General features: G+C 41.2%; 3 protein-coding genes and 1 long non-coding RNA gene across 18 annotated transcripts in view; all 4 read right to left on the reverse strand.

Annotated features, from left to right (window-relative positions):
* The window catches only part of hgfb (hepatocyte growth factor b), a 20,955-nt gene extending 18,045 nt beyond the window's left edge, over positions 1 to 2,910 (reverse strand). The window contains exons 1-2 of the mRNA XM_049723163.2: positions 2,728 to 2,910; positions 68 to 227 (exon numbers count right to left, since the gene is read on the reverse strand). Of these exons, the coding sequence (XP_049579120.1) occupies positions 68 to 227; positions 2,728 to 2,776 (209 nt within the window). The 5' untranslated portion in view covers positions 2,777 to 2,910. The remainder of the gene's footprint in view (positions 1 to 67; positions 228 to 2,727) is intronic.
* Positions 2,911 to 12,918: 10,008 nt separating this feature from the next.
* LOC125970198 (voltage-dependent calcium channel subunit alpha-2/delta-1) lies at positions 12,919 to 71,990 on the reverse strand. Of its 11 annotated transcripts, none has more exons than XM_049722226.2 (40): positions 71,596 to 71,990; positions 63,434 to 63,515; positions 62,709 to 62,825; positions 50,201 to 50,260; positions 49,131 to 49,166; positions 48,085 to 48,214; positions 42,122 to 42,253; positions 40,878 to 40,947; positions 39,915 to 39,965; positions 39,649 to 39,748; positions 35,770 to 35,928; positions 35,069 to 35,173; positions 34,624 to 34,702; positions 34,503 to 34,552; positions 34,321 to 34,410; positions 34,041 to 34,115; positions 33,870 to 33,950; positions 33,541 to 33,615; positions 32,383 to 32,442; positions 31,034 to 31,090; positions 30,885 to 30,956; positions 30,743 to 30,804; positions 30,594 to 30,670; positions 26,813 to 26,873; positions 26,607 to 26,698; positions 25,648 to 25,729; positions 24,504 to 24,566; positions 23,294 to 23,397; positions 22,743 to 22,838; positions 22,147 to 22,214; positions 22,013 to 22,051; positions 21,869 to 21,940; positions 20,336 to 20,488; positions 20,189 to 20,241; positions 19,245 to 19,300; positions 18,840 to 18,966; positions 17,214 to 17,326; positions 16,206 to 16,288; positions 15,841 to 15,922; positions 12,919 to 14,039 (listed from the first exon to the last, which is right to left on the reverse strand). In XM_049722226.2, exons 1-40 carry the CDS (start codon positions 71,682 to 71,684, stop codon positions 14,026 to 14,028), a joined length of 3,267 nt encoding a protein of 1,088 aa, XP_049578183.1. In that variant the 5' UTR covers positions 71,685 to 71,990; the 3' UTR covers positions 12,919 to 14,025. The 11 variants fall into 11 exon arrangements, 9 of the variants coding, with proteins under 9 accessions (XP_049578183.1, XP_049578182.1, XP_049578181.1 ...); XM_049722225.2 differs by having other exon boundaries at positions 12,920 to 14,039; positions 18,840 to 18,969; positions 71,596 to 71,988; XR_007482037.2 differs by lacking the exon at positions 16,206 to 16,288 and adding an exon at positions 17,010 to 17,115 and having other exon boundaries at positions 14,020 to 14,039; positions 18,840 to 18,969; positions 71,596 to 71,988.
* Positions 71,991 to 74,451: 2,461 nt separating this feature from the next.
* Positions 74,452 to 121,401, reverse strand: pclob (piccolo presynaptic cytomatrix protein b). Of its 5 annotated transcripts, XM_049722217.1 has the most exons (37): positions 121,240 to 121,401; positions 118,723 to 119,809; positions 117,472 to 118,137; positions 115,484 to 116,230; positions 114,603 to 115,409; positions 113,077 to 114,000; positions 112,188 to 113,009; positions 111,268 to 112,020; positions 110,056 to 111,162; positions 108,951 to 109,979; positions 107,821 to 108,858; positions 104,413 to 105,192; positions 97,953 to 104,304; positions 96,089 to 97,632; positions 95,739 to 96,004; positions 94,570 to 95,404; positions 93,428 to 94,472; positions 92,632 to 92,700; positions 92,283 to 92,309; positions 91,076 to 91,164; positions 88,889 to 88,964; positions 88,682 to 88,807; positions 87,086 to 87,194; positions 86,174 to 86,241; positions 85,859 to 86,100; positions 83,582 to 83,629; positions 82,963 to 83,093; positions 82,367 to 82,393; positions 81,897 to 81,990; positions 81,272 to 81,343; positions 80,899 to 81,190; positions 80,367 to 80,561; positions 78,846 to 78,990; positions 78,705 to 78,763; positions 77,589 to 77,726; positions 77,152 to 77,297; positions 74,452 to 77,029 (listed from the first exon to the last, which is right to left on the reverse strand). In XM_049722217.1, exons 2-37 carry the CDS (start codon positions 119,569 to 119,571, stop codon positions 76,886 to 76,888), a joined length of 21,861 nt encoding a protein of 7,286 aa, XP_049578174.1. In that variant the 5' UTR covers positions 119,572 to 119,809; positions 121,240 to 121,401; the 3' UTR covers positions 74,452 to 76,885. The 5 variants fall into 5 exon arrangements, with proteins under 5 accessions (XP_049578174.1, XP_049578178.1, XP_049578176.1 ...); XM_049722221.1 differs by lacking the exon at positions 92,632 to 92,700; XM_049722219.1 differs by lacking the exon at positions 92,283 to 92,309.
* Positions 121,402 to 125,999: 4,598 nt separating this feature from the next.
* Positions 126,000 to 126,875, reverse strand: part of LOC125971009 (uncharacterized) — a 2,362-nt gene continuing 1,486 nt past the window's right edge. The window contains exon 3 of the long non-coding RNA XR_011087023.1: positions 126,000 to 126,875. This exon is cut by the window's right edge and continues 43 nt beyond it. This is a non-coding gene — a long non-coding RNA (uncharacterized lncRNA).

Here is a 126,875-nt window from a genome sequence, read left to right on the forward strand (position 1 = left end):
TGAGGGGCTTGTCCACAACGTCCGCACTTTCAGTGGCAGTACAACAGCATTTCATTGTAGGCCTTACCTGCAGGTGAAAGGGAGTTTTCTGTTGCGGCTACAGGTTCGAGCACACTTGGCCATGCCGACCTTCCGGCTTTTGGTCAAAAGGGAGGGGCTTGAGGATGTGACAACCAGGCGCACGCCATCAGTCCTCTGGTAGTCCTGCAGTGCATTTCTTCGGCCCTCTGATACAAAGACACCTCATAAAATATGCATTGGACAACGGACAGGCAGCAAACAAGGCTAGATGGGTCAATACACAGGCCGGGTCGGTAATGGGAGTCAGGCAGACCGGGAGCAGTGAGCGAACAAGCGGTATCTTGGGACAGACTGACAAGGGAGTGACGAGATAGCGGGTTTTGAATAGGAAGGTTGATTAGCGGGTGACAGGTGTGGATGAATAACTTGATGGGAAGGGTGTGGCTATGAGCGATTGAGGTCAATGTTGATAGTTACGGATGCCGCAGGCACATGGAAATTTTGTTTTATGCTTAATGTTGTCGTCACAGATTGTAGTGATGTGGGTCATACAGTGAAATGTTCTTAATAGTAAGCCACTTAAATTTACATCATATTTGGTCGGCAAGTGTTCAAAATGGACCATGGACACATTATTATGATGAGACAGTAGAACCACAAGTGGACGTGGATGACACATCCAACTGTTGTCATGTTGCAATTTAGTGTACGTGCCAGATTTATATTTGCGAAATGCAGCGACTGAGCACAGCTTTAAACCAGTACGAGGACAAGCGGTTCACGTAATAGATGAGTGGATATTAACCATAAACAGCGGTGTAGACGTACAGTCACTATTTATTTATTTATTTATTTATTTATTTATTTATTTATTTATTTATTTATTTATTTATTTGTTTATTCATATATTTAGTTGTTTCTTTGTTTGTTTGTTTGTTTGTTTATGTATTAATCGATCATCCATTCATCCATTCATCCATTCATCCATTCATCCATTCATCTATTCATTCATTCATTCATTCATTCATTCATTCATTCATTCATGCATGCATTCATAAGAACTTGTCATTACTTCAGGGACACAAACTGAAGAGGGATCCACCCTGTCGTAGTCACCAGCCAGTTTCAGTACACATATTGAAAAACAAGTATTCAGATACCCATTGCTGACTACGTTTTTATGTTGAAATAAATTCACTTGTGTGTCACTACTCAATGTGTCATTGCCGCACACACTGAGGGCCTATAATATATAGCAGTGTCTTAAGATAGGAGTTGCTTGGCTTATGGATTTTTCTGATACGAGTTTAGCAGATGTTTTTTTCTTGTTCTTCCGACACCGACTGCTGATGGCAGCAGCAAAGTTCACAACATCGAGCAACCATCAATTAATGGTATCCTTTAAGTTGAAGAACAATATCATTGAAGAACAATAATGGCTGTAATGCATTCATGAACTACCAATAAACCCATCAGAAATAGGAAGGACAATGCATTAGGTAGAGTTGTTTTTTTTGTGCATGCATTTTTTTGTATAAATATAATTTGTGGCACACATTTTTGGACTGTGTGTTTTATGCAGTACAATATTGTTGAGTGTATTTTTTCTATATATTAAAAAAACGTGCATTCAAAGAAGCAAAAATGTGTGGGATGTAACAGATTCATTGCTTTCTCATTAATTTTAAAGAAGAATGTGATTTACAATATGTGAGTCTTAGGATACGATCACGGTCATGGAATTAATTAAACTCATTTCAAGGCAACACTATATAGTTTTTTATCTGGTTAAAAGAAGATTAATACCACCTCGGTGACCCCTTGACCGCCAAAGAGCATTACTGCCACCTGCAGCTTAGATTAAGCTAAAATGACACAATACCCAAGGGACCATTTGATATAACCTCATCAAAACTGAGGAACGTTTTATCATATTTGGTGCATTGGGAAAATTCAAGTACTCCTTAAATACCAAAATGAACTTGATAAAAATAAAACTGTGGTTTACGCAAAATACTCACTTGGCAATATACGTATACATACAATAGCATTGTGGAACATAAATCTATTTGAATTGTATTCTTAGCCCAGCAACATGGTTGCTTGTCATGTTGGAATGTTTCCATAAATCAGGAAACAAAAGACAAACAATTTGGTAGCAGTATGTTGAAAATGTTGGCAAAAAATATACGATGACAATAAATTACAACAACAAAAACTTTTTAAATCATGAAAGAGTTGTTGTTTGCTTATCAAACATTTTATTGTGACAGACTCGTCCTTAATTCAACCTTAACTAATATAAAGTAACTCATGTAATCCGAGGTTTCTACCAACACATGCATGGATACGCGCGCGCGCACGCGCATAATAATGATGACGCATACAAATCAATGACACAAAGCGGTCAAGACGAGTCATAACTTAGGTTCCCGCGCTCACGCAAACACGAACGCGCACGCAAGTGCCTTCTTGTGCGTCTACGAAGACGCATTTAACGTGCGCAAGGTACAAATTGACACTCGTCAAGCAGTCACGTGGGGAATTTGTGGACCATTACAGCAAGGATTCCGGGTAAAAAAAATAAATAAATCTATTTGCACAAATGCATCGGAATTGTTCTTATCAGCTCGGCTGGAGGATCACTGAATAATTTCACTTGGTCGTGCGCCACGGCAAGAAAAAACAACCCACGGTCAAACTTACCTGAGTAGGACAGCACGGAGAGAGTCAGCAATAGCTTGTAAATCCACATCACAGTCCACGTTTCATGAACCAAACAAAAAACTCAGCAATGAGAAAGAAAAGAGCTCAAAGTACAAGAGGAGTCCGACGCTCACTGGAAGATGTTGCTTCAACCACTGCGCAGAGGATGCGTCTCCTCTCCTCCAAGTATTTCTTCCTCGGCTCCTCCACCCCTCCTCCTCATCACCCCTCCCTCTACCTCTCGCACCCACCCCATTAAATTCTTATTTCGACCTTCTTAATCCTTAACTGAAAAGTCATATCGAAGTTACAAAATACCAGTCCCCATCATCAAATATTTATTTTTGAAAGCAACAACAATTTCCCCACAGATTTACTGGAACATCAAAATTCTTGCTCAAAGTTAAAATAACTCAATGACAAATAAGCAACATAAGGACTCACAATTTCACATTTTATGGGCAGAATTTGTGGGGCACAATATTTTTTTTTGCCACAATTGAATAAAAACAGCACTTAAAGGACTGTCAACTTCCCAAATGTGTTTACACTACAGCTTGTCTTTCAGGTCCTGATAAGAAGTAAGGTGGTTGTAGTGGGGGTGATGGGGGTGCGTCCTGGATGAAAACATCCTAATACCTGATGAGTGCCATCTCTACCTCCAGTGATGACAGTGTGAGATAGGAAATGACCTTAGTATGTCCCCCAGACATCGCACCCAGGGTTTCCATAGCTTCTGTGAACTCGCAGGCTAAGTGCCCATCATATAATTACAAAATCAAAGTAATGGATGGATGGATGGATGGATGGATGGATGGATGGATGGATGGATGGATGGATGGATGGATGGATGGATGGATGGATGGATGGATGGATGGATGGATGGATGGATGGATGGATGGATGGATGGATGGATGGATGGATGGATGTAGGTGGAGACTTCTCAAGTTCCCCCTTATTCAAGTGACTAATTTTCTGCTGCATACTGAAAGTAGTCGCTGACCGTAATAAACAAGTGTGCATGAGTCACACACTTTCACCACAGTGTCTCCTTATGTTTCAATTTTCAATATTTAAAGTAACAGACCACAAATGAGTTTACAGATTTTGCGGAGACGCTTTTGCGTTTCATGCTATAGACCAGACCTGATCAAACGACAAGCGAGAAACTGTAATTTTGAGTACTTTGTGTTTATCACCTATGGGGAAAAAAAGATAGACATTACCCAAAGAGGCAAAAATACAGATTTATCAAATTAAAAAAATGGTCAATACTAACTAGACAGACAGCAGTATCACAGGAATCTACTGTAGCAGCCTCCATTTTGTAACTTTGGGACAGCAGGGGCCTTTTAAGTGTAAAGAGTATAAAAGGACTCATGCTAATGAACCTTTTCTTGTGCTTTATTGTGTGTGTGAGTGTGTGTGTGTTTAGGTTCGTGATGACAGTAGACGCAGATGCAGTAAACACAGATACGCCGTGTTAAGAGATCCTGTCGCTTAAAACAAACACACGCTTCCTGTTGTCCGGGCGCGAGATTGAGGCCACTGCTCGTAATTGAGGTCTGCTGATTGTTACGGTAAGATGAATCAAACACATGCGCACACACTCTTCCCCCACAAGTATTTTGTGACATAACTTGTGTCACATTGTATTTCCCTTTTGTTTTGCAGGAGGCATAATATTTAAATATTAAACTATCTGTCAAAAAATTTATTTTCATTCTGTTATAGTTCACTTTTGTGCACCGATCGTCAAAGTGTCACTTGTGATCCTTGCGTCATCAATCAGAGATAACCAGCAGGAAAAAAAGCCATCCATCATTTAGGTAGCATTTAAAATTCAACAATGTTGTCCTGGGAGTAACTTTTTTCATGTCATACTTTCAGTCATGGACAGAAACGTCAAAATTTCAGCCTTTTGTCCGCCTTGCTCTTGTGTTTATGGGCGTTGACGTAAACGGAGCGGGCAGAATGTGGGAGGAACAATTAGTGGATTTTGCGTATCCCTGCAAAGCCATAACTGTTTAAAAAGCACATCCTTTGGCCCCCGCACCATCAGCACGGCGTCACATGCATCGTCATTGTGAAGCCCACTCTACGTACAGCTGCCCTCAAAACTACACTGGGAACTGGAAGTATCATTTATGAAATAAATAAATAAATAAATCGGTCATGTTTACATGCGCATTTTATGGAATGGTATAGAGAAAAGGAAATGTTTGCCTCTATTGTTTTGCTGTTAGTTTATTTTCCCTGTAAAGCTTCCGTCATTTCTCTTTGGGCTTGTTTATAATAAGAGCTGGAAATACATTTGTAAACTTGAAATTGCCTCACACTGGGAATTTGAAAACTGAATGAATGACCTGAGGACAATAGTGCTGGTGAATAAGTGATGCTCAAACAGTAAGTCCCTTGACATCAATGCCATTGGATGTGCTCAAATACATTTCTTTATCAGACTTGTTTTATTATTCATTTGCAATGAGTAAAAACAAAGCATTCGTCATAAATATAACACATGGGTGGGCACACTTTTTGTGTTAAGGGCCACATGAGTCTTAAAACAGTTGCTGACCAGTAGGTCTTAAAGGTCCCACCGAAATCCCTGGCAGTGACTTAAAACAAAGACAAACACCATCCTAACCCTGCAACTGGGCTGCAACTGAGTGTGTGTGTGTGTGTGTGTGTGTGTGTGTGTGTGTGTGTGTGTGTGTGTGTGTGTGTGTGTGTGTGTGTGTGTGTGTGTGTGTGTGTGTGTGTGTGCGCGCATGTGTGTGTTGAAAAGATTCGAAAGATAGGCATGATAAGAAAAGCAGCCCGAGGACATGAGCGAGACGATACAAACAGTGAGCGCTAACCTGCGCTTCCTCATTTCTCGCACATCTGCAAACAGTCAACGTTGTGTTGTCTGCCACTCGCTGCTAATTCGCCCCCATATGACTCATGACTGTGAGAGGCCCTTGAGGCATCATTCAGGGTTACTTCACTATATCAAGCTTGTCATACACACTCCTGAAAATGGCTCTCACACAATGCTGAAATGCTCTCATAAATACAGCTGAAATACTCTCACATTCACTATTGGATCGCGTTCGTACGCCTTACTGAAACACTATGTATGACTGAGCTGCTCACTACATGCTACTAAAACGCTCTCACAGAACTAAAATGCTGTCATACATAACATTGATAAGCTCACACTGTGCTCTCACTTGTATTACTGGAAATGCTCTAATAAACCACTAAAACACTCTCATGCATATAAATAAATGCTCATACCATGCTACTGAAATACTCTCACACATTACTGAAATGCTCTCACACTACTGAATCGCTTTCACAGGCACTACTCAAACGCTTCTGCACAGGCTGCTCTCACAGATAAAACTGAAATGCTCTCATACACAGTATTAAAATGCTCTTGTACATACTACTAAAATGCTTACACACACACGCACACACACACGCATGCACACGCATACACACACGCACACGCATGCACGCACACACACACACACACACACACACCACAAAAACAGTTTCACATACACTCATTCGCACAACTTAAACATCCGCTGACTGCTGAAACTTTCTAACACACACTACGAGATTTTTCTCACATATAAATTGAATCACACTCTCACTCACAGTTTGGTTTCGTAACATTGACCATTGAAACACTTTCACACACAAGAGAAAATTGTTTCGTACATCATGACACACTCGTATGACACAATATACAAAAACATGTGTTTCAATAGTGAGTGTGTAAGCATTTTAGCAATACATGTAAGCAATTCTTTAAATGCATCAGTGTTTCAGACCTGTGTGAGGGCAAGAACGGTCAGATGTTTAAGAGCATTCAGTGTTTGAGTGTTTCCACTAGGTGTATGAGAGCGGTTCAGTTGCATGAGTGAAAGGCAATCCTGAGTTTTGTCCCTGAGGGCCCTCATACACGGCGGGCTGCACGCACATGAAAAAAAAAATTCTGCAAGTATGCTTCATCCAACGTGTGTCCATGTCAGAACTCATACTTTTAATGAACCTGTTGATGGCCAAATTGGCTTAGTGACTTTGGAGCACAGCTGAGTGATTTGCCAGACATCCAGTAACATAAAACATGAATAAACACACACTCACAGACAAACACTCTGAAAATATTTTTAACCAAACTGTCTTGATGAATTAGGTTGAGTTTTCTGTTGACAAGCTCCCATTGTTAAATCCTGCTGAATACATAGAAACACCAAGTCAAGCCAGAAACAATAAAAACTGAAACCCAAAGAAAACAAATCCCAAATCAATTCCCACGATACAAGACATTCACTTTGCACTATATTTCATAGAGCCTGTCACAATGATCAAATATTATCTTATGCAAACATAATCCACAAAGACAAATTTGTGATTCTAAACATAAACATTGAGCATTTATTCGATTCTGCATATGTGTTACTATCATGCAGCAATACAATTGAATTGACTTATTTTTTTTTGTTTGTCAAGCATCAGTATACCTTTACGATTTAACTGATGTGATGGTGTCCACTTTCAAACCATCAAGGGCATCTAGTATACCGTAATTTCCGGACAATAAATCACATTTTTTTTCATAGTTTGGGTAGGGGGGGGGCGACTTATACTCAGGAGCGATATATGTTTTTTTTTTTTTACTTGATCATTAAGACATCACATACTTACAAGTATAGTTGACCACTTCCCATGTTATTTTTAGTATAGTTGATCACTTCACATGCTTTTATATCTTTATCTTGAACATATTCAAAACATAAAAAATAGAGAAAACATCAAATAAAGCAATTAACACTTTAAAGCACCATATCCAAGTCCGCTGTCTGCTGTATGTACACTTGCTCCATTTTTGCTCCTCTTATATTTATTATTATAATCTATTATTATTTGTTTATTTATCATTTATTCAACACTCTTATTTATTCATTGTTTGTGCTTTTTTTTTTTTTTTGTGTTGCTTGTATGCATATGTGTACTATCTCACCGAGTGATAGTGGGAACGTAATTTCAATCTCTTTGTGTGTCTTGGTATATGAAAAAAAATCGACGATAAAGCAGACTTTGACTTTGATAAAACAACCAAATAAACAAAACAAAAAACTACATCTGAAAAAAATTATATTTTCAGACGAAACTGGATGAGGGCGCTCTAAATTTCACCGTTGGCTGTGACTCATCAACTGGGTGGGCTTAAGAAAAATGGCACCAAAAAGAAACTCATATTTTGCAGGTCACAAACTTGAAGTTGTAAAATATGAAGCTGAAAACAGTAATCGAGCAGCAGAAAGAAAGTTTGGAGAACCGTGATGTACCAAGGGATTACTATTTCAAGTGATGTCAGTGGCACGGCGCGGCGCGGCTGTTGTTTACATAAAGGACAAACGTACCCACGTAAGGACTACCGGCATCATTAGTGGTGATCATTTCTAAGTGACACGGAGGACAAAGAGTTTGAAGGAATTAAGGATTTGGAGTGACATAGAAGGTTTGAAAAACTATTATGGCTTTTACGCACGCCCGGTCCTACTCTACTGAGTCGGGGGCTGGCGCTCGGCCGAGTGGCTGTCCGCGAACGGTGCATGGGGCTCGGACATGGCCATTACGGACGCCCGGTCCTATGCCATGGAGCTCTCGTGTCTGGAAGTCCACGCCGCCACACGCTTAGAAGTTTGTTTTGTTTAATAAAGAGCCGTTTACCAAACCCACGTCTATCCTTGTACTTTGTTAACGCTACAATATAGTTATACACTAGATCTGTGGACTAAAGACGAGGCTGATGTCAGGGCGCATGCACGGCGATGTTGACAAAGGACGAGGAATTTGATCGATGGATTTAATGGATTTAAAGTGCACGGATGGTTTGATAATATTATTGCTTGTATTATAGTTATTTGAAATATAGTTTATCTATCGTTATATGAGCCTGTGGAATATTTTGAAGTGCAAGCGCCCTCAGCCGCGGCGCACCCATTGTTGACAAAGAACGATCGATGGATTTAATGAATTGGAGTGACACCGATGATTTTATAAACGTGTTATTCATGTAATCGTTTTCTTTAATAACTCTATATGTTACGTCAGGCCCGTTCTCAGCTCCTCGTTTGTGTTTGTCACGTTAGCATACCTATCGTTTAGCCTGTTGCTATCAGATCGAACGATCGATGGATTTAATGAATTGGAGTGACACCGATGGTTTTATAAACATGTTATTCATGTAATAGTTGTCCTTAATCACTCTATATGTTACACCAGGCCCGTTCTCAGCTCTTTGTTTGTGTTTGTCACGTTAGCATACCTATCATTTAGCCTGTTGTTGCTCATTCATGACTGTTTTTGGTGTGGGATTTTGTAGAAATAAATTGCCCCCCCAAAATGCGACTTATACTCCGGAGCGACTTATACGTATATGTTTATTTTTCACTTTTTGGGGCATTTTATGGCTGGTGTGACTTATACTCCGGAGCGACTTATAGTCTGGAAAATACGGTATTACCCATCAAAATATGTATTAAAAACAAAGTCAAACAACCACATACTCGCTTGGCCACATATTACAGGAAAGAGCACAGGCTTTGATTCTCAAAGCATAAACATGACTACAATATTGTGTGGTGTCTTCTTGCAGTGTGTGAGTGTGTGTTGCGTAATTGCTAACACTTCCAGGTGAATTTTCTCAAAGCAACACAGTCCTGCCTTCCATGTGGTCTTAATTTGTGGATTTAGTGTGGAGCCTGAGACATATTAAGGCATTGGTTCTCAAATTGAGGTCAGCTAATGTAGCCCTGTTGTTAGTGGAAGCAGTGTAGGTCACCTGGAATTAATGAGCAAATATTTCCAACAACATACAAATATTGCAGTAGAAATGTGGCGCTTAGTGGTACACAAAGTGTTTCAAGCACATATTATCCCTTGGCTTTACAAATAAATACATAAAACTGCACTCCTAATGAATAAAACAACAAGCGCATTCAAGATGCATTGAGTTAAGCGGCCACTGAAGTCATCAACATTTCCGACTCAATCTTCTTTAACGATTATTGTTTTTCTGTCCCATCAGTAACCCTATTGAGTTTCCAGACTGATCTGAGGAAGATAATGGAGGAAGCTGAGGTCAAAGGTGAGATCCATGGGCCGGGTGGCCTATTTGATTTGTCAGTGCTTTGCCAGGAGATCTGTAAATGTAGGAACTTGATTGATTTTTCATGATACCAAACGTAGAGTTCTTGTAGTCTCAGAAGTGATGAATGGAATTGAACATGACAGGTACTTGCGTGCAACATCCGCCAGTGTTAATAATACAAAATATGTCATTGGGAATTTGAACGCAGCAATAAAAGAGACAAAACAAAGCATGCCAATTAAAGTTTTCATGCGCTCTCTTGTGAGCAGATTTCAGGGAAGTTTATCCACACTCGGGTTGATTGCCCCCGGGCGGGATCACGAGGCCAAGGCCACTAAGAGCGTTGCTGCTAAATTTAGACTCGCACCATCACTGTGTTGCACTGCAGATAGCGTTTGTTAGTGTAATCTCCAGCGACGCATATTTTATTACAAAATAGTGCTGATGAACTTTTCAAAGTTGGAGGTTAAGCATGGCGTGTGTTTATCCGTGCTCATTTTGCTGGAATCAGCATCAGTCGCGTGTGTCACTTCCTGCAATTAGAGGAACAAACTCAGAAAAAAAAGACACTTTTTTTGACCTATGCGGCAGTGAGTCACGCGGCTTAAGCTTCTGAGTGAAGTGTTCTCTTTTGAGCGGGCCACCATTGTGCTAAAATAAGGACAGCGCAGAAAGAGAGCAAAAAAAGAAGTTACTGATGCAGAAGAACATAAAAGTCTATTAGGCTGTTTTTGACATTGAACAAATCAAATGGCCTGCACTGCATGAATCATGGCACCACTGGCCCAATTTGTCCATTACGTGTCATTGGTGATGAGTTCCTGCTGTTGTGCAGCCATCAATTATTACTCCACATCAGGTCAACAGTGTCGAAGTTTGGCTTTGAATCTGAGCTGTGGACATCATGTGTGGCGTTTGCGTGTTCTTCCCGTGTTTGCGAAGGTTTCTCCAGATATTTCCTCCCATATTGCCAAAACTTGCACGTTAGGCTCTTGAAGACTAAATTGTCCATAGGTGCCAAATTTAGAATGACATTAAAATTATAATTAAAACTTCCATATATTTGTGTTATCAGTACAGATTTTGGGATGTTGCACTGCACCCTTCTTTGAGCCAAGAGACCGCTTTCCCCGCGTCTGTAACTCCTTAAGTCAGGCATGTTAAAGGCTTTGACCTCATCCCCCGTTTACAACGGTATCACCTTACGAGATGCCTTCAAGGTGATCACGAGAGAGCAAACGTACAGAGACCTCCCTGTCTGACACGTCTCCAAAAGAAACAAACTCAGGGACAACAGCCCTTGATGCTATTTGCTGCGGCGATTGACACGGCTGTAAACACAAATGGCCTTAAAAACAAATGCGGTGATGGCAAATAACAGGATTAGAGTGCAGACTTCCGCTAAAGTTGGAAATTGTGGTCTAATGTTCTATCGTACTGAGGATCTGAGGATGTAAAATCCGCAGAAATTATATGGCACGCCAAAGGGAGTAAAAAACAGCCAGTGTAACTGCAGTTCGAAAATATTTAACAGAAATCCTTAAGACAGTTACATTGTTATTTTAAGACAGAGATGCATTTTCTTAATTTTCACAAAACAGTTCCCTGGTGTCCTAATAACTTTCCCTCTTTTTAATCGTTTGATTAACTGTCTTGATGCATTAAGGTAATGACTAACAGATTCCCGTCTGTGTCGTTATATCACTTTGGGTTTGACTCCACGGCTTTTGATCAAGATGAGAAAAAATATGCTCGCTTTCAAGGGTATTTATGAAATAAGAACATCAACAACTCTAAAATGTGATGTGACGTGAGGTGCTTTCAACAATTAAAAAAGGCCAGACAAGGCCATAACAACACAACACTTTTATTGTGAATATATTTGCACAATAATTAACACCATGTTATAAATATTTTCAATCCTTTCTGTTATCTTTCTCTTTTATACAGTAAATAGTGTACAAATGTATACAAAAAGTTATTCGGGCTATAGTCAAGTTCCACAAAAAGAGTAAATAATGTACAGTATTAAAGCACAATCAGATATGGAGGAGGGGAGAAGGGGACTCTGCCCCCCCCCGTATAAACACACGTCAACACTTTGATAAACAGGCATCAGCTGCACACCTGGCACCGGCAGCGCAACACGAAGGCAAGGTGGAGAGAACTTGAACCTCAGAAGGCATGCACGTGGTGACCATGATGCTGATTAAAACGGAGAGGTAAGGTAATGCTGGATGATCACTCATTCTTTGTCCTCTCATGTTCTCTCCAGCAGGCCCTGATGCCGACCGCGGGGGCGCTCGAAACACAATAAACAAAAAAGCTCAACCCGGGAACTTTGCAGCGTTTTCGACGCGCAGGCCTGAAGCCAGCGTCTGTTTCACAGCACTTTTAAGAGAGCGACACAAAGAGGAAACAAGCAGGAAGAGGGCAGGGAAAACAAAGACAGTCATGTTTGATGTTGAGCTCATTCACAAGTCATCTTGGCTCCTGAGTCAGGTGTTACAGAGAGAAAGCAGAAAGCAAATTCAGCAAAATGTTGGAGCGTGAATTGGAGTCTGCTTTTGGCTGAGGTGGATGCAGGAAGAACGTGCATTCTCATCAATCCTTCAGGTTTTGGCCCTTAACACGCTTTCACAAGAATTTAGTAGGAAATTGCACATAAGCACTGTTCAACTACATCCCAGCAAAATAACATTTTGCTTGACATTACACAATCAAAAATGAGAAGATTTTCGTAAGAATTGACTCACTTTACTCCAGTCCTGTAGGTGGCAGTGGTGCACATTACAGAGCAAGTTCCGTTTGGGATGGATAGCTCACTTTGCTTCGAGGCTGACAAATCTAATTTCAGATCAATTTTGACATTATGCATATGCTTGGAACCTCAACTGAGCAGGGACTAGAGGTAGAACATTGTTTGTGTCAATGTCGAGTGTGCAGTGGGAAAAGGGGCATCTGAGTTCAGATGCAGGCACTGGGAATCCAGTGCATCAAAAAAATAAAAATAAAAAAAAAGAATAATATATATATATATATATATATATATATATGAATTAAGACCGTAATACAGTAAATGTTTGATTCTACAACCACTTGGAGCGTTGGTGTCATGGTACGGTAATTCCTTGGCAATTCTAAAATGTATTTTTAAATTCACACGTACATCTTTTCAGCATGGCAAAAGCTCCAAGAATTTCCCGTGGCACCATGGGAAAACAAACCTACTCTGCCAAAAAGGCTGGAATTGGGATCAACTGAGGGATTAACATTTTTGTATTTCTGGAGCTAAATTTAGCCTGGATTGTAAGTGAAACTCATGAGAGTGCGCACTTCAGGTGAAAAGTTTCCAAATCGTCAATAAACCATCAGGCTTATTTTTGGAGGCAATGTTGTAAAATTAATATTAAATTGGGGATTATAGTTTGTGGAACATTTAGAAATCAACATTTTGGGACAGCGTGTTCATTTTTTTCATGATAGGGCTTTAATTACTATATTGTCTTTTGCTTGATATAAAGCACACAGCGCTACAATACAACACTGAGCTAGTAGCAAAATGGTTGTTGAGCAGGTACAGTACATTTTTTAAATACTCGACAACAAAAAGAATGACGGGATGCGGGGTTACTCGGGCTTGATACGCCATCAATACAAACAATAGCAACAACCACACAAATCAACGCTGTCAGTGAGCACACAATCTTGAAAACAAAACAGAATTAAAGGGTTTGGTTTGCGCTTACCCTTGCACCCCTCAGGTGAATCTTTTGGGGTACAGCATGAAAACGGGAACTGGATAAGGATTGAGAATGAAATGAGCAAGAAACCTTTGGCATCAGAAAACAAAGACGCCGAGACTGCGCAGGGAACAAAATAACACCACATTTGTAAAATCAGCATACCATCCGGGAGGGCGTCCCTCCGGTTTCCTCATGTGGCATGAGACCTTTGCTCGTTGAGAACGTTTTGGCTGCTTAGTTTCCTCTACATACACTGACAGTCATGCTAGTCGTGTCGGTTTAGACGTTTCTAGGCGTCACGAGCTTGACGAAGGAAAGCCGAGCAACAGCAGCAGAAGCAGCTGGAGAGTGAACGTGGTTCTAAGGCTTGGGCTCAGGCCGGTTCCTCCGCCGCAATCAGAGTCGTCTTCCTGCGGGGCAAATACTTTGTGAGTTAAAAACACAGACACTGACAACAAACTCAACACTGATGGAAATTGTTTGGCCAAAAATCGTGTTGAATGCAGGGAAATTAAATTACAATACAATTGAGCATGATGACGCAATACAAATCATGGTTACTGAGTCAAAACATGCTCATCATTGTACATTTGAAAAATTGCAATCCATTCTGAATGAACAAATTTAGGGATTCGACGTTACAGACGTTGATCAATGGACTAGTTTGCACAGCGGTATAACAATATGCTGTGATGTTCCAAAATGCGTAACTTCAATTGTATTTTCTAAACTGAGATAAACTATTTAGATTATTTTTTCATGCTCAATGGCTTTACGTTATTGCCATCAATTGTGGCAGCACGGGAGTGTTTACCGTAGTGACGTGGTTTTTGTGACCGCTTTGTTTATTGCTACACTCATTCCTCTAGTAACGAGGTTGAAGTTCACCACAACCAGATGTTCTATCTAAAACCAAGAGCATTCATGCATGCGGCCTCGGGTTTTGTTTCAAAAGCAGGTTGGGAAATACGCTGCCATGAATCCTTTAAACCCTACAATGACCACTTGCAATTTTAATACATACTCCACCCTGTTAATAATATATCGCTGGTATGGGGAGGCCTTTTATTTGTATGAACAAAAACAAAAAAAATCCATTGATAAATTCTTCTTACTAGGTGCTGCTGTTTTGGTTAGCACAACATTTAGTACTAGCCTTACTACAGTTCATGTCTGTGAGTGTGTGTTAGGAGTACTCAGGAAGCTCGAGCATGCCAGGAGCAGGGCTTGAAAAGGTTTCGGAGTTGCCTTGATTCAAAAGGCAGGAAAGCCGAACGGGGCTTCCTCTGTTTACCTCAGTGACACAATCTGTCTCCCTATGAGGAGCGCAGCCAAAAGTAAGGAAGGCAAAGATGGAAAGATGAGAAAGGCCCACTTCCTATTTCCTCTTTCGGCATTCCAGCACACATTCACAGACATCAAATGTCCTGATCTAAGAAGCTATTAAAAAACAATGAAAGGCATGGCTAACAGATATGAGACCATTTTTTAAGACTAAATATTTAGACAGCTTATAAACGCTGGAACGTTGGCTGGTCAGGACCAATATTTTATTCAGAGTCCTCCTTTGATTTAGTCAATTTATGCTGATTTATGCAGCACATGAACCGCATCACCCCCTTTTTTTTCTTTGGTGGAATCCATGTAATGAATTGAATGCTAATGGGTATGAACAAAGCAGCTGAAATATTGTTTCCTGGAATGACGTCCTATGCAAAGCACTTTATTAGTCGTGACGCAAATGCTACAACGGGAAAATATTGAAGTAATTTATTTAGAAATATGTATAACAATATGATTATAACAATTATTTAAAAATATTGTTCGTTCATTCATAAATAAATAAAAAGTTATGAAATTTCCATTTTAATTCAGCATAATAATAATAATAATAATAATAATAATAATAATAATAATAATAATAATAATAATTATAATAATAATATAATAATAATAATAATAATAATAATAATAATAATAATAATAATTTCCTGTTTGATAAAGTAAAACAATCATTTTTTTGTTCAAGCTTCTCGCTTTTAATGGTTTATTTTCATTTTATGTTGTCCTCAAAAGGGTATATGGTTTAAAATTCTTAGAGTGGCAAAAAACAAACCTGACCTAAAGCATAGTCATTGAAATATAGATAAAAATTGGCATAAAATATGCAATATTATTCTGGACCCTTCTATACTACAGAGGCACACTAACCCAAAAAGTGAGCAGCAGCAACAGAAACAAGAAGCGAGTAGCTCAATGTGGACCCTCTGCTGATTGGACACAAGGGCTCATCCTAGCGTGACGGATGATAGCCGCGGCCAATGGAAGGCACAGACAAATAATATGAGAAGATGAATACAGAAATCATGAAGAAACAACAGGAACACAGGAAAACAGAAAGCAATGCATGAAAAATGGTTGAAAATGACAAATGTGGACACAATAGATGAGTTGATGGTGTGAGCAGACAGATGACATCACACCCAAAGGCCAAAACTGATCAGAATCTGACAACGAATGACACATTAACTGAAAAAAGCTCATGTCTGAACACACATACGGAATCCGAATCTTACATTTTCGTTATTGTCGAAGCATACGTCTGGCCCTTTGCGGTACCTCGGGTTCTGGGCCAGCTCGCACGGATCTGGACCTTCAGCTGAAAACCCAGTTTTCAGGAAAACTACTACATTGTGTTGATATTCCAGAATAATATTTATAACACAAAGTACCTGCCATTGCACATGTTATGTTGGTGTCTGCTTAGTGGATAAAACTGGGTTGTGTATGGAACTAATGATTTCAATACAGGCAAAAAAATCTTTTAAAAAAACTAAACAAGAAGAAAAAAAAATTACCGATTGTTATGTCCTCAGAAAAATCAAAACCCGACTGGTTAAGGAACTGATTAAATCGACACAGAAGGCGTAAAACAAAACTAACAAGACACAAATTTGACAGCGTGCAAGTCAAACACATGTCGAGGAGCAAACCGCAGACACACAAGACACCGAATCACATCAGGAAACAATAAATCCGACTTAACACCGAGTAAGACAATAAAAACAATCACAGCTAAAAGCCCAATTGAGACCAAAAGCCAACAAATAGTTCTATTTGTCCGCCCGTGTTAAACTGCGCAGGCACCATTACCTTAGTGGCATCAAGTGCGCCCTGCAGTGACCCCGCGGCAAATGCCCGCGATGACACCTTTACGATTGGAGCAGCAAGAAGCCACATTTAAGCCACATCTGTCAAACAGATATCCTGCCGACATTTCACCACACAAGTGCACCTCTGCTCTTAACCTTAATTCAACGTGATGGTGGCGTACAAGCCAGAAACAAAGAAAAGCCAATCTGGTAGTAATGTGAGAGCACCTTTCATACGTGCCGCATCTGGTTTACTGCTCACCCGCGGACCTGCTGGAAAGTGCTTCGGCGTGTGTCCTTGGATGCCCACTTTAAAGCTCTCTTGTCACAAGGGCTGATGGATGGAAGGACCCGGGAGTTAAAAAAAAAATAAAAAAAAAAAAAAAAATGTCACCTTCATGTTGACTATTTACGACTTGAGTGAAAGGATACAGGGTTGTTCAGCCTGTCGCAGTGGTCTGGGGTCACATGACAAACACGTGTCCTTGGCGTCGGTGATCAGGAACACAAGGTTGGTGTTTGGCAGCTTCTCCGCTCGATACATCCTCAAAGGCACACGGAGATGATGCAGCATGAATTTAGTTGGCAATCATACAATAATTTTATGGTTTGAGGACAATGTTTCTCTCTAAATAAGGTTGAAAAAACAAACATAAAAACAGTGACACTCAACACTGGTGACCCCCATGGAGACACAGAACGTGAATGGCTAAACATCATTTACAAGACCATACACATACATATTCATCTTTATTTATTTATTATTACGTTATTCAAAATAACCACATAACAACTGTTTTGTAAAGACGGCGTAAAATTATGCCGTTATATCCCTTTATGAATTTGGTGAAATGAATGAATTGCTTTGAACATAAGATATTCCTTTATTTATGCACTCAAATGAAAGTTTGCTGGAGGCCAAAATGCATTTTGAAGAACCAGTAGAATAAACAATTTATCGAGATCAGCCATCTTTGTGGTTTACATTCGCCTCGAGCGCTTTGAACTAGGACAGTGTTGTAAATCAGACGACCCACCTTTCTTGAAAACTGAATAAGTAATGTAGGAATTTATTTCAAGCCAAAAAATAACATTATTTCCTTTAAAAAGTGGTATTTCCATCCATCCATCCATCTATAAATTCCATGTCTATCGATCTTTATCTGTCAAGCTATCAATGCATCCAACTATTTCCCATTATAATACAACCATGTGCTATCCTTCTATCACATTTATTTAGTCATCATTTACTCTCGCCCGTCCACCCGTTCATTTATCTTTTCCTACAGCCACATATGTATCCATTCATCCAACAACCCCCTCCATAAATCTATCTATCCAATCGTCATCACCGAAACAGGATTAACCTAAGGTAGGTAAGCTTTTATCCAAGGAGTGCAAATATATTATATTCTTAGTAGTTCGGCTAAAATTACAGTGATTTACTTTATGAGCTGCTATGTAATATAAGCAGTCCCATTTGATACATACTGCTTGGACCAATGCAGGTGTACATGTGGCCTCTCCAAGCTGTTCTCTTATTGGACTTTTTATGGCCACCATGAGGCTTTGTGTGTGTGCAGCGGTTAACATTGGGAACCAGACATGCGGGACCCATAACATCGGGTAATTACAGCCATATTTAACCTCTAAATTGACACAAAAGAAGGTTAGAGCAAAGTAAATGTGCAGAGGCCCGTGAAGATTGGCAAAATTGAAGAAAAGCCAGAGACTGGGAGAAGTCGAATAGATAAAAGGACATTTGTGCTTTCCCCTGCAATTCCTGTCAGTGACGGATCAAGGTCAAATGGGCCTGATTGGAACTCGTAAGAGAAGCCGCCTGAAGTAAAAACCGAAAAAAGGCCCTTCAGGAAGGCAACACGATTCATAACCTATCCCCACGGATCATTAAACGGAAAAATCATCTGAGGAAGGGCGGGACAACTTTATAGTGTCATATACACTACATACACATTTAGAGGTGAAAATCCACTTTGTAGGGGTGCATGAAAAGTTAATATATACGCAGAGTATACTCAAAGGAATTAACAGACATACCTCGAACAGTTTCCACAATCCAGGACCCCCGAGTAGGATCTTTCATCGTTGTCAAAGAAGTATTGCGTCTGCTCTGTGATGCAGCTTTCTTTAAACATGGCGTCAGGAATGTCGTCATCGGCTGACTCTGCTAAATGAGGTTTGCACAAGCTGTAAATATAGCGCCGCTTTTCCACTGCACATTACCACAGCAATAACAAAACTGTTTGACATAAAAATCTTGACAATGACGACATCACCTTTTTCTTTTCTACTCAACAAGCTTGAACAACATGGTTGGAATGGTTCATCCTAACACCAAGCAATACTCAATGATTAAGCGCTGGTGATATGCAAAGCTATTTCGAGCAGTTCGTGGAAGAGAAGCAAAAAGTGGGAACAACGGTAAACGATTGTGTTGCTCACCTGCCTCCAGTAGATTGGGGAACATGAGGCCATAAAAGAGTTGCTGGAGTATGGACCTACAAAAGGAAAATAATGCAGAGGTTAGGCTGATATTTTAGAGTTAAGATTGATGATTTAGTTTAACAGAGAAATACATGTTTACCTTTAAGGCAGGAATTAAACTTTTTTTGCTCACAATATACCAAAACTGGACTATGAGCTGCAACAGGAAAATTTCGGGGAAAATCCCGTTTTGCTCATATAAGTATAAGCCGCAGCAGACTATAAGCCATTTAAAGTTTAATTTCCATATGTAAGAGAATATGCAGAAATTACACAATATCATACAAATCATAAAAAAGCCATAGATATGACGCACTGGACTATAAGCCGCAGGGTTCAAAGCATGTGGAAAATGTAGTGGCTATTAGTCTGGAAAATACGGTAACTTTGTTTCTCTGACATATAATGTATTATTAACTATAAATAACTCAAAAGGCCAAATCTACCAAGTGGCAAGACAATTAAAATTTCAACCGATTATTGTCGCAACCCAAATATTGGGTAAGGTGACTTTTAGTGCTGACACTTAACAATGGATAAAATAGTTATACTTGGTCACATAGAACAAGCTGCTTATTTAATGTTGTACTTACTGTATTTCATGTGATCGTTCTATATTTATGGACTATAAGTGTTTTTCAGACAATTATTTATTGCAACTATTGACTTTACTATTGCTCAGAATATACCCCAAAATAATTAATCTCGTCTGGGTGGTCCAAACATGTTCCAGCCGGGCGGGAGGCAGTGCCCCCACACCCCGCCAGTGACCATACATACTAATAATCATACTACCTTTAAAGGAAGGAAATTGAATCCAACTGCACCAAACAATCCCACCAATGGAAATGATTACCATAAAACATGGATATATGCAGAATCTATTGTACAAATGCACTCACCAGGCAGCAGCGGAAGCCCACCAGGCAATACTGAGCAAATCTGCTATAGTTGGCTACAAAAAAAAGTCAGATATAGAGTTTAAAACCCTTTCAAATCCCCCCCCCCCCCCCCCCCACATGGCAAAGCAAATCCAAGAAGCAACCAACCACATAGATAGAGCGGGGCCCCGCCGCAGCCTTGCTGTCTTTCTCCGGGTCGCACACAGACTGGTAATCGTAGGTCTTGTTGAAGGAATACAAAGAGGTGTTGACCAGGTTGATCATCAGCACGGGATCCACCTCGCCAAAGAACTGACCTATCTGGACACATGAAAGGGACACTCAGTTGGGAAAAACCTTTTAAGTGACTGACTTGGGGCTTTACATTGCTGTGGATCAGTTCTGAAGAAACTGGCATCTGCTTTCAACTAATTTGCATGCTGAGTTCAGTCACATGCAGACAATCCTTTTAAGCAGGCAGCTGTCAACACATCTTGTGGAGTGAGATATTGCAATGTCCTTTTCCGCTTTGCTCACTTCTAAAATGTCAAATGTTATGCAACAGTATTATATTTCTGCCACGGCCATATGGCCATGGCAGAAAAATAATATTTTTTTTTTTGCTTTCCAAGTGGTGTAAAAGTTACTCCAGTGAAATACTTCCATTTTCTGTAGGATACATTACTTTTTCACAGGCGGACTTCAGTCATAGAAAATAAATTTCAGAGCCACTGGCATTTGTTTGTTTTGTTCTATTCATGATCCAACCAATAAAGGCCTGATCAGAAACAAAATTCAAGCAGATGGTCTGAATTAAGGTGGCAGACAGTTCACAACTGTCTGGTTGAATTGGTTAAGCCGGCGCCAAAGAATCAGAGTTTGATTTCTATGCGTGGTCAAAAGCTGATGTTTTTTTTTAAACCACAGACCATGAAAATGAAAAGCCACAGACTCAATCTCATGATCCATCTGAAAATAACAACAGATTACAATGATGATATTCAGTGTATTTTGACATAAGCACTTTATTAAGGCACTTTTGGTACAATTTAAGAATACTTTCTTGTAGTAAGACACTGACGAGTCTGTTTACCTGCTTAACATGTTTCAGCCACTTCCTGAAGTGGCCGAAACAGCACGATATGTCTCCTTTAAAATCAGGAACATAGAGTATGTCCTATCATGACTGACAAGAAGCATTACTCAGACCACTACATATAGTACTAACATTGGACCATAGGGACCTGCAGCAGTCTGCAGTCAGTATCTCACTGTGAGAGGCTCACACCCACAAGAGACTCACTTCAATAAAGCATCCCCGACTGACATAACCTGAACTTTGATCATCCTCCTGCGTCTGATGTTGTACTTTAGTAGGGGCATGGATGAACCCACATCCTGGAGGAGCTTTGAAAGGAGCTCAGAGCAAGCAAGTAAGCCATCTTTGTAACTTAGACATGAGTCCTTTGCCTGACCTTGGTAAGGAGACTGATGCAGTCTCACGAGACGCAATAGTTGACTTATAAAGTTTCTGATGTTATCTTTCTGAACGATATGGCTAAATGATTCATCCTGGGATATTTTTTCATAAAACTCCAGTGGGCTTTTCTACCTTCACACTATATGTATCATCTTAGTTGATGCATATTTTTTTAGCCATTAAACGACATTGACATGTGTCTTTATTATGAAGAAACTCACCAAACTGATGTAATCATCCTGATTGGACATGAGCAGAAAGCCACCATCATCTAGGATCACGCAGTCGACATGCTGCAAAGGGGCAAAATAGTTTAGGTTCAAGTCACAAGTGATGTGTGTTTTTTTAAACATGCATTGTTTTACCTTGTCATTCCTCATACAGCCACAGATCTCATCTTTGCACTGAAAGAATGAATAAAGTGAATTGGGTGCTAACGCCTAAATGTGTGAAAATGAATAATAATAAATATACATAGGATCATAAGCACATCACTTACATTCTCTTTAAGTGTAGCATTCATGAAACTGTTCATCCAGTAAGTGACATCGAGTTTCACTCCCACCACTACAAACCAGACCAGCAGCACAAATACATCAACAATGTTGTGATTTGTTTTGTTTTATTTCTTACATTTTCAAATGACTCAATTTGGTGGATGCACGTTTGTTGATTCTCAAAATTCAATTCAGAGCAGAACGTGGACTAGCGATTAGCATGTCTGCTTCATATTTGGAGGTTCTATAGGTTTGAATCTTGGCTGAGTGGAGTTTGCATATTCCATTTGCTTGCGTGGGTGTGCTCTGGCTTCTTCCTACATTCCAAAAACATGCTTGGTAGGTCAACTGATGAATGGAAAATTTGATTAGCGTAACATGTGTGATAAAGCCATAATACAGTGATTCGGATATACAGCAAACCTGTGCCTTTTAGTCATTCCCTAAATTACTTGTTTGTATTTTTTGTTTTGTTTTTTAATGTACTTGAATTGAAAGGCTTTTTACAATAAATATTGATTTGGGCAACTGAACCGGGTTTCACTTGAAGTCTTTGTCACAAGCAGTCACAATCCATGTGGGATTAAACACGACTGACCTGCTGGCTTAAGCGTGACTTCATTGATGGTGAGATCTATGGCTTTGCTGACGAGGATACCAGATTCGGAGACGCTCTCTCTGCCTTCTGCTGCAACTGAGTGAAGGACAGACGAGGGAACACTGAATGCAATCATTGCACATTTGGCAGAAGCGAGCGTTTCAGAACCACACTTCAAATGGGAATAATTGTTATCCATGATGAGGAACGCTTGTAATTCACATTAAGCCTGGTGGAGCTCAGGAACCCCCCATGTGTTAATCCAGTCAACTGTTACCCCAACTGCTTTACACACATTGTTTGCCTCCCCTGAAGTCTGCCAGAGAGATTAGCAAAGATAAACTCGAGAGGAAGCTCACAGTCCAAGAGTGAGACAGAGAATGAGTGCCGACAGACATACTGTAAGGGACCGAGGATAAAAGTCATGATGTCATCGGCGTACGAGCGTAATCTTCGCCTAGAGGGTTTGAGCTGAAGGCCGCTAATGCTCGATGCCAGACCAAACTGAAGAAACGCTCCAGTACCAAAGTACAGCCACACAAGATTCTTACTGTTAAAGGTCGGTGCGGTGAAAATGTATATGTCGTTGTCCAGGGCTCTCTTGTAGAAGCTTGACTCGTACGGCTCTGGGTTCTCCATCCATTCTTCTCCAGTGCTAAAAACAAAAATTGTAGAAATATTAATTGTTAAAACTTGTCATTAATGCTTCTGTTATGCTGTGGGTGAAATTGATCTGTTTTAAAAGTTACATCTTCTGCTGGCATAAACATGTTTCATTTGATTATTTATGAATTATTGCGGATTAAAATAAGACCCAGCAGTGACAGAAAGGGCTGAATGGTGACAGAAATGTCCAATTCATACACACTATGGGAATTGGAATATTTCTGTGTTCAATAACATCCAAACCTATGTTAAATAGGAGTCAGAACACACCTGCCATTATTTAAAGCATCTCTGGTTAACCCCAAACAAATTTCAGGTCTTTTAGTAGGCATCTACTGACTTTTTGTCTTTCTTTCTAGCGGCAGCCTGAAGATTAAGTGCCAGCGTTGACTGACTTTTTTTTTTTTTAGTTGGAACTCGGCCTTTAGACATGGTGGAAGAAATTATGAACAGCGGGGTTTCTATTACAATATAGTTGAGTCTCAAATCGTCGTTGCGCTTTGAATTATTTCAAAGTACGAGCACAGTACAAGTTATTTTAAATAACCTTCAAAGAACAAGCAATTTTTCTTTAATTTAGAAAACCCAAACTTGGACCCGAACCCTAATGCTGTTATAGATTATTATGAATACTCCCTAAACATAATACTTTTTCAGTTTATAAATCAAAAGAGCTGAAATATTCCTTTTGAGCATATTACTAAAAATATCAATGCTTGATATGTGTATGTGTCAAAAGAAGTGACCTGAAGATGCATCACTGTCTATATTTTGCATATGGAAATGAGCAGGATGTGATTATGACTAATGTTAAACTCACTTGTGGAAAAATTAGACCACCCATGCATAGCAAAGATGAAGAAATAGAGGAAAATAAAATGCATGTGGTTCCTACACGCACACATGGAGTGATCCATGTGCTGCAAGAGCCTAATCCTTCATCTTCAAGAGTCAATGGAGCAGCCAGAAAGAGCTCTAACAAAGTATCACAGCCCCTTTCAATTTTCACAGCACACATTTGCACAGCTCGTAGCTCGCAGGCTAGGTTGGCCGCGTCGGAGAAGAACAACATCAACGACGAGCAGGGAGGGGTACCTTCTCGGGAAGACTCTTGTGATTCCTCCATCTGTGGCTACAAACCTGGCCACTGTCCCATTCCTGAGAGGATGGAAAAACACAGTCAAGCTTCAAAGTGGATCATGCTGACAAATACTGCATCTGTGAGTCCCAGCTGGGAAAAAAGACACTCTTGAATTTCACAACCAGAGTCACTTGTCAATGTAGAGGGGACCATTGGAATTCGCTACCAAAAATGTGGTCCAAATGTCAAAACAGAATCCAGAACCCAACGGAAACTGGAATCAACTCATCTCCCTTGCCTTCCAAAATGTTTTACTGTATTTTCCTAGACTCTTTATTTGTATGCGTAATGCCAAGCCGCTATTGCAGAGAAGAAAATGAAAAAATATTTTCACCCCTCCAGCACATTTTAACTATAGATGTTTATATTCTTCAAATTTATAAACCAAACACTCAATCAGACTTTGTATCTGTATGGTACGAAGTGCATATGTATCACTTTATCGCTTTCTTAGCTTTACATCTGTAAATAAATTATTCACCTACAAAAGCTCTCACTCGGTCTTGGTTGCCTGGTTTCATAATTTTAAGTGTTACAAAAAACAAAAAATATTTTAAAAAAGCATCAAAGTCATATGTTTCTTTTCAAACACAAAAAAATTCTCTCAATTTTTTGGGCCAGAAACTGATTTTAGTGAAATTACATTTGTTTATGTTCCGTATCTCCTCAGTAGTGGGCTACACTGAATTGGTTTCAAGGCAGCATGCCTGCCATGCTTGTGGAGTATGAACCTCATCATGCAAAGGTCTAAGGAGCCTCAACTCGATAGAAAGCAGTCCCAATTGGAACCTGATATAGTATTTAAATTTGTGCACACACTCCTAATTTATTTTCGTTGAGTGGTTCCATAGTATGGAGTGTGGAACGTTTTTACACATGTTTTGAAAGGATTCCTGGCAGCGCTACTTGTGTCTGGTAGCAATAAGCCTTGTTTGTGTTTCAGTTAAGCCAGGTACACAACACTCATACTGACTCTTGGGCCAAGTTTGAGCAGTTTGTTACAAAAACAGTACGCATGTAGCTACCAAAACACAATGAAGCATAGCTGCAGTGTCGACGTTTGTAGTATGCAGAAACATTTGGATGAGTTCTACTCACACTTTCTGATCTTTCCACAAGTCAACCAGCTCAGCTGTCAGGCCTGCATCCAGGATGAGTCGACTCACAAGGGATACATTGCCTGTGATTGGAGACAGATGCAGTCCACATATCATGCATGTCACAGCTTCAAGTGCAAGGCTTGCAAACAAATTTGTGATGGCAACATGAATGGAAGAAAAACAAGCAGTCATTGAAATTAAATGGTTATAATATTTCTTACTCTTTAATAATTTGGACCAGGGATGTCCAAACTCCTTCGACTGGGGGCCATATAAAAAATGTGATTTAAGATACAGGTACTTTGATTGATCATGGGACAATTTAAACTTGTATTTCAAGGCAGTGTACAGAATTCCACCTGAAGATCAAAAAGTATATCTTGTAGCGTTCAACTTTTGTCAGTTTTATTTTTGATTGCGTTGTTTTTCAGCAATGTAATTTTTTCTCATCGCATTATGATGTGGGCCTCGATTCATTTTCTAGAATATACAGTGAACACCTCAGCTGGCCCCATGTCAGACTTTGGACACTCCTGGTTTGAACACCAAACTTTTCAAAGTCAGCAGCCGAGTGTGACCTTGGCTCCAAATGGATCTGGGATAGCTGCTTCCATTAGCAGGGGGATAATGGCAGTAAGCTATCACGTCCGATGAGATCCATTAGATGACGACCAATCAAACCCGATGAATCACCAAGGAGAATGACAACACTCCGCTTCTAGGAAGCTCAGTCGATCGGGCCTGATGTCACCCTGCTCAGACCTGACTCATCAAATGAGCTGCTCTGTCCTTCAGACAGTCAGCACAAGGGGGAAGATTGTACATCCTTAAAAATGGAAATAGATTGTGACGCATGCACACTCAAACACACACTCACATTTAAATGACTGCGTGTATTGTACATTGAGGCCGAAACACCATCAGTGGGAGTATTTATGAGGGAGATGCATGACTCACATGCATCTGGAGTGTTCCTATCAATGTACTGGTTGAAATCGAGGAGAAACTGGGTGTTGTTGAGTGACAACGTCAGCTCTTTGCAGTATTCCCTGAAGAAACAGCAACCGTCAGTTTCACTCTCTGCACCACGTTTGATCCGGCATGCGCAACGTTACGTTCAGAGTCGGGAAAAGTGGGCAGGGGGCGGGGTTTAACCCACTCACCGTGGAGCAATGAAGGTGTGACCATAGTTGTCAAAGTTCTCCAACTGGAGGGTTTCCATCACTTTGGAAACACACACACACACACACATACAGATCTTAATCTACATCACTGGACAAGTACTACTTTACATTACTTTTGGTTCCTCGAAAAAACTTTGATGTGCCATTAGATTCTTGTCCGCAGATAAAATAAAATAAATAAATAATGTGTATACGTACGCACGCACACACACATGCATTTGTAGTCAGAAACCAGCAATGAATATTGAACTTCACTTATTTCTTTTAACACATTAAGATTTCTTGCTTTTTTGGGGGGGGCTTTTAGGAGGAGGAATGTGACAATGATGGAACTGAAAACAGGAATGTGATACACAGTCATCAGAACCAGGGCTGTGGACTCGGACTCGGGGACTCGGACTCGGTCGGACTCGGTCATTTTTGCCGGACTCAGTGCTGATTTTGACCGAGTCCACCGAGTCCGACAATAAAGAAAATACGTTCAATTTTATTTTCATCATGCTGCTGAGAATGCGCGTAGGAATACTGTCCACAGCCCTGCTTACGATCAATGCTGCCACGTTGAGTTGCACTTAGGCTAATGTTTACATTATGTACCAAGGTCAAGGACGATTATGTCACCCTACTTATATCATTGATGTCTGAGCTATAATGGTGTAATTAATGATTAAAAAATATTATCTTACATGTCCTGTGTTTCAGAGTGGTTATTTAATTGGGCGAGAGTGTGTGTTTTCAAGCGTTTTGCCTCATGCTAATGGCACTCAGGGCTAAGGGTGGGCTTCAATGACTATTTTTGTAAAGCCACGCATTTAATACCATGTCAAATAATATATTAGAGTGTAGGTTATGTTCCAATGTATCCACTTCTATCGGTTAAATTGTCAACCGTACATTTATGACTACGCCATGAGTGATCTACGTTATGAACTAGCACAACTCCGGTAGGGCAGGGAAAATGTTATCGATCCGACGTCCGATTGGAACGTCGCCTCACTTTTATGTCCGCGCTCTCAGCAAGGGATCCTATATAAGCCGAACCAGCCAGTGTGAAAGCAGTTGCGTTCGTTCTGGTAGATTTTGATCTAAATTAGCCTTGAATAAAGACTAAGCAGTCACATGAATTAAAATGGACAGCCGGACTCGGACTCGGTGGTCAAGAGGCCAGACTCGGACTCGGACTCGGTGCATAAATCCGACCGAGTCCACAGCCCTGATCAGAACCATTTGGCTTAAGATCATAACATACACTCGAAAGTAAATTTAGGCATTATTTGAAGTGACTCAGCACAAGCAGGAAGTTCAGATCAGGGACCTAATGACAGTTTATACACATGAATAATTAACAATATTAAAATGTTAGTATAAAAAATATTGCTTGCATAGTAAATTAAAATCGTATGAAGGGGACAGTTTGACGTGAAATGGATGGATTGAACACGCACCCGCACGGACACGACATTTTGGACAGATATGAGGTGTTGGATAAAGAGAATGAAGCAAAATACTTGCCTATTTGCCCTGTGACCCCCATGAAGAAGAGGGAGAAGAGGAGTAAAGTCAGAGAGCAAGAAAGTAGTTAAAAAATCTCTATCAACCTAGAATATCAGGGCATGCATTGAAATAACGTAGCTATAAACGTAAAAAAAAATCCTCCAAGTTGCTGACGAGCATTCAAAATCCCATAAATAACAAGACAGGCGTCATTCACGATTGAATTTTAAGCGTGCTGGCGTGGTGGCGCTGTCTGCAAAAGCCATCACTGAATGTCCCACTTTGAACATTGTCATGGAAACGTGCCATGGGATGAAACGACATCCTTCGCATAAAAAGATGACAGGCAGATTTATTGGCTGGCTCCACCGCACCGTATATAGCACCCCTGGGTATAGGAGCGCATGTTTATGTAGTTCTACTTGGGGGGGCATTTTTTCCTCATGAGATGTTATGGTGGTCCGGCTCAGGTGTGAAACTTAAAGGACATATAATACAAGTTGATTTTTGAATAGCTTGTATACAAAAGAGTGGAATGCCTGCCAATCAGTGGAGACTGGCCAATAGAGAGCGCTGTCTCCCCACTGCAGACCTTGAAAACTAAAGTTAAATAAAATATTCATGATAAAATCAGAAGAATAAATAGTATATAGGTATTGATGAGTCCAATTCTGTCATTTATGTTTAATTTGGTGATACATTTACGGTACGGGTCATTGTCAAAATTAAAGACTTAAACAATTAGGGGCGCAACATTCCAGCTATTGTTGCAATCAGCAATATCCCGGGACCAAAATTCGGCCGCCATCATTATGCTATGATAGCTGAAAGATGAGGGGGCGATGGCTGTCAAGCCCCAAAACCTTTTTGTTGATGGAAAGAGGGGAATAGGACAGCTGGAAATACACCTATCATGAAAATCAAATGTTCCCAAAATTCCAGATGGCCAACACAACCATTATTGTCTTTGCAGTCCAACAGGTACAACCCTGGTTGTCATAGTAACAAAAGTGAGAATCTCTATTGGCCCAGCAGTAGAATATAAAGGACCAGTGTCCATGTGCCACATGCACATATAGATCTTTAGATCCTTGGGGTGTTTTGTCACAGACATCAGTGTTATTAAAACAATTGGCAAAAGTTTTAAATTGTCGAGAATAAAAATCAAAATGTCTCTTTTAAGATTGCTGGACACCAAATTCGAGTCGATGCTTGAGCAGCACGGCAGATCTTTTAACAGCCCCGTAAACGTCGACAGGCTCTTTACGGCGGCAAGGGAGTGACACAAGGGCCAAAGCACTCTGTCAAAATCTCATCTACTGGGATAACTGCACCATTAGCCAAACGGCTTTGTAGAGACACATCAAAGTGATGAAAATGCACTAGAGGCAGATGTTTTTTTATGCTGAACTCGCTGTTTTTTTGCCACTAATAATACCCTACGAGGCATCCATAAGCTGTATCCTAAGTAATCGTCAACAGAGGGCTAAATTTAATAATCACGCTAACGTGCGGAGGATAAAAGCATGCAAGAAGCGGAAGGAACATAGCGTTTATAAAAATTAAAAAAAAAGGACAGAAGAAAGAGTACTTGCCCCAAGACGATGCTGTAAATGTCCAGCAGAGATAACACACAGAGAGGTAGAAGAGAATTAAATAGTAAATCGTACGGAAGGAATTCAAAACTTAATTTTGAAGTCAAAAGTAAGATGAGGACACATGAAGCCAATGTACTTTTTATAAAAAAAATGCCTACCATACTACTGAATGAATATACAAAACATCAGGTTTTTTTGTGTGTGGACACTTTAATACTAAAAGTGGTAGGCAAAACTAAATGCATGCCCACTTTACTTACCATAAAACTTATTTATAGTAGAAAAATAATCACCAATTAAATAATTGGGTTCCTTGAAAAGCTGCTGAAAAATATTCTAAGGTTATTAATATTACTATGAATGCAGGAAGCCAAAAGTGATAGAAGCCAAAAGAAAAGGAGGAAGGCAAAAACGTTTAGGGAGGATCAAAAGAACTTCGGCACTCGGGCAGGGTCACCGACAATGAGTTCATGTTTTTGACTAGGCGCGGCTGCTAACCAGCGGGTTACACTACAAAACAAAAGTCATGGCAGGGATGTGGCGCAAAAAGGAGCGGCCTGTGATTCCAGCTGGGAAAAAAAACAGCGGTGACCTAATAAATTGTTGATATTGATATTGTTGAGTTGATAGTGATGGGCCGATAAAAGGTTGGTTGGTGTTGCACTCACACATTGCTTGCTTGATGTCATCTCCCAGTTTGGCTTGTATGAAGTGCTCGCTGTATTTTGGCAGAACCAGAGCCAGGCTGCACAGGAAAGACAAACGACAATCATTGTTTGTTTATTGTTGAAGTGGTCGGTTAGCTCAAATGACTCACCTGTAATCGGTTCCATTGACTGGTGCCCAAGTGTATGTTCTTATTCCTCTATCAATGTATCTCTGCAAGATGATACAAAATGTAATTTAGCTGCATAAAATTGAATTTGGTTTGTTAGTTATTTCAAATCCAAATCTCTGACCTCATCCTGACTTTTCACCAGGGTCTGTATTGTGCGCTCACCCGTCTCGCCATCGATCATCATTCTCCTGATCTGTGGGGTGACAGGTACACCTTACTTACTTAACCCAACCCAAAGAACCACATCACGGTGCGACTCCACCAAGGTACCTCCACTTTAATGTCATTCTCCAGCTCGGCGTCCAGGAAGTCGAGGGTAACAGGTTCCTGAAATTTAGGATTCTACAAGAAAGAATTTTTAAAAAAGACCACAAAGGTGGGATTTTTATTGTGAAACTGAATTTAATGCCTGACACAATGAATACAATCCATATGTGTGCAGTTAAGTCCAGCATTGTTTGGACAAAGGATGAGTGTCAATTAAAATGTACATGGAAATAGAATATCCGATAATGAACAGTGCAGATATCAAATTAAGAACTTTGACCTGGAGTTTAAATCTAAATACAAGTACCGGTGTAGAAAATCATTTAAGTCATTGTTCATTCCAAGTAACGTTGTGGCCTCATCCCAAAAGTCACGATACAATTCATTATTTTTCTATTTTGTTTCAGGCGTCATTTAAAATTATGAGAAGACATCAAATTTGCAAAATCACCGCAGCTCTCATGAATGACATTCCCTGGATGTTTGGTGTTTTCATTTGTCTTGCTATGTGACAATTTGCAATATCAGTTGGTCAGCGTCTGAGCAAGGGAATGACCGACTAACAAAAACTGCAAAGCCTAAGATGCGAAATGTTGATGGCCCAATATTTGAATGACACCTTAAACAAAATAGAACAAAGGAAGGTTATAGAGACTTTTGGGACAGCCTGTAATGAGCTGTGTTTAAAACAAAAAACACATCTGTGTGCTTTTATGGTGGTATAAAATGAAATGTGAGCAGAATGACGATGCTATTCTAGTGCCTGTATATGTGCCAGATGAGACAGTGCCAATTGGTTGAAGGGATATTAATATCCTAAAAAAAATATCAAACAGTTCACTTACATCACATTAAATGCACAGTTAAGACGTGTGTGAAATATTCAATGCCACATTGAAATTGAATGAGTTCCTTACGTTTGTCGGTAAGTAAAAGAAAAAAAGTGCAATGAAAGACGATGGACCTCAGCATGAAAATGAGAGAAGGGGGAAAAAAAAAAGAATAAATGATCAAGGGCGAGCAATGATGCATGAGACAGAATAAGACATCAAACTTTGAAGTAATGCAGGGAAGGATATAAAACAAACTAATGAAAGAAATTCAAAGACAGAGAAGAGCGAATATGTTGGAAACAGAAAATATATTTGACACATTAGAGGGGCCTATTTTTCTCCTAATTGTCTAATAATAAAAACACCATCCTAAAAAGTCACATTGGGAGTAACATCAACTATGAATCTAATGCTAACAAGGGTATGCTAAAAAAAAACAACAACTATAATATACTGTATGCATACTCATCTATGGCTACTAAACCGAATGACTAAGTGCAAAACGCTGCAAGATCTCACCTCATGAAAAGTGACAGCAAACTTATTATATAGCCTTAGATTCCTGTTATGGATCCTTTTCTGGGAAAATCATGATAAAGTGTTTCGTAAAGTTGCTTTCAAATATGTATGGTTGGTGGGGTTGTCAAAATACAAGAGTGGCGTAAAAAATAAGTTCATAGGGATTCTGGTAATAATACTACACTTAGCATGTACCGTAATTTCCGGACTATAAGTCGCGCTTTTTTTCATAGTTTGGGTGGGGGGGCGACTTATACTCAGGAGCGACTTATATATGTTTTATTTCACAAATTTTTACTTGAGCATTAAGACATCACTTACTTACAAGTATAGTTGACCACTTCCCATGTTATTTTTAGTATAGTTGATCACTTCACATGCTTTTATATCTTTATCTTGAACATATTCAAAACATAAAAAATGGAGAAAACATCAAATAAAGCAATTAACACTTTAAAGCACCATATCCAAGTCCACTGTCTGCTGTATGTACACTTGCTCTATTTTTGCTCCTCTTAAATTTATTATTATTATTTATTATTATTTGGCCCGTTCTCAGCTCTTTGTTTGTGTTTGTCACGTTAGCATACCTATCGTTTAGCCTGTTGTTGCTATTTAATGAATTGGAGTGATACCGATGGTTTTATAAACATGTTATTCATGTAATAGTTGTCCTTAATCACTCTATATGTTACGTCAGGCCCGTTCTCAACTCTTTGTTCGTATTTGTCACGTTAGCATACCTATCGTTTAGCCTGTTGTTGCTATTGTTTAGCCTGTTGTTGCTCATTCATGACTGTTTTTGGTGTGGGATTTTGTCGAATAAATTGCCCCCCAAAATGCGACTTATACTCCGGAGCGACTTATATATGTTTTTTTCACTTTTTGGGGCATTTTATGGCTGGTGCGACTTATACTCCGGAGCGACTTATAGTCCGGAAAATACGGTAATGTTTATTCCTCAGCTAAAAGCCCATAAAACTTTATACCCTTATGAATTCAAATGTCTGTCTAAAAAGTTAGAATAGAACTGTAAAGCTAACCTCAAGAGTACAATGCTGCAAAACATTAATGTAAGGTAATAGTTATATTTAGACCAACGTCAAATATTTATCCGAAGCTTACCTTAAGTGCACAGTGTATTTTGGTGACACCTACCTTGGGCTGAAGATTGGGATGCAACAAGACATATCCGTTTGGATCGATGGCAAAATAGTATCCATTTGGACCAATCTGATGAAGCAAACATAGCGTGTGGGAAATTTAACAATCAGGAAGTTACCGTGAATAAATCCAAAAAATATATCACAAATACGAACCAAGTCATATGACTTGACTTGCTTGAAATTTGGTGGCAACTCAACTTTCTTGATTATATTCCGCAGTAACTTGTTTGCCGTTTGCACATATGTGACTTACTCCCATTTCTGATGACTTTTCCCTATACTGGCTTTCTTGCAACCTCAAAAAAATGCACTTCAACTCACTGTGAAACGTGGCGTGAGCTTCTTGATGTCATTCAGTGACACGTCGATGCCCATTACGCCGAGAATGAGCTGATTTTGATGCTGAAATATAGAAAAAAAAGAGGAAAAACATCAGCTGGCCTCTACTGTTGACTCCTGCACATCTGTGATTATGTGTCAACTTCACCACACCTCGCCGTTCCTGTCGTCTTTGCTTTTAGTCTTATTGAAGACGGGAAGAGTCCCGGTAATAACCAGACCGAGTTCCTGAGTGAGGCACAAATACAACATATTACCGTATATTACCCTAAATTTACTTCTTGTGCCTGCCCACGCATCATGTTTAAAATTAAACAAATTGTTTCATACTCCCTGTTGAGCAATATGACTACAGTTTCAACATTCCCGCCATTGCCATGATTGTGTTTAATCATGTGCATTCAGACATGACAGCACAATAGTAATGTCACACCAGTGCATCGAGGTACACATTGGTCCACTGCACTTGTTTGGCCTGCTTGTCCGCCAGAACCATGGGTCTGCCCAGGACATCCAAATATTCCTAAAGTGGGGGAAGAAAAAATATTAAAAAAAAACACTGACTCATGTCTGCAAGTAGATTAGGATGATGTATCAAGTACGAACTAAAATGACCTGTGTGTTAATTCTTATGGCTCCAATGGAGGGGATCTCATAGAAGTAACCTGGAGTAAATTAAGAAAATCAGAAGGAAAATGGCATATTGGAGACATTTTGAATGTGCACAGCTCTGCACCTTTGTTGGAACAGGCCATCCACTGAATGGGTCCTTTATCATAGTTGTGCTGTCCCACGGAGAAGGTGAAGATCCTCACCTACAGAAAACATTATGATTTACAGTTTACTTTTCAACTTGTTTTAAACTATGCTCTAAAGATGGATCTCATCATGCGCACAATCTTGCTAGTTTTTCAGTCATCTTGAGGAAGGGAAAAGCTAAATAACTCAACAGTAATGGCATCAAGCTAACTGCTCTGTAGGCCATTTTTGTTGTGTTAAAGAACAAATAATAAATCAACATATGATTTGAATCATTCAGGACAGCCATCAACGGTAGATTATGTTTATGGGGTATTTTATAGTTTGCTGTTTCAATGGACATTTTCTTCAATTCTGGAATGACCCATAAAGGCAAACACTTTATAACTACAAGAAAATATATGTTGTCATGTGTGACCAACTTTTTTGTCGGCGTTGTATCTCTCCAGTATGGTCCGTGCTCGCTCTTCTCCTCCATCAGTAAACAGCATGATGATCTTATTACAGTTTGCTCTGCTTATATTTGTCTGTTCATACACAAAAACAGGAAGCTTCTTGGACTTTGGACTATATTGTGTTAATTGTTTTTGTTTTATTTTTTATGTTATGAAAACCATTCTGAGTGATATAATAAGTTAGTCAAATGTCATGCTGAAACCACATGATGCGACATAAACTGTGCTAGTAGAAGTGCATCCAGCAGATGGCAGCAAATATCAGGACAATACTACAGCTGTCATTTACCACCTTTTTCATGAGTATGTAGTAATATAGCGTCATTTGCGTTTGAAAATGAATAAAAAAATTAATAAAAATACAAGACCCACATCAAAATTAATGCAAGAACTGCATCTAAAAAAGTTTAATTGCAACTCAGAGTAAAAAAAATAAAACATTGTTAACCAGTATAATTCTAAATACGATGAAGTCGTCTATGATTAAATACACTGAAATAAAATTAAACAAGTGCTTATGTAATAAATACCATAGTAATAAATACCAACATTTTCCATTGGTGATTTTATTTTATTTAGTCCCTGAAGAAAAAGAAAGCTTATAATGCGAAATTGAAAAGCTATTCAAACGACTAAAAATGAAATATTGAAAGGCGGTTAAACATTACCGTAGCGAGTTGCTCAAATGCAAATTCGAATCCCTTAGTGTAGTTGGTGATGCCCTTGGCGGTGATGTTTTGCACGGCATCCTTGAGCAGTTTCTTGTTCCTCACGTTGGCTTGAACCAGATGGTCGAAGCATGCCGTCTTCTTCACCATGGTGTTGAACTGTGAAACAAAAGCCAGGAATTAATAAATGACGCAGACCCGAAAGACACACTGCCGTAATCAGAGAAAACGATGGGTCTTATGTGCCAGTTTGGCTCGGTGCAATTTAGAATACATTTTCACATGTGCAACATATGTGTAAATAAAATACAGCGTGAAACATACACATGCACGAACACACATTCCGCTCCCACCTGGCTTTGGTTGCAGGAGCCAGTGGAAAAACAGACACATTCATCAAGCCTCGCTAATTGCTTCACATCCTTGGAGCACCACGACTTGGTACCCATGGCAACAAGATCGCAGCTACATTATAGAATAATGGTTATGCAGCAACATTGTCTTGATTTTGTTTTGATTGTTGGTGAATAAAAAATTGACGAAGCCTCATTTCCATACAGCTCAAGAACATCGACACCAGTCATTGGTAAGTGCGGTACCTCAGGGAACAGAGAGGCCTGGATTGGAAGTGAGCCAAATAATGTGCATTGGGTTGTCATATGATGTGTTTTTTTTGTTTTTGTTTTTTGTGTGCATATATATGTCCAAGTTTAGTCCAGCATGTTTGGGGCCGTGTTGTGCTCATGCCAGCGCACAAAGCAGCCTTGCCCTGACGCACTTGATAATGCAGGGCATTATCGCAAGTCGTTTCTGCCATACCCACCAGGGTATTTTTTGTTCCCATTATGTTAGGAAAAATTTACTTTGTGCTAGGTGGCCGGCCTTCCCTTAATTTAATGCAAATGAGGGATGCCACGAGGGTTGACCGTGAAAAGTCTACTCCCATCCCACAACAGCGCACAAAGGCGCAAATGTCTCATTATGGCCGGTTCTACCAGCAAAATACTAAAACTACACATTTGATAGTTTCTGTGTCACAAAACGCAATCAATATTCAGTGATTCTTGAAAATCAATCAGAATGCTATAAAATTGTTTGGCTTTCAAGAGACTCTCTATTTTAAAAAATGGCTGGCAATGAAAGACGTAATATCATAATATTACGATCTTATCTTGGAGAAAGACAAAGTAATAAACTTTGTTATGACAAAACAAGTCTTTTATCTGTTAATCATGATGGCTTCATTCCTTTATTTTTTTCATAACATTCCCAACTGATGTCTCAGAGATATGTATAATGTTTTGATGCCATTCAGATGTAGTTTTGTTTACTTAGTTTTAGGACAATAGGGTGCGTGGATATATATATATATTCTTTTTTACCTGGATCCACAAACCCTGTTTAATATTTTCATGCATTTGATGCCATGCAGAAACAATCCAAAAGACAGTGTGTGCGTGCGAGTGTGTGTGTGCATGTGTGCGTGTGTGTGTTCGCCCATGTGGGTGTACGCGCGAGTTTGTGCGTGCGCTTGTCCAACGGGAAGCCTTGAAGCAGCATCTCCTTTGACAAATACAGACACACACATCTCTATTGGACTGAAAGGCCATGATCACATTGTCTGACAAAACACACACAGGCACACACACTAAATCAAGAAGACAGCAAATAGATGAACACAAACAAAACAGAGTTAGGCATAATGGCCCATGTTGCCGCAATCTATTAAAAGGAGGAGGAGGAAAGGGTGTGTGGGTAGTAAATATGGGGCAATTGGGAGGGTGTCATAGTGTGCCGAAATAAATGAGATTATGTTATGAGATATGTCATGTTTACACAGATGGTGACTATGGAGTCAGGGGTGCAGGGAGGGGCAATCGTCAAAGACCTCATCAGTGGTTTGTCAAACATGGAACTGAAGACAAACAGTTTTAAAAGACTAAATGGCAGTGTGTTGAACTCAAAAATTAAATAAAACTAAACTGATGAAGACAATTTGCTGGATTTGAAGAATACGTATCTACGAGCCCAACATCCTGACACTGGTTAAGTGAGTCTTCATTGCTGCTCGTCTGCACTAAGTGCCTATCTGAAGGTAGCTATGGTATATTTTGATAGGAGGTGTTGTTTGGTTATTTATGATTTGATGATTATTATTTTATGTTTTGTCTTCAGTGCTTTGTTACAGCTGCACTCTATAAACTATGTAAATAAAGTTGAGTTGAATTGAGACTGACAAGATTTCCCAAGTGGATCCAGATACCTTTTTTATTAAGCAGCCGTATTCTTTTTCATGATGTGTGTCACTAATGTGTGGATGGTACATATCAATCTTCCGGGACTATATAATGTATTTAACTACTTTGACTAGATCTGAAAGTATTTAGGAAACCAGGTTTCAAGTGAACAGACGGCATCAAAAGTGGGAGCGAAAAGAAAACGTGTGAAAAGGAAAAAAACATGAGCACAAGTGAAGAATAGGAAGGAGTAGCCAACAGGCGTTCCGCTGACCTACAACAGCTGTCGAGGGAGTGCATACGTGCATATGTGTGTGCGTGAGTGTCTTCATTGACCAAATGCCAACTTGGTCCCTTGGCTGCTGTTAATGTGAGAGAATTCATTGCTATCATTCGAAATTAATGACGCCATGTCAAGTCCTGACACCTCCAGGTGGCACACACCAGTGTTAGAGGTTTTCGAGCAACCCCGCGAATGAAAACACAGACGAACTGAGACGGTAACTTCCAGACAAAATGATGACTTCTGATGAGTGTGACCTTAGTGAATTTCCTGTTTTCTAATAGAATTGCGGCTCATATCAAGATAAAGTTGGAAATGCAGTCACTTATATCATCAGTCATTACTTGGAGAGCTCAGTATTTTTTACTTGGTGTCAGAAGTTAAATAACTACTGATTTAACATGAATAGTATCCTTACTAAATAAACCCAAACATCTGCTAGAGTGCTCAGATGAAACTTTTTCTGCTCAATTCTTAGAAACACAAAGGACAGCCAAATGGACGGTAAAGGTCTTCTTAGAATCAGAATCCACTAAGAAGCACGACACATTGTTTTCAGAACAGCAAAGCTTCCCAGTGGGAGTACAAAGTTCCAATCTGCAGGCTTCATCACAACAAGCACCTCATCTATGGCAGCCCACCACTATCGACAAACCACTCAGCCTCCTGATTGGTTCTTTGGCCGCTTAATCGCAAGTCTGGAAGGTTTCGAGAAATGAAAGTACAGCGAGTCTTGGGAGTGATTGCTCGATGACAAAAGAAGTGAAGGGATAGAATGGCAAAACATGAAAAAGGGAAAGTGGCAGAACTGCACATGTGCACATACATATACGTATATTGGTCATTGATGCAAAGAGATAAATGGGGAGACGTATTTGAGATGACAAATAAATTGCTCCAAATTGAGGTTTAATTAGTTTAGTGGAACGCAAAGGTGGCAGGTAAAGTTGGCTAGATGTCACAATACCTTTGTGCATGCAGTAAATAAAAAGAAGGGGCGGCGAAGAGAGTGCCAAGTTTCATCCAGTACACCAAATAGAGCAGCAGGCGTTTCATTAAAGGCCTGCTTGAAGGTGGCCAGACGTGGCAAAAATCTATACTTCATTACAACTCATCCATCTCTGGCAACCACTTGCGTGCGCGCGTGCGTGCGTGCGTGTGTGTGACAAACCAATAGTGGGGTGGAGTGGCTTTGCTTAAGAACCCTTAAGAAAAGACCCTTCCGAAAAATATCAGCATTTCATCTTGTACAAACAGCACCTTTTTCTCCATTCAATATAGCCAAAATTGGCAAAAAAAATAAAGTAAATGACAAAAAAATTGTCCCCGTAAATTCAAAGCATCTGAATCAGAACTCACATAAACCACATTGACGTAGTCGTCGTCCGACAGCGTCTCCAGCATCTCGCTAACGGACGTCCGGATCAGTTTGAGTGTCAGGCCGGAAACGCTGCCACTCCTGCAAAAGCCACAAGACAACATCAGTCTGCTGCACTTGTGTTTGTCAGATAAGAGCGATGGAAGGCAAGAGGGTAGCCTAGAGGGCACGGAGAAGTCCACAAATGAAATATGATCAGGGTAAATCATAAGGGGACAGACAGATCAATGACATTAGCGTAACTCACGCGTCCACCAGGATGAGCATGTCTTTGGGTGAGGCGGCTCCTTGGATGTACCTGCACACACACTTAACCACTCAACACAGTGGTAACTTGATTTACGAGATTAATTCACTTCCTAGCATCTCGTAGCACAAATCACATGTATCACCAATCATCTTTCCCCAGTGGAATGAATGGATATGCTATTAAGCGCTCCAGCTACCAACATATTGGGTAATGTTTTTTTTAAACACAACAAATGGCACATTCGTTTTTTTCCAATTCCACTGAACTTTGTCTTTGTTGTTGTTGTGTGAATGCTGGAATCAATCGGACAGACAGAACATTGAAATCCTAACCTTAAATCGAAACCCTAATTTCAAATACTAGCCCTGGTTTGAAACCCTACTTTGAAACCTTAACTAATTTTAAACCCATATTTGAAATGGTATTTTGAAACCCCATCTCTAGTTTGAAGCCCTAATTTGAAACCCTAACCCTAATTTGGAATCCTGATTTGAAACACCAACCCCAGTTTAAAACCCTACTTTGAAACCCTAACTCTAGTTTGAAACCCCAATTTGAAACCTTAAGCCTGATTTGAAACCCTAACCCTAATTTGAACCCCTACTTTGAACCCCTAACCTTCATTTCAATTGCACTAACTCTAGTTTAAAACCCTATTTTATAATCCTAACCTTAGAAAGCTTACTTCAAAACCCTAGTTTGAAACCTAACGCTAGTTGGAAACCCTACTTTGAAACCTGAATTTTAGTTTGAAACCCTAACGCTAGTTTGAAACCCGACTTTGAAATCCTTACCCTAGTCTGAAACCCTAACGATAGTTTGAAACCCTAGTTAGAAATCCTAACCCTAGTTCAAAACCCTAACCCTAGTTTAAAACAAAAGTTGTCACCTTCACAGTCAATCAACGAGCCATTTTGTGCCTGGCCAAGCAGCAAGCAATGATGTCGTGCGTTCTCTTACCACGGTCTCCTGCGTACATCATACAGGTCAATTTTACTGGGTGTCTTGCGAGCATCCATCCATGGAGATGCTGCAGAACATGAAAGGTCTCTTGATTACACCTGTCTCGCAGCATTAGATAAAACCACTAATTGCTCATTTTATTTACAACAATCTTCATGTCAAGATGTGCCATTTACTGTATGGTTTCAAAAACTGGCAGATTTCTGGATACCCTCTCGCATATCATTAATTTGTAGAACCCAGAATATAAATCATGACAGGACGTGCAGACTTCATTTAATTGCTTTGACAATCACCAGTTTGGTATTAGTGTGGGGAAGCATGGAAAATGAGCACGCATGAGAGAGTGAACCCGCTCTTCATGCATGCTAAGTAGTATTTAAAAACACAGGGTAATAAGGTAGTCAAAGCCAGTGATCATTCCAGAATATTGCACATCAACCACTCTCGTGAGGCCGCAGAGACGATGTCATGAATAGAAAATACTATGAAGCTTAAGCATGCATGATTGTTTCATATTGTACTGTGTTTTATAAGGGATTCTCCCTTGAGCCTTTGTGAGCAGTAATATGAGCATATTACAGATATGGTGACTGGAGGGTCAAGGTCATCTGAATATAAAAACAAACACTCAAAATGTCAGGATTTGGTGTAGGGAGAGAAAATCAGAGTAGATCCATTTCCCGTCTGAATGGAACAGAGCCAGATCAAGTGGTTCAGGCATATGGCTACAATCCTGAAAGCTTTTCTGGTGAGTTGTATTTGTTACAATGGTCTCCACCATGTTGGGAATGAAAATTTGGTACCAGGAGGTGCCATCTAAATCTTATGCTTGCTTAGACCAAGTTGAGTATCTGTGCAGGGTTGACAGCTGGTCTAGCACATATTTCATTACCAAATATGTCAACAGCGGGCATCAGATCTTCTGAATCACTTGATAATATGTTTTAAGTCATCTCACTGGGCAGCACGGCTATCTGTTCAATGCATGATAGTATGATAGTATGATAGCATGATTAAAACCGTTGACCCTTTGGTCACTCAACAACCTGCTCTACCAACTTTGCCAAAGTCATCCTAAATTAAATGTAAGGAGCCAATTTGATTGGCTAAGACTGAAGTTGACTCCCACAGCAGTGCAGCCCTCCCTTCTCGTAGATGCTCATCAGCGAGCCTAACAATCCTCAATACCTACCACATTGCTCTTAATTTAAAGACCTCTCTCTACTTTTTTTGCCTACCTGGGTAGTATCGGGCCAGACCGGTAGCGCTTCCAAACACCTGCCAAAGAAGTGTGGGATCATCCTCTCTGTTTTTCTTAAACACGTCCTCCAGTGCCTCGGTCCAGTTCAGCTCGTTCAGGACAATGGTTGCTAAAATCAAAGGAGAGATTGTGATGGACACTTTGTTTGTAAACAGACACCAGGGTACTTCCATGACTTGAAACGAACGAACGTGTCAATAAGGACAATAACCCAAACAGATGTCGTAAATAATTGGACAGAGAAGATCCAAGATTGCATCCAGGGACAGAACTTGATGCAAACCTTTACAGGATTGCGAAAGACAATTCCTTACAGATGTATATAATGTAATAACGTAAACTTGTTAAATAACTTATTTCTGAGTAATTTGGCAAAACAGTGGCTAGCCTGCTATCTAGCGCCAGAAGTGTGCTTTCTATTTTCCATATGACTATAAAATCTTTTAAATGGAGATTTAAGGTATTCGACTACAACATCATTCAAGTCCTTCACTGTTTTCTTAATGTTTTCGCTTTGGTCAAAAACTATGTATATAACTATATATTTTTTATATTTGTGGTGCAATTGAAGAACAACTGAGCTCTTGGGTATGTCATAGTGAAAATCTCAGTAAAAATACACATCGTTATAATTTATAAGGTTCTACGAAGTGTATTTTTGATGAACACATTTATATTCCCACTCAAAAATGAACCTGTTCATTTCCCACCTTGAAATAACTTATAACCTGTGTGTGTATGCGTATGCATGTGTGTGTGTGTGATAGTGGCTGATTGATAGTGTGTGTTGTGGGAGGCAACAGGCATTATGGATGCAGTGACACAGCACTTGGACAGCCCAGAGCCACGTAACACTCACAATGATGGATGAAGGGGGCCACAACACTGGGCGCCCCCAAAATGGATCAGCCGCTCACTACATACCCCCCCCCCTCCCTTCCATTTTTCTTCATTTTTAGTCTCCTTAGTGCCACTGAGGATATGATATTTGCACGTGCCTCATTTGCCTGACAGTAGGGATTACGTTAAACATTGCATTGTTATAACTGACACTTCCTCGCAAAATCTCAGACAAGAGCTGTATCAAACTCTGTGCCTTTAAAACTATAATAGGTAATAATCAGCATTGGTCATTTTCAAAATAATATTCAGTTTCTGTGATTAATTTCTTGATGTTGTTGTGATGCATGGATGGAAAACATGACAAGAAAACATTTTCTGTGTTTTTTGTTGCTGCCAAAATTAAAATAAATGAATAATGCAAAATAAATGAATTCAAATATGATATAATAAATTAGATTGCCAATTAATGAAACAAAAGTGATATGTATGTTATATTTAATCCCATTTTTTTTTACTAATTCAATGTCATTTGTTAATGGCCTTTCTGTAATGATGATGTGACGTATTGACAAATGTCATTAAGGACACTCTCAGTCGTTATACTGTATGTGTATGGCTTTTTATTCTTAATTTTGGCATGGACAACGATCTCCATAGAGTAAAATGTTTTTTTCATCTCGATTTTAAATTTAAATTTGAAAGTGTACGTGAGTGAAATTGATGGGTATTTATTGTATTGATTGTGACGTGGCTCATTGATGTGGCAAACAGCGACATTTGCATGCACGCCTCGCGAAACAAAAGTTAATGAACCCTCGCTTTGCCAAGACTGGCAATTGCATTGTTTTTAAATTGAAACATACGTGTGTGTGTGGGGGTCTGTGTGTGCGTCAGTGTGTGCATGCGAGTGTGCACATTATGCATTTACCTCATTAAGTCGGGAATTTTAAATGGGGTGAGATAAAATATCACTACAGCCAGCAGGGCATAATGAGAAAATTTCAAATTGCGTGAGGCTAAAAGTAACAATGGGGCAATAGAATAAAAAAAACTTGGCATATAATCAGGATAACACGTACTCATTATATTGCATGGATTTTGCATTGAAGCCAGGTATTAATTCAAACCATAGGTGACTATAATAACATGAATTGGATGAGTAACTGACTGAACGTGGTTAATAACTATGACCGTGTCTGCCAAATCTCTCTGTGGAGCCCACCTCCCACTTTAACCAGAAAATCCAATTTCACCCCCCTGGCTGAGAAAAGCCTATTCCTGGAACATTTATGGGGTGGAGATCAAATTGAAGCCTCAACAGCGTACAAATGTCTTCTTTTCCCTTCAGAGCGCTCACAAAAATACATTTTGTGGTGAAGGTGAATGTATGGTGCAAAAAAGAGAAAAAAAAAATGCAAGGCCGGCAGCCAGCCTGCATGCAGACTAATGTGTGTCTACAATTTGTTTTCATCACAAGTGCCAAACGCCACACCTGTAGCATTGCTACGTGTAAGATTGAGGCAGAATCTCCGAGCAAAATGAGTTTTACACACATGGAAAGACACGCTGCATATAGTACATTCAGAATATCTTCTACATTCATATCAATGCATTTCTCTGATTCATAAAATCGTGTTTACGATTCATGTCGTGAAAGTGGGTCCCACGATGTAGACGTGTAAACAATTTCCCAAATGCTAAAAACTATTACAACAGTTACAAAGTATTCTTCAACTTCATATTGGGATTTAAATTGAACAGTGATTTTAAACTATGTGAGAAAATTGGCACATCGGTTGAGAAGCTTTTTTTCCATCTCAGGCAGCTGGCAAAGTTGAAGCTTTGCCTTAAGCTCGCTTCAAACCAAAAGCGAAATATCGCCTCAGCTCGCATGTTTCACGTGTATTTGTGGTTCGCAGAGGGAAATTTGCTTCGTGCTGAGAAGAGCAAGGGCTTCTCATTCTCCTCTGACAGACAGAAAAACAAAGTTTGCACAAAGCTAGGCAGCTGGTGGGGTTGCTAAAACTTTGGCTGAGGCTAAATGTTACATTGGTTAGCAGTTCAACAGCTCTAAACAAGTCAATACTCTCACAAGAGGGTACAAAGCTGCAGTTTGAAACAGTAATCCATGGCCTGGATTATTTAATGTTTGTTTTCTTTATCTTGTTATTGTTTTAGTGCATTTACATTGTTATTTTCAGTGTTATGTTTTCATTTTTTATTCATGCACAGTGCTGTTGAGGTTCTTCAAGCGCAAGCCACATGGTGCATTACCTAAACATGTTATACAGGAAATCTTATGCATTCGTATCATTCAGTTCCCCCTGATCAGAATATCCGCTGAATTAATATTATGTAGTGTCCGTGAGTTCTTTTGGTGTCCACACAAAAAAGAATCTCATGATGTGACCGTGTAAACAGACTTTTGTCCCTATTAAGGTAGCATATCCCTCAGTCCTGGATGGATTCCAGCAGCTTTGATATTCATTACTCGCAGGCAATGCATGGTATCTTTGAGTGTGAAGTATTATGGCACCCGGCCCGGAATAGAACCAGGGATTTGACACAGAAATGAAAAAAAAAACCTACAAGGTCAAGACAGGTTCAAGCCCGGGCTAACACACAAATTCCAAAACGCACAACAAAGGATACGTGTCTCCATATTTCCGACTAAGTGTGAAGTCTAATAAAAGAGGTCAGGGGTCTAACCTCGGGGCCAGGTGCATCCACAGCAAGACATTAATCCGTTCCACAGTCCCCTTCCTTCGTGTGAATGCTGACACTTCGCAATTCACAGAATACTAATTCATGAATGCAGCAAGTCCCAGTGCCACACAGGTCGCCCGCACGTACATCAGGTCTCACATGCCAAGAAAAATGAGTTTCCTCACCCATGCTCCGAAGGTCTTAACAGGTTTGGTGACATTCCCCACCGAGTGCTGTTTGACTGTGAGGACATGACTCAGATGTCAAATGTTCGCAAAATAATAGACCTTTTTCACTCTGACGTCACATGCAAGGTTATTTCAGTAAACGAAAACTAACAAAATAACTATAAGTAGGGTTGAAAAAACATTTTCGTTGCTAAAAACTGAAAGGTTATACGTTTCCATAACTAAATTACAATGAAAATGTCCTTTGTTCGGCAATCAATTTAATACGTGTCACGCGCCTGCTTTTCTAGCACCTTGGTCAGCGCCCCGCTTCTGTTTACATCGGTCACAGCCACACCCCCAGAGCAATCAGCGCTCATTGCATGACACTTGTCCTCCTTTGTCAGGTCGTCCCCATATGCCACCCGTTTGCTCCTTGTGCTTGTTCTCCTGTGCTTGCTTCCAGTTGCCGACCTTGTTTCAGCGCAAACTGACCAACCACGTCTGAACGCCTGCCTGCCTCGATCGACAATGTCCGAACCCCACCTGTCCTGTCTGTCCCGTGACATGTGGCTTTGGGAATGATTTTAAATGTATTTATTTTGATATACGTGCACGGCCAATAACCAGAAGCAGTGAAGTTCAAACAGCCGTCTCGGAGTTGTTGCCTTCTTAATGTGTGTCATACAGAAACAATGTTATTGAGTAGCTGACAGTAAATAAAGGGCCACCTGATGAAATTGTTCCTCAAAGACAAGTTTGCATGTACTTTACAAATTTGACAGGTTAGCTGATCATGCACAAATGCTGATGATTTAAGGACAACATGCACACTGTGATGCACTCCTGTTTCTTCAAACTTCAAAGCTGCTGTGTATGCAGCTGAACATTTCATTTTTGCTCTTCTTTTACTTTGGTGAAAATATTGATGGGTTTTTTTGTGTAACACTTGATACACCAGCAAACTCAAAACAGATGGGGTGGAGGAATAAAAGATGAACACAAAGAACTACTCTTGCAGTGTAAAGAAATAAAAGAGAGAATAAAAGAAAGCACCAGACCTTCCTATACTCAGTGAGCTATTAAACATTGGAATAGTCGTCATAACAGGAGATATGCCGACAGTAGCTCAGCCGAAAGACTGCTCAGAGGCGTGAATGTAGTGTGTCACTAAGGACAATAGGTGCACCTATTGTGCTGAATTATTAAACAAAATGTGATTTGCCCTTGGACATGGTGAATTGTGATTATTGTTGATGTCTTTTGTCTATTTCATAAAATTGTTGAATTCAATTGACCCTTTTACATTTGAAACAGTTAGAAATGGATTTGGTTACACATAAAAGTGTAGTTTTATCAAAGTTTTATCTTTTTTGTACACATTATAAAGCTAGATAAATTCTTAAGCATGTCATGAACTGATTTTGTTGACTTTTTTTAAAATTAGAATTACCGCGATCATAAGCCACTACTGTTTAAGTTTTGAATCCTGCAGTGTACAGTCTGGTGCGGTTTATCTGTGGATTTTTCATAAATTTTACAATATTTTAAAATGATTCGTTTGTTAAATACAGGTAATAGAAATGAGGACATTATATTTCAAACACCTGCGGCTTATAGTCCAGTGCGTCTCATATATGAACAAAACAGGATGTTCCCCTAATTTTAGCTGGTGCGGTTTACAGTCCAGAAATTACAGTAGTTTTCTTGTTTTGTAATATTCTCTCTGTCCCATATTTTCAGGAAGGATGGATGGACCTACTTCCACCTGTTCTCTTCATTCATTGTCTATTCCTTTACATCAACTAATCAGCTTCCTCCAATCCCTCATGTCGCTTCAGAGTGCGCCTCTTTGTCTTGTCTGCCTTTCTGACAGTCTATGTCGAGTCATTGTTGGTAGTCATGTTGGGCTGGTCCTGCTTCCTTTGGTTCAAAATGTATTCCCTACATTTCTATGTTGCTTTAAATCTTGCTTTTTTGCTGGACTTGAATTTACACACTTATATCAACAGTAAGAAGGAAATAAACCCAAGAGATGTGACTAAAAATTCACAAACAAAACTCAAAAAACCCAGTATCATTACCTCCAGCTTTGGATAATTGTCATCTATGAAGCCAAAAGCAAATTTGGCACAGGCATAACCTGCAATAACATCTTTGAAAGCAGTTTTTGCGTGTGTCAGCTGTATCCATGGTTACACTGCGTGTGCGTGTGTGCACTCACAGCCATCATAGATGTCGGTGGGGATGTGCACGGCCGTGTGGCTGTGGTCTGTGAGGCGTCGAAAAGACGGATCCTCCTTAAAGTCCGGACGGAGACGGGATTTGCGTCCCTCGGTTTCATTTGTATCCAGCTATTGAAGAAAAACATGAAAGATTAAAGTATTTGCCTTTATTGGCTGGCTATGGTTTGTATTTTTATGACTTTGCTTAAGATGAGGAGACAATATGCAGTCTTGCATCAATGACAGCCTGCATTGAGATGTGGATGACGGCCAATGAGGTGGGAGAGAAAAAAGAGGGAGTGCGGGAGTAAGAGTGTGAACACTTGCTTCCTAATAAAGCATCAATACAGCTGCCTCATCTATCTCATCTGTCAATTAGAGGGGAACCATGGCAGGAACCTCTTCACCTGTAAAATACAAAGGGTGAGGGGGGCGTGAGGAGGGATGAAATAGAGGCAACAAAATAAGATGAAAAGAAGAAAGGCTTGAATGTTACATGAAATGAAAGAGGCACAAGACAAGAGTGAAAAGCTCGAAGATGAAGGAGAGAGGTGGAGGATATCAATGTGAAAGGGAGTTCAACCTCTTGACTGGCTCGCATCAGGATTGCTTGAAAGAATGACCAAAGTCTTGGGACACACTTATTGATATAAATGTGGGATTGTTTGTTTTCTTCTTTGATTGAGTCTTTGCATTCCTTATGTTCTAATTAAACTGCTCAGTCAGCTGGTAGTTTTTTTTTTTTTTTTTTTATCACTCATGGCACTAAGACCTTTGTGAAAGAATTTGGGAAGATGATGTAATAGTTTTCTGCTTTTATACAGCATTAAAGACTTTTTGTCTGGTTGGGGAATCGAGTTTAATTAAATTGGCAATTGGACAGGATTTTGAAGTGGTGATTGGACTTACTCAACTAGTAATGAATCACATTTTTGGGGTCATTTGAGTAGAGAACAAACTCCCACTATTCAACATTCGGTCTTCCCAGAAGAGTTGTCCCAATACTTTAGTCCTTGTACAGTGTTGATCGAAGGGAAACACTTACGTTGTCCTTGGAATTGTAGTATGCAATTTCATCATCCTGTAAACAAGCACAAGAGAAAAAAAAGGTCACCATAATTTGCCAAGAACAAAATGATGGCCTCAGTTATCGTAACGTTCCGCACGGACGCGAGGGCGCTGGGAACGAGCATCCTAATGCGTGGTTATGTGCAATATTTACTGACGGGGCCGCAATCACTGTGTAAGGCACACACTTAGGCTGCCATATTAAAGCAACTGAGATGATGAAATAGAGTCCATCCGTAGCGATATATGAACTGCATGTGTGTCTTTCCTTTGGTGTGCATCTTTCTTTTGAGATATTTGGTTGTTGAATGTTTATTTTGAACATGAAAACAGAAATTGGGAGGTGCAATAAACAATGAATAATAAAACACATGTAATTTATCTATTCTGCTTTATTGATGATGTTACTAATGTGATTAAAATGATTTATGGGGTTCAATGATTTATGGGGTGCCGCAAGATTTAATTTTTGGACCCCTGCCTTTCTTGCATTTGCTGTCTATGGGTTCCATCTCCAAGCATGGGATTTTCTATGCTGATGGCAATTGTATTTCTGTTCCACTGGCAAAATAGAAGTATCTCTTTAAAACCACTTTTATCATGTTTTGAAGATATTAAAGCATGAATGGCCTAAATAGTTTTAAATTTAATGAAAATGCGGCATAAGTGATGGTGGTTCTTTCCAGTGGTCGTTGTATTTTATACTTGCATTTATGAAATTATTTTTCTACAATGTCTTCCCCTAAACTGTTAGTCTTCCCCCATTGAATGAAAAACAGATACATTTTTAAATTTCACATTATTTTAACATCCGTTCAGTATATTTTTAATAATTTAGTAAATGATCATTGCTGTTTAGAATTAGAAAATATCGACACGTTATCTGCAAGAATGAATGCGTGAAATGTTGATTTTGTGGCTGAATTTTATTACCTTTTTCTGTAAATAGTGAAATGACTGAACTTTTGAAGTTTTTGCCACAAATCTCTACACCTTCTCTATGCATGCACAAATTATAATACAAAAACTGCCACAATTTTTCCTCACCTCATACTCATCCTTCCACTGATGTTTCCTCTGGAAGTTTTCGGCAGCTGTAGCCAGTTTCTAGAAGAGAAGGTGGGGGGGGGGGGGGGGGGGGGGTTGAATGATGACAAGCATTTCAGTCGGGGGAACTACACAGCCATTGGTTTGCGTAATTATTGGAAAAGTGCACAAAAAGCTGCAGACACAGATATATTACTACCATCCCTCTCTTGCACAACTCAAACTGTCCACGCTATCAAGGTCTTACAGGAGTGTGGGGCAAAAGGCCACGTCGCGCAGCATAATAATGTCAGAGTGAAAAGGTTTAACGTGCGCGCGTGCATGTGTGTGTGCGTTGCAGCCTATAAAATGGCACGTCGCTGAATCACGTCACCGGTGAGTGAATTACTACCCGGGTGCTTGTCACTCAAGAGGGGCACTGCTAAATAAAGGCTGGGAGTGTCACTCCTGTTCCCCATCCATTTTCCATTTATCCTCACTTTTGGGTCTCGGGTGAGCTAGAAGATATCCCAGCTGACTTAAAACGAGAGGCAGGGTAGACAGTAGGCTGGTTGCCAGCCAGTTACAGGGCACACGGACAGAAGAATTCCCATCTGTATTCACACCTTGAGAATTCAGTTTTTATTTAATCCAGCCCTTCTCAAATATAGTGGAGTGACCCCCACTCAAAGGGGGGCTTGTGTGACCCTAGGGAACATGTTAATTAAAATACAGTGTTATGCAGTGTGTGGAACAGTGTAGGACTGGTTTGCACGTTCGCCTCACAGTTCAGAGGTGCAGGTTTCGATTCTGGGTGGGTTTCCGTACACATTCCAAAAATATATACATGGTAGGCCAATTGATCAGTCTAAATTGTCCGTGAGCGTAAATGGTTGTTTGTCTTTGTGTGCCCTGTGATTGGCTAGTGACCAGCTCAGGCTGTACAAAGACTGCCGGGAGAGGCTCCTGCACACCTGTGACCCTCATGGTGGTGAAGCAATTCAGAAAATGGATGGATGGATGTCGTGCAGTGGCGTACTTATGACAATTTTATAGACAGTACTATTTATAGTCAGACAATATTTCCTTTTTCCTGGGCAGCTTAGCTAAACTGATTTACCTTAAGAAGTTTTATATTGGGCCAGAAAATATGCAATTTAAATTATTGTGAAAATATCAAATGTGATTGAGTGACAAAAACGCACTATGGCTAAGCAGATCCATTCATCATATTTCCCATGGTATCATTTCCATCCTCCGTCATTTCCAACAGCACTCTGCTTGTGTTTGTCAAATCCTTTCAAACAACTTCATGCTTCAGTGACTGATCCAAAGACAGACGGGTGGTGGTAGGGGGGTATAGAAGATTACAAGGCACACTGCTAGCCCAGCTAACCCCCGAAAAGCATGAGCCTTTTACACCAAACCAAAACATACATTTACAACACTCACAATCCAGTATTCAGCTATTGACATGATCGCACTTTATAAATCATACGTATTGATAGAAAGAGCTTGTCTATCGCTGGTCCAACGTCAAAGTAATCAATTACAAAGACTGCACCACAGAGGTTGTCTTCAAATATTCACCAATATTTTTGGAAGCGTGCAGATGGTTTATGAAATAGGCCATGGAAGTAGGATGGAACTAGATGATCGTATAAAAATCTCACTTATTCCTTTTCATTAATAATTCACTGCACAGACAGTTCAAGTCAGAAAATACGCCCGAGGATACACAGTTATAAAATCATAATACACGTATATGATTTTTCCGAAATATATAACTTTTTAAATGTTTCAGTTAATTCTTATCCTCTCACTGCATAAGGTTATATGATCATTTGATCATTCTATCACATGAGCTTCTGATTTATATGTTGTATATGTTGAGAGCAGACGGATATGATTGTTAAAAATTCATAACAGGACTTCTGGAAGATGTGTGTGAGTGTGTGGAAAGATAGCCTAATGAGTCTATCCCGCAGTATATATCTCTTTGTTCAACACACACAGCTTGAATTTGATTAAATCTTGTCGACATTTTTGATAATGAATGCAGTCCAATATTTTTGGTACTTAATCAGACTTCTGTGGGAAAAGGTGTCGCTACAGTGGCACCAAACTTCAGAGTTCAAATCGGTGTCATGCAAGGCAACTCTACATCTCTTCTGCAATTTTTTTTTTACACCTGCTGGGCTCCTTTCTGGTCAATAATCACTCATTGACTACCAAGCTCACTGTCATTAAATTTCATATTCAAATATTACATTTTTGCATGTGATGCCATTTTGATGGGCATTTTTGTGTTTTTCACCATATTGAAACATTTTCCCATCGTAAGATACTGAATTGCAATCAAATCGATTGTGTTGTTTTTTTATATTTCCTTGGTCAATTATGGGTTTATTTTACACTTTGACTAGAATTTTAACTTTTGGGCTATATGGAAATGAAAATAGAGACCTTAAGGGTGATGAATCTGTAAAAGAACATTTTAACTGTCCCATCTATTTTTGTCCATCAAACATGCTGATTCTTTAACCAAGGTTCATCACCAATATAATATGGCTATTTTTTTTCTATGGGACACTCAAAGTGTCTTTTGGAGTATTATAGATTGCCGAGTCATCTTAGATTCTCCAAAGAAATCCTACAGCCGATAAAGTGCATTCGCAAGCTTCATTAGGTTCCAAATATTGCAGAAACATCAAATCTCACTTCCTGACATGGAAGTGCTCCTCAACAGTTGTGGAATTTGTTAATTTGTGTAATCACAGCAAAACACACCATTCTAAATCAATAAGCCCTGAGAGAGTTATTGCAAGTTGTCATATACTCAAATTGATCAGTGCTTGTTTGCAAGGAAATAAAGCAAATTTCAGCAGAGAAACAATTGAGTTAATGGCCATCCCTAACTGGCCGCTCGCAACGATCTCCCTGTAACTGCTCATTAGTCTTCTACTGTCTGTTTGTAGTGTGGATGGCTCAGCTCCTCCACTGTAATGAGTTCACACCGTGAACCACCATTGCTGACCACTGGAGACCCAAAGACGAGCCAGCAGCTTGGCTGCAGCTTTAATAAGGGAGGAGGATGAGAGCTGGATGCAAATCTGTCTGTTTGAAAAGTGCCACAGAAGAAGAGTGAGCTGAAAAAAAATTCTCTGCAAGTGGGAATTCTAATGTGATAATCACAGTCGCTGAGAAGGACACATGCTTTGTACAATGCTGCAATTCAGGCTTCTAGTAGCTAATGGACACTTGAAGAGCTACCTTGAGTTACCTTGTGCATGAAATGCACTACATAAATAAAACCGCCTTGCACTCGCTGCTTGAATATTTATTTGACGGTCAGTTCCAGAAAATTCTCCAAATCCTCAAAAATCAATTTTACCCAGCATTATGAATTGTACCATCGATTTTTCCTCAACACAGGCTTCAAATCTTCAATTTACTTTAATGGCGCATATTCTACGATGGCATTAAAGTAGTCGATACCAAAAATGTTTTTTTTTTTCTCCCATGGGCAGCTCCCTAGGCATCATTCCCATGCTTTACTTTAGACAACAAACAAACAAATGTATTATCTTGATGATATACGTACATATTTCTTGAATGGTTTAAAATGATGTCACATTATTTCATGGTACATCATCTTTTCAAGCTCATTTTGCTAGAACATAGTCAGGTTCTCATGTTTAATGCAGTGCTTATCTCTTTTTAAACCATTTTTCGCAAAATCCCCAAAAGACAAGCACATATGGACTGGAAATACGAGATCAGCTCGACTAAAGCCCAGACTCTCTTGTGTGTGCATGCAAAAAAAAAAAAAAAAAAGGCTCCTAAAGCCTGAAATCAATGGTCCATTCAGAGCATGCCGCTTTCTCCCTTACAGAACAAAGCAATACTCACATAAAGCAGTAATGGCCTAAAAGATCATTAACACACACACTTGTAAAGCCTCCACCCACTCACATCCATTCACATTTGGCAAGTTTTGTCATCACGAAGGCAAGAAGAAAAAAAACATAAAATAGGAGGAATAAGGCAACAAGTGGGGGCCATCAATATAAGAAGCTGAGTGAGCCCAGGAAGAAGAGAATGAAGGCTTATTGATTAATGCAGAGCAAAGAGGAAAATACCTCATTAAAACCTGAGAACAAACACATAGAAGAACTCAATAGTGTAAATATATTTTTCTGCATGGTCAAAGGAACAAAGCAACTGGATTATTCAATCATTCAACAAACAAAGGCGGGTGCAGAAAATCACGAGTGTGCCGAGCAAGCGTGTCGCTTATCAAACGCTAGACGTGGAGGTCGGGCAGATAAAGAACATGTTGATTTTTATATTCCACTTTGATAGACTGGCATGGCAAAGGGCCAGCGAGAACGCCACAGTGGAGGGACGGTGATGAAAAAAAAATATATGAGAGGCGCTCTGGGTGCCTTGTGGCAGAGCCTTGCTGAAATCTCCCAGAGGAATGTCGGCAACTGCTTCTGTTTCACGCTCCATTGTCAATGTTGTCTGCCCCTGAGAACATCTTGTGGCATAAAATGTCAGCCAAAGACTTATTTATAAATATTTATCCATGTATCCATCCAATTCCTATATCACTGTTCAGGGTCTTGAGCGTATCCAATGGGTGAAAGACGGACTACATCTGCACCAGTCAGTCACGGGCACATATGAAAACAGACAAGCATTTACTCTCACCTTCACACAGTCATTGAGTGAGAAATGCTGCCTGCATTGATGACGGGAAAAAGCAGCATTGCACATTCAAATGTAGATGTTACCAATCGTCCTACTCGAAGAGCCTTTTCAACACCCTCAGCAAAATAAAACTTTTTGGATATCTAAAGTGGATTTGACATATTGTTTTTGTTTTGTTTTGTGTTTTTATAAGTGAATAAAAAAACTAGTTTGTTGCCCTTATCAAATGAACTGCTTCAGAGAACGTTAAATTGTGTTTCTGGTGCGATGCATTAAAGGAACAAAGGGCATTTTGGGGGCAAATGCAAGGTTAGTCACAAAAATGAGGACAGCAGGTATTGAATGAGGGACCTTCACAGATACACTTTGAAAAAAGACGCTTGCACAGTTGTAGCGTACTTTCAAGGAAATAGGTTAATGTCTATTTGAGTCCTCTTTTAGTCGAGAAATTAAAGTCAAATGTATCCATGGGCATAAAAATAAAAATGTTGCCTGCTTTTACATTCCGTTCTGTCATGATTTATGACGCCTACGGAGCATGCAGTCGGTTGTCAACTTGAATTAAAAAGAACTACTTCACTCAACAATATAAAATAAAGTATTTATAGTGATCTCCAATTACGATATTAATTTGACCTGATTAATGTGTGTTTTTTTTTTCTAATGAACCACAGCATTGTAGACATGACCTTTGCATCTGAGAAGAAGAGTGATGTTTTTTTTTTTTTTAAATGTTTATCTAGCACATAGTATTAAACCTTCTGTTGTATTCAGATTGTTTTTCTTTCCCTGGATTTATCAACGGTTTGCCTAACAGGGGTCGTATAGCTCAATAAATCTTGCCGCCCAGAGTAGCAGACACCTCCTATACATAAATGGGAAGACTTGTCCACTACCTCTCTTCTGAGCTCATGAAAAATGTCCTCTTTTCCAGCAAAAGTCAAACTAGCTTTTTGAGTCATAAAATCTAGGCAAAGACATAACTTCTCACATCGGGGCTGTATAATAAATTATGCGCATAATACTCCAGATTATTATTTTCTAGACATGTGCTCGTGTGCGAAACATGTGTTAGAATGGAATTTTGTGCGAACAGATATGAATTGAAAAGAGAATATGTGATTATAACTTGATAATGCTGTCCATAGTGCTTTTGGAGAGCGAATACAGTAAATAAATATAGAAATATTGTATCTTCGAGGTTCACAATTCACCCTCAATTTATTCTCTGAAAAACATTTTTGATTTTTTTGTGCTCTTTTTAAAATGCTCTTAGATGTCACCAAAGCAGTAAATTGGGTGTTTTAGTCAGCTATGTGATTAAAGTGAAGTCAAAGTTGATTAATAAATTATGTCACTAAAAGTTTTTCGCTGCAAGACAATATTTTTTTGCACCGAAGTGCTGTTTTGAAGGACCGGAATAGTTGCTGAATGAGGACTAGCACAGATCGGAATAGCCAGAGGTAGCGAAGCTGTCATGTTCTTTGTTTGCTTGTTTGGTTTTGATTTAGAATTTGGTTTGATTTTCCTGTTTAACTATGCTGGTGTCTAATATGATACTTTGTTTTCCCTTTGTTTTGGATTCCTGTTAAGCTTGTATTCATCTCAGTATCTTGTTTCGTCTATTGGTCCTTTTTTTAAATTACTTTTATCCTGCACTCCTGCCCCGCTTCCTTGCATTTGGGTCCTCAAACCTGCCACAACACTAACCGATGTTCTCCTCCACAAGCATCTTATCACATCTCACTCTCTGTGACCTGCAGAGATGTATTAAAATTGTCGTACTGATGGTTGTACTACATTTTGCTGCTCCATAGAGTAAATTGGTAATTGGAAAACGAGAAGCCACGTTTCTTTTTGGAGCTAGGTTTAGCCCGGGTTGTTAGTGGAAGTTACAGAGACTCTTCTAATCATCTGTTAGCCAACTATGTGTAAAGGCAATATTATTAAATGAGTTTGAAAGGATATTAACATGTTTTTAGTAAATAGTTAATTTAGGGCAATATTTTTTTTTTTTGCAGAGTGTGTCAACTATCTTTGTAATCTGACATATGCAATATTCACTAATTGTTCTATTTCCGCAATATCATCTTGGTGACTCCTTTGCTCATGCTCATTATGCGCCTCATGTTCATTTATTGTATTTGTCTCATGCAAAGTGTATCAAGTGCTTTCCTCTGTAATGTCTGCATTTGTTTCATCGTTGGCACACACAGTGGTGAGTGTGTGTACAGGGGGAGGGCGGTATTTGTAAATCTGTCGCCTTCTGCCACAGTGTTTCCAAATGAGCGCAAGATGCGACCTTATGCGCATCGATATAATGAGCTGAGGTTATGATAGGATCAGAGATGTCTCAGTCTCCAGACCAGATGTTACTCAACCGCCTAGCTCCGCTCTGCGCTGATTATATTAGAAAGACGAGAGGTGTCTGCGTGTGACAGACAGAAAGACGGAATAGGAGGGAGCAGCGCAGATGGGGAATTGTAACGAGATTTATGGTAAGCCTGGGAGAGGTGTTGCGTACAAACCTTTTCACCATGGTGTCACACCTACATCCAAGTGGCAAAAGCTTAAGTGAGCCCCTTTATCATTTGACCACAATAGTTTGAATGTGTGGTGTGTCAGTCAAAAAGACAATGTGATGCTTGGTATTTTGCCTCCAAGGAAAACGGAACACTGGCCCTAGTTTACATTTCAACAGGTAGTACCGTATTTTCCGGACTATAAGGCGCACTGAACTATAAGGTGCACCTTAAATGCATGGCGCATTTTAAAACGTTGTCCTTATATAAGGCGCACTGGACTATAAGGCGCACCATTAATGCACCATGTCAGATTTTTAATCCAAATCAAATCATTCTCCAATGTATCTTTTTTATTTCAACTTCACACGCAACAAATTACTTTATAATCACAAAATAATGATCCATAGTCTTTTTGATTCATGATTCATAGTCTTCAGCGGGCCACTTATGATTGATTTCATGACACAATGCTTCGGGCCAATTTAAATTTAGGAATTTGGTCCATATATAAGGCGCACTGGACTATAAGGCGCACTGTCGGCTTTTGAGAAAATTTTAGGTTTATAGGTGCACCTTATAGTCCGGCAAATACGGTAAGCTGATTGAAAATAGACACAACTGACTTTTCTATTGTTCAGATCAATAGCACAGATGTGCTCTTTTATCATGAGATACCATGATTTTGATTTAGCGAGCAAATGATAAAGTAATACCAACCAATCGATATTGCAGCTTTTAATACTTTTAAAAGAAATTCAGTACGGCACTGAATTTCTACACAATGGTAGGACTGCTGACAATATACTTGGACAATATTGTGCCCCTAACGTGACAGCTCAAAGTACATCATGATATACGTCCGTCCCTAGGGTGTCATAGCAGCAGTACAGCTTTTCATTTGAACACAGCATGCGCGCAGCATCAATTGTGTCTCTTTTAACCTGTTAAATACCTTGTGGGGGATCACAGAGAGATTCTTGGCATGTTGCTCTAGGTACAAAAGCCCACATGGGAAAAGTTTTGCAGTCTACATCCTGAGTTCCCAATTTGGATTTAATACATGTGCAATTTGGTGTGCATTTTAAATTGCAAGATTAACCCTTAATTTGGAAACGGGAAAGAACAAAACTGCAAATAAGTAATTAAATAAAAATAAATGTCTGAAAATGAACTGAAACAGCATTGTTCGTAAAGATAAATACAACTGAACTGGATTTGACAAATGTCCTGTATTTAATGTTTCAGCCATTATACAATGTTTGAATGTATAATGATTCTTCTAAAGAAAACGTTTTTGCAGTTATTGTTTTTTTTTCATTAAAATGTTTTTTGTATTGTTTGGCCAGTATCAAATCATTTTGACAATGCCATGCTGGCATCGGTGACGCCCATCTGCATGTTTACGCTGAACTCAGTCAGATATCCATTTCCATCTAATCTAATTTTAGATTAGAGTTAGATTAGATTAGATTTATTGTCTTTGCAGCGGAAGGTGCAAAACAATGGCAAGCGTCAGCATGTAATAAAATAAAAATAAAAAACACCTTCACACCAACAGTAAAACTATATGCAGTACATATACCACATTCAGGGCATAAACAGCAAGATGCATGTTGTTGTAAAGGCATCGAGCAGCCACTACTCCACTTAGAAATAGTAAAACAAAAAAAATCTAGGGCAGTAGGTATGCTGTAATATCATGTAAATATATGTGTTGTTATATTCATATTAGAATACTACCATGCCCCAGATCTTTACTATATAGAGCAGAGCAAACACCCATAAACCTTGAAATTATGTTTATAGTCATAGTGATTTACTGAAAGCAAAACAGTGCATACCAGCTGCAGTTTATGGCCATGGCTTGAGGTTTTACATTAAGCGGTGTTACAGACCAGGCTATATGTCACCCAGTGCTCACACCAAGTCATGTACAATATATGCATACATACAAAAGAGCCAGTAATGCTCGCTTAGTGTGTATGCATAAGATAGTCTGTCTGCCGAGAGTTTTACAAGTTTGCCTGCATTGTGCAGCATTAACAATTTAAATTTTAATCAGTTTCGGGGGCCCCTTGTGCTTTCACACTGGCGACGTGTTCATCCATTTTTGGAGCAACAACCTTTTTTGTGCTCTCAGAGCTGCATTTTTTTTTCTAACACTAAAATTCGCGAGGCTTTTGTGAAATGTTCATGGAGTTCAGTATATTCTCTGACAGCCCCGGAGGGTAGTAGTACAGCTATTGCAGTAAAAGTTCTAGATATTAAAATCATAAAAGTAAGTTTTAAAAAAATATTAAAAATGTATGTGAATATATCTGAAAAAGAAAAAAGCCTCACCTCAGACAAATTTTGGTAAAATGTAATTCTACTAATGGTCAAGATGACAGAATGTTGAATAAATGCCTCACCTCTAATAAAGACCGATGTCTGCGGGAAAATAATATTCCTTGTATTGCAGAAAGTACTACTCATTAACAAATTAACACAAGCATTTATGGTTGTTTTTAAAGCCTCATTTCTGATAAATGCCTCCGTAGTTGAGTAAATAAATTCTCTCTCTCGTAAAACTGTTTTGCTTTCCGACTATCATGAAGACAAACTGTAACGTAAATGATCGTGAGAAAGAGTAATGGCCCCATCCAAACCCTTTGGCTTTATTTTGATCTGGTTAGGTTCATTAACCTCGTGTAACAAGATCACTGCGACCACAGCCAGTGAGGCGAAAAGCACCGCGACAGCCACCATGTGTAAATGCGCGTGCCCGCTGGATATCAAGGCTCGGCGAAGATCGTAAAGCCTTTGATACTGTGCGCTCTCTCCGAGCGGTGTGCTACCAAGTGCACATTAATAATGCATGCCACGCTCTTCCCACACACTTATTTATGGAGGTATGAGTACACATGCGTAGCCACATACAGGTGGCTGGTTAAACCACCGCCTCAGTCTGGGGCTGTGAGGCAGAGACAGCGAAATAAAAATTCTAGGTGAAACATGGACTTGTTGGATGTGTAATGTGTGTGCTTACATTATCCGCGTGCGTGCGGGCTTGCCATTCACTCATTCATTCATTGTCCTCAGGCATTCCGAAGGCAACATCAATAGAGGTCACTCACAGGGCAGGACGAGACAAAGATGTAATAAGCAGCAAGGGGTGATCGATGTTTGGAGGAGGGTTGGACAGTCTGACTTAAGTTTTTTGACCCGCGGTAGATGGACAATATTGGTTATTGGCAATAATGATCTGTTAAGCTGGTTTGTCAACAACTGATAGAAAGTGAAAGAACAAAATTGAAGAACAAAACATTTGTTACAGCAAATATTAGAGCAAATGTTAGTATGACTGTTTAGTGCTATTTTTCTTAAAAAACAAAAAAAAAAAAACATTACAAAAGAGGGTGGTTTTATTTGAGGCAGCCGGAATACATTTAAGCATACGAGCATGCAATCACAAGCCAAAACGTAGCTGTTAGCCTCCGACTGAGTCAATTTGGTTTCCGTTGCTTACTTAGAACACGCCAGACAGACACTTGGCAGGAGATGTGTTCATGAAGCGACTGTCTGCATTACTAATAAGACAACGAGGAGGAAGCTTCATACAGGAGTCGGTCAGGATGCTGAGAGACGAGTGCAATCGGCGCCCTCTGAATCCACAAACATACACATGCCAGCGTCTATTGATGACCCACTTCTCTTCTTCGAGAAGAAAAAAAAAAACAATCCTCTGGGTCATAGCTTTCATTATGGCACTATTTCTGCTTTTATGTTGACATGACTTGTATAATGAAGCCAGTTCTCATGGATTTGAGTAGAGTTGCGTTGTATTACTGCTCTTGCGACTGCTCAGAGTGACGAATGAGCATGCACACTTTTATGGCGAATGTTTTACTTGCCACGCTTCACCCACTTGAAATGGTGAAGGCTAAAAGATAGCTTTGTAATTTAGCAACCTGTGAACAATGCCAGCTTCCAAATGGGGGATCAGTTGGCTGCTGACACCCAAATGACAAAATTCCTGTTTAAATTCCTGCATTGAGACGTTTTCATGAATCCTTAGATGATGTCCACATAAAATGGCTTTTGCCAACATATTACAAATCCTAACTTTTGTTATGATTTATTGCAATACAAAAGACATCAGTCATCTCTGCCATTATCCTTACAAGGGTTTTGGGATATTGCGTTTGTATTTTGGTTCCAATTAAATATTGGTTTGGCTTCAGATGTGTTTGAAAAGAGTACCAGGATGGTTAACACATCCTGGATGCTTCTTTACTTCCCCACTGTGAGCCTTTAGTTGCAATTGGGTGTAATTTTGATTTATTTGGAGGCAAATGTTAGCTGCCAGAGGATTATTACAACATGGAGGAGTGTGACGGCTTCCTCTTAGAGCACAATGGCGCTTATGTATCGCAGGAAAAAGCAAACAATCCAATTCAGTGTCCCTTGGGATTGCAAACACTCAGCCAGCCAAACAATTCAACATATGATTCTGTTAATTAGGAACCAGATGGCACTGCTAGAAACTGAAAATTAGGTATTTGGAGAAATAAGACATTAATCAACTCAAGCAGAGATATTTGCTGAACGCTGTTTAATAAATGTAATTATGAATATCCTATAAATCAATTTCAATTGACACCATTAGAGCACTTTTTCTATTCGGAAGTGATCAAAATAATTGAATTAAATGTTGTTTTGGAACACTTTTTGAATAATTCCTGGGCTTTTACAGAATGGCATAGCACAGCATAGCATCAACTCGAATTGAATAGATTAGAATGTAGGTAATATACAGTAGAGTTGTGCTATTCCAGGTAAATAAATTAAGCAGCTTTTATTCAATTGTATCAATTCAATGGACATTGCACTGATCCTTGTAGGTTGTCCGTCTTAGCCACCTAAGCGCAGTATGATCCAAAATATGGATATAATATAAATGGAGTCATTATCAGCTCCTCAGTAAACCACAATAGTCATTCTTCGCAGGGAAGAAGAACTAGGACAGCTTCGATACTGTCTAATTGTTATTCTGAATTGGACATTTGATCATACTATTTGCAATTTAGGTGGAATAGAATGTCTCCAGAGGTGGCACAGCTTGATAAAATACCGAAAAAACATGTTTGAATGTTCCCTAGCTTGCTTCAGCGATGGTACATTCCCCGTGGGAAAGTGCAAGCTGTCGTTTCTTTACGCTTGGCCTCGTTATTAAAGATGTCAGCATGCACGGGCTGGCGTTACACTTCCACGCAGATGCTTACTGGGTACATTGTGTCCAGTCTTACCTCCAAGGCTGTAGACCTCTTGCGGAGCAGCTGTTCGATGTTCCTGGCGGCTCTGGCCACCAGCTCTTCTGCATCATTCTGCTCCACACTGTAGAGGTGCTGGTTCCTTAAGAAAATCTACGCAAACACACAATACAAACACACAGTCATGCATATAGGAACTCCAATGTTGGTTACTTAAGAGCTGCGATCCCCGATCCCCAAGCTTTTTAGCACCACGGACCGGATTTTTGTCAGACAATATATTCACGGACCGCAGTTTGATGACGTACGATTTTTGCAAAGAAAACTTCTAAAGACAATTCTAGAAAAAACAAATCAAATCGAAATCAAATGTCAAAAGCATCAATAAATTAAATAATCACTGACTGCACATTGTTTGCAGAAGTTTTCTTCGCAAAAATCGTCCGTGTTTGAATTACGATTTCATCCCCGCAAACAGTTCAACCACAATCTAAAACCTCACCATACGGTCTTGGACTTTTAGTGAGACCATTCCCGCAATTCAATTTTGTTCAGAATTTCTGCGTCAGTTTTTTCAGGGTCTCCTTCAGGATGCCAAAATACCTGAAATTTTGCCAGGATACATGTTTTATTTTAAACAAAAACGAATGAAATTTTGAATGTGATGAAGACTCCGCTCCCAAAAGGAAAAAAAAAGTCGGTTAAATTGTCCCAACCAATTATACAATTACAGTATATTTGGATCATTGGTATGTTCTTACCTGGGTGAGGCTCTTGCCGGCCATGGCAGTGTCTGCCAGGGTGATGAGCTCTTTCTGCATCTGATCAACCCATTCTTTAATCCTGCCATTCAGAAATCAGACACATGGACACACACACAAACACACAGAGCGACCGTGTTAATCCACTTCAGAGGCAACATCACCGGAGCAATTAAGCTGCCAATCACATCAGTCCTGAAGGCGACAGGCGAGCTGCTCAATCATGAGACATCAAAACAAACAAGGGAAGGTGTCACCAAACTGGTAGATCAATCCGATTGAAAGGAACAGGGTGCAACAGACCTCTCATAATGTGTGTGAACAATAAATACTAGGGTTTTCACAATCTACAATCATAATTACAGCGATTGTGATTTTTTTATTTTTTTTTATCTATCTTCTCACCTAGTTCAGGGGTGTCCAAACGTTTTGCAAAGCGGGCCAGATTTGGTTAGATGAAAATGTATAGGGGCCGACCATTCGCACCGACATTCCTCAAACCATTACCATTGTAAATGAACTTGTAAATATGTAACTATATCCTTTGCTGTCTGCAGATAGGTTGATATTGCAAATGAGAATCTGTTGTCAATTGCACTACCATTAAAGTTAATAAGTTAAAATAATACTAAATTAAATGCAAATGAACAATTTAATGAAAGTTGAATGATTTTTTTATTAGATGTATTAAGTTTGTTTTATTATTGTTATTGTTGTATTAATAAAAAGGGTGATATTGGTGTTTGTGACAGCAGTAAACAGGCCAGGTTGCATCATGTCCGATTTTTAATCTAAATTAAATCATTCTCCATTTTATCTTTTTTATTTCAACTTCATACGTAACAAATTATTTCATAATCACAAAATAATAATCCATAGTCTTTTTGGTGTTTGCGATCACTGTGAGACGGCGGCGCGGACGCGAAGTAGTGTGGAGAGTTAGTACGAAGTAGACAAGCTCTCACCAGTAGTCCGTGTTTTTTTTTCCCCCTGTGCAGTGTCACTTGGAACGTCTCTGATTCGCCTTAGTCCTAGGTGTGTGGACATTTGAAAGAGGAAGTGTCATTGATTATCTTGCAAACGGACACTTGTGTGCGCGTGAACTGGGAAGGGATGGAGACACGCTCGCAACCAATCGTAAACGCTGGCTCATGTGCGAGCGCGTTCCCGTTAGGACGAATTTCATTTCTCTGGCTCGCTCTGGGGCGCGCAGGTCCCCGCGACAGTGGCAGCGGGCCACTTATTATTGATTTTTTGACACAATGCTTCGGGCCAGTTTAAATTTAGACGCGGGCCGCATTTGGCCCGCGGGCCGTGTTTTGGACAGATGACCTGGTTAACCTGTTGGTATTTGTGGTTTTAGTAGAAACTCATGACTATTTGGTGCTCCTTTCATTGATATTCAGGTTTCGGTGAAGCCTTTTGAGATTAAGAGCGATATAAATAACTTTGATTTGACTATGTAGCATATACAGGCTAAATAAAATCGGGTGAAAGAATTGGCCTTTGTCATATGTCATGGTCATTCGATCAGATTCAAAATTTCCAAAGGTCATCAAACAACTCCTTTCCAGGAGGATCTCTACCATTTTAGGGCTGTTCAATCTATTTGTACACAATTTTCCAACCTGTATGAGCATTGAGTACCAACAAGACGAGCACCAGCACCTTCCCTGCACAATCTTATATCATTTAGTATTTTAAGATGAGCAATCATTTAGAGATTGAAAATTTGAGATGTGTCTATCGTTTTCTACAGGGAATTGTCCCCCAAAAATTTTACCTGGCTTTCTGGCAGCAAATTTCAAGGGTTTAGGAAGCTCTGCTGATTTCTAGCGGCACAATCAACATTTTTACCACCCCCAAGTATGTGTGACCTAATGGTGAAAAGGTCTATTAAGCTGTCAATCCCAGTAGGCGATGGCGAACGGCTTGATTGTGAGACATCAAAACGAATAAGAGATTCATTGGGTGAGGTGTTGCCAAACAGGTCAGTCAACCTGATTGTAAGGGCCAGCATTCAATCCAGTGTCATCAGGCGATTTCCCGAGAAGTGGGCCAAATGGGCTTGATGTCAGTGACAATGATGGTAATACGAGTGAGCGAGCCGGGAAATGGAGACAAGACCCATCTGTTTAATTGTCAGTAAGAGCCCGATGGACGTCAGGTCTGAAAAGTGTGACAAATAGACCTTTTGGCCATGACATCACACACAGATTCTCATTGACAAAAGACAAACCTTTACAAAAGTAAATAAACCATCTTACGTATATACCATTATACCGAAGTAGATTGATTGAGAAAATAGCTTGGATGACACTCATGGCCATCCTTTCCTCCAGTATAGATTGAATGTGCAAAGGTCAAGGTGGAAAAATGTCATATAGAGTAAATTGCTTCCAAGGGAGACGTAACTCTGGCCGTAATTGATATGTCAGAAGTTAATTCAAAAGTGGATCCCCTTGCGCTTATTTTTCACAAATATTATGAAAAGGTCTCTATTGTAGCTCCATAATAACTGAAAAAATATGGCATGAAATAATCCACAAAGTCACAGCTCTTGATTTTCATTTGCACGCACGGGTGCCAAATGTAGACCTGAAAAATAATCCAGTCGCCCTTTCCCCTAGTTAGCGTTAATGCTAATCAACACTTTTGATAATAAATGAATCAAGTCATAATCCACAAAATCAAATGATAATACGATGGACAGATTGCTGAGCATTTTTATTAGTGCTGCCATAGCTGAGCTACATCCCAAATGCAAATCACACTACACACGGCAGAGTAAGCATGGAAAAACCAATACGCTCACCCACAGGATATTTCCGAGTAAGCGTTAATGGCCGTGGTGTAAGAGCAATATATCTGTCTGGCTCCATGCAGCTGAGCAAAGTATGCAACAAGAAAGAGAAATGTTCTCACTGACAACAATTCTCAAATCAGGAGATGCAGAAAATATTCATAGCACCAATGGTAAACAAGATGAGACCATTTGATCAGCAACAGGGGAAGCACAAAGTGAAATTGTTCAGGAAAAAAAACAAGTCAAGCTTGTCTATTGGGAACAAATTGCAGTGCAAAGCAGCTGCTTGCCTTAAATTCCCAAAGCCAGATGGTTATAGACAAGCACTGCAGACTGAGCAGAATGAGCTCCTTTATGAACAAAAAATGTATATTCTGTTCGGTAGATGTGCAGCCACAGCATAATGTGCAATGCTCACTATTTAAATCCATTTTATATGCTGACTGGGATAGAAATTCTGCAAAGACCTGGCTGGTAACTGCACATTAAATCCCAAGCTTAAAACTTTGTAATAGAAATGCATACAAAACAGATGCTACAAGTGCTGCAACTGTAGAAGCTATGCTTTTTGGGGAACAATAAATGCACTTGTTTAAACTTCCATTTTCACAAGATTCCAGTCAATAAAACACAGTTGATGTAGCCTACTAGCTTGAGAGCATACCAGCATCCAAGCTTTGCATTTTAAAGACACAATGACTATGACATTTGATTTCATCCATCACTAAAAAGCCTCTAAAAGTGGCACACAAACCAAATCACAAAAGTGGCTATGTGTGAATATGTTGTGATTGTATTACCGTATTTTCTGCACTATAAGGCACACCGGATTATAAGGCGCACCTTCAATAAATGGCCCATTTTAAACCTTTGTCCATATATAAGGCGCACTGGATTATAAGGCGCACCTTCAATGAATGGCCCATTTTAAAACTTTATCCATATATAAGATACATACATTTGGCCCGCGGGCCAGACTTTGGACACGCCTGCTGTAGTGGCTCAATATTGGTCAATGTATAAGGCGCACCTGATTATAAGGCATACTGTCGGCTTTTGAGAAAATTGGAGGTTTTTAGGTGCACCTTATAGTGCGGAAAATACAGTACTTTCTTAACCCAAATGATGACGTAGCTTGACTTTCTGGGATTTTACTGGACACTTGACGTGACTTGATGTTTTCGACTTTGGTGTCATGAGTGAAGAAAGATTAAATGACATATGATATCATACTGTATATGAAATACGTGACATTTCACTGCTCACAGGCAGCTAACAATAGCGTCATTTCATACGTAATGCGGCGGCAGGCACTCCAGATGCAACAATTCTATTAAAGCCATTAAAAAGTACATTTTCCATAATATGGCCCTTTATAAAATCAAGTGCATTTGAGAATTGGCTGTAAGTAACGCTAATATACTTTGCAGCAGTAAATGTCAATGCAATCTAGTCATTTAATTCCCACTTCTAACTCTGTGACATATGTATTTCAGACTTCCGCTCAGCTGCCGCATATTTTTGGGATTCCCTGATTTGATTAAATTATTCTTACCCGAGTAGTTCTCTTTTATGCTCCAGAGTGTGCTGATTGTAGATGTCAAATTAGCATTTGACAGGAGCGCAATTAGTCATATTCCCAGTTTGTATAAGCTTTATGGTGAAGTCATCTCTGTCTTACACATTTGACATTTCCAAGCAAGTGGACATCTTTCCAGTGTGCAATTAATAAACCCGATCCCTTAAATCATGTATTTCCAACACCTGGGGTGTTGGATTGATTAACATCTTGCTGCACATCAAGACTTCATACTATATCATGCGACACATGACTGAACAACAACAAAAAAGATGAGGTTTTAAATCATTTGCATTTCAAAACGCTCATCTTAAATCATCTTTCCCCATTCAAATGAATGAAAATACCAATGGTATGTTCCAGCCTCCCCACAAAACAAACAAAAGGTTTTGTAAAGTGGCGCCCTATAATATTGTACCGTAATTTCCAGACTATAAGGCGCACCAAAAAACCTAAAATTTTCTCAAAAGCCGACAGTGCGCCTTATAGTTCGGTGCGCCTTATATATAGACCAAATTCCTCAATTTAAACTGGCCCGAAGCATTGTGTCATGAAATCAATCATAAGGGGCCCGCTGAAGACTATGAATCTTGAATCAAAAAGACTATGGATCATTATTTTGTGATTATAAAGTAATTTGTTGCGTGTGAAGTTGAAATAAAAAAGATAAAATGGAGAATGATTTGATTTGGATTAAAAATCTGACATGATGCATTAATGGTGCGCCTTATAGTCCAGTGCGCCTTATAGAATAAGGACAAAGTTTTAAAATGGTCCATTCATTGAAGGTGCGCCTTATAGTCCAGTGCGCCTTATAGTCCGGAAAATACGGTACTTTAGAATGTAAAGGATTAAAGAGTTTGTGCATCATAATTTATTGTGACTTTGCAGCTTCTTCTGGAATACGTGCATATCTTTGCTACCTGGGGCTAGTATAATAGCACGCTTGTCTTCATAAGAGTCACTGGTGGGCTGGAGCTTTGAGCTACTGTACAGTATGTGTTCATCTACAAAACCCCTGCGGGGCTCCACTTCAGAGGGCGACTTTCTAATACACGACATTTATTGGCTCTCACATAATGTTGTGGTCGCTCTTTCATTGTGTCGAGGTCAGCTAGGGGTTAGTGGCAGCTGATTTCAACCAACAGCATTAATTGTACGGACTAGTAATGTATGAGTAACAAAATCATGTTATTGCTCTAATTTAGGGGATGCTTGTGTAGTTTCAAGTTGTTGATGGTTAAAAAGTATTAAGAAATGCATGAGAAGTATGAAAATAATTGGCATGAAGCCAGGGTGAGTGGTATTCTTTCAGCTCGGCTTTCTATGTTTTTATTAGTCCTGCCCCTGGTACAACAGCAGCAGCACACAATTAAACACTGGAGCTCTAAAGGCAAGTGGGTCAGAAGCTGTGTTGTTGTTTTTCCAACGCAGGAAGAGCAAATGGGGGCAAACAGGAGGAAATAAGGCAAGACAAACGAGAGACAGATTTTGTAATATCAGCGGCAGTTTGGAGGGAATAATGAGCTGGCCAATGGAGTGTGCCCAAAATTCACCCAAAATTCATAACAGGACAAATGAGAGGTGTATATTTTGTTTACATGGATGTCGCCCTGATAATATTTGGATTCACGTACTTCAATAAATATTGTGATTTCTTGTGAATAATATGCGTTTTTTTGAGGGGTGGGGTCATAAAAATATAAATCCTGCTTCCTTTGTGGTGGCAGCAGACCAGCTAAATAAGAGCGTAGTTGCATGGGCAGGTAAATCATTCTGCTTCACATAATTAAAAGTAGAACATTTCGAAAAAATTAAAAAACAGAACAGGGAAAGAAAATCAAAAGCAAACTAAAAAAATTAAAAGTATCTTACTAATATTATTAAAAGAGCATAGCTGCCGTGCAAGAACAAGATTTAAAACATTATTTGAAGGACTTTAATTAATCATAGGCATGGGAAAAGTTGGAAAAGCAGAGTTTTTAGCTACTATATTATGCAAATAAACCATTACCAGCTGCCATTGTTGCGACAGTAACCACCACCCCACCCTGCCGTCATCAGTTCCTTCAAGGTAAATTTAATGACGGATGAACAGATGCGGCGGCTCGGTGGCGCACTGGGTAGCACGTCCGCCTCACAGTTACCAGGGTGCGGGTTCGATTCCACCTCCGGCCCTCCCTGTGTGGAGTTTGCATGTTCTCCCCGGGCCCGCGTGGGTTTTCTCCGGGCACTCCGGTTTCCTCCCACATTCCAAAAACATGCTTGGTAGGCCGATTGAAGACTCCAAATTGTCCCTAGGTGTGAGTGTGTGTGCGATTGGTTGTCTGTCTCTGTGTGCCCTGCGATTGGCTGGCAACCAGTTCAGGGTGTCCCCCGCCTACTGCCCGATGACGGCTGGGATAGGCTCCAGCACGCCCGCGACCCCCGTGGGGACTAAGCGGTTCAGAAAATGGATGGATGGATGGATGGATGAACTGATGCTTGCAAGCGCCTCATTTTAATTTATTTTGCTCTGTCTCTTGTGTGGCTAAATGATCCATTTGTATCTCATCAGGATGCGCGTGGAAACAGGCTTATATATTGCTTGCCGCCGTGATGAAATCTCATCGTCATGGTGATAAAAGGATGGGAGACTTAGAAAAGTCTTGCTGGAGTCATTAGAGACATACTTGCAATTACTGCTTAACAATTGCCAGAGCCATATAGTCAAGACGTTAGGAAATTTAAAACGAAATGGACAGATTCGCAACAGTAGAACTGTCAGTGAATGTTAAGTATGTTGTACCCTATATGCAAGTCTTGATGACATGGAGCCACTATCAGGTCAAAGTGTTGGTGAGTTTCTCCTGCTCTCACTATAACCAGGAGGGAGTGGCAAGAGTTTCCCAGACTCTCCAAAAATGTCTCTAGATTTGTCCCTAGTTAGCTTTCGGCAAACAGGTAAGTCTCGAAGATATGAAAACACCATTACGTCAAAGCCAAAATCTGCGAAAAGGAGCCTCGAGAGTCTCCCAAAATCTGTGAAATGTTCCAAAAATCTTGGGGGCTTGCATGCACTTTTGCGAGAAGGAGCCTCGAGAGTCTCCCAAAATCTCTGACATGTTCCAAAAATCTTGGGGGCTTGCATGCACTTTGCAGTTTATAATTGATTTTTTAGACAAATAGCCACACCCTTATTCTTGCTTAACCAGCGTGCAGCGCCTGTTTGGAAATTGTATTAGTGTTGAAATGCAGCATAATGGCAGAATACCTCGTTGTGACCCTTGGTAGGTTTGATTTGAGCGTGTTCAATGCATTCAACAAATGGTGGCTCCACTCAAACAAACACTTACCCCATATAGATGCCTGGTCCCTTCTCCAGTTAAGTAAAGCATTACATGTGCAGGATGAATAGTAATGCACTTCCATAAGCAGCTTGTTACATCCAGCACTCCAGCAATTATGATAAGTTATGTATCCAGTTTGAAAGCACAGCACTTATCCATGATCCATCTATGTATATAATGTCATATTTAACACCAGACTGATGCAAGACAAACAAGTTGAAAAATAACTTGATGATGATGATGACAAAAGAAGACACGCGCACGCACACAAAAGGTGGGTGACATCCTCCCAGCCCACGCGCGCATATTGATCGCGCATGCAGACAGACAACCAACGCCACGCGAACGCCTCATATAAACAAATAAAGAGCGTATTGGCAGGAGGCCACCCTTGATGACGAGACAAGAGAACAGAAAAGACAGCGGATCAATTGGATTAAATACTTACAGGAGCGAGGAGGGGAACTGGGAAGCCCGCGAGGCACTCAGGAGGAGCAGGACCTGGAACGTCCAGGCGTGCGCCCTGCAGGTATCCATTGGAAAACGATGTGGGAGGTGGATGTGGGTGGGGGCCGAATGTGGCGCCCCCCGCCGCCGATGAATAAGAGAGCGCGGCGGCGTGTCAACCTGCCGGTGCCTCCTTCAGTGCTCGCTGCTGGAAAGCCTTATTCTAATCTGATCAGAGCGACAGCAGACAGGACAGGTAGCGCCGGAGCTCCTCCTCCTCTCTCTCTCTCTCTCTCTCTCTCTCTCTCTCTCTCTCTCTCTCTCTCTCTCTCTCTCTCTCTCTCTCTCTCTCTCTCTCTCTCTCTCTCTCTCTCTCTCTCTGTCTCTCTCTCTCTCTCAGTCTCTCGAGTGGATGTATGACACTATGGGTTGGATCTATCTATCTATCTATCTATCTATCTATCTATCTATCTATCTATCTATCTATCTATCTATCTATCTATCTATCTATCTATCTATCTATCTATCTATCTATCTATCTATCTATCTATCCATCCATCCATCCATCCATCCATCCATCCATCCATCCATCCATCCATCCATCCATCCATCCATCTATCTATCTATCTATCTATCTATCTATCTATCTATCTATCTATCTATCTATCTATCTATCTATCTATCTATCTATCTATATCCATCCATCCGTCATATTCCACAATGAGCTGGAGCCTATCCCAGCTGACTTGCCAGAATGCACACTGAAGTTATTGCCAGCCAATCACAGGGCAGGTACTGAATCGACAAATGAACGTTCACACTCATATTTACACCTAAGGAAAATTTCACATCTTCAATTTAATTAACACGGCTGTTTTGGGATTGTGGGTGGAAACTGAGGTACCCAAAGAAAACCCACGCAAGCACGGGGATAACATGCTCAGCAAGCTCAGAAACTGTCAGGCAGATGTGCTAATCACTAAGATCACAGTGCCACACTAATATCAGGATCAAATTTGGTTGGATTTTGTACTGAAAGTGTCACGATCTGGTTTTGTCGACTTAGTTTTGATTAGATTGAGTTTGTTTCTTGTTCGGTCCCACTTTTGCTTCCGATGTCTTTCACAGTCTTATATACATATATGATACATATTACACCAAGCGGATATTTTCTCTGGGAACTTTTGAATTAGAAGAACAGCATTTTGATTGGGGGAAATTGAACGTGGTTGTGCGTGCGTGCGTGCGTGCGTGCGTGCGTGCGTGCGTGCGTGCGTGCGTGTAATGCAGCCCTGGAAGTGGGAAGCGTGGCCACACAGGCAGGATGCTCAGGGACTCGGTTATCAATCGTTGCCTGGCAACCACGCACCATCTCCGGTGTCCTCTCACCCTCCTACTCTTCCTCTTTCCATGTCCTCCTTCCCTCTTTTTTCTGCTTTGTCTCCTCTTTTTCCAAACACTGTTGCATTCATCTCAGAATCTCATCTGCTGAGATACCTTTTCAGGCATTTTCTTCCCCTATTACTTCAAAGAGATGAGAATGGCGAAGGCAAGAATGGCTACTTCTGGAGAGGGTTAGCGAGTGCAAGGGATACAATAGCAAAGAAAAAGTGAAGACAGGCTGCATCGGCAGATATTCATGACTTCTTTTTTTTCTCATTAACAAGGAAGCATATCACTATATCCTGAATAATAGGTGTCAGACTCATCCCAGCAACACCTTTTATTTCGAATACAAGGCTTTGACGATGGAAGTCCTAAAATTCGAAAGAACTGACAGATGTGATCATGATAATTACTTCACAGCTCTACATAGGATTGATGCATTTAAAAGACACACGTTTGGCTTATTTTTTCAGAATTTTTCTGAATAACTTTTGGATGGATGGATGGATGGATGGATGGATGGATGGATGGATGGATGGATGGATGGATGGATGGATGGATGGATGGATGGATGGATGGATGGATGGATGGATGGATGGATGGATGGATGGATGGATGGATGGATGGATGGATGGATGGATGGATGGATGAACTGCGATTAACAAATCACGCAGTATTAGCACAGTTTTGACTATTCACACAACACTAGTGGGCGCCTGTATTCCACCAATGAAAAACATAACAAAACATAAATCCACTAATCAAGCGCTATGTAAATTTGCAAAAGTTCCACAATCTGTCAATTTTCAGAAGGCCTTGTTTACAGACGAAAGATTGTTTGATTTTACACTTGATGGTTGTGCAAGCAACCCTGAGACCAAACAATCCGTATACAAACTATTTGCATTAATATACTATCTCTTTAATTGACTTTCTGCGCTCCAAGTATCATATGCGCCCTGAGGGCAACAAAAACGTAGGAACCATATAAGCAGTCTGGCCGCTTAGCAACCTTTAATATAGAACTTAATTTCTTGATGCCTTCTTCAGGGACCCCTTCGAAAAAAATCAGCATAATTCATTGGAAGCTCGTGCAGCCTGAGTTACTGAGGTACGTACTTATTACTTATAAAGTAATACTGCCCTCTAAAGGCCATATATTGACATTATAGATGGCTGTTGGAACAAGTAAATATAAATTGTTTACATGGATATACTATGCTGTACGGAAGAAGATTGTCTTTAAACATTATTAAATTGTATTTATAATATAAAATATTCATAATGTCTTTAGATCAAGTGAAAACATATTTTTTTACAATAATAATAATAATAAATATAATCATTTTATTATAAAAAGGATTTTGCCTGAAACCTGCACACTGCAGATTTATTGGGGGTTGCAGAAGTCACTAGTGCTTTGAAACATAATTGAAAATCCATGCATGAAAGAATAGATCAAACACCACTCTGCATTTGTAATATAGTCTCTTCTTAATATTTATTCTGTCTGACTCGTGGAGGGGTTTATTTTTTTTACAGCACAATTTGCATAATGTCTAAACACATCCTGTGTACAACCACAAAACCATTACATTATTATTATTTTTTGGTTGGAAAAACAAGACCATTTTACAAGCATATTTCTTTACAGTCAGCATACAGATCAATTTATACATAATGTGTTGGACCGAACATGCAACATCCACGACATGAAGACATTTTTCCCTCTCATCTTTGTTGTACAACTATAGACACGCATTAATTACTGTACATTTAATTTATATCTCTTTTCGCACCCCCTCGCATGCTCATATTTGGACAAAATAAACATTCACTCTGTAGAAAATAAACACTTTATGTACACTGTCAAAGTCACATTCACGCAGATGGATGATTGGACGATCAACAGGCAACTGGACAGACAGTGAAGAAGAGTCGAACCGGGAAACAGTCAATAAGAGAGAATTTTGCATGGAAACAAAGCTTTCACTTGCTTTACTGCTGTTCGCGTTGGGCCGGTCAGATTGTGCATTGCCATTTTGTGGAACTCCCCCATCTATTTCTCTCTCTCCATATATATTTTCTGTTGTTCTTTAAAATCTGCTACATAGACATAAATAAATACACGCCACATTAAACATTCTACTGTCACGTTTTCAATTCATTCCAGTGCAGAAACATTACAACACATGAATGAGGAAAACCATAAAGTGCACAAGCTTCCACGCCTATAAAGAGATTCAAATTCATTTCAAAATAAAATACTTTCCATCCTTTTTTGTTGTTGTAGACCTTATTTTTAAACAGACATATAATTACAAAAAAATTAAATGTTGCATAGAAGTACCTCAAAAGAAGCAAAACAAAATGGCACGATACCACAAAAATCCTCCATCTTCTTTTTCTTATTCTAATATATTTTCAAGTTGTTTTTTTTTTTGCTGTTGAAGTGACATCTTGTTCTTAGCCTCTTCATATTTAGTGATATGCACATTGACGCGTTTTGTGTTTTATGACTTTTTTTTTTCTTCAATATGGTCACGACACTATACAGGGTTGACCTGCACTGTAATTAAGTGCCCACGGTGTGTTTTTTGGTCACAGGCAGTGAAGTAGGCTGGTTCACCATGTTGCACCGGGAGTATCACATACGCACACACACATACACAGAGGAACCTTGACCGGGAGGGAGGTGTTGATACGAGATAAACGAACACTAGTCATCCTCGAGTGTCGGCACAATCCCCGCGGTACTGCTTTATGTGCAAAAGGCTGACTGCATGTGACCATTGTCGTGGGCCACTCGTAAACATCTTGAGGGCAAGTATGGGGACCCTACGGCAACCTGTCACGTATCATAAGAACATTTCTTTGATCCTTCAGCAATATTTCTTTTTGTAGTAGTGATAAGCACTTCTTCCTTACAGTTGAGAGGGCCTAGCTTCAGTACTACAGCTTCTTATCACATTACAAAATCGTAAATGTTAGGTTCATCTAAGACTAAGTCTCTACAGTATCAATCGGAGTGAAGGTCAGAGCTTGTTTGTCTGTCTGTGTCTTGTGATCAATCCAGGGTGTCCTTCCACACTCAAAGTCAGCTTGGATAGCCTCCAGGTCACCCAAACTCAAAATGAGGACTCAAGATATTACGAATTGATGTGTTTGCCTAGATGAGTGATTGAGTGGTGACCAATCCAGGGTCAGGATATGGTCAAGTCTACATGGACGCTTTTTGAGGGCAAGCTCAATGGAAAATATTTTTTGTTTACCTATTTGTCCTCGATCGTTGAACTGGCGACCAATCCTGGGTCAAAGTCAAATTGACTAGACTGTCTGCCTGCAACCCAAATGGGGATAAACGATTAAAAATATGTGTGAACAAATTGATGGTGACTTGACTTGTCAACTGGCTGTTGAAAACCAAGACTGAATCAGCATTTTCGGATTTGAGTCCGAACAAATCAGAGCATATTAGCTGTATCCAAATTCAAAGGCTGCATTTTCATCCGCAATCTTGGCTACATGACGTCACTTCCAGCGCGACTCGCCGGCACGTGGTTTCCAAATTCTAGAACGACAATTAGCATTCTGGGTCTTTCAACGCGTGCAATACTATAACCTTTCCAAGATTGTCAACAGGCAAATGCTATTATTTAACATTAATATAATATTTAATATTATTTAACACTGTCTGCATCATACTGTGTATTAATGTACGTATTTATATTTTCTGTATAACCTCTCTCCAAGTCACTAACTATTCCAACATTTCTGCTATGAGGAAAACAAGTTGATGCTGGCAGTTGATAGCATGTCAAACCTCCTGAATGGATGTCAATGAATATAATGTTTTTTCTTTATGAAATGATGGTGATGATTCTGATTCTGATTGCATTATCTGCTCAGAGGTTGCTGGGCGCCGAGCTGACGAGCAGCTTGTGCCAGCTAACCACCCTCTTCCTCATGTCCACCTTGTCCAACCAGATGTAGGCCTCCCCGATCAGAGTCTTCTTCACAAACTTGCCTCCGTTGGAGACCAGGAAAAGCTGCAAGGGCAGAACAATAAAGCGGCTCCATGTTTTGCACAACTGTCATGTTTGTCAGAACACAGAACCATAAAACCATAACAAGACTGCAGCGTGTACTGACTTCTTTTTTTTTGGCGTACCTGTATAGAGTGTCCCGTGGGGTTAAGTGGGAAGCGGAAGGTCTCGTTAAAAGAAGGCTCCCGGTCGTGACGGCAAACCCTGGTCTTTTTCTTGATGATCCTCTTCTGAGTGGCCACGTTGACCACGTACAGCTTCACGTACAGGTCTGATGGAGCATGGGGGCGATAGAAGACAAACATTTCATTTCAGACTCAGGTTGCCAAATTATTTAAAATGACATCAAAAATAGTGCTTACAGATAAATGTGTTGAAATATCATGCTTTGAAAATATTATTTCGCAAGGGTATCTTCAGAAGACAAAATACAATGTTTAGATTAAGCTCAAAAGCTGTGTAACTTCCCATGAATATTATTGGAATATTTCCAGGAATGAACCTCTCTTCGGAGTTATGGTTTGATATCCACATGTAAAAACACAGTTGCAGTTCACCCCACCTGGTAGATGGTCGGGACTTTTGAACTTGTGAGTGATGTTTCTGCACTGCAGGACTTCCAGGACCAACTGGTCGCCGTCTGTCTTCACCTCTTTCTTCAAGGCCACCTTGATCTCACCCATCACTTGAGTTTTCCCACCTACAACAAAGGCTCGTGGTCAAAAATAAAAAGGCCTGCTAGAATGGTTGAACTTTATATGGGAAGCACTTTAAATGGTGGCTGCTGCGTGATGACTGAGTTTCAATGTGACTGATTAGCCACATTTACAGTTACAAGGGGTGTGCACAATTATGCAATCACATCATCGAGTGTTTCTCCTTACTTCCGCTCTAAAAATATTTTTTTCAATTGGGTTTTCAAGGTTATAGGTCATATTAACTGAGGAAAAAGCTATGAAATTATTATTTTGGTTCCATTTTTATATCACAAAAATCTGGCATTTCAACAGGGGTGTCTAAAGTTTCTCAATTATGGCACGTCCACAGTTGAAGAGAAAAAGGCTACTGTCATTTTAATGAGTGGCCAGCAGGTGGTGACACATACTGCAAATATGAGAACGCTCTTATTGTCGTCCCGAGACAGCCCAACCCAACTCAAAACACAATTGAGACATGGTTTACATTTCATTATAAAAAGTATTTCATATTTCAAGAGAATGTAAGGAAATGAACTGTTTATATAAGGTACAATTAAGACGCAAGTCACACACACCCAAACTGTTGTATATGTGTGTGTTGATGTGTGCCTTAAAGGGGCGTGGCCTAGCGAGTCCTATCAGGTGTTGCAATGAGGTGGTTAGTTCAGTAGTTGTGTGTGTTTCATGCACGTTCTGTTTTTGTTTTATATTTGTGTTTTTAACTGTTTGTACTAAGAGTTTATCTCTGGTTTTGAGTAACTTGAGCTAAAATGAAAAATGTCCAAAATATCATCAGTCTACATGTCAGTTGTACAAACTACAATATTTAGAGGACATCTACATGCTTTGGCCTTAGCACAAAAACAGTGAAGGTTTGCTGGTGAATATCAAAATGTCAGGTTACCAAAAAGTGCGAGAATCTGCAAATTTATGAATATGCTACATTCACTGTCCTCGAGTTCTCAAAGTAAGCCGCTTGCCTTCATTCTCAGGAGTTCCGATGTGGTTTTTGTCCGTTCCGTTGGGAATTGTCGTACCACTGCGACAAGGACAAACACCATTAGCATTGGCACTGTCAGTCATAGCAGAGTTTTAAATGTTTTTTTAATGTCTTCTCTCACATGCGCGGGACTTGAAATATGGCACTGTCCACTCCAGTCCCTCCACCCTCACCTCCATCCAGACCACCCCCGTAGGCATCGCTCACCAGACTTGGGGCAGACAGCACCACTGGCCCTGAGACATCGCCCAGACGGTGCCCTGGTCCTATCATAGAGAGAGAGAGAGAGAGAGAGTGTTTTATATATATATTGTATGGCATATATCGTCTACTTTACCATTATTATTATTATTATTTTAGTACTACTAAGTAGGTTTTTATTAGACCTTTGTTGCATCATATTATTTCCTTACACCATATACTGTAGTATTACTGCTACTAGCAGTATATTCTATAGTCACTATATTACTATTAGTTTATGCTATAGACTGACTGACTCTTTAGTCACTATTTTATTACCGATAAGTCAGCAGTTGTACTAGTTGTTTTATTGACGCTTCCGTGACTGTGGGTGTACCTAATATTCTGGCAAAGTTGTTCCACCCATGCCAACAAGTGCCCATATTTGGAATAAAATCAGTGACTTAGTAATTATAATCAAAATAAAATCAATTGATACAAAGAACATATTATTAAGAGAATACATATACATATTTACAAATGAGGAAACATTTCTTACAATATTTATATCTATCATGTCTGTTATTCACACATTTACAATCTTATATTAAGGTTTAAATCATTTTAATATTTCTTTGGATGATATTGATTATTGTTCTTGTATGTTGCCTCACCTTCCCTTTTTCTCTGCGCTCATTGGTGGATGAGGCTCGCAATGGTGCTGTTTGCTGCTTTGACCGCCAATTGTTGAGGGCAGAGGGAGTAAAAAGGGTTGGGGTCCGGGGAGGAGTAGCAGGTAGGGTGGGGATTCTGTGTGCCATATGCATGTATGTGGGCGTGTGTGTGCATTTGTGTATGTTGCCGTTTGCTTGTGGTGCATTCACATGGTAAACGCATGCAAAGACACACACAAAGAGCGGCAGTAGAAAAGCCAGGGGAGCTGCGAAGTCATGCTTTTATACTTTAGAACACATAATAGAAATCTATTATTATTATTATTATGATTATATTTTGTCCATTTTGCTAACTTCAGGGACTACCATCCCGCATTGGTTTCAGGGATTTAGAAAAACCAGATGCTTGGGATTGGCACATGCACACTAGGTTGTTATATTTGAAGGTTGGTGATTTATAACATAAGTTAGAGGCTTTATTTGTTGTTTATTTTAGATGAGTTAAATCCAGGAAAACAAGCATATTCATTTGTTTTATGAACAGGACTTTTACATTGTTCAGTATTCGATATAATAACGGTGGAAAGGTTCCTAATAAAAGGAAAAAAAATACATGAAACTCAGGAATGCTATATCGCAAACGCACAAGGGTTCACTGGAAGTAAATTCAAAAAGTGAAACTGTTTAGGTAGCTGTTTTAGTGTTAGCTACATGCACAAGTGGGGAGTGGAAAAAATAGGGGAGAAGTGTGTCAAAGGATGTGCATCAAGGGTAGGGAAGGGATTTACTTGGTTGCAGGCGGGACTGTTGCACGGCAGCCTCGGCGGCAGCGATGGCTATCCCTGCATCCTCCAGATGGGCCTGGGTGACACTGCTCTTGCTTTGGCTCCGCGACGGCCCGTGCGAACGGAGCTGGCCATCCGAGGAAGACTTGGAGCTACCTGGGCTGCTGTGAGACTTTTCCAAGGACAACATCTGCGAATCTGTTGTGACGGTAGTGTGGATTTATTGTGTTAGCATCCTTTTTTTTATTTTTTTTTATCGTTGTTACCTAGCAGGAAGGACGCTAGACAGCATTCACTTAGCATTTATTCTGTCAAGGCTTTCTACAAATAAAACATCATGCTAGGCAGCTGTGGAACATGATGAATGGATTTGCCATTGGTGAGTGTATACACGTCACTTGGAACCTAAACGTTCCCTGCTCTTGCATAGGTGAGCAGATGTAGACAATCCCAATTGTAGGTGTCAGCGTTTTTACAGTGGACGAGTGGCCCTATATGCTTTGGTTACCTGTCGTATGCCATGTGTTCTCCTTACCTTTAGAAGGATCAGGGAAGATTCCATGGCTTCTGCTCTTGATTACAGAGTTAACGGGTGAATCGTAGTTCCCTTCTCCCTGCTCTGGCCCTTGTCCCATACCGTGCCCAGGCCCCATGCCAGACCCTGACAGGTGACCTTGGACACCGTGCCCCTGCCCGGCTCCAGACCCGGGCGGCCCCTGAACCCCCTGGTGGGCTCTGCTGTGCTCAATGCTCTCGCTCTGTTCCTTGAGTGGAAACCAGCGGGGTGTGTTGTCCAGCTGAGTCGTGTTGGACAAGTCGATCAAGACCTGAACTCAAACACAAACATTGCAGAGTGAGCCCCGATGAAGATTTACTGGGTTTGTTTGAAGACAAAGGCTTTGACTCACTTCTCCCAGAAAGTCATTAGATGAGGATCTGTCGTAGTCCCACACTGTCACCTCCAGGGTCTTTTTCTTAAGCTAGATTGAAGAGGAGAAAAGGGACTCATGTGGAACTGTCATGGGCACAATTCAGAATAACCTCTCACATACATGAATGAAATGCTCTAATGTGTAAGAGGCAATGAATTTCAGAAGTGTGAGAGGGCGTTTCAGAAGTTAGTGAGTGGAAGAAAAACAGCATTCATTTGTGTGATCGTTTAGCTAGTATGTCTGAAAGCGTTTCAGTAGCGTTAGAGAATGTTTCACTCGTGCGTATGAAAGCATTTTATTCGTGCGTGAGAGGAAGTGTGTATTTCTTTGTGCTAAAATGAGTGATATAATTCAAAGTGGATGTGCACAAGCATTTGTGTGCGTTTTTATGGCTTTAAACAAAATAAAATTTTTGTGGGGACTTAAATGTCATTCCAAACAAAGCAACTAATGAAAATCAACATCTGGATGCATGTGTTAATGCATTACAATGATTTTAAAGATGATTGGGTGCGTTTGTGTGTGCTCATGCGTTGTTATAGTTTATTGGAACATGAATCTGAAAACACAAAGTGAATATGCGTGCATGCGTGACATGTACCTGTTCCAGATGGATGTTCTTGTATATGACAGTCTGGTTCCATTCTGGGTTTATGGTCTTCTGGGCATATTTCGTCCTTCTCTTGTTGTCCACACTGCGGCATTGCGGCAACACACAAAATACTTGATCACCATTTGCCCATCTTGCCAGTAGACTGAATTATATTCCATACACATGAACGTAAAGGAATAAGATGCTTGTCAATATGACTGTTTGAAAAATCATGGTTTGAAAGAGATGAAGTAATAAATGCCTCCATTGATTCTTGTACAAAAGAGGCACAGGAGATTTGAAGGTGAGAGGCATGTGGAAGAAGCAGAAATCATGGTACAGTTTGTCTTAACATTACTACACCGAGCAGAGATACAAAGAACAAAAAGGATGAGTAACAAATCACAGAATTTGAAGGGAAGGGTAGAAAAAAAATACACAACACCACTAACTGAAAGCAAAGATCAGCACCACACTACCTTGCATTCTGGACAACCATTACTTGGCTGAGGGAGTCCAGAAGAGGAAGAGGAGGGCGGATTGTCACAAATAAGAAAAACAAAAAAAACAAAAAAACAAAGAACAGAAAAAAAAAACAGTCAGAGAAGCCCAACGAGCTCAAAGAAAAGTCAGTCAAAGGATAGTGAAACGGACCGATATACTCTCTCCAAGGTTACATACAAACACAGACAGGGTTAGGGTTACATCTTGGAAATGCATGACTAAGCATCAAAACTTGAACGCAACTGGCCGACAGGCAAATCAAAAGTGTTGTTCTACTATCTGCTATGTCAGACAACAACGTTGAACATACACATGGAGAGGAACGAGTCCTGCTGCGTACAAACTCTTTAATACTGTTAGGGAGTCTAATGGCTCTATTGATCCCTGGGCTATTTTCCTGCTCTCACGAAGAGAGCAGTCAGAGCAGCAACAACAACATGGTTACAGCAGGGGAAGCAACCATTTTAAAACTGCTGAATTTGCAAGTTTGCTCGCTTATAAGGAATGAAAACGTTTCTATATGTTGCACTGTATTTCATAGAGACATGACTACTCGCTCGCAGATGCTTACCCTCGTCCAGGCAGCAGGTAGACTTTGACAAAAGGGTCCGAGTAGCCGTCGTTGTCCCTCGGCGCCAGATTTCTGGCCTGGAGCACGTGAACAATTAGGTTCCCCACATTCCTGTCGTAGTTGATCTGCAGCTGAGTTGGGAGACGGATCGTTAGTGTTGGTGTACGGCCAAGAGATGAGACCGGAATTCCATTCGTCTATTTGCTTTTAAAGTATCATTAAGGAAAAAGTGTTTGCCATCTTCCAGGTTGTTGAAAGTCTTTTGCCTTAAATACATTGCAGTAGCTCAAAATAAACAGATGTAAAATTAAAGTACATAAAGTCTAAACCATCTCAACACTGGCTTTGTCCCAGTGTCCTCAAATAGCTTTGTCCTCTATGAGTTTCTTTCCTCTGCAAGTTTTGCTTGGTGCTCATTTTGCTCCAGTCTGTACAGTGACTCCTTCCCACCTCCAAACTTTTGCCGATCTGTGCAACCATTTAATGCACCGCTATGGTAGTTAATCTTTGCTCACTCTGGCGATCTAAGAGGTGCGGTTAATCTTACTCCAAGGCAGGCAGACGCCATTGAAGCTCTTACGACTACTATTACTCACTGTTGATGCAATGTGTTTTATACCTGAATTTCTCCAGTAATGGGATGAGACATCCTTATCATGTCTGTTGGCTGAAAAAAAGAGAACAAAAAGCCATGATTTGAATTAGTTGAACAAAAACACTTTTATTCCGTGACGATATTAATATATAATCCACTCAAGCCCCCGCATCCCCACTCATATACGACCGTTCAAAAGTTTGCGGTCACTTAAAACTGTCCCTATTTTTTAAATAAAATCACTATTTTTCAATGAGGATAACATTCAACTAATCAGGATTACTCAACTAATTACAGCACATCTTAAATGAGAGTCAGAACAGACCTCCAACTATTTAAAGTGCCTCTCATTTCCTCCAAACATAGTTCAGATGTTTTAGTTATCACATTCATGGTGGTAATTATTTTAATGAAATTTTAGGAATGATTTACTTTGGTTTCATTTACAAAGTGTTATAAAAACCTGGCATTTGAAAAGGGGTGTGTCAACTTTTTATATCCACTGTAAATCTTTGTGAGAACTGAATTGTCCTTGCAAACAAAACAAGTGATGTAAATCAATGTGTGTTTGTGTGTGTGTGTGTGTGTGTGTGTGTGTGTGTGTGTGTGTGTGTGTGTGTGTGTGTGTGTGTGTTTGTGCGTGCGTGCGTGCATGCGTGCATGTGACCTTGCACACCTCCATTGCATATACTTGTCGGATCATAATTGGCCTGTCATTGTCTGATGTAAAGCATAATAGAGTTTGACCTTCCTCCCTGGGGAAGGCCTCCCCTTGGACGCGTTATGTGATGTCACGCTAATGGAATGAAAATGGCAGAGGTGAACAAGGATGGTGCTGAGGCATGTAAAAGGCAGCCCGATAGTCAGAACTGGACACAGGGGAATGGAGGGAGAGTTATCATTTCATATCATAATTTCGATACTCGTATTTTGTTTGTATTATATAACACTGAGTACAGGCTCCAGCACCCCCTGCAACAGGCTAGGCGGTGTTCAAAATGGATGGATGGATAGTATTGCACCATGTAAAAATATAATCCCTAATCTGTATAAATTATTATAATATGTATATATATATTTATATATAATTTTAGTCCAATGATTAATACCGTATTTGCCGGTGTACAGGTCGACTCGGTGTATAAGTCGACCCCCTAAAATTCGACGGAAATTTACGATTTTATGATATATCCTTTGTATAAGTCGAGCTGAATTGTTGCATTATATTAAACTTCAAAATTCAATATGCGAAATTTATTGACGAAATGTGTTCAAATTCCGGGAGGCCGTGCGCATGCGGCTGTTTATAAGCACCGCGGAGGAGATCGCAGCCGGCGAGCTCGCGTACGCCGCCCGGCACCAACGGGAGGCCGGAAATAGCTCCAAGCCGAGCGGATCGGCACTTTATAAGCACCGCGGAGGAGATCGTGGCCGGCGAGCTCGCGCACGCCCCCCGGCACCAACGGGAGGCCGGAAATAGCTCCAAGCCGAGCGGATCGGCACTTTATAAGCACCGCGGAGGAGATCGCGGCCGGCGAGCTCGCGCACGCCGCCCGGCACCAACGGGAGGCCGGAAATAGCTCCAAGCCGAGCGGATCGGCACTTTATAAGCACCGCGGAGGAGATCGCGGCCGGCGAGCTCGCGCACGCCGCCCGGCACCAACTGGAGGCCGGAAATAGCTCCAAGCCGAGCGGATCGGCACTTTATAAGCACCGCGGAGGAGATCGCGGCGCCTCATTGGACTTCCAGCGGCCGGCGAGCTCATGCACCCGCCCGGCACATCCGGGAGGCCGTGCGCACGCGCCAACTGGCCGAAAATAGCCCCCGCCGAGCGGATCGGCTGTTTATAAGCACCGCGGAGGAGATCGCGGCGCCTCATTGGACTTCCAGCGGCCGGCGAGCTCGCGCACCCGCCCGGCACATCCGGGAGGCCGTGCGCACGCGCCAAGTGGCCGAAAATAGCCCCTGCCGAGCGGATCGGCTGTTTATAAGCACCGCGGAGGAGATCGCGGCGCCTCATTGGACTTCCAGCGGGCCGCGCACTCGCGCACGCCGCCCGGTTCAAATTTTCTAAGTGCAACGCACAATGAGATGCATGAGAAACGGCCTTGGTTACCATCACATTTGAAGCGATGAATACGAAGTTAAATTTTATGACTCGGTGTATAAGTCGAGGTCGATTTTTTTCGGTCGATTTTGGATCGAAAAAGGTCGACCAATACACCGGCAAATACGGTAATAATAATATAATGAATAAATACATCTAATAATATAATTCATTTCATCTTCCACTTGAGTACCTTGTGTCGTTGTTTCTTATTTATGGCAGGCGACGCAGGCTGGCCAGGGCTGGGCACCCCGCTGGATGTTGCTGACCCGGGGCCGGAATGCAGCAGAGCCGATCGCTCCAGTGCCGACAGTACGCCCAGACCGGCGGGTCCTTCAAGACCTGTGCCCATCGCACCCGGCGCCTGCTGCTGTGAAACCTTGTGCAGCTCAGCAGCCAGCTGCTTGGGATCGACACCGGGAGAACGTTGGCCTCCTAATGAAACAAGCAACTGTGTCGTCACATAGCGATAGTGTAATACACATGCATGTAAATCCATTGTACATACCAGTCTTAAGCTGGACGTGGTGATCCAGAACTTGTGGGTGTTCGGGATCGGACAGCATGTTAAGGTCGCTGTTTGAAATCATACATTTGGGGACATTTGTAATATCAACCAGTGCAACAATCAATAAGAGTGGTCAGATGATGAGGATGTGAAGTGAGAACAGAAGGGTGTGGAGGGAAATAAAGTCATGCAGAGATCAGCCGTATAGACCTTTTCACCATGACGTCACTATGGTTGCAAAATTCAGGGAATTTTACAAATTGAACACCTCATGGGAATTAACAAGAATAGATTAGAAATGTAAAAGAACTGAAGGTTAGCTATCAATGGGGAATTCGGTATCTTAGGAGTTTTTCAAATTACGACCGGTCAATGTGAGGTCAAGGAGCTTCAAAGTAAAGGAAAACGACAGGTCATGTAATAGCCACATTTGTAGTCAGAGATTTTGCAATAATATTAGTTTATGACAAAATGAAACTTGAATTATGCTTGAATATGATACCTTTACAATAAATCACTCTCAGTTTCAAATTGTTTCTTATTAATTCCCATGGAAGTTTTGAATGTCAAAAATTCCCTCATTTTTTTTTTTCTAACTCATAAATTCTCATGGACTCTCTCATGGACTCTCTCTGCTAATTTACCAGAAATATTCCAACCCATTGGACCTTATAGGTAGGGTACCTCAGAGTTACAAACTCAAATGGCACCTCCATTAAACAAACCCCTTACATCTCATCTGGCCAAGGCAGAGTGGTTGAGAATCATTTTATTGGCCTTGTTCTCAGACATAGTTTAAATGTGTCACGTGTCAATTGAAAGTCCACTGGCCATATTATGAAAAGGTCAATCCAGCATGTCAAAGAGATTTCAGAGGGAGAGATAGCAAAACGGTAGGCAGCTGTGACATACAGTCGTACGCAGAGCTCCGCCTCTGCACATGGCTGCCCCACAATGCCTTGCACTTCCTCGTAGGTCTTTCCCGTCAGCTGCACACCGTTCCACTCCAGCACCTGCATGCCTGGAATGGCGTCGTAGGAGGGAAAAAAAAATTAGATATGAATAAGAATATTTAAGGTTTTGGATTGTCTGTGCTCATGACAGCTTTGGTCATTATTGTGAGCTGTGTTGCCTTTAAAAGTGACATTTCGCAGACTGGAAAACACTTTTTCCACTGCAGCTGCTCGTGTGTTGAACAGATGCCATGCTCAAGAAATGTTTGATAAATAACACATTTTCTTCACAATTGGAAGATGCAATGACATTATCACGTAAAAGTACTTGGTAATGGTGTGTACATACCAAAATGTGAGAACTTGTACTATGTGTAAATTTTTTTATTAGTGCATCTAATTTGTCAATTCATGTTGATAGTTGATTTGCACAATGAACAAAGACCACAGCAATGCAAACTGAAGCTATTTGCTGAAAAATTGTACTGAATGACTTCTCGCTAGTCAAAATTATTTATTTATGTCTTTTTGCCCAAAGATTTCACTATGTAGCCTCCCACGTGATTCATTTTGTCCTCTACCTCCTCCTTCTTCTCAGCTTATTTGGGTTTGCACCTGCAGGCATGTTCTGCCGTGCCGCGCTCTGCGTCGTCCCCATTCAGCATGTGGTGCACTCTCAGCTACACATCAGCTTTTTAAAGATAGAGTAACCTTCCTCCTTAGTCAAAATTACCATGAGAGGGTCACCACTGCGGATAAACACTACAGATAATCATGAAAAACAAGCTGTATTTGTGAGATTTGGTTTGAGCATCTAATCCCTCCTGTTTGCAAATTGCACCTCAGTGTGTTAGAATTGCCTCTGCTGTGTAAGAATTGCTAAAAATAGCCTAATGACTAACACCGTGCAAGGTAAACTGAAAGAACGTGATGTTCTGTGCACCAAGAAATGACAGCGTGTATGTGACTCAATGATTCCGTCAAGCCTCATAAACGTCCGTTTTTACAAATAAAGGGCACACATACACGAGGAAAACGTACTTTGACATCACAAACAGGCTGACTTATGCTTATGCTTATGCTTATGCTATGCTGATCCAAGATCCACCATTTTAACAGCCCGACAACAGAATCTCTAAAAGCCTCCAATCATGACAGAAAAAGTGACTGTGTTTGTTGCTCATTGCTGTTTTGAAAATAAAATATCAGGGTGTGCATATTTGCTAAATCCATAGCGACAAAGCCATATAGCTGGGAAATAGGACAGCATTCGCTTTTATCAAACTAGGGGCTTGCAGCAATGGAGGCAGGGTGGTCAGTGGCTCATTTGGATTAGACAGAACCACCCCTCCAAAACATGTTGACTTCAGTGAACAGTAGGAAGGGGGTGTAATGTAAATCTTGAGCCTTCATGTGTTAAGACGGAAAAAATATTACAGACCCCTGGGGACTGTTTTAAATTGTGGGAACAAAAATCCATTAACCTCTCCTTTTAAAATGATACCATTTCAATAGCAAAAGAAACTCATTCCGCCTCCTCTTTTTGTTTTCTTACCCTCTATGACTTTTCCTGTTTGTTCGGCGACCCCACCAGGGATGACTTTCGCAACATAGGCGCCAATCTCCCCTCGTCTGCCCGGGATCTCCTTGCCGCCGACCACTCGGATCCCTAGACCGTTCCCTAAGCAAGCAAACATTAAGTGACAATCATGGTCTGTCCACAAGAAGGGAGATTTTTCATGGTGTCTGTATGACTTTGTACCTGATACGCTAGAGTCCCTCTGGTCTCTGGTTAGTTTGACACGAGTGTGAGGGAAGACGTAAGGGGCCAGTTTCATCTGAAAAATACATAAATTAACATAATGTAAATCAGGGATGTCAAACTCATTTTTTTCGCGGGCCGCATTGCAGTCATAGCTTCTTTCGGAGGGCCATTATGACTGTCAACCCAAATAAATGTATGAGCACCTCATATTATATACAATAAAAGCTACAAAACTGACAAATAACTCGTTTTCAAATCAGACGAGTAAAAACTGGTCAAATAGTAAAATATATATATATATTATTAAAAGTGAAGACGTCTTCGCGGGCCACGTAAAATTATGTAGCGGGCCGTATCTGGCCCTCGGGCCTTGAATTTGACACACGTGATGTAAAGGAATCATTCGGAAATCAGAATTTCTTCTTAATTTAGAGATCACACTGTCACGTGCTGGTGCCACCGGCGACAGGACCACGCCCCCCTGTCAATGGAATCGCCGTCACCTGCCACGGGCTCATGGACAGCACTATATCAGCGCCGCCAGCGCAGACCTGAGTGTCAGTCTGTCCCTTGATGCTGCCTTGCTCATCAGTCCCGAAGCTACGGACCCGCTTGACTACTTGGAACCCCCGCAGAATCGTTTGTCCTCTCCAGCCCGATCGCCGCTCCAGCGCCCGCTGTTCCCATCATCCCCTTCTCCAATAAAGTCCGTCGCTACGCACTTGGCTGTACTGTCCGTTCCCTTACACACACTACCTTCACTGCTATAAAAATATGTTGATGTGTGTGAGTGTGTGTGTGTGTGTGTTTAACATATGCACAATCATTAATTGGTCTTCTTTTGAATCAAGTTTTCAATTATGTTGTATACCTGTTGTACAGGGTCCGGCAAAATGATCTATCACATTTGTAGGTTTAATAAAATGCAAATAAATTAAAAAAATATTTTTTTTTAAATTTCCGAAAAGTACATATAATGCCTTTTTTGTGTGTTTCGTTTCATTTCGTTTTCGAATAATGTTATTTTGTTTCGTTTCAATTGCTAATATGAATTAGACCGGTGAGCATCGCGCTTTCATTGTGGAAAGGTTTATCAAGAACAAATCTGTACCTGCAACACAACGAGCGTTCCGTTTGCGCTTCAGACTTGGTAGACACGATCCCGTACCTGCTCGAAACACGATCTTGTTATGGATTACTAACTTCAGAGCCAGTGGATCAGCATTGAAGCAAAAATAAACCGGCCGACCTCGCACCGCCAGAACTCCAGAAAATGTGGCAGCGGTAAGACCAAAATAACATTATGAGAAAACGAAACTAAAATGAAATGAAACGAAACAAAACAGAATGGCATTATATGTTCTTTTTGTTTCATTAATTTATTTGCATTTTATTAAACCTTCAACTGTGTTAGATTATTTTGCCGGACCCTGTCTATTCTACTTTAGTCACTGCTCATGCTGTCATTGGCTGGTCTTTGTCATGTTCTGAGTTTGCTTGGTTTTGATTTAGAATGGTTAATTTTTCTTGTACATTTCGTCAGTGTTATGATTTCCTGGTGTTCTTTGCATGATGGATGTATCATTAGATCATTGTTCCCACCTGTTAGCCCCGCCCCTTGTGTCGTCCAATCAGCTTTCTCAACCACTTATGTCTTGTCCAGGTATAAATCATCAATTTGTCTGTATTTAGTTCCCTTCCTTCTGTTCAGTGTGTGTTGGGTCATTGTTCTTTGTCATCTGACCTACGTGCTTTGTTTTTATAAGCTTCACAAATCACATCCAAGTCTGTTTTGTTAGTGTTTGTTACTTTGTTGCCTGTTGTTTTTGATTTCCTGTTTCTTCAGCTTTTCCACAAGCAGTAGTGTCCTTTGTTTGTTTGTTTGTTTGTTTGTTTGTTTGTTTGTTTCATTTAAATTAAATATTTCGTGCCCAAGCCATGGGCCTGCATCCAAACTAATCATAGTCCAAATATACTAGAAGCATTATGGTCTTATGATCACATTTTTTGGTCACTGGTCACTTTGGTCATTAGCCACCACTGTTGGCCAGTCTTAGACTCTACCCTTTAGTCATCATTCATGCATCATCGTATTAATTTCTTTGGAAAGTCTACTGTTAAGTAGGCATTGTGAAATGTGTGAAATACGCTCCAGTATAATTCTTTAATGAATCGGTAACTCACTTGTCTCCTGTCTGCCATGTGCCTGGCCTGTGGCTGTCCTTCTCTTGGCTTGTCAAACCAGTCGGTGTCCTCTCGCCTCAGATGGTAGGCTGGGCAAGGAAAGGTAGCCAGTAAAAAAACAACTGTTAGTTAATAGGGGTTAGGCTAACTACTGGATGCTTTAGGTTAGGGTAAGTAAAGCAGAACTAAATCTTCAAATCAAGCTTTGGAAACGCTGTTTCCAATATGCATCACAAAGTCTGTTACACATCAATTCAATTGCTGTCATATTGCCCAAAATGATTATATTTTCTCCGGCTTGACATGGTCCTTGACACGGTGAAGGAAATTCACATTGATGCTTAAACATATTATTCCTCCATCAGCTTGGCATAAAGCAGGATCCTAAGGGCTTATGTACTTTATGTGCTATCACCAACTAATTAATACATTTGATTCTGTCTTTCCAAGGATGATTATGATAAGTTTTTGAAAGGTTATCAATTTGATGAAAATTGTTTTTCATCTGGAGTTTTACCAAATTGTTCATTAGGTGGCAAATTTTAATGTAATTCTCGTTTAATTGGCGTATAGTGGCTAAGTCAATTTGTTTACTTGCATGACGGAAGGTTAAGAATGTTACTACGACTATGCAGGATTTTCCTCTTCTATCGATATGTTGTTTAGGTGTTATTCTCTTGAGAAACGTTTGTCTCCCTTTGCTCTGTGGCCTCTGAATTTATCCTACTATCCTATCCTATTATCTGTGCATCTTGGCTTAAGAGCGCTTATCAGAATTAGAGGGAAACATTCTTATCAAGGATCAGTGTGCAGCAGTAATATCAACCTTGAATATATATATATTTTTTAAATCAGATATCCAAGCACACATCTCTGTGAGAAAAACACACATGAACATGTGTAACCAGAAAAGGAACTGATATGCTTTACGGAATCAATGTGATGTGCAGCCATTCCTCAATGATGCATACTCACTGAGTCAGTGCAGAAGATGCGCTATTGTGATGGTTCATTCCCAAAATGAATTGCAACTAAGGGTTCCACTAAATGGCATGGGACTTTCTACCACTGAGATGCGGGTCATTCCAGAATGGATCCAGTCAGTATGTTCATAACTTAAAGAGAAGCGAATCATTCAGGAGAGTAATGATATGCGATATGGAGGTGTACATTTTGTATGTTGCTACATGGGAGAATGCTGTCTCACCTTCTATATTCCAGTTTGGGCCTCCGGCTGGGATACAAAATTGTATATGTTTATATATATTTTTTAAAATATGTTTTTTTTTGTTTGAACAAAAGCGTGCAGCAGCCTGTAAAGTCAAGGAACTAAGCTTTTATGTAGCCTACTGGGAGTGTATGTTGGCACATGCATTAAAAGCGGGAGTTAATGTATGATGCATGCTTGAAACTACAGCAGCCAACTAGCCGCTACTTGTAGACACTTAAAGGAGAGTCATTATGAAAAAGACACAAGATATACTATAGGGGGAAAAGCTCATCCATCAACCAGTGTGTAAATGGGCCTTGAGAGTTGGTTAACTATGATACTCTACCGTGTGCGATACTTTCATGAAAGATTCTGGCTTCCTCTCTGTTCAACACCAGCACGGACTCACTGAGTCCTGTAATCAAGGCAGATTGACACTTATACGTGGGGTCAGCACACAAATCATCTTTTTTATCACCGACAAACAGCCTTCTAAAACAGTCCACAAGCTTCATGGTATGTGAGTGTCATAGTCATTCATCAAGACAGTGTTTTGAATTTGTTGTGTGAATGTGTGTTTTGCGGCAACAAATCTGGATTTCTACCAAAAACAGCAATGAGGATAACTGAAAATATGAAACACATTGACTTTATTAGGACAGAAACTCAAATCATATACGCTGAATGCATCTCGAAAAACATGCAAGGATGCAAAATCAAATACAGATAAAGACGCTTAACCTAACACAATTTGCACAATATGGCAATAGAATGAATTACTGCATACCTTTATTTAGGTACAAACATAATGTAATGGAGACTAAAAATATACAAAACAAAATGACAATGCATGCATATGAAATCACACAAGAAATATTGATAGACCTGAATTGTGCCATACATAAACGCAAGCTTATGCATTACAAGTGGAAGCATCAAAATGATGAAGAACAGCATGCAACATATCTAATGGAATGATTTTCAACATGACAGAGAAAAAATGTACAGTAACATGTAACTAGCAACGCTTACTGTAACTACTGATGATAGAATAAATAACACGTAAGATCATTCAACAGTAACATGCATGACAAGCAAGTCCACACAGCTGAGTTCTTGCAAAAGTCTCTGGTTCCATTTACCTTCACTGTCCGACATGGCACCTTGTAAGTCGTCCATGATGTATGCGATATCTCGATCATAGCCGCGAGTTCGAGATTCTTCCCTCATGTGTTGTTGGACCTCTGGCAGGGAATGGCTTGAGCCGAACTGGTCCCTGGAGTCGGCAGAAATTGGTGGGAGAGGTCCTGCTGATGCCCGAGCCATACCCATTGGCTGGCCTACCGGGCTCAATGGGCTTTCCTCCTCGGAGTTCTGAGCCACGATGGGGATACGGCCCCGGCTATGGCTGATAGGCAAACTGGTGGGCTTTGTTCTGGTCACGCCAGGACCAAATGCTGCGTCCAACACTTCCACCTCAGTTTTAAGTCGTAGTGAGGAGCTGGAAAGGTCCCGTTTGATTGATAGATCCAAGCCATAGACAGAGGAAGGTCGGGAAGAAGGACGAGATGATGGTCTGGAACGGCTGCCACTTGGATAGGTACCATCATCCTGGGCAGAAGCCCGACTAGTGGACCCGAGTCCAAGAGACTGCCCCAGAGAACCAGCAAGATTAGCTCCCACTGAGGAGCCCAAATATTTTTGCTGCTCTGTTAAGTTCTTTCTCAGTCCAAACGTAATCTCATCCTGAAGAAGCCTTGCCCTGGCAGCCAGGTTTGTGACAGAGGAAGCTCCGGATCCCATGTAGCTGCCAAAGCTTGCCTCCAAATCCCGACTCTCCTGAATAGGGGAAAATTTGGTGATGGCCTTTGGGTCTATTAAAGCCTTTTTGTTCTTCATCTGTTTCTGGTAAATTACAGCAGCTGGGAGTTGTTTTGCAGCCTGCTTCTCAAGTGTGAGCCTTCCAATGCTGTATTTTTCACCTTTAGGAAAGTGTCGAAAACTGCTATCGCTGGACAGATAATGGGGAAGGCCCAAGGCTGATAAATGTTCTAGTCCTTCAGTTCCTCTACGGAACTCCTGCTTGATCTGTTGCTTAAGTAGCTTTAACTCATAGGGCTCTTCCATACTGTCTTCCTCTCCTTTACCATAACCTTGAAGTTGGGACTGACCTAAAAAATCTGCTACCTAAAGGGGGGAAAAGGAAAAATTATAAGTGCAACAGAAAGGATAGTGGAGAAAGAGTTGACAAAGGTGGTTATGAAGAAAAATGATGGGGGTGTACCTCTGTGCGCCTGACTTCAGCTGCCCTAAGTAGTCTGTCTGTCTTGGATAGCTCTTTATCAGGCAGGTTAAATCCAGAACCCAAGCCAGAGGTACCCAATCCTGTGGATCCCTTGGTGAGTTCTCCTATGTCCTCAATCAGCACATAGTTCCTGGCATGGTGGTGGTCGATGTCAGCGTAGAATGAATCCGCAGAGATGCTTGACATGGGACTAGAGGCCATGCTTCTCTCCTCGAGCCCGAGCCTCAAGTCCAAGCTACCATATTTGCCTCCGAGATGCGCCACCCCAAAGCCGCTTTCTGAGGAGGTCGGCACAATGATTAGAGGCTGGTTACGGATGACCTCATAGTTAGTGGAGATCTTGGGCTCTAAATCAGACATGTTGGTTTGACGCTGCTTTCCTTGTTGTAAGAGCAGAGCATGCTGATAGCTGCTTGATTGATCCTGACTGTGGGAGAGGGAAAGTGTTGAGACATGTTGGTACGGAGACACCTGTTGATGGTAAACAGACTGCGGTTCATACAGATTGTGTTGGGTATAATGGCTTGTGGTTTGAGTCTGGGGGACATATTGGCCGTAATGAGAGTAGGGACTTGTGAGTGTGTTGTACTGGGAATCAGCTTCTGTATGCGGGGGTATGAACTGATCAAACTCTGATTGGGGCGCTGTGCGTGGCCTCTCCAGGCCATCGCCTCTGTCATCTCTAATGTTGCTAACCTCACTGTCTGACATGTAATCTCTTTCTTCTGCCACCCCCTGGAGATAGGCCCTCTCCCTTTTCTCTCGCTCTTTCAGCAAGACCTCCTTTCGACGATTGATACCCATCTCCAGGTACCTGCAATAATACAGTATCATCTGTCATCTTGTTGTTAATTAAGGAACATTTCTTAGAACTTTCCAAACAAGGAAAATACTATTGGTTCTCACACAATAATACCTTTCACTATGTGTGAGTTTGGAGCTGTCTCACTGAATGATCTCAAGGCAGCCTTTTAGCCCATAAGCTAGTAAGTGTGGGCATCATGCAGATGGATTAGGGAGGATGATCGCAAAAGAGGGATGAGAGCAATGGTATTAATCAAAATTATGGGTGACAACCAGAATCATGTAATGGATTGTTATACAATATATAAAAGCCATTTTTTTTTGTTTAATCTGTCGCATCTCACCGTAGCTTTGCATCAATTTCCTTTTCCTCTTCGTCCAGTTCAGCTTGTTTCTTGCGTAGCTTTGAAGATTCCCTCTCTACCATATCAAGCTCTTTGTCAATGTCCTGCAGGATCTTCGCCCTGGCCATTGTAGTACTGCGAGCAAGCCGACGACGGGCAGAGTTGGTGCTGTAACCTGCGCGTCCCATCAGCGGGTCTTCTTCGGGAGGTGGGTCGGGGAGTGTCCGTTTGACCTTCTTACCTGTACTACAGGGGGACCCTCGACCCTAGAACACATGGACAAAGAGTGAATGAACCGATTTTTTAATCAGGATTGCTGATTGTATTCTGAAATTGACTTTGTAACTCACTGAATATGTGTCAGCATAGTAGACTCCCATTCTGCCTTCTGTGGTAGGACTCAGAGACTTCTGACCAGGCTTCAACCGAGGACAAGAGGAAAATCTGCTTGGGTCAGCAGTGAGCATTCTCTGTCCTCCAACTGATGTATCATGCGATAGAGGGGGCACTGATGTATAGAAACCTCGCGACCTTGCAGTGGCATCAGTTGTGAGGTGTGTGCTGTAACCCACGTCAGCAGGTGTAAGCCTTTTGTCCGATTCTGTCTGACAGCTCAGACTGCCCCCTCTTCGAGAGCTTTCAGGAGCTGAGATATGTTTGATTATTTCCACCTTGGTGTCCATCTGGACTTTAGGTCTTTTGATAGATCCAGAGTGGTCAGTCTGAACAGATATCTCAGCAACTGTCTGGACAGCAATGCTGGACACCTTTGAGCTATGTTTTCCTTCGCTACTGTGTTTTCGGGTACGTCTTCTAGACTTTGCAGGAGCATCCCATTCGTCTTGGTCCTCATCATCACTCTGAGCCGAACTATCAACATTTCTTTTGTTCTTCTTCCGTCTTCCAACATGCTGCTTTTCGGCTGAGTCTTCATCCTCTGTCTGCAACCCACTGTGAATGATTTTTTTGCCTGTGTCCTGATTGTTTTGAAGCCGCTTTCCGATGTTATGCTGGTCCTGACTTTCCTCTAATTGTTTTCCAATAGATGGACCTGAAGGCTCATCCTTTACAGGCCAGTACTGTCCACTGTCCCCTACTCCTGCATACTTGGCCTCAAGTAGGTTTGTGGTAGTACCTGTACTAACATAGTGCTCATTTAACTGCCGTTGGAGTTGAAGCTGGAGTTGCTGGATTTGCTGCAATTGCTCTTTCTGCTGAGTATATGTCTCCTGTTGGGCCATCATGTGAGCATGGTGTTCTTCTTCTTGTTGCATGAGAAGCTGTTGTTTTAGAGCCTGGAGCTCCTCAAGCTCTTGTTGCACCATAAGTTGCTCCTGTTCACGATAGCGCTGGATCTCCTGTCTCTCCCACTCTAGCTCCTCAGCAAGACAGAGCTGTTTAAGCTTCTCTAGCTCTAGAAACTCCCTCTCCATCTGGTATTGAGCCATCTTGGTGCTGTCTAAACCTGGGAATATTGGAGACAAGGCTAACGCATCTAGAGAAGCTGCGAGTGCTTCCAATGTGGCATCTGAATACATTTCTGGATACCCTGTTATGATGTCGGCCAATGCTGTGGGTAGAAATTCCTTTGGTACCCCTGTGTCATAAGGAATAATTTGACCATGGTCTGTGGGAGGGATGAAGCCAAACTGTTGGGGCACAGCCTGATTCTGGGTTGTTGATGTGGGCACTAAGGTAGAGCTAAAGATGGAGCCAGGTTGTGTGGTAACAGCATATGTTGATGGAACAGGGGCTGAAACAGAGGAGTAAACTATTCCCTCTGAAGTTCTTAGACCACTGGTAACACCAAAGACAGTGAGTGTGTCCTGAGAAGATGGAGAAGTCACTCCAGCAAAGTCTGATGTAGCTTTGCTAGTGTAGTCTAGAGCTTTACCTGCCACAACAAGACAGGGGGATATTGTTTATTATTGGAAATACACACCATGATTTTGTCTATGAAATTAAAGCTACTTAAACCAGATTCAGAATATGTCCATGCACATGCATATTTGAAGCCATTTTGGCTAACAAGATGCAAAGCCAAAATATTGTGGGAGCACACGCAGGCAAACACATGCATCTGTTTGAAAAAGAAAAAAAAAAACACACAGTTACTGAAACAATACAATTAAAAGGGCAGCAACAAGACGCAGAAATAATAAAACGATTATGATCAATCAATTTATCATGCAGCACAAACGTTACTATACTCACCAGTCGGAGGTTTGGTAGCAGTGAGATCTATAGCTCCATCTGTAGATCCATTGAGGTAGTCATAGTCTTTGTTGGGATCATAGGGAAAGAGTCGTACCTCTCTGAGGCTGGTCTCGGGTAGTGACGTTTTTTCACCATTTAAACCTGTGAGAACATACTGTCCAGCATCATCATACTGGTTGGCATCTCTGTGGACCAAACGGTTGTCAGGCTGAGTTGTGACAGGTGGTTGTGTTCGACAACTTCCTGTAAAGGGTAATTTGTATATGACATCACAGCATACACTCCTTCTACCAGCTGTGAGGTCAACTGGTGTCTCATCATCCTCAACAACAGTGGTTATTACTTCAGGGCTTGTTCCGGATAAAGCTACCATAGACCTTACTGGTCTATAGTTGGACAAATCCATGGCACCTGTTGCCTCCAAAGATAGAACGTTGTTGATATCTGTTGCGGCAGAGGTAACCGATTGTTTGCCTTCTCTGATGAGTGCTCCATATGAAAGATTAATTGGTATGTCTTGAGCTGTGGATGGTACAGCAACAACTACAGGCTGGGCATTCACTGGTGTGTAGACAATTTGTGCTACTGGTTCGCATGGTTTGTATGTGGTGAGAGGCAAGGGTAAGGATGTAACAGGCCCCTGCAAGTCGAGAGGTTTCTCTGCTGGTGGGTTGCCGAATGAAGCAATGGTCGCCGTGCATGTGACGATTGTGATGCTGTCAGTTACGAGAGCCAGTGTAGTTGCAGGGACAACCTCGGCACTAAGATTGATTATTTTTGGCTGCACAGCTGTGATTTGACGCACAGAATCATTGGATGACGGTCGATATAACTCTGGTGGAGTCAAATCCATGCCTTGTTCAGTCATCTTCTCGCCAACCTTCATGGTGCGTAGATCCATTACATCTCCACGATATATTATCTTTTCATTTTGCTTAGGGTGGGTTTGGTATTTTCTTTCATCTGATTTTATGGTGGCCGCTATGTTTGGGGGAGTATGTTGTGGAAGTCTTTCATGGACAACAGACACAGTAGTTCTCTGGACCTCTGTGGTGACGACTTGAGTGACTAAGCTCGGCTGAATTTCAGCAGGCTGACCTGTAGTTGAAACTGAAGAAGAGTATTTGTGACTCAAACTAGAGACAACTTTCTCAGGTCCTCGAATCTCTTGGCTTTCAATGGACTCTTGCTGAATTTTAGTGATGGTGATGGGTGCAATGGCTCCACTGGGTGGCACCTCCTGTGCGGCAGGTATTGAGGTTCTCCTTTTATACGCCTCTGTTTTTATTATCTCTAGTGGGTGATCATATTCAGAAGAATATGTTAATAGCTGTGGTGGCTCAACTGGAGGAAATGAATCTGTTCTGCTAAACCCATAATCAGGAATATCTTTTTCCGCTGGCATGTTTATTACCAAGGGCTGCTGCATGGTTAAAGACTGTCTTCTTGTGGCAGAAAAGGCCCCAGTGTTGACAACCTGGGCAGACACTTCATAATCTGTAGGAAAGGTAAATATTTCACTTGTGCTGTATGGTTGTTTTCCTATGGATGATATTGAGGTCCTCCTTTCACTTGAAGTTTGTTCAGCTGTAACGTCACGTGACATTGAATCCACTGCCTGAGATTGTATCATGGACGACAATGGCGCTTGTCTCACAGCAACCTCCATTGTTTCAATATGTGTTGGGTCTGGTTGCAATGCAATGACCTCAAGTGGAGGTGTTGAACATGGCATGGCTGTTGTTCCATAGACTTCAGGCACATAAGTAACAGGAGGCTCTTCTCGCTGCGGTATCACATTTGACTCCATTATAACAGATGCAGGAAGTAATTCAGGAGCAGGTGCAACCTCTTGATGCAATGTTGGTGTATCTGGAATGGTAACGACATAATCCTTTTGTGGTTCTGTCACAGGTGGTTGAGGGGCCTTCCACCCGGCTGCAGAATAGGGTATTGGCTGAGTTGCTGCAGATAGCTGTTGACTCGTTGCGATTGGTGACCTTGGTGCTGTCTCTGTGATCATGATTGCATCAGCAGTTTCTGGTTGTGGGTGTACATTATCCATTTCAATTTCATGTTGTAGGCGAAGACCACTAGAGTATACTGAAATTGTATTTTCCTGGGGAATTAGTACATCTGAAGCTAATCTAGGCTCTAGAAAAAGAGAGACATGTTGGGTGGGAGCCTGTTGGGTTGGCATTGTTTGTAGTTGGACCACAGGAACTTCAGCGTCGACAAAATGTTTTTGTGAAAGTGCAATGGCTTCTGAGGCTATTTTTTGATGTTGACTGATATCTAAGTCAGACAGGGATTTTGCAGCTGTTGTTGAAGTCTCTAAGATGTTTTCTTGCATTGTTGAAGGTGGCAAGGGCTGATAAATGGCTTGTTGTTGCTGCATTATCACAGGTATGTTTGGCTTCTTTATTGGGTCTGGTACACTATGGGCCTGAATTAATGTTTCCGTATCAGTGTATGCCACAAAATAATCTCTTTCGGACTGCACTTTAGAGACCGCCGTATTATTGGGTGACACTTGTTCTAATGGAACAGTTGAAGCTGTGGGTATTGGGGGTGGATGCCTTACAGTGGGGACCGATGCCCTCCGTACAGTAGCCTGTGCTGAAAATGTTTGACTGGGGGTATTCTGCTCTAAAGCGGTGGTTCGAACTTCTGGCCCTTTTGTAGCTGGAATAGATCCTCGTCTTATTGGTGCCTGGACTGTAATCACTTCTGTTGGTGAACCAGGCTCGGACGGCAGAGTTATCACCACATATGTTTTCAAAGATTTGGCATGCCTTGGAGATAACGGTGATTTGGGAGATGTTGCCCCTGACTTACTCTCTACAGGTCGAGTCAAACTAAGTGACAGGGCATTTGGAGGTGCTTTGGTCCTCGGCAGTGTTGCAGCTTTTGGTGCAACAACAGGAGGTGGTTTGACACTTTCTCCTGGTTTGTGGCTGAAAACCAGTCCAGCTGGAATTATTACAGGCTTAGGTGGTATTGGTGGAGGAGCCTTAGAAGAAGGACTAGCACCAGCTTTTGCAACAGAAACCTGGTATGCTGTTGCTGAAGCAGGAACTGGAGGCTTTGGATAAATATTGGGCTTTGAGAATGTCAAAGGAGGTGGTGGAGGTGTATCAGCTACAGGTATTTCAACCATTTCTGTAACATTAGTTCCCACAGCAGGTTTAGGTGGGAGTGGTGGAACGTCTGACACTGTACAAGATCGTAAAGTTGAATCTGGGGATGCACTTTCAATCGCATGGTGTGTGACTGCTTGACCGGTTGGTACCTGAGATGCCAAAGATGCTGCCGTGGTGTCTTGAAGAGTTCGGGAAATCCTAGTTGTGTTTTCAACACTTGGCACTATGATCACCACATGCCCTGCTCTCGTTGGGGTCACTATCTGAGCTACAGCTACATCATCAGGTTTCATATCCTCCATTCTTGGCTGTATATCCACAATTACAGACTGCATTGGCTGGGCCGCAACTGTGACTCCTGTAGTGATAGTGGAAGCCACGATGGTGGAGACATTCTGAGCACCCTTTATCGGTAGCTGATTACCACCATGCTCAGGTAGCGAAACTGATGTTGATCGCGGCGGAGGGGGAGGTGGGACTTTCTTTTTTACGATAGTAGTTGATGGGATGGATACAGGGATCATCGATGTGGATGCTGGCTGGACTGAGTGCACAACATTTGGTTGTGCCTGGGCATTGATTGCTGTGATTGTTGAGAGTGGCGCAGATGTTTCTGTTGGGAATTGAGATGTAGTCGAAACTAGGTCTGGCATCTGGACAATTACTGGTTCTTGGTAGGGTACTGGAACAGTTGAAGTAGGCACAAGAGCTGGAGATGGAACGGATCCTTGAAAACTACTTGTAACTCGTGATCCAGTAAATTGAGCTGCTGGTTTGGCTGTGACAGCGACAGGCTCTGGTCTTGAGGTTGAGACCTCTAGCACTGACGGAGCCTCAGTGGGCATTTGGGAGGGAGATGTAACCAAGTCTGGCATTTCAACTATAACTGGAGGAGGAGTTTCCTCTGAAGCTGACTTTAAAGGTACAGGAACAGATGACTTAACTTGGACTGGTTCAGTTGTTTCCGCTTTAGATGGATCAGACACCACATCTGGAATTGCTACTATAACTGTAGTGCTTTCTCTAGAAGATTCTTCATCTTTAGCGGACATGAATGATGAACCCTCTCGAGTGGTTTGATTCAAGAAAGAAGCTGTCGGTGTCGAAAGAGGCGTTGAGTCTGATGATTGAGGTGTTTGAGCCTGGTAGGATGAAGACGTGGCATTAGATTCCATGCTGGAATCGGGTGTGGCCGGTGAAGTTGGTGGTGACTGTGGCGATACAGGGGAAGGTGTCGTGGTCAGTTCTGGGGCTAATATTGGAGTTGGAATAGGTTTTGCTTCTGGGACTTCACAGACCAGCGATATCGGTTCCATTTCAGTTGTCTCGGACAAAGGTGGGCTTATGGATTGATCATCTTTAGTTTCGGAATCGTCACTTGGGGTAATGTCGGATGAAATACCAACACCATACTCATCTGGTAGACTGTCATCCTCGTCTTCTCCTGATGAACACTGTGTAATTTTGAGGTCAGGTATGGGAAAGAGTGCTTTTCTAAGTGCAGGATCAAGCGGTACCATGGGTCGAACAAAATCTATCAAGCCAGATGTAGTGCTTGGAACAACAGTTATCTCAGATCGCTTAGGAGGTTCAGTGGGACGTGGTGGAGCTGGTCGTTTTTTCTTCTTGACTGGCGCTTCATCAGAAGGTTCACCAGTTTCAGGAGTCATGCTTTCTCCAGTGTGTGATGCGACTTCTGTGGGCATGATTACAACACAGGTCTCGGGATCTGGAGGAGACACAGATGAGACAGATTCCAATGCTGTCTGGGCCTGTTTAAACTCTTGTTCGATCATCATCAATTCCTTCTTTTTTTCCATCATCTCCTCATAAACTTCCTCTGGAGACCTAAGTTTCTTCAAAGGTTCAGGGCTGATTTCTTGTTTGATGACTTCAAAGTCAGTCATCATTTTCTCAGGCTCCTCAACCAAGGATTCATAAAGATAGTCTTCGATTGACATGCCACCATAAAGCGGCTCAACACCTGGAGGGCTGTCACCTGGGATAGCTTTGGCTTTCTGGAGAATGTCCTCATATGCTTCTTCTGCACTCTTCAATGATTTTGAAATACTTTCCATTTCTTCAAATGGCCCAGATGAAATATATGGTATCACTGTTGGAGAAGGTTTGCCTCCTCTCTGTACAGCCTGCTTTGATTCTGGCTCTGATTCTATGCTCGCCCAGTACTCGGAACCAGATGTTTTGTCTTGTCTAAGATCCTCTGCAGAGGAAGTACTTTGATCGCAGGACAATTGACCATGCACGTTAAGTTGGCTCTTTTCTTTGCGAAATTTCTCATCCTCTGAGGAGTCTTCAATGGTGGGGAGTGGTTGTGTCGCATGTCTGTGTTTACCCTTGCGAAACTGTTTGTCCCCGCTAATTCTTCTGTGACTCGGACTGCTATCACTGTCCTCCTCCAGAGATGATGCTGATGTAGGTGACGACCCTGGAGTGAAGCTAGACGCTTGAACGCTCGATGAGCCCTTTGACAGGGATTCGGTGATGCTCTCTACCTCTTCATCAGTGCTTTGTCTATGTCTGATGACGGGAATAGCTTTCTTTAAGGTCGTGCTGGGAATTGTTTCATGTGTAGTTGCCTCGCTTGTCGTTAGGGGGGATTTTGTCCATACTAGCGCGCCTTCATTGTCTGTGCAGCCTTTGCTTGACAGTGATTTACGTTTTACGGAGGCATTATCAAGCTCAGCTTTCTTGATAAGTTCCTCATTGGACAATTTCCTTTCTTTCTCTTCCTCCGAGAGAGACATTTCCTCTTCGCCACCCATATCCATGATCTGACTGCGAAGGAAGTCTTCATCTTCTACAGACGAGTCAGCGCTTTCCGTTTTGATTTCTTCACTGATAGATGATACATCGGTCACCTTCAGTCTTCTCCTCTGAATCTCAGGGGAGGGTGAAGGGGTGAAATCACTCCCGCTGCTCTCTTCCATTGCTGGAAAACTAAGCCGCCTTTTCCCACCTCCGACAGCCTCCTTATCTGGCAGGATTTTTTCCTCTTCTGCATCATTTTTAGTCACACTGCACACGCCCTGCTCCATATTTGGTTCCTCTGACAAGGGTAATATCTGGGGTTGAGCATCTTCAACTTTAGATGTTGCCTTGGAAACTGGCTTGGGCACAACTTGGTTCCCAAGTTCATCATGAGATTTTTCCAATTTTATAGGCTCTTTTGCTGTATCGTCTCCCACCTAAAACACACAAACACAACATATCTATAGAAAAAACTTTTGCAAAGAACAATTCTATTAGGCCATGACAAAAACAAATGTGTTCTTATAAAAACAAACTTTTCTTACTGTCATGGTCATGTCCTTTGTAGAATCTAACTGTGGCTTTAGGAGAAGGGCCATGTTAGTCTTGTTTTCAGCTGATTTTTCCACAACTTTATGGCTGTCAGTTGGTGCCAACTGTAAGACATCTGATGGTTCTTCAGACTGCTCTTGAACCTGAACTTTCTGAGCCGATTTGACAGGCTCACTTACTTTAATTTGGTCTCCGGCACTTGGCATTTCGACAGCAATCGGCTCTAATGAGGGATGCTTTGTTTCCTCTGCAGAAACTTCTGCTGTTACTTCTGAGAGGTCAGGTTTTAATATTTGGGGAATGTCTTTCCCACTTGCCTCTGCTTTCTGTAATTCTGCGTCTCTGTCGACTGTTACACTATTGGAAACATCTGTCGTTGGCAATGTAGGTTCAGAGACCATTATTGATTGCACAGTTTCTGCCGCAGGTTCAACTAAATGCTTTGTTTCCTCTTGAAGTTGTGTATCCTTCACTGTTTTGGGTAAAAGTGAAGACTCCACCTTTGTCAAAGCTACCACTTCTGGCATTTCCAATTTAGTTGTTGGTCCTGTCGTTACAGTCTTGGTGGAGGTTGGCGTACTTGGCGTCTTTTGAATTACATTTGCAGGCTCGACCTTTGCAGAGCCTAGCTTGGGCTCTACATTTTTGGTTGCAAGTATGACTTGGGTCGCTTGTGGTGTCGATATAGGTGAAGGCTGAGAAATGTTCCTTGACTCTCCCAGTTGTCCCAACATAGCCTTTTGGGTGTGGCAGTTGAGACACAGCCACTCTTTCTGTCGTAAAAAAAATATGGCATAGTGTATATCATTAAAATGCATGGTTAGTTAATTGCATCACTTAATACATATTGTACATGAGAGACGATCTTCTAGTGCGCATAAAGGCCTGGTGAGTTACCTCATGACAAAATTAAACCTGATCTTACATGAATCCAAGGCTATATTTTGCTCCACTATTGGACTACAATGACACTAAACCTCTGATTAGTGACCGCCCGCTGCTACTGCTGATGGGGGTGGCAAGGGAGCTATTGATTTTCTGGCAGACTTTCCTTTGGCACAAGAGGAGATGCTCGGCTTTCAGCATCCCATACTGAGCACAGGTCTTTAGAACTCCTACCCGTCGTGTACACACGCGTGCACGCACACGCACACACACAGCATTGACCCACTGATCTCTAAAATGCGAGACTTTAATAAATGGCAGTCGGCAAAAGGCGAAATGGAATAAGGTGAAGCAATGCCACATATTGAACAGCTTGTTTAATACAGTTACCATTCAGGAGAAGAAAAAATATGATTAAAACAATTAACATTAACAACATTACAAACAATACAACAGTAGGTACATAAACCCAACGAATCCCAGTTGACATTCCATTAATAAATTAAAGCTATAAACTGCAAATCTAATTAAAATGGAGGTCCCCCAGGCGTTTGCAGTAAACAGCATTGCAGATGCAACAAGATCAGAAAAGTTATGCAAATATTCAGAGCACTGCAACATTTGCTTCCAGTAGACGCAAAGCCTCAATGGACTCACTTGAGTTTGAGCAGATGTCATAAAAAATTGCTGATAGCAGCAACTTTAATTCGCTGTTGAGTCACAGTGGTCAGAACTCAGACAGTGGCTAGCAATGAACTGCCTTTAACGTCCCAGCCACATTATACATTCACCACTGTATTTTTCTTTTATTTTGCCTTATTTGACAGGGACAATGCGGTCAATTATTATGATAAACCTGCACTTGATGAGATCCATAAATAGTTCATAGCTAGTGCTAATTCTCAGCCATTGCAGAACAATATAAATTGTTTTATCCATATAATATACATTAATAAAAAGGCCATGCAACATAATTTAATAGAGTAAGCCAATTTTGCATTTATATGACATAATGTCACTCACTGACAATGTTGCAGTATAATATACAAAGTACTGTACCTTAATTTAAAACCTGTCTCATCATTCTTCTATACTCCATTAATAATATAATGGTGATTTGTGGATGTGATGAAGCATTTCAGACAAATCTTAGAAAGACAAGATAAAAATACACTGCAATAAAGGAGTCTCCTCTAACGCAAACACAAACATCTATGACTCATGGCCATCACGGGCATTGCAGTCTGGATATTGCAGCAAGTGATGATGCCTCTTTTGTATGGCTCTAATGTATATTGAGCTCACACTGAGTACAGAACTATTTTGGTCCAAAGGTAAACAAAAACCTTTGGCTGAGTTCAATCTTTCCATCATCTTTCCTCACACACAATAGAATGATACATGTGTGTCCTACTTATCGGGACAACGGTTACTTTTTGATGGAATGGGCCTCAGCACAATGAACAATCAGAAGGATATAATGGAGAAACACGCCCCCGGCACTCACATTTTTCAACCCTTTCAACCCTCTGTCCTACTCCAAAAGCCGTGCTCTTTCCTGCTATAAAACAGGCTACTCTTCCTGTGTACACATGTTCAAGTAGCTTTACGGAGTGAAACAGAACATCTTGGACGGTATATACAGGTCGTCCAAGCAGCCCTTGTCCCCTGAGGCTTTGCACTCTCTGCAACGTGACACTTAGATACAGTAATTAAGGACATCTATTTTAAAGTTATTCACTGTTTACAGAATCTGGACTCTGTCTCTTGGAAGGCATGATATTCAACAACAAATGTTTTTGCAATGTGGGTGGAAGTCTGAGTACAGAACAAAGAAGAACATGCAAACTCCTAGTATTCTAGCAAAAACGTGGAAGGATGAATGTGGAAAGCACACCAAATGGAAACCTGCAGGGTCCACCCACACTAAAAATGAAATTGTAGAATTACATGGCACCACCGATTCAAGCAATAGAGCAGATGGCTCGAAAGAAAGTCTCTCCTGCTGTGACGTAATGTCGAGTTTGACGTAATCTGCCTCATGTCTACTTTATTGGCATATCGCACGACTTCTCAAATCTGTCACGGGCTTTGGCAACCGTGCCCCCGCTGGAGTCTCTGCACTGACATCAGATCCCATTTCGCTAATGCTGTTGCACAACAGCCTTAATACAGCTGATGTGTTTCCTAGGGTCTGCTGAAGACATGAACAATGTCCTTGTATGAGTCAAATATGCTAACAGACAAAGGAAAAATATGATGGAGTTTTGTTCAATTCCCACTAGTCATAAAGACACCTCAGCAACCTTCTTTCAAAATAACCAAAGGAACAAAAACAGATCATTTTCACCAGAGCCAATTTCAACCATCGGCCACCACACATTTTCATGGAGGGGGACTATAATTATTCATTGTTGATGTATTTAGACAATCATCGTCTGTCATCAACTAAACTGGTAAATTGTGGAAATTAATACCAACACATTTCTTAACGATGACTCAAGTATTGCACTTACCCCTCCTGTATGAGGCGTGGGATTAAATCCACAGAGGTTACACACGAGGCTCTTGCATTCGGTGCAAGTGTTGTAATTTGGAGCTTCCTTGGAGGCCACGTGGAGTTCAACCTTACACAGCGGACAGGTGGGCATATCTGCTTTGGGGTCTCCTGACACTTCCGTGGCTTCTAATGGCTTCGTCTCAACTTTAGACTGGGCCATTGGAGCAGGTTTGCCTGGTTGAGGTGCATGTGGTTTTGGTTCAGCCTTTGCAGGGGACATCTTTGGAGAGACTGGGGGAGTTGTTTTGGGCTCATCTTGAACAGCGGATGTTATTAATGTGGAGGCAGAGCTAAAAATAGAAGAGCCAAATCCAAACATTTTACCGGTGACACTCTCAGCGGGCTTTGCAGCAGAAGCAGGTTGCGTTTTGGGGGCACCGAATCCAAAGAATCCCCCAGACTCTTTCTTTACAGACACAGCTGGTGGTGGTGTGGATTTTAAAGGGGTTTGATTTTTAGAAGGCTGTTGAGGTGGTTTGTCACCTGCTGGTTTTGCAGCAACAGCCTTTATTCGTGGTTTCGGGGTTTGAGAAACATTTCCAGAGTCTCTCCTTGCAGACACAGCAGATGGTGTTGTGGAATTGACAGCAGTAATTTTGGATTCAGAAGGTGGTTGAGATGATTTTCCATCTGCCAGTTTTGAAACAACTGCCTTGACTTCTGATTTTGGAGTTTCTGAATCGTCTACCTGCTGTGATTTTTCAGCTTGCTGCGTCTGCTTGGCCACATCCTGGGCCTTTCCTTGGTCATCACCTGAAGAATCTTTTGACTTTGAATCCGTCTTTTTTGGTGTTACAATCTGGGGAGCTGTATCCTCTCCTTGGTTGCCCTCTTTTTTGATTAACTTCTCTGGCTGGACTATATCCTTTTGCTCTGAGGCTGCGGGAGAAGGCTTGATTGGTGTTGGCAGTGGTTTCACCACAGAAGGTCCACTGACCTCTGAAGCTCCAAGTGCCCTCTTCATCTGACAATTCAGACATAGCCATTCTTGTACCTGGCAAAGAAACAACATAAAGAGGTTATTAGCATGAGCTTGCAATGTTTTTTCAAGATAAGCTGTCTAAAAATTCCGTAAATCAGGCTTACCTCCGATACATTGGGCATTGGATTAAATCCACACTGAATGCAGACAGTCATTTTGCATTCCGTACAGTTGTTGAAGTTGGGAGCACCTTTACCATCCATGTTAAGTTGTACCTTACAGAGTGGGCATGTGGACTCAGCTGCTTTTGGAGACCCCTGAGTATCTTTTGGTGCCTTGGTAGATACGGCTGTTGCTTTAGCAACTTTATCCTGTATATCCGGTGGAGTCGTTTTCACCGGTAGTTTTTCGTCCACTTTTTTCTGGAGAGTTGGTGCTTTGGTGTCTTTTGCGAGTATTGTTTTGGGAGAGGCAGGGGGTGTTGTCTTAGGGGAGGCATGTGTGGACATCTTGCGTGGGGTTGGTGGCGTCGTTTTACTTTCATCTTGAACAGCGGAGTTGATCAAACTGGACGCTGAATTCAAGAAGGATGATCCAAAACCAAACATCTTCCCAGTCACAGATTCAGCAGGTTTGGATGCAGTAGGTTGTATTTTAGGACCACCAAAACCAAAGAAGCCCCCAGATTCTTGCTTTGCAGGTTGAGCTGTTGGTGGGGGTACAGATTTGGCAGGAGATTTCAAAGCGTTTGCAGGTTGGGCTGCTGTTTTTGCTGCTTCTGGTGGTAGGGGCGCAACCTTTACAGTAGAGGTCACAATTTCTGGAAGCTTCGTCTGTGCTGATCCAGGTTGAACTTTAGGTGTCTTTTCAAGTAAAACAGATGGAACATCAGACTTATTGATTGCATCAGGACCACTCTTATTAGGTACTGTAGCAGTCACAGGTGTTGACTTGTCAGTGGGTTCATCTTGGAATTCACTTTCTTTAGTTGTGACAACACTGACCATCTTTTTGTTGGATGGAATGGCTTTAGTATCCTCCTGAGAAGCTGGTGTTACAGCATCTTTCTCCACTGAGTCAGGTGGCATTTCTTTGCTCGGTGATGGTTGAGATTTTATAAGTGGAAGCCCAAGAGGCTCAGAAGCCCCAAGGGCCCTCTGCATCTGACAGTTGAGACACAGCCATTCTTTTCCCTGACAAAACAAAATAGATGAGTATTTTTAACAACAAACAAAATTTTTTTTATTTAGTATAAAAGATATCACTTACTTCTGCTTTATTTGGCATAGGACTAAATCCACATTTGTTGCAGACTGTGGATTTACATCCAGTGCACGTGTTGTAATTGGGTAGATCCTCTGAGTCCATATTAAGTTCAACCTTACAAAGAGGACAATTAGGTTGTGTCGCTTTGGGAGCTGCTTGGGAGTTCTCTACTTCTGAAGGTTCTTGTGGACCTTGGTCTGCGGCTTTGACTTGTTCTGATGTCTTTTCTTCAGCTGACTTTACCTCTGTCATGGATGTTTTGCGTGGCGAGACGGCAGGGCTTGGCTTGACTGGTAGAATTTGAGATGCTGACACTTTATCTGAGATTTGTGCGGGGGCAGACATTTTACGAGAACTTGGTGGTGTCGTGCGAGGTTCCTCACGAACGGCAGAGGTTATCAAAGATGAAGCTGAACTGAAGAGCGTTGACCCAAACCCCTTCATCTTTCCGGTCACTGCCTCGGCTGTTTTTGAGACACCTTCCTGAGATTTCTTGGTATCAATCACTTTGTCTTTAATTGGTTGTACTGTTGAGGGAGCAGATGTGGGAACTACGTCTTCACCAAGGTTAGGTTCCTTGTTAGGAGTTTTGGGAAGCTCTTTATGATCATCAATTTTGACGACTTGATCCATCAATTTTATTTCCCTTCCTTGCACCTGCTTATCTGATGACTTGGTTGTTGCAAGGGACCCAGATACAAGATGATCATCTATCTTCAGAGAAGACTGAACATCTGTCTTAACAGGAGGAGCTGGATCAGTCTGTGGTTTATCAGTAAGTGGACTTGCAGTCCGCGTCTCTTCAGCTGAAGATGCCAATGACATTTGACCTTCCTTCATAGGTGCCAAAACAGTTTTAATCTGCTTTGTTGCTACTGAGACACTGTCTTCTAACTTTTGTAAAGTTATTGGTGATGTTTCTTCTGTCTGTTTTTTGTTTGGAGCATCTGCTTTCTGAGTTGAATTTGTCTCTTTAATTTGATTAGAGGTTGGATCAGGTGATGTCTCTTTCTTGGGTGATGGCTGAGGTTTCATCAATGGTGGCTCCACAGCTTCTGCTGCTGAGAGAGCTCTTTGCATTTGGCATGTCAGACACAGCCACTCTTTTTTCTATGACAAAAACAAGAACATTTTGAATATTAATTAAATGTCATTTTACAATTGAAAAAAAAAAAGTTTTGTATCTGTACGTGATTACAATACCTATTCACTCACCTCTGATACATTCGGCATAGGGTTAAATCCACATTGCTTACAGACAGTAGTTTTGCAATTGGTACAGGTGTCATAGTTGGGGAGATCTTGGGACCCAATGTTGAGGTCAACATTACATAGTGGACAAGCGGATTGGGCATCTTTTTGAGATTTATCCACTTTGGTTTGCTCGGATGAAGTTGTTTTAGGTGGCTGAATTTGATCCAGTTTCGTCTCTTGTTCCTTCTTTTGGACAGAAGGGGGCTGACTCTGTTTCATGGGGGACATCTTGGGTGAAACTGGTGTAGTTGAGTTGATCAAAGTGGAGGCGCTGTTGAAAATAGAAGATCCAAAGCCAAACATTTGTCCGGTCACTGATTCTGCAGGCTTTGAGGCGTCAGGATGGGTTTTACTGCCTCCAAAACCAAAAAATCCTCCTGAATCAGTGGCGTTGCCAGCTTTACGTTCAGCTTGCCTTGTCTGGCTTGGTGATGTTTTGACACCTGGTATGTTTTGAGGGTCTTGTGGAGTATTTTTAACAGGCTCAGGAATCTTGTCTTTCAGACCATCTGACTTGTTAGCACTCGAAGAAGCTGTAGCAGGCTTTGCTGTCCCAGCCGTTGGTTGTCTTTGAGGTGAGCTTTGTGTCAATGTCACTTTGTTTTCGGGTTCAACCTTTGCAGGAACGTGAGCGTTTTTAGTCATAGCTCCTGGGGCTTGGCTCGCACCTAAAGCACGCTGCATTTGGCAGGTGAGACACAGCCACTCCTGAACCTAAAAAAAAAGTAAGGTTATTCCAATTATGTTTTCAAATTAGATTCCAGGGTTTAACAACCTGTAAACAGAGCATAAAAAATAGGGCATACATTAAGGTTGATTAAAGAAATGATTCCAGGACAAGTAATCACACTTGAAAATAAATATAATATATATAGCTTTACCTTTGCTTCATTTGGCATGGGATTAAACCCGCACTTATTACATACAGTGTTTTTGCATTCAGTGCAAGTACTGGAGTTGGCTTGGTGAAGTTCATCTTTACAGAGCGGACATGTAGAACCTGGTATGACAGCTGACTTAGTCGCTTCTACAGCCTTTGGAGCTTTCGGTGTGTCATTATCTTCTTTTGTCCGACCTAATGATGGTGCTGTTCCCAACTGTGACTTCTTCTGTGGCTCCCGATTGTGAGAATTATCGGATTTAATCTCTTTTGCAGGGGACTTTTTGGGAGAAGCTGGAGGAGTGGTCTTGGGCTGATCCTGAACAGCCGATGATATTAATGTAGATGCCGAGCTGAAAATTGAGGAGCCAAACCCGAACATCTTTCCTGACACTGAATCGGTTGGCTTGTCTACATCTGGCTTGGATTTTGTAGCACCCAAGCCAAAAAATCCTCCGGTCTCCTGCTGCTTTGCTGCAGTGGCATTGCTCTGCTTGCGCCCAGGTTGGTTTATCTGATCTGATGGTTTCTCAGGAATGGGCTTCTCGTTTTTCTGTTGTGTTTTAGCATCAGGTGCTGCGCTATCCAACTTCACTGATGTAGTGGAAGCTTCAGGTTTTTTTGACTGAACTGAAATTGTGGATGACTTTTTCTGTGGGGTCTCAGCAGAATCCGTATTTGTCTTTATTTGCGAGGTCATAGGATTGGGGTTGTCTGTTGACTTGATCACAGCTGGCACTTGTTCTTGTTTTTGAGAAGCCGGTTGCTCAGATGCTTCTACCGCTCTTTTCATTTGACAGGTAAGACACAGCCATTCCTTTTTCTGAAATAAAGAAAAATAGATCAAACAAATATAAATAGATCATACATAATTTCCAGAGAAGAGTTACCTTTCCAATGGGCAGAGGGTTAAATCCACATTTGTCACAGACAGTGGTCTTACACTCAGAGCAGTTATTGTAATTTGGAGGTTCTTTAGAGCCAATGTTTAATTTTACATTGCATAGTGGACAGTTTTCGATAAGATGGGTATGGGACACTATGGCTTCATTTGCTGGCTGTGATGAAACTTTATCCTGCTTGCTCGGATCTGATTCTTTATTTTTCTTGACTTCCTGAGAAAGACTTTCGGAATCTTTCGGTGGTGCTTTGAAGGGAGAAGTTGTTGGTGTACTTTTGGGAGAAACCTTGGGCGCAGCTGCCATCTTTGGAGAGACCTGCACTGGGGCAGACATTTTGCGAGAGCTTGGTGGGGTCGTACGTGACTCTTCCTGAACAGCTGATGATATCAGAGTGGATGCTGAACTGAAAATGGAAGTTCCAAAACCAAACATCTTTCCAGTAATTGAGTCTGTTGTTTTAGAAGCATCAGAAGTGGTTTTCAGGCTACTCGCGCCAGACAGGTTGGACGACTCTTTCTGGGCATCTAAAGTGACTTTGCTCTGTTTTGGTCCAGAATCAGTGGCCTGGTCTGATGGTTTCTGAGGGGCAGACTTCATTTGAGGCTCCTGGTCCTTAAATGGGGCACCATGTTTGTTCTGATCTGGTTCTTTAGCAGTTACAGATGGGATTTTTTGTGGCGTGCTCGGTGCAGAAACCTCCTTCTTTTTATCAGACGCTGCAGTCTGCATTTTCGGAAGCACATCAGCTTTTATTACATCCTTCTTGGTTGTTTCAACTTCATTTGAAACAGTTGTCTTCTGAGGTATGGACGGTGGAGGTGGTTTATTTACTGCACTGGGGGGGTTTGTTGGAGCTTCAGATGCATTCAGAGCTCTTTGCATCTGACAGTTCAGACATAGCCATTCTTTTACCTGAAAAAGAAGATTAAAAATGTCAATTATTGGAAATAATTGCATTTTGTTTTTTAATAATGACAAGCATCAATCATTCATCTATCAATTTTCTATAGCCCTTGTCCTCATTTCAGTCACAGGTAACTCGAGCTTTTCCCAGCTGACTTTGGATGAGAGGCACCAGTTAATTACTGGGTACATACTGAAAGACAGATCTTCATTGTAAATGAGAAATAGTTCTCAACTAATCTACCTGGTTAAATAAAGGTTACAAAATACAATCAAACAAAGACAACGATTCACAATTACATTCTTATATTCTATGGACAAATTAGACCTGAGATGGGAAACTTAAATGATGATAGGGGACAGCTATTGGCGGGTACACATAGGACCACTCACTTGGTAACCATATGTAAAATACCATTTTAAATTTTGACAAAATGTGTTCCAATCCACGAACAGGACAGTGTATAACTGAAGCCCATTGCAATGCATTGGGAAAATTGGAATTGTGAATCCAAGGGTGCATAATATGCTGGATCCACTGTATTAGAGGAAACATGTTTTCTAATTTTCCCTGTTTTATACTAAATTAATAATTATATGAAATTAGTTACCGTTGACAGATTTGGCACTGGACTAAATCCACACTGGCTGCAAACAGTGTTTTTACATTCCGTGCATTTGCTGTAGTTGGGAGGATCCTTTGAGCCAAAATTGAGTTCTGCTTTACATATAGGGCAAGAAGATTGGCCTTCTTTGGACGAGGCCTGGGGGACAGCCTTTGAAACATCTGATGGAGGTTTAGATGGTAACATTTTAGAAGACTTGGACTCCTGTTTCTTCTCCCATTCTTTCTCCTGGGCAACAGACGATTTGGTCACCTTTGCGGCAGGTATTTTTGGGGACAGTGGAGGTGTCATTTTAGGCTCTTCATGACCTGCTGAGTTGATTAAAGTGGATGCAGAGCTGAAGATAGAGGAACCAAAGCTGAACATTTTCCCGCCTATTGAGTCATTGGACGTAACTGCATCAGACTGTAATTTAGGACCACGGGACTCTTGTGCCTTTGAAGCAGAATTAGTCTGCTTAAGTTCAGTTGTAATTGTTGCTTCCGAGGGCTTCTGGGGTCCTTTCTTCTGGTCTTCTGATTGAGCTTTAGGGCCCGAAGCTGAAATGAGAGTTTTCTGGTTTGCAATGTCTATCTTTGCAGATTCCTTTGCAGGTGTGTCCTTCACTTTGAACTCAGCAAGTGTTGGCTCATCTTTTGTTTGAGATGTATGCTGTTTTTCCGTCTTGGGGATGGTCGCAGATGTAGGAACTTTGTTTGGCGAGACCTGTGGTTTCATCATGGGCATTCCCGGAGGCTCTGATGCACCGAGGGCACGTTGCATCTGACAGTTGAGGCATAACCATTCCTTGACCTATACAAGAGTGGATATGGTGTTTGTTAAAAATCACAAGAGTAAATAAATAAATACCAAATAACGTGGCTTACCTCCTTCACATTTGGCACAGGGTTAAATCCACATTGGTTACAGACGGTGTTTTTACACTCTGTACAGGTGTTGTAGTTGGGATCTTTAGAACCAATATTGAGTTCCGATTTACAGACAGGACATGATGACTGAACAGCTTTGGAAATAACTTGGGGAGGAGATACTTTCTTCGATGGCTCCATTGAAAGCTTGTCTTCTTTCGACTGCTGGCTTTGTTCTGTTTTCTTATCTGGTTGTTGTTTTTTAACAGATGGGGACTCTTTCGAAGCAGGCATCTTTGGAGAAGCCTGTGTGGGTTTTGGTTCCTCTTGCACAGCGGAGGACATCAATGTGGATGCAGTGCTGAATATGGAGGAACCAAATCCAAACATCTTCCCAGTCACTGTCTCAGTAGGCTTAGTAGCATCGAGCTGTTTTTTAGGGCTGCCGAAACCAAAGAAACCACCTGACTCATGCTGTGAAGCTTCAGTGGCATTGGCCTCTTTATGTAACTGCTCAGTTTTTTTCTGCACATCTGCCTTCGTGTTGTCCTGCCGTGTTTTCTGAGCAGGAGCTGGGCTGGCCTGTTTCTGACTGTCTTGTGCTTTAACATCTTCAGCCTTGGATGACTGGGCAGGAGTCATTTGCGGTAAATGCTCTCCAGGTGTTCTTCTTGATGGGGATCTAGCCAACGGGGTGTCCATCGGAGGTTTGTTTCCTTTGGTCGCACGTTTCACTTGGCAATTTAAACAAAGCCACTCCTTGCCCTTAAAGAAAACAGGAGATAAAGGTTATTCTTTTTTCGATCAGCCACATTTCCACAAAGCAGTTCATTTGTATTTATGTCCTCATTTCAGTCATCAGTTGAACTCTCTATTCCAACTGACAAGCAAGAGGAGGTACACCGGTCGTCTGTAACTTTCAAGACAGACAACGATTCAGTGTCTAATGACATATGCATTTCTTCGGAGAAAAACAAGGAAGCCAAAGTATCTAGAAAAAACCCATACAAGGAAATAGGAAGTACAGACAAACTACTAACAGGAGCGTCTCAAACTCCAAACTGCACGACAAGAATCTTATCTGTAGTTCTGGTCATCAAAAAACTTGGCTTTCAGTCCTTTTTCCACCTAATCAAATACCACTTTTGCTTTAGTCCCATTCCTTTAATTCTAGTATGGTAACACATAGAGTCTGAAGCTGAAGTTCTCTGTCAACCAGTCAACTAGGAAGAGTGTACCGAAGCATACTACCTCAGGGACACTTATCACAACAAATGGAGACCGTAAAATGGATACGTTGGGAACGTTTACAGAATCGTAACACAGCAGACCGAACTGAATCAACAGTAAATCGAAAAAGAGGCAATAGCATCAAAAGGAGACATCCAATTCCAAGCAAAACACATCAAGGAACACAATGGGTAGGTGTCTCATTTGCCAGACAATGAACACGTTTAATTTGATTTTGGGAGTGAGAGCAACAGTCAATTACTGGATACGTAATGTACTTTTTTTTTTTTATACAGAGCAGTTTAATAGCTCGATCAGAATGCACATCATTGCTACAGAAGGAAACAGCAGCCTTGGGGTGTCGTTGGCAGGCTTGTCCTTATGAACTGCACATTGTGCATTGAATTACAGAGTCGAGTGTCAGGTCCTTTGTGCTTCAGACTGCCAGTAAGATGCCTTATCCATTTACTTCAGTGTCTGCTCGGTTGCCTCCGTAGTAGAAGCCTGCGAGGTGTAGATGTGTATTTTTAGCATGGAGCAAACATCTGATGTCTGCTTTTAGCAGAGTTTAAGAGATGTAAGGGGTCTGAATTGGATTTTATTGTTAGTCATCGATGACACAGCAGAATGATAATGATGTTGCTTTTGATAAGCAATCCCCCTTAAGCGATGTTGGATCCAAGCAACACACAATTGTTAAGTTCACTGCAAACAGAGAGAGAGAGAGAGATAGCACCCCTTCACTATTTTATATAATCCGTATGATTGAGTCTTACCTCCTTAACATTTGGCATGGGGTTAAATCCACATTGGTTGCAGACAGTACTCCTGCATTCTGTGCAGCTGCTGTAGTTGGGAGGGTCCTTAGAGCCCACATTGAGTTCCATCTTGCAAAGAGGACAAGAGGATTGGCCTTTTTTAGGAAGGGGCCCGGATTGTGAAGGGTCAGATGGAGAAAGACCTCCAGGAGGAACACTGGCCTGCTCCGGTTGCAGTTTCTTTTCCTGGACGGCAGCAGGTTTGGTCTGTACTTTGGGAGAAACCGGCGGTGTGTTTTTTGGCTCATCCTGAACTGATGAGGTTATCAGGGTCGATGCAGAGCTGAGAATGGAAGAACCGAATCCAAACATTTTGCCAGTCACTGTCTCCTCAGGCTTTGCTGTTTTAGAAGCACCAAAGCCAAATAAGCCTCCGGATTCCCGTTCATTAGTTGTTGCCGGACCGCTTTTTTCTGGTTGCTGTTTCTGGGAGTGTGTTCCGACGTGTTTGGGACTTGCTTGGCTTTTGGGAGCTTCATTTTTGGCTGCTGATTTATTTTGTGTTCTGTTGGTTGAACCTGATGGAGCAGGTGATGGCGTTGTAGAGGGAGATGGATTTGGCTTTTTCACTGGTGGTCCTTCAGCTCTCTTTATCTGGCAGGTTAGACAAAGCCACTCGGATGCCTGGAGACAGATATTAGTCATTAAAAAAATAATGCTCTGTTTGTTTGTACATTCTAAATTGGGCTAAATTTTGGGGAATACTATACACTGCACATGTTTTTAGCCTGTTTTGTTTTTACAATGTGCTGTGATGGAATGTATTTTGTAGATATACATTCAAATAATTGAAATTGAATGGTTAGTTATTTTATAATCAATTAATTGGGGCTTTGTTTTATTTAACATGGCCCAAATCATCAGAATTTCAACCCGTCAAATAAAATGAATATTTTCAGATTTCGGTAGTCCTGAAAGTGATTATTTTTGTGTTGAATCGAAATAAAACATTTGCAAAGAATTGAGAAACAATGATTGAAATGTTTTCCTGGTTTATAACTAAGAACCATAAATACAAACCAAATGATGACCTGCTGCCAGATTATCTTTTCAAATGAGAATCAGAATTGTCAATTTTCAAAATTTGTCCTAAAAAAAATCTAAGAAAAGCTCAGTAAAAGTGGGTAAACATTGATCGGTAATGCACTCTTTCATTTTCTGCGAGCATGGTGACAGTGTTTGTTTGAGTATAAACTATGAAATACTTACATCGGCGTCAGGAGGGCTGAAGCCACACAGGTTGCACACTTGAGTTTTGCACTGCGTGCATGTTTTATGGTTTGGTGTTTCCTTGCTGTGTACATTGAGTTTGGTGGTGTTGCAAACCGGACAAACTGAAGAGCCTTGCTTGAGGTCTGGCGTGGCAGGTCCTTTTGGACCTCGCTGTTGGGCGGTCTGTAATGCTCTTACATTGGACGAGGCCTGTTGTGGTGGGGCTTTGGGGGTGCTCTGTTGTTGTGGGGAAAATTTAGGTGATCCTTGTTGCGGAGACTGTTTAGGCGGCCCTGATTGTTGTTGGGATAGTTTCAAGGACCCCTGTTGTTGTGGGGATGGTTTAGGTGACTGCTGCTGTTGTGGAGATGGTTTAGGTGACTGCTGCTGTTGTGGGGATGGTTTCGGTGACTGCTGCTGTTGTGGGGATGGCTTAGGCGGTCCTGATTGTTGCTGGGATGGTTTAGGGGATCCCTGTTGTTGCTGTCCCCGGGATTGATCTCCATGAGCCTTTGGTGGATCCTCAGGCTTGGATGCACCTTGTTGCTGCAAGCCTTTTGGGTGACCTTCATTCTGTTTCAGGGGTCCGGCCTGTCCATTGCCGTGCAGTTGTGGCTGCCCTTGTTTTGCAGGGGGCTGGCTCCTCTGCACAGGAGCACCCTGGTTGGGTTTTGCGGGTCCTTTCTGTTGTGGTTGCCCTTTCGCTGGGCCCACACCTGCCTGCTGCTCTCCACTTTTCTGTTTTTTATCCCCATCCACGTCATCACCAAACAGACCAAACTTGTTGACAGCAGTCGACACAGCACTCAACGGGTTGGTCCCACTGAGGAATTTGGAGGAAAACATATCGGGATCTTCCTCGTCTTCCTCCTCGTCTTCCTCTTCCGTGTAGGAGCTGGAGTCTACAGAAGTGTCTGAGTCAGAGCAGGAGCCACTGTCTGTTTCCTCTCCTGGCGCTCCGGCCAAGACCTGTGGGGGGGCTGCAGTGGGTGCTGAGGAGAAAGCATCGACGGTCCCACTGCTACTGCTGCTGCTGCTGCTGCTCCCTGGACTCTCCTCTGGCTCGGCATCTACATGAGATTTCCTGGAAAGGGAGGAGGGGGAGATGGAGGAGCGAGGGGAAGGTCAGGGTTGACAGGGAACAAGATAAGATGGAGGGATGATAGAAGGAAAGCAAATTAACATCACTTCACTCTCTGTATCGGTGCGTTTGACTGCATGTTGAACAACCGGAAACATGAATGTTGAATACAATGGGCATACACTGGATTTCTTAGGATTCGCTACAGCAAGGGTATCAAACTCGAAGCTCGTTGTCAAAAGATGTGGCCACCTACCCTTATTATTGTGAGTTGGCAACGCCAAGTTGTTGCTGGAATTTAAGGAGAGTTAAGAATGCTATTTAACAAAGTACCACCGGTCATTTTTTTACAGTGTCAACAGTTTGATGGTGTGACCGCAATCTCAAATATAGGTTTTATGTACTTGGTGTAAAAAGTTTTAGAACCGCTAATGTAGTGGCTGTGTATGTTGATTCCTAATAATTCCCACTGGCAGTGTCCAACTTAGAAAATCCCGATCACTCATGGCAGTTACCATTGAAGAATTTTCAATTAATGGTGAACACTGACCACATTCACCACACTCCTAACCACTCACTGCAACACACGCAGCAAGCACACGAATAACACTTGCATTGTGGTGCCACACAATCATCCTCAAGTAGAACTCCTCTAACATGCCCATTATTACGTGGTGTCCACTCGTGCTGTTACGTAACACGTGATTAATTCTGTACACACACACATGCACAAATGCACTCACTCACACTCCACTAATGTCTGATTTGAGCATTTGCATATCACTCCAAGCCACTGGAAATCCAGCCTGGCACTGTTGCTTGTGCATGGAGCGGGTCGGAACTGCTCGGGTGAGCACCGCATGCCCATTACGAGCCTGACAAAGCCAATGGAAAGTGGGACAATGTGAACATGGGCACCACCATGAGTTTGAAATGACCATTCAAGGTGCATGTTTTTCAGTGGAACATCTAGCATCATCCTTGTCCATGTATTCATGACGAGAACATCAAATTGCATTGCAGCACTGGTCCAGTACCCCCCCCCCCCCCCCCCCCCACCCCACCAGCCCCCAACACATGATAGGTTGCAGCCAATCCACAACGAAAATCACATCACAGAAGAACCTCACGATATGTTGAAACGCCTGTGGGAGATAGTGAAGCGTGACGGATGGAGAACGAGTCATCCTCCACAATTCTGTGCGCATGCCCTTGACAAGAAGCCGCACTTTTTATTTGCGATTGCATGAAATTAGCTGTAATAAAAGAACCAGAGGAGGGAAATCCTGTCATGCTGGGTAGTGTTAAAAGAAAGGAAAAAAAACAAGGACTCGCGCATCCTCCTCCCACCCCGCAGCATCCTTCACCCTACGCGGCTACAATGTCAAATGGCAAGTCTCTCCCCGTTTTGCGGACGATAAGCAGGGGGATACCTTCAGTGAGATCGAATCCGTACAGCCATCCTGCTCCTCGATGCGCTCGCCGTGTGCGTGGCTGTAGAGAGGCGTAGGGCACAGAGGCAGCGGCGGAAGGAGGGAGCGATGATCAGCAACATCCTCCAGAAGAGGAGAAGGGGGGTATGCCTCCCGTGTAAGTGCGCATGCGTTGCATCTGACAGGTGATCGCACTGCATGGCCAGGGAAATTAAAGGGGACACGCGGGTTTGGGTCCACGTGATTCGCGTGAGCAAACGAAAAGCCTGCTGAAATGCAGCTATCGCAATGTGATTATTTTTTTAGAAATGACACGCGAACTCCCGGTCAAGAAATCGTTATGAAGGTTGTTATCTGCACAAGATTGTATTGGGCGTCTGAGATTCTGCATGCAATGCTGCACCATCATTCATTTATTTTATTGGTATTTATAGTGGCGTTAATGTTAATAATAATATATACAGTATGTAACAATGCATATGTAATTTTAGAAAATATGATGATGATGTCGGTGATGGTGGTGATGATGATCATTAGTGGTAATAGTGGTGGTGGTAGTAGGAGTAAATAAATGTCAGTATACTAAGTATACTATTTTTGAGTATACTCAGTATATATTCGTTATATACTGTACTGCACTGCAATATAGAATAGAAAAATAATGTTTTCCTCTCTCTCTCTCTCTCTCTCTCTCTCTCTCTCTCTCTCTCTCTCTCTCTCTCTCTCTCTCTCTCTCTCTCTCTCTCTCTCTCTCTCTCGCTCGCTCTCTCTCACACTCTCTCACTGATCAAAATGTCTACATGCTGTCTGGCGAATATCCAACACAATTTCTGAATGATCACACGAATGTCAACATTAGATGAATTTGTCATAAAGTTAAGTAAGCAAATTTTGCTTGCATAGCATTTTTTTCATTTCTGGACATGCAGCTTTCCAGTTATTTTCTGCTAGGGTGCATTTTAGTAGCTGCCCCCCTTTATTTAAATGAGGACATGAGTTCCAGACAGTAAATATCCAGAGGCAGAAAGCACCTCTGTAAGGTCACTGCTCCCCCTTTCGTGGCCTTCACACTGGCTGTTTTAGATGTGATGTGCTCAGACAACCTGCTCACTGTCACCTGATCTTACTGGGGAAAAAAACAGTGTAGTAGAAGAAAAGAAGAGGCTTTAGACGTCAGTAAAATTGTAAGCGTGCTGGTTCCCAGGTGTATTGTTAAACTCTTCTGTAGCATCTTTTTGTAAAAAATACTCCATGGATCATGAATTACAATGCACGTTTCACTCACCACCGCTCAAGTTTTGATGTTGTGTTCCAATCTCATACGAAAGAGCTCAGTTTGTCAAGTCAATTGTGTTTTAATGTTTTAGATTAATTTGCTTTGTTATAATAAGCATTGTTGCAACAGTGTCTACATGCAACACTTTTTGTCAATATTTACCGTGTTATGAATATTTACTATGTTCAAGTGTTTTAAATATAAAATGATAAAGCACAATTGTATTGCAAGTATAATCTTCCGTTAATATTTGCACAATGGATGAATTCATCCTTCAATGGTGGCGAAGTGTGAATGGGATGCGTGGGAGTGACAGAGCGAGAAAGTGCGCATGTGTGTGTGTTTTCACGCGTGGGAGTCCTGTGTGATTAGAAGATGAACAAAAGTCAGAAATCATTTTCATTCTTTTTGGACTACATGCAAAGTTTCCAACTCATTCTCATCACACGGTACTTAAATCTGTTGTTTTTGTTGTTGTTTCCCGGCTTTTGGGGAGGAGGGGAGGAAGCTGCGCGAGCTAAAGCCTATAAACTACAACCTGCACTCTGGCCATCCACTTTCCTCCCACGCACTTAAATCCCTTGCTATAGCTCAAGCGCCGTCAAGTCGAACAAGAAGAATGAATTATGTGCTCCCACTGTGGTGTCATGCGTAGAATGGTCACGTGATTCTATCCTTCAACAGTCTCTTGAGATTGTAAAGACAAGTGGACAGAAAGTTTTTTACAATGGAATCCCATATAATTACATCACTCACCATTTTGTACAAGCATCTGCACAATCTTTAACCTTCAGAGACAGTAATAACGTTGCAGGGTCAGTTTGACCCACAGTGTGATTATTTACACAAAAGTATAAACCAAACAAGTTGGGAAATCTTGCTGACTAAAAAGGTGGACAGGAAGTGAACATCAACTCTCATGGTAGAATACGCCAATCCCCAAGGTTTTCTATCCAATCTTGGAGGCCTGCCTCTCCTTTGCTCCGACATTAGAAAGGCACCATCACTTTTGTACTTTTTTGTTTTCTCTTTCCCGCATGTTCAACACTGACACACGCGCACACACACATCGTCTCCCCTTTCTGGCCGGCTCTCAGTCAAACAAACAGAGCTTACGAGCAGCGCTTATCGCTCTCGTTTTAATTAGGCCGACACAGCAGAGCGTAATGCAGCATGGAGGTTTTTCCCTTTTGGATGCAATTGTAGAAGTTAAGACTCAATGCAACTTTGGATAACCAAGTCACTCCCAATTACATTTGTACAAGTTTTTTTTAGTAGCACTCACCTCTGGCGACCTTTCAGGAAGGCGAAACAGTTTTTCCCTGGCATCGTTTTTGATGGCAACCTGTGTAGGTCTCCAGGTTCGTGTGCCTTCTGCGTGTTTCGACAGGGGAAGGTGGGTTTGTCAGCATGTAATCAATACAGTAATATGATAAGGCACACTTCGGCGCTGTCATTAAATTTACATCTGCAGCCCAAGGGGGCAAATTTGGACTCCACACCAACCCGCCAAGTCAACACATTTGACTTTACAAGCAACACTGCTCTTGATGCTTCGATGTTGCTGACTATATTTGCTGCTTTTTGTTTTTATACGTGCAGGAAATGGAATCGCATAGTGTGGTGTCGTGTAGCATTATGCAGGGAGTTACTTTTGCGACAGACTGTATACGTTTTTTGGCCATATTTAAAGCTGCTGACTACTTGCTGCTGATCACGTTCACATGTGGGTGTATACATATTTATATATATTATTTATTATTCATGTATTACTGCCACATGCACCGATGTTCTCGTTCAGTCTCCTTTCCTGATGTAAATATGGAGAAAAAAAATATCATAATATATTCAATACATTGCTTGTGGTCAAATTAAAATGTAGACTAATTTTCGATTTTGCGTTTCAATTTTTTTCCCGTCATATGCTAGCATTAGGCTAGCAGACTAAGTGTGCATGTGCCCAACTGCCACTTTTTTTTAAGAGCATGAATTTGTGGCAATCAGTAGCCAGCTCCTTCCTTCACTCACCAGCATCACAAGCCTCTCACGTGCCACCATCGGTTCAAAGTGACCACGGCTGTCCGCCTTGCTAAAAATACCCTTAAAGAGACATCAGCACAGTTCTAATCTCTGCTTCTATTCAAGTCTTGTTTCGGTCTCGACAGCCCCCTCTCTCAAATCAGTGAGCTGTAACCCGGTTATAATGAGGAGCCACAGTCCAATCATTGATGTTCATTCATGAGCAGGCTGGCAAACAGAGGAGCGGTGCGACATCTGGCTTCAGAATCGGCCTTTTGAGTACAAAATGAAAGTCAAAAATGCTCAAAATAGAAAGGCATGGATTGGTGACGGTTGCTTTACCGAGAGACTAAATGCGTTTTAATAGTCACCCTGTGTGATGTGTTTATCCCAATTAAAGCGTGACACATACGTCACATTTTTGAATGGGGAAATGCTTTCAGGTCTCAGAGAAAATTACCAGAGCAGCTCTCATCGTCGCTCTTATTGATTAAAGTGAAGAAGTCTCCAGAGATTCAGACAGGTTCCCAAAGTGGCCCTTATTAAAGCTTCATGAATGCACGGTGACATGTCCACACGCTGTTCTTGTTATCGGATTATCTTTTGCCAATGAGTGGAAAGCGCCCTATAAATTGGATGATGAAATGCAGAAAATATCTGATCAGGATTTAGTCCACTTCACTCCCTAAATGTTCATGCGGAGTGGCAAAGTTGACTCGTCTGCTCAACACCTATTACATTAGGTACATGAACAAGTGTGCGTGTGTGTGCGCGTGTCTGTCTTGTCCAGTAATTTCAAAATGAAGGCCACAAGGCTGTTCCAGCATTATTTTTCAGGTGTGCCGTTCATCTGTGACTTCTCTTAGCACCTTTTCTGCTTGGCATATTACGACGGAGAAATGGTACCATCTGTGTGTGTGTGTGTGTCATCTGCATGTGTGCACGCTGAAGTCAACCTGCAGAAGGAGGAGATCCATTCTCTCATCAAATATTCACCAGCGAGGCTCCCAGCAGCCTGCTGCTGCTTTGGCCCTGCTATGGCTGCCTGATGGATGCATTCACGCTCAGAATATGCCACAAGAGGCCATTTTTTATGTATATTTTGCTTTCAAATTGTATACAGTTTGTCTTCCAGTGCTCTTCTTTACATCGTATATACATAAGACGAGGCATATGATGCCTATTTCCCCTTCCAGGAAGAAAGAAAGAAAGAAAGAAAGAAAGAAAGAAAGAAAGAAAGAAAGAAAGAAAGAAAGAAAGAAAGAAAGAAAGAAAGAAAGAAAGAAAGAAAGAAAGAAAGAAAGAAAGAAAGAAAGAAAGAAAGAAAGAAAGAAAGAAAGAAAAGCCTTATTAGGAGGGCTTATTACGTGTGGCCCAGCCACACACACCTATCATATTGTATTGGTATTAACTTTTCCGCTTCCGAAATCAAACCTTACACGCTAATCTTGAGTGTTAGGTGATGTATTACATTTGAGACGAATCTGGAACAGCTTTGTGGCCACTTAATGAGCATTAGCGTGCTTCTGCAAAGATTTGGATGGATATTTCTGCAGATGCCTTTAAGGACGTGTGGGGGAAAAAAAACCTTTTTAACGTGTATAATCAAATCACTCACATAAATCCTTGCATTTGCCTTTAGAGTTCCTCTAATTTTCACTGCTTCCAAGGAGCATTAAAATGATTTGATTTTATTAGGTGAGAAACATTATTTGTGTGGTATAAGCATCCAGTTTATTTTCATGTATACATTTTTTTATGCATTAATTATTCATATTTTATTTTTTTTAACCTGAAGGTATGAAATTACAGCACTAATTACAAACTAGATCAGGCCAAATTACAGCAAAGCATTTAACAGTACCGAGAAAAATTACCTCGTTTGCCTTGCTAATCTACCACTGAAGAGCTCTGAGATTCAAAGTTTGGAACATGAATGATGAACATTTGCCAAATTCTGAGAAGACGTCATCTGACATGGAACATGTCATTTGCCATGATTTCATCTGTTGGTGTATTACTGATCAGTTGCAGCTGTTGACGTTACGAGTGATGTAATGGCAATGATGCAGGGATGAGGAAAAAAGGACGGGATTAGCGAGGACTGGAAAACCACACCCCCTCCGGACAGAGTCACAAGAGTAGTGATTACACCCAGATTAATCGCACGGGCTACATCACACACACACACACACGCACACACGCACACACACACACGCACGCACGCACACACGCACACACACACACACACACACACACACATTCTGCTACGCATCTTCTGCAGATTACGAGTCATCTGAGGAGAAAGCTCGATGCGTGTCGGGGAACTTTTGAGCGTTGT

The sequence above is a fragment of the Syngnathus scovelli genome, chromosome 6 (genome assembly GCF_024217435.2).
Source record: "Syngnathus scovelli strain Florida chromosome 6, RoL_Ssco_1.2, whole genome shotgun sequence".
Taxonomy (NCBI): Eukaryota; Metazoa; Chordata; class Actinopteri; order Syngnathiformes; family Syngnathidae; genus Syngnathus; species Syngnathus scovelli.

Excerpts from the sequence above, each read along its gene's own strand:
- LOC125970198 (XM_049722223.2), bottom strand. The coding sequence starts at position 71,684 with ATGGATACCTGCAGGGCGCACGCCTGGACGTTCCAGGTCCTGCTCCTC. Across the intron at positions 49,167-50,200 it reads AGTGGAAGGATGAGTATGAG|GATGATGAAATTGCATACTA; the intron begins GTGAGGAAAAAT and ends GCTTGTTTACAG. Across the intron at positions 18,970-19,244 it reads CCCCAATCTACTGGAGGCAG|CAGAGTCAGCCGATGACGAC; the intron begins GTGAGCAACACA and ends AACCTCATTTAG.
- pclob (XM_049722217.1), bottom strand. The coding sequence starts at position 119,571 with ATGTTTTCCTCCAAATTCCTCAGTGGGACCAACCCGTTGAGTGCTGTG. Across the intron at positions 113,010-113,076 it reads ACCCTCTGCCCATTGGAAAG|AAAAAGGAATGGCTGTGTCT; the intron begins GTAACTCTTCTC and ends TCTTTATTTCAG. Across the intron at positions 92,701-93,427 it reads TGCCATGTCGGACAGTGAAG|GACTCAGTGAGTCCGTGCTG; the intron begins GTAAATGGAACC and ends CCTTGATTACAG.